The 111979-nt window shown below is 32.5% G+C and overlaps 4 protein-coding genes across 4 annotated transcripts; 2 read left to right on the forward strand and 2 right to left on the reverse strand.

The window, feature by feature from the left end:
• Positions 1-14387: 14387 nt before the first annotated feature.
• On the forward strand, positions 14388-51507 carry LOC123665939 (voltage-dependent calcium channel type A subunit alpha-1). Its single transcript, XM_045600166.1, has 42 exons — positions 14388-14533; positions 19944-20076; positions 22045-22184; positions 22439-22549; positions 23160-23260; positions 23833-23988; positions 24675-24895; positions 25917-26020; positions 26563-26678; positions 26750-26809; positions 26954-27055; positions 28206-28403; positions 28473-28687; positions 28799-29011; positions 29098-29271; positions 29492-29539; positions 30371-30474; positions 30566-30688; positions 30896-31075; positions 32335-32601; positions 32958-33101; positions 33344-33545; positions 33623-33787; positions 35111-35221; positions 36089-36199; positions 36867-36950; positions 37104-37145; positions 38192-38374; positions 38769-38860; positions 41781-41934; positions 42011-42138; positions 42215-42417; positions 43142-43353; positions 43870-43905; positions 45303-45469; positions 46014-46026; positions 47078-47196; positions 48389-48543; positions 49812-49892; positions 50609-50802; positions 51072-51181; positions 51282-51507. Exons 1-42 carry the CDS (start codon positions 14388-14390, stop codon positions 51505-51507), a joined length of 5844 nt encoding a protein of 1947 aa, XP_045456122.1.
• A 4621-nt stretch (positions 51508-56128) lies between these two features.
• LOC123662169 lies at positions 56129-74315 on the reverse strand. The gene is made up of 20 exons (XM_045597055.1): positions 73902-74315; positions 73496-73666; positions 72531-72790; positions 71851-72025; positions 71129-71217; positions 69980-70219; positions 68919-69183; positions 68208-68377; positions 67056-67179; positions 66185-66257; positions 65647-65928; positions 61715-62175; positions 61099-61453; positions 60194-61028; positions 58387-59908; positions 58166-58306; positions 57615-57731; positions 57135-57338; positions 56780-56891; positions 56129-56370 (listed from the first exon to the last, which is right to left on the reverse strand). Exons 1-20 carry the CDS (start codon positions 74166-74168, stop codon positions 56258-56260), a joined length of 5976 nt encoding a protein of 1991 aa, XP_045453011.1. The 5' UTR covers positions 74169-74315; the 3' UTR covers positions 56129-56257.
• A 6760-nt stretch (positions 74316-81075) lies between these two features.
• Positions 81076-83551, reverse strand: LOC123660994. The gene is made up of 2 exons (XM_045596012.1): positions 83312-83551; positions 81076-82855 (listed from the first exon to the last, which is right to left on the reverse strand). The coding sequence occupies exons 1-2, from the start codon at positions 83404-83406 to the stop codon at positions 81148-81150; spliced, it is 1803 nt and encodes a 600-aa protein (XP_045451968.1). The 5' UTR covers positions 83407-83551; the 3' UTR covers positions 81076-81147.
• Positions 83552-93147: 9596 nt separating this feature from the next.
• LOC123665960 (protein obstructor-E-like) lies at positions 93148-100650 on the forward strand. Its single transcript, XM_045600186.1, has 5 exons — positions 93148-93279; positions 97241-97435; positions 98663-98866; positions 100062-100275; positions 100522-100650. Exons 1-5 carry the CDS (start codon positions 93237-93239, stop codon positions 100577-100579), a joined length of 714 nt encoding a protein of 237 aa, XP_045456142.1. The 5' UTR covers positions 93148-93236; the 3' UTR covers positions 100580-100650.
• The last annotated feature ends 11329 nt before the right edge of the window (positions 100651-111979 follow it).

Below are 111979 nucleotides of genomic sequence, written 5' to 3' on the forward strand. Positions count from 1 at the left end.
TCAAATGCATGTTTTATTGAATGTTACTAATGAAGAGATAAGAAGTTAAATTTCCACACGTTTGTCCACTATCCTATCTACTTACAAATAGAATTACCAAAAATCTTAAACAAAACATAAACTTTGTAAAAGAACCTTACTTCTAAAATTGTTTTTTAAGCCTTTATTTATTATATTATAACTAAAAATTAAGTTCATTAAAAAAGAGTTACCAGTCATGCTATCATTTATACATTTCATAAAAGGAGTCCACCTGCGTCATAAATCTATTACATAACATGAGACCGATAACAGATCTTTGTTTTCATAAAACAAAACTACATATATATATATTGAACAGTGTAGAATGTAGGTCAGAGCCTCGGCCCACAAGCCCTCTAGTGAAAGGGAATCTAACGAAATGCATTAGATTAATTAATTCAGCTTTATGTTTGGTTCAACTAGCGATACATGTCTCCAGGGCTTGAAGAATGAGCGTACCGCGTTTATCAACTACCATATCCGTGTATTTTTTGTTACCGATGTAATTAAAGCCATGTTATATTCCGTATTATTTCAATGAAATATATTCGAAGGAATTCTATAGTATTAAAAAAAAGTTGTATAACTCTGTCCCTACCTTTTAATATTTAATAACTTAATGGCTAATTATATTAGTATATACATATCTGACTACCCGGGGGAATTAGATAGTTTTTAATTTACTTGCATGCTTAACTGACCTTGATATATAGGTATTTTTTTCATAATACGTGGGGCAATCGAGTGTTGCCCATGGACATCTGCATCGTTAGAAGATTGTGCAAGAAAAACCTTAAAAAGAATGTCATATCACATGAACTATACGCGTATAAAATGAGCTTGAAGCCCGTACATTGGATGCAAGCCAGGGATCCAAGTTGTTTGCATGGTATGTATACATTATAGAAACGTGGCGGTAACATCATATCGAAGAGTTCTTCAGAATAACATATGCAGACGGCAAAAAAGGAAGAAAGTAAAATATTCAAATAAAGACAGAGGCCTTTTTCTGTCTCGAAAATTTCACAGCATGTTTGTAAAACCGTAGGTCTCGTCTAATATTGATTCAGATATGGCACTACGACTTCTAATACGCAAATACTATAAAGATGTACAACTCGCTACGCTCAATAAAAGTGCGACGATGGTAAGCGCTTCGGTGAACATAATTATAGAAGTAGTAAAAAGTAATATATACATCTCATACATTATAGGATATATATTATATTGCTATATTCATGGGCGTGATTTCTTAACATTAGACGATTGGTCCTATTAACTACCATATGTCAATCAATGACAATTTTACTACGATTTACTGCATATAAAAAGTATTTTATCTCTGACTTCATATATACACGTAAACTTATCTAATATATAAAATTCTCGTATCGCGGTGTTTGTAGTTAAACTCCTCCGAAACGGCTTGAACGATTCTCGTGAAATTTTGTGTGCATATTGAGTAGGTTTGAGAATCGAACAACATCTATTTTTCAATTATTTATCCTATTAATCCTAAAATACAAGGGAGGGGGGAGAGGGAACTAAGGGGTTAATAATATAAATGGCAAAACAACGTTTGATGGGTCAGCTAGTATGTATATAACATGCTAATGTTTGTAGTCCCAAACTTCTGAAACGACAGAATTATTTATTTATCATTTCTTTACTTATTTATTTACAGAAAAAAAGAATAGATACAATTTATGTGATAAACATTGCAACAAAAAGAATTAACAGTTTAACAGTGCACCGTGTTTCTAAAGTAATAATACTATATTACAAATTGACTTAAGTATTTTTTTATTTTATTTTTTTACTAATAAGTACGTGCGTTATCAAAAAGGAATTTATATGAGGGATCGTCCTTAATTACATGATGTTCGATAGCGGGGGAAGGGTTCAGAATAATCACGAAATATTACAAGGAGGGGTTGGCGGCAGTAATGAGATATCAGGTGTATTTATTTTTCTTTGATCTCGCCATTGCTTAGTAAAAAACAACGAAAAAGTCACTGCAATTTTAATGTCTGTCTGGAAATTTGTATCATGATGATTAATTTTGGAACTTAATCTTTAACTTCAAAAATTTAATCAGATTGTACCTGTTTTTAAAGATAATATTTAGAAAATCTTAATACAATTTGGACCATAAAATTCACGTGATTAGTCGTGTGTAGTCTTAACCTAATGGGGTAAAGGGTTAAAATCTTATTTAAAAACATTACGTGATTAACGGACGACCTTGTATATATTTAATCAAATTGAGTGCAAATATAATAAATATATATCTATTTACAAGAAACGATGTTCAAAGTACTACTTATTTAAAATATTATCAGTAATAAAAATGGTAATATATATATATGAAAGGAGAATGATACGATTCCATACATTCTTGGGCCAAAATGTAATAAAATGAAAATGGTATCAATTAATGCATTTAGGCTTATTGCTTCCTCGCTGAAAATTATCTATATTTTGGCTATCTGAGAGTGGAGTTATTGTTTAATGTCTATAAAAAAACCCGATCACTAAGTTCTTGTAGCATTAATATTTGTTATATTTAGTGAAGACTGTTTGAAAACTCACTACGAATATTGATATACACTTGAAACCATAAATAAATATCAGGAATGGACTCAGAATGCATCGGAAAACAGTAAACACGAAACGAGTGACGGACACAGTATTATTGTTAGTCAGCTTTCAAAGCTGTCATTAAAAATATGATTTATTTTAAATCGATATGAAATCGATAATCATTTTGGTTTATCCGATATTAATTGATATTGTCCATATTAATGTAACTTTATTTAAATGCACTTTATTGTTTACAGCTTTAATTGTGCATCTAAATATCTTGAATCAACTAACTAGTGCAAACCTTTTTTTTTTAATTCTGTAATCGATTATAGTTGAATCGATACCCAAATAATTTGATGAAAACTATCTTTCTCAATTTTCTCCGCTTCTAGATTCAGAACTGAGCTGATATTTTATATTTTAAAATAAAAAAATATGACCAATTTTTTAAACAATATCTCTACTCATTACATTTTGGCCCAAAAGTCCCATTCTCCTTTAGTATGAAGGGGATTTCGGGGGAGATAAATAAATCTAGCTAGGAGTCATTTTTAGAAAATGTCGTTTTGTCCCTGTTTTTAGGCAATAAAAAAATGGCTACAATATCGTTAGAATACTAGATATACTAATATAGAATAGTTGTAATAGCTCAGGTGGGAAATCGGCCGGTCGCGATCGATCGAAAAGACAACGGTTCAAATCCTCAAATTTTCAGATCGATTATTTTTTCTTTTTTTTTTTTTTAATTGCACTCGTTATTTTCTATTTAAATAGCTAGTTCTTATTTTTTATTATTATGTCGGTAAAATCGAAAAATATTATTCATATTTTATCATAATTATTTATTTTTTATTTTTGATTTTTTTATATTTATTTATATATTTTTTAGTGCCGGTAAAAACAAAATATTATTCATATTTTATAAATATGTAATTTGAATTTAAACATTTGAATTTTACTAAAGATATCGAGCTAAGCTCGGTCACCCAGGTATTAAAAATTATCTGTACATTGTGGTATCATAATTAGGTATATACACTCCTTTTAAATCAGTAATATCATATTTTAATACGTATAAAACAATTATATTAAAAAAATAATGCATTACAAATTAAAAATAACCAGTAGAATTTGTGTTAAATTGGCCATGATAATGTTATTAAGCATCCAGACTCACTAACATCAACTCGTTATGTCGTTAGGCACGCGATGTACGGAATTAAATTTATTAGAGCAATATTGGGAAACTCTGTATTAATAGCACTCAATAGCTTAAATATAGTTTAGAATTTATTTTTGTACTTATTTTTGTTAGCTTTGTACTACTTAAGTTGCTAATTATGATGTAATAACGATGTTTGTGGTTACATAAGGTTTATTCGCCTGTTTTGTCATTCATAATGTTTTCCGAATCCGAATGGAATTTTCCTGATAAACCTTTCCTTTAACACGTGCGTTGAGGCGTGATGGGCCATGTGTATACTTCTTTAAGCTGTTGCTATATATAAATGACTGGGAAAGCTTATATTATATAATATTAACTACAAAAAATTGATAATCTACAATAAAATATTTTATTTATTACGTACCTACTTACATATGTATTCCTATTATTTATAAAAAAAATGGTCAATGGTCTGATGGCTCTGTTAGTTAATTTGAATGCTCTAATGATAGTTATCTACTGTCATCACTGGTTTCCATAATATATTCGGTTGTCTGCTTATTAAAAAAAAAATTATAGACTGCCAAAACACAGATGCTGATAATTAGTCACCGATATCAAAACTCAACTGACGTTGAAATGGTATCGAAAACCTAGTTTAAAAATAACTTTGTAAATATTTGGTCATAATTTGTAAAAATTATTTAAAACCTTTTGTGAAATTCTTAAAAAGTTCAAGTGTTTTTTGGCAGCCAAACAATAGGCTGATAAGTGTCTACCGTATTTATTTATTAAAAAATTTATTTTGCGAAACATTTTACAACTAAGCATCCGAGCATTTTAATTTTTATGCATCATTGAAATTTTTAATTTTTGAAGAGAGAATGAATGTGAAATGTGAAATGTTTTAATATTTACAAAAGTAGAATATAATTACTAGACCGTACAGTCGTACAAAGAATTTTAGTTTTAGGTGAAGTTGGAAATGTTTTGAAAAGCAAATTCTATTGAAAACGGAAAGAGTTGCATTAGATCCTCGAATTTATGAAAATTTAAAAGTACAACGTCTCTAAGATGTTTTGTAATGTATTTATAAAGACTAATACTGATAAAAGGAATACTATTAAGTGCACATCAAAAAATGTCCTGCACAAAGGGAGGGTTACCACTACCTTACAAAAGATCAATCACAAGTGTTGTGTTCGTGTAGTGAGTGAGGTTGCCAGAACTCCTAGGAAGAGTCGGAAACAGGGTCAGCAAAGCGCTGGTAATACTGTGATGTCCATTGTCTATGGTAACTGCTTACCATCAGGTAGATAGATCTCTCGCCAATTTTTTGTTGTCACTAGGACAGAAAAAAAATTACCAGCCTAGCATAGTTATATAACAAAAGACACGTAATAAGTTTAGGCGTACATATTCTTCTGTAGTAAATAAAATGAATCGATAGCAATCAGTACCACAAATTTTCATACATTTTCAGCCTTTTATCTGCTCGCCACTCGCCCAGTGGTCGAAATTGGACATAATCAATTAATTATAAGTTTGAACATTATTAAGGCTCTGTTGTCAAAAAATATACTCCTATAATAATAAACAAAAGAGTACATATGCTTGTGTATGTGTCAATACATGGTAGTGTGTTGTGTAATGTTTTTTTTTTATTGATTTAATGTATTTTTTATGTATAAATAAAAATAAATTGTTTTCGACACTCCTTCTCTATATAAACTATAAGTGTGCTAAATTTCATACTTCTCCGTCCGCGCAATTTTCGTAAAAAGGGGTAGATACAAATTTTTTGCTTCACGTATTAATATGTAAAAATAATCTTATACATAATCGGCCAAAATTTATATTTCATACCCCTAAGTTATAAGGAGGGGATTAAGGGGGATGTATGGAAAAACAACGTTTCCGGTGTCAGCTAGTTATAATATAATAATAGATAATAGATAAAACAAATTAGTTGGAAAATGTTAAAACTGGTTTTAAAAGCGCTCCTCTATTATAACTCATAAGTGAAGATATGTGCATACAATATGTAATACATAAAATAGGTGTTGACTCTAAGAGAAAACAATTACATGATATATTTTTATAAAGTATAATTTACGAAAAATATTTCATAGTTTGAAAGCATTTCAACACTCCTCTTCGCTTGAGTTTAAACAATATATTATATAACTTATGAGTATTTTAAGTGAAATAATAAACGTATTTTTTTTTAACGATCGAAACGAAATTAAAATGTACACTTATTCGCTCTCGAAATGAATGATACAAAACAAACGACGTATTACCGCGATTGAGTGCGATCTGTCAAAGCAACGTTCTACGTGATAATTAATTGAAAATGACGGCGAACAGTATGATATTATCTCTAATAAATATTCAGTAAATTAAATTATGCAGCTATAACTAGTTCCGTACATTGAACAGCGAAATGCTTTTATTCGTTCTACTATATTGGTAACGCGAATTACGGTATGAAAATAAATGATAAGTAAGTAAAGGCATTGGTGTTATTTTCCAGCAGAGTTTATAGGACTACTTCAGCCTGTAATATCCCACTACTGGGCATAAGCTTCTTTCTCCATGTAGGAGAAGGATCAGAGCTTCATGCTTGGATTTTAACTGAGGTAGCGCACAGCAGGAATTTCCTGCTCAAAATATGGAGCAGTCCGACTGGGGTAGTACCTCGACCTTACAGAAGATCACAGCAAAATAATACTGTTTTCAAGCAGTATTGTGTTCCTGTTGGTGAGTAAGGTGACCAGAGCTCCTGGGGGGTTGGGGATTGGGTCGGCAACGCGCTTGCGATGCTTCTGGTGTTGCAAGTGTCTATAGGCTGCGGTAGTCGCTTACCATCAGGTGAGCCGTACGCTTGTTTGCCGACCTAGTGACATAAAAAAAAAAAAAAGGTTAATCCACCACGCTGCTTCAATCTGGGTTGGCGGATCTATTCCGTACTATGAGTAACGATCTCTATCAGGTGTACATGATAACAACCGGGACCGACGGCTTAACGTGCTCTCCGAGGCACGGTAGGGAGACCCACAAGGACTGAACAAACATTATTATTGTATTGAGTTTATAGGACTCCATATATAAAAATAATAGTGAAAATTTAGGTAGTTTTAAATTTTCATATAATTGTTAGTTATTCCATTCTTCAACCATTCATTACTGACTTATCGACTCGGTACACGTTAATGCTAATCTTTAAGTAATTAAATATGTAAAAAAATTTACTTCCAGTAAATACATATTATAACGAGTTAATTGGTTATTTGAACCAGTTTAAAAGTAGAAACAAATTTAAGCTCTATGTCATTTCATGATTAAAGCATTAAAATACTTTGAAGAAAGCATGCATAAATACATAATACGAGCATTTATCTCAAGAAGTATAAAATAAACTATTTTTTTTTTAACCGACTTCCAAAAAAGGAGGAGGTTCTCAATTCGACTGTATTTTTTTTTTTTTTTTTTATGTATGTTACATCAGAACTTTTGACCAGGTAGACCGATTTCGACGAATTTTGTTTTAATCGAAAGGTGGTGTGTGCCGATTGGTCCCATTTAAATTTATTTGAGATCTAACAACTACTTTTCGAATTATATCTAACAATGCGTTTTTACTTGACGCTTTTTTCGTCGACCTACGTTGTATTATACCACATAACTTTCTACTGGGTGTACCGATTTTGATAATTCTTTTTTTGTTGGAAAGGGGACATCCCTAGTTTGGTACCATGATAAGGAAACCAGGATCTGATGATGGGATCCCAGAGAAATCGAAAGAAACTCTTGAAAATCCGCAATAACTTTTTACTGGGTGTATCGATTTTGATAATTTTTACTTTAATCGAAAGCTGATGTTTATCATGTGGTCACATATAAATTTTATCGAGATCTGATAACTACTTTTTGATTAATCTTTGATAATGCGTATTTACTTGACATTATTTTCGTCACCTTACGTTGTATTATACCTCATAACTTTTTACTGCTACTAAGCTAACTTTTTACTGCTACTAAGCTAACTATTAAAAGCTACTATTCGTCACGTGGTCCCATTCAAATTTAATTGAGATTTGATTCGTAATTTGTGAGTTATATCTAATATTGCGTATTTACTTGACGGTTTTTTCGTCACCCTGCGTTGTAATAAACGTTATATCTTTTTACTGGGTGCACTGATTTTGATCTTTTTTGTATAAATCAAAAGCTAATACTTGTCATGTCGTCCGTTTTAAATATGATTGAGATATAATGAGCAATTTTTGAGTAATCTTTGATGACACGTATTTACATGACGATGTTAAGACGACTGTGGTCATGTTCAATACTTTGCCACAACGCCATCTATCAAAATGTAATGAAATTACTTCGTTCACTATCGATCAAATTACAATATTCCACTAGAGTAGAGAGTAGCAGTTTATTCGTTATAAATATATTTGAGCTGTTAATTTTTGAGTTATCGCTAATACTGAGTATTTACTTGGCTATTTTACGTCGACCAACGTTATATTAACCTCATTACTATTTTACTGGGTGGACCGATATCGATGATTCTTTTTTTAATCGATAGGTGGTGCTTGTCATGTGGTCCCATTTAAATATAATTGAGATTTGACTCGAACTTTTTGAGCTATATCTGATATGGCGTATTTACTTGACTGTTTTTGGAGTTTTGTCCTTAAGAATCGATTTTCATTTAAGGCCCCGGAATGAAAAAATTGAACAGTAAAATCTACTGCACGAATGACCTTGTTAGAGATGGCGTTCAGACGTTTTCTAATAACGCAATTAGGTTCCGATAGATGGCGTTATTGCATTCATTTATTTACAATTTGATATAGTAATAATATATTTCTTAGACTAGTAAGCCTTTTTGTGCCTATTTAGACAGTTGATCTGAAGGGGTAAACTCCAGTCGTGCATCGGAGCTGTGTGAAAACATGAACATTACATATTTTTAATAAACAATATAAATCCGCTTCAACTAAAAAACCCGCCGTAATAAGCGATGTCAGCGCTTCGCGCGAATCGACGACGGGCCTTTTATGAAATTTCTGCCTACAATCGCTAACAAAATGTTAGAAATAACAGTAGAACATTATATAATTCTACAATTTTATAATGTCGCGTTATATGGAATACGAACAAAGTATTACTATTTTTTCGTCGATCTACGTTGTATTACTCTTCGATGTAATTGAAGTCGGTTTTTTTTTCGTTTGCGAGCAAACACAATTATTATGTTAAACGGTTATCTATATAATAATATATATAAAAGCGAAAGGTCACTCACTCATCACGAAATCTCCGAAACTATAACACCTACAAACTTGAAATTTGGCAGGTAGGTTCCTTATAAGACGTAGGCATCCGCTAAGAACGGATTTTACGAAACTCGACCCCTAAGGGGGTAAAACGGGGGTTGGGAGTTTGTATGAAAGTCCTATGTTTTTGAAGTAAGAGACTTGAAATTTAAAATGTAAGCTCTATAGATGGTGAAAAGGTGTCCAAATAATATATCTTTAGAAATTAACTCCCTTTTGGGCTTAAAACGGAGGATGGTAGGCTGACTCACTTATCGCGAAATCTCCGCAACTATAATAGCTACAAACTTGAAATTTGGCAGGTAGGCTCTTTATAGGACATAAACATCCGGTAAGAACGGATTTTACGAAACTCGACCCCTAAGGGGGTAAAACGGGGGTTGGAATTTTGTATGAAAGTCCTATATTTTTGAAGTAAGAGACTTGAAATTTAAAATGTATGCTCTATAGATGGTGAGAAGGTGTCCAAATAATGTATCCTTAGAAATCAACTCCCTTTTGGGGTTAAAACGGGGGATGGTACGCTGACTCACTCATCGCGAAATCTCCGAAACTATAATAGGTACAAACTTGAATTTTGGCAGGAAGGCTCCTTATAGAGCGTAGACATCCGCTAAGAATGGATTTTACAAAACTCAACCCCTAAGGGGGTAAAACTGGGGTTAAAAGTTTGTATTAAAGTCCTATGTTTTTGAAGTAAGAAACATGAAATTTAAAATGTATGCTCGTTATATGGTGGGAACGTGTCCAAATAATGTATCTTTAGAAATCAACTCCCTTTTGGGGTTAAAACGGGGGATGGTAGGTTGACTCACTCATCACGAAATCTCTGAAACTATAATAGCCAAAACTTGAAATTTGGCAGACAGACTCCTTATAAGACGTAAACATCCGTTAAGAACGGATTTTACGAAACTCGACCCCTAAAGGGGTAAAACGGGGGTTGGAAGTTTATATGAAAGTCCTATGTTTTTAAAGTAAGAGACGAAATTTAAAATGTATGCTCTATTGATCGTGAAAAGGAGTCCAAATAATGCATCGTAATCTATATATATAAAAGAGAAAGGTCACTGACTCACTCATCACGAGAACTCAAAAACCGCTGGATGGTCCATCCATCCAGGATGGACAAAGATGAAATTTAGCAGGGAGGTAGATTATAGTTAGTAAACGTCCGCTAAGAACGGATTTTTTGATATTCCACTGCTAAGGGCGTTTGATTGGGGTTGATAGTTTGTATGAAACATATACAGCAGCTATAAGTTCGCCTGCTAGGTTATTTATACTGCAGCCTGAAAATAAAACTAAAAATGTGGTGTATAGAGAGGTTTTATAAAAATAACTAATAAATTATACTAAATTGTGCCTTTTAAAAAATTACTCAGCGTGATAAGCGTTTCAAGTGATTGAAATAAAAAAATAATTTCCTTAAACATCTTGATGGTAATGAATATCTTCATAACCACGCGAACGTAGTCGCGGGCAACAGTTAGTGTATTATAACAATAAGTCCCCAAAAGTGTATGTGATCGATTCCCTCAAAATTTACTGAACGGCTTTTCATGCGGTTTTACCAATGGAGAGAGGGCTTCAAGAGGAAAGTTTACGGACGACTAAGCCGATTTTGATAAGATTTTGAATTTCACTGGAAGTTTGCCGGGAAAACTTTGTGACTCACTGATTTAAACGCGGGCGAAGCCGCGGGCACAGCTAGTACTATAATAAAAATGATGTAATTAGGCTATGTACTAAAAGCTAAAAAATAATTCGGTAAGTCCTAGCTACCAGATCGCACCAATCTTCTAATCAATCTAGGGTATTGATCAGACAAATATAAAATCGTTGGGCACACGTAAAATTTCTATCATAATTTTTATTCTGGATACGCTACGCCCTTGCATTTTGTGGACAGTGGAAGCCCAAGACAAAATTAATGGCAACGTCCTTCTTCCAGCCGTCCCATAATTGAACTTTGCCGGAAACTGTATGGCTTTAGGGTGAATAAGGTGTACACCATCTGTTCCAAAGTCGATCTGAATTGACGGTACATCTGTTTGGTACATTGGGGTTCGACGAAACTGAGACCAAACAATTTCTGTGATGTAGCTGATAGTGTCGTTAAGATATTCTTTCGATACGTCAATATTAGAGCGCAACATAAATTTTGCACCAACAAATATTTCAAGTTCTGTCGGTAAGCCTTCGGTCTTGTTATGTCTGTCGGTATTATATCGGTATTTATGAGCTAAATTCAAATTATCTGTATTTTGTGTGGCGTCAATTAGCTGGTCCTGTGCTTTTATTTCATAAATTTGAGTACCCTTGTTTCGAAACAAATTCAAAACAGCTGCGTTGTCATTTACTTGCTGATTCATGGGGTACCTATACCCTTAAAGCCTTGTTTATTGCAAACTTATCTCTTGTATCTTGAATAACTCTTTGCATCAAAATATTAAAATATACCGCGGTAAGCTCTCCGATTCTCAAAGCATTTAATACATCAATAAAGGTATGATGCCCTTGCTGACGCATATCAGTCAGCTCACATAGTGTGAACAAACGCCACAGATGCGTGGCTGGTTGGAGATATTCTGGCTGTTTGAATACAGGTGTTCTGGAGCGTCTGATAGGAGGCCGCTGTTAAAGATCGCCAAAGAGAAGAAGAAGGAGAAGAAATATTCTTTATTGTGTATATTGCAAGCTAACATACATAGGTATCTTTAAAAATAAAACTTACAAAATAATATTATCCACAAAGGCGGTCTTATCGCTAGGTAAGCGATTTCTTCCAGACAACCTTGGGGTAGAGGAGATTTTAAAATAAAACAGAGTAGGATCATCAAAAAGGCAAATCAAAAATTAAAAACAAAGTGAATCCTACAATCTAATAATACAATAACACACACATATATATATATATATATATATATATATATATATATATATATATATATATATATATATATATATATATATAAATAAATAGTATCCAATATAAATATATAAATAAATAAATACATACCCATTACATTATGCTTTATCGTAAAATATATACACAAATAAATATATACCTACTATATTAATTATAAAGTAGGTAATGGTTAATCATAAATATAAAATTTAATAATTTTTGACAGCACATTAACGAATAACTACGAGTAAACTTTCTAACACAGGCCAGCCCTAACAATTCAGATAAAAATCTTTAAGTAGCATCTTAAAAGATGTAAGAGTTTTAGCCTCCCTAATACTTTTAGGCAAGGCATTCCACAGAATTATTGACTACACTGTAAAAGAGCAATTGTAGAAAGCAGTGAGATGGATAGGTATATATGCAGCGCAGTTGTATTATTCGAGCGCAGTGTCTTCTTTTTTATGTCACTAGGTCGGCAAACAAGCGTACGGCTCACCTGATGGTAAGCGATTACCGTAGCTTATAGACACCTGCAACATCAGAAGCATCGCAAGCGCGTTGCCGCCCCAATCCCTAATCCCCCCAGGAGCTCTGGTCACCTCACTCACCAACAGGAACACAATACTGCTTGAAAACAGTATTATTTTGCTGTGATCTTCTGTAAGGTCGAGGTACTACCCCAGTCGGGCTGCTCCATATTTTGAGCAGGAAATTCCTGCTGTGCCCTACCTCAGTTTAAACCTGCCCACTGCTACTTCAGTTTGTCTTGTCAGATTTACGTACTATAAACTTTTCTCTTAGATACTCTGGGGCCGGGGACTTTTAAGCACATAGTAAAGCAGCGATAGCATTCTAGTATTCCAGCGAAAACGGATTGGCAACCACTTGAGCTTTTTACGAAAATCGATTTGTGACCGTATTTTCAAGTTTTTTTAGTTGTCGCTCAGTAAGGTCAGGATAGCGCGCGTCGGCATAGTCGAGATGAGAAAGAAAAAGAGATTCCGCGAGTGCAATTTTGGTAGAAGTAGGTAGCATTTATTGTAAGCGTTTTAACGTATGCCAAGTTGAAAACATTTTTCTATTTACTTCTTTAATCTACATTGTCCAGTTCATATTCTTATCCAAGTAAACGCCAAGATTTTTAACGCATTTACTATATGGTATAAAAGTTTTGTTGATGAGCACCGGAGGTAAAGAAGCCCAGCTGATCCTCGAAATAAAAGCCAAACTACCCAATACTATAACTTGTGATTTCACTAGATTTAATTTAAGACCATATAGGCGACTCCATTCCGATACAGCAACAAGATCTTTATTAATTATAGCAAAAGCTCCAGGCAAGTTCTCGAGTTCAGACTGAGTATAGATCTGCAAATCATCTGCATACAAATGGTAGAGAGAAGAAATGCTATTTGTGATGTTGTTAATGAAAATGGCAAATAGAAGAGACGTTAGACGCCACCTTGAGGTACACCAACAGGCAAATTAGACCAAGAGGAATGATCCATTGCCATCTTTACTGTCTGCCAGCGCCTCTGCAGATAACTACGAAACCAGCCAATCACAGATGGAAATATGTCAAACGAGTGTAGTAAACACATAATACTAAGAAATACGTCATGATCTACCATATTAAAAGCATTACTGAAGTCTAATAGAGACAGAACAGTTAGCTTCTGAAGTCCATGCCATATCTGATGTCCTCGGTGACTTTAACAAGAGCAGTAGTCGTGCTATGTTCTAAATCCTGATTGAAGTGGATTAAGAAGATTATTTTTTGTCATATATAAAGTAACTTGAAAGTGGACTATGCGTTCGAAGACTCCGGAAAGAAGAGTAGAAAGTTAACTCCACCAAAGAATTCGTGTTCACCATTCTTAATTTGCCTTAATCGGCCGTCAAGATTTTTCATAGTTAGCTCTATTCTACCAATCAAGCCCTTTCAGTTGATTTTGAGGTTGTTGTGAAGTAATATATGATCCGCCATTTTGTATCGGCGGACATCTTGGATTTACAATCATAAGAAATATATTATGTTGTATTGTCATCAAGATTAAGAGCTTGTACTAAATATCAGATCAATCTCTCATCAAGACCGTAAAACCGTTTAAAAACCTTTTAAAATTTTAAACTAAAAATCTAAAATATTCAAATTTTGTGCATTTTTAATTGTCTTAATTTAAGTTTTTTGTGTCTTTTGTTCTAAATCAGGCTTTAGCAGTCTATTATTAAAAAAAAACACTTTTTTAGAAACTGCGTACTAGTCATAAGCGTGGAAAAAAGGGTTGTAACAGAAAATATCAAACAAGATATCTGATATGATTATAAAAATTTAAATTTTGTTATTATGGTTTCCAGGTTGGCGGCAGCGCAGGAGGCGGCGGGCGCGCAGGCTCGCGCGGCGTCAGCTGATACCATGGGCGGCGCGCACCAGCCCGCTACTCCAGGGCCCAGCTCGCTCTTTATATTCTCCGACGAAAATCCTATCCGGAGGTTTGTATTACTAATTTTTATTATATTTTAAGCACTTAGTTCAATGGGACACTGTCTAAAAATATAAAATTAGGATAGCCGCGAACTTTCTTAAATTTATAACATCAGTTGAAGTAAATTTTCTATACATATAATAAAATGGTAGGAAAGTCAAAACTGTACATTAAATATTTTTTTAAAAGAATACTTCGGTGGTGATCTAAATCGCTACCGAAGCCAAAAATATAGTTTTTAGAATTTTTGTCTGTTTGTCTGTATGTATGTCCGGGATAAACTCAAAAAGTACTGCATGAATTTACTTCAAATTTGGCACGAATATTATTAAGAAGTCGGGTCAACATATAGGCTACATATTATCACGCTATCGCCTACGGGGAACGAGCAGTGAACCTTTATTTCTTCAACGCATTCTGTAACAACGTGTAATCTAACGACGCATATTTGAATGTTGTTGTTATTATGTTAATAACCAGGTCATAAGCTAGCTTCACACTATAAATAAAGACATTCTGTAGTATATTTAGTATCAGCATTGCACCTGCGCGAAGCCGAGGCAGGTCGCTAGTAATAACTAAAACATCACACTCAACGCCTTTTATTAGTGATCTTGTGACGGTTTTCTGAAAACAAACACAACTCGCAAATACAATATTTGCCATGAGCGAGGATCAAGCCCAAGACGCTAAGCGCAACAGCCAGTGACAAATTGTCTTTGGAGGAAAACTAGGCTGGCTTAATTCTTAGTTAAGAAGATATTAGATAAAAACATAGTAATTGTCTGAACTTTGTATTTGTGGATCATTTTTAGTGATTATATGGACGCAGTCTCATTAATCAAAGGTATTAATTCCGTCTTATTTACCGTATTAACAAGTACTAAGTTATTATATTTACTTATTATTTCGGAGTAGAGTATGGATTTACTTTTAAATAAGTATAAAAATGTGTACAGAAACTCTTATCTAAGCTAAAATATTTTTGTTGGGGATAGTCCCTTGATTTATAATAACCAAGAACCATTTTGAGTTTTGAGGTTGTGCACTAGAACAAAAACTGTTTATTTAAATGACTCCTAAAACCCCGCCAACAGTTTGGCTATTTAAAAAAAAAGGTAGATTAATATTGCATCAAATTATATGACAAAGAAACGACTTAACGTAGCACTAGCAGACACCATTGACGTCTGCGATATCGATTTAAAATGCTTTTCCAATGTCACCTACGTCAAATAATGAAAATGATTCAGTTAAATTATCATGTTTTATTGACAATACTAGACCAAACTTCGTAAGGATTGAATTTATTTACTTGAAAACTATATTTAGTTGAAATCAAAGCAAATCTCAAATCAAATATTTTTTAAGGAAAAATATAATAAATAAATAAATATCTACACAATAAACACGGTCGTCTGTTCCTAAAGTAAGCAACTTAATGCTTGTGTTATAGGTAACAGCCGACTGGTATATAGCTACATAATACGATAAACATACTTATAAATAATACATATATAAATATGTAAATAAATATTCATATTACACCCAGACTCGAAGTGGGAATCGAACCCACAACCCTCGGAGCAGAAAGCAGGGTCACTACAAACTGCGCCAATGGGCTTGTCTTAATAAAGTACAAGCTAATGTATAATAATAGTAGCAAATTACTAATCCTAACTAAAATATTATAATACTTACAATGTAACACTTATGCTGTCGTGGTTATGGCATTAAATGATATAGCCACCCCCTCTCTTCCCGTGGGTATCGTAAGAGACGACTAAGGGATAACACAGTTCCACTAACACCTTGGGACTTAAAAAGCCGACTGATGGCTGGATAACCATCCAACTACTGGCTTTGAAATACACAGGCCGAAGACGGGCAGTAGTGTCTTCGGTGCGAAAAAGCCAGCCCTGCAGTCACCAACCCGCCTGCCCAGCGTGGTGACTATGAGCAAAACATCCAGCAGTGGACTGCGATAGGCTGAAATGATAAAAATAATAAAACACTTAAATAATATTATTATTACCTTATAGTTTAATTACGTTTTATTATTACATACGTATATCAAACACTACCACGTAAGATGCATATTTTGGCCTAAGTATTATTTAAAATTAATTATAAAACTATTTATGTAATCTTAATCTTAAATTAATTAACTTATCCCTCATTTATAACGTTTTTGAATCTTACAATAGTGGCCAGAAATGAAAAACTTGAACAAAAAGAAACAAAAAAAACATTGCCTAAGTAATCCCTTCTTTATTTTACCATATAATTGAGAAAAGCAGAAAAAAGATGTTACTAATTTTAAATGCATATTTAACGATTCGTGTGAATTTTTAAACAGAAGGTTAAAGAATCTATAGCTTTTTGAAGGTATGCAGCCAGTAAAATTTTTGTATACTAAATATTCATTAAGCTTTAAATGATTCATTTTTTGGTTTCATTACACTATTATCGTACATTTTTTTTAAAATGAAAATAATGATTTTAATGAAACAATCAAGTAATTAACTTGAAATGTTTTCATCTCTCTAGGCTTCAAAAGTACTTTTGGATCATCCATTTGCAAATTATAATTCTTCTTCTTCCTCGTTCCCTCAATGGTAAGGATCGCGACCACAAATGATACATCTCCATTGAAGGCGATCGTAAGCAGCATGTGTGCACGCAAGCTGCCTCCCACTGTATTGATGGCGTGAGACCATCTTGGTGGTGTCCTCCCTTTGGCGCGTTTCTTTTCAACTTGACCCAGTACTATAAGTTTCTCGAGACTATGCATGGGAGACCGCAAAATGTGCCCGAAGAAGGTTAGGGCCTGCTCCATGCAGATCGTTGTGAGTCGCTTGGTGATGTTGAGCTCTTGTAAAATTGATTTGTTCGTCCTCATGGCAGTCCAAGGAATTTGAAGTAGTCTTCGCCAACACCACATTTCCAATGCATTGATCTTGCTGCAACCGCGACTTCTGAGGCACCAAGTTTCAAATTATCATAATATCTTCTATATATATTAATGAATGTTTGTTTGTATGTCCTTTTTAGAATTGTAAATTATGCATTTGATCATGTCATGATCTTCAGTAAAGTGTTGTGCATAAGTCCACAAAGGTTTCTGAGTTGGTACGACCAAAAATAAAGCGTAGCAACGCGCGCAGGGCACAGATAGTTACTCTATAAAAATTTACGCTTCAGCCTGTAATATCCCACTACTGGGCACAGGCCTCTTTCCCCGTGTAGGAGAAGGAATATAAAAAAATAACATATTATTATTAAATAAAATTATAAAAAATTAACTATGGTTAGTTAATATGAAGCTAACACACATCGGGATTTAAATTCTGCAAAGAAGAATCGCCACGAAACTCTGCAGTTAAATGACTTTTATGATTTTTATAAATACTGGTGAATTTTAACTTCCTTTTGTTAAAATCGTTCGTAATTGGATATTGCAAAAACAAACACGTAGAAATAAGGTTTTTAAGGTAATTATTTAAAATTATAACAACTCGTTTAAACTAACGATTTATCTCTGGATCATCGCGGAGGAATTTCAAATGTAATAAATGTTTTAAAATATGTATGTAGGACGGGTCAGGAGAATAATATTAACCGATGAAGTAAAACGATTGCGGGTGTACATTTCGCTCGTCAAAGACTTGAAAGTAATTCCTTATTTTCACGGCGACATAAATAGTTCTTGTTTCACATTAATACGTCATGGAACCATTCATACTATTTTTATTATATAAGTTAATATGTAATTTCTGTAGTGCGTAATTTTCATTAAGTGGTCATTATTTCATATATTAACTTTTATAAATAAGATATAGGCACTTAGAATATTATATTTCCTTTTATGTATAGTTTTTTTAAAAATTATGACTAATATCAATCATGATATTAATATCAATTGCTTTAACTGAATTTTCATTATCGCATCGAAGCTATCTAGTATGTTGTTTATTGGCGACAAAAATCTGTTAAGAAAGGCTGAAGAATAGGTACTTTGCCAAGATTTCGATAAATGTTGAACGACGCCAGCTCTAAATTTTGTCACTTTTGTATATACACTAATGTTCGGTTATTTAGAAAACGATATGTTTTGTTCACGACTCGATGGAGTTAATTAATGTACGTACGTGTTGAGCTTTTGATGACCGTTTTGTTGTAGCGTTAACGAATATGCTTTTAAACCGACGGTTGTAAGCATTGTATGGGGAAAATATTTATATTCCACCAGGGGAGCAATATTTCTATCGAAACAAAGACTTTGTTTATATACCAAACTTTTTGGCGCTTTGGGTTGTATTTTTTCTTTTAGGGTATACGTATGAAGCTAGATATCCTGGTTACAACACAAACAATTGATAGCAATATTTATAATGTTTCCAAATCAGCAAATTAATTTAAGACAATTTTTTTTTTAAATTGTTACTCTTGGGTTTTTATAAACAATGTTAGAGAGAAAAATCACATTACTTTAAAAAAGTCTTAAATAAAAAATTATAAAAATCTAGTTGCCGAACGTTGTACCTGAAACGTTTTTGATGGAAGTTTAAATCTTGAATGGTATTATTGTTGATTTGTAATTGTTCAACCAGCCGATTAAGCACGCACCACGCACACGCTGCACGCTAAACTCGATGAGCGCCTTACGTGTTTCTTTCGATGTAAACGCGCAATGAAAGTGGTCGAGACTCATTCGATTTTTTTAAAGGAACCATATAGGGGTGGATATTTCAATTGTGTATTAGAAATTAAGCATGCAAAAAATGCAGTAAATTAGACCAAACCTTAATTTACTGATTTGAGAGAGAAAACTCTTTTCTGTTATTACACGTTTTGTATTATTGAATAAAGGCTAATTAATGTTTATTTAAGTATCGCTTCAGCCTGTAATATCCTACTACTGGGCATAGGCTTCTTTCCCCATGTAGGAGAAGGATCAGAGCTTAATCCACAACGCTGCTCAAATGCGGGTTGGCGGATATATTACCTACTATGAGTAACGATCGCTATCAGGTGTACATGATAACAACCGGGACCGACGGCTTAGCGTGCTCTCCGAGGTACGGTGGGGAGCCCCACTAGGACTGTACAAACACCCAGACCACGACAAACACCTGTTTGGCCAATACAAATGTTTGTCATGTGCGGCGATCGAACCCGCAACCGCCAGCTCAAGAGGTACAATTAATGGCTGTGACCGTTGCGCCTACGCGGCGTCTATTTAAGTATATTATTATTTAAAATTTGCAATGCCGTGTCTATATATAATACTTACCTTGTTTATTTCACAATGAAAATAGCATTATTTACAGAATACAAACATATAAAGAAACTGTTCTCTTAATACTCTGAAGTTTTGATATCTTTTATATAAGTATTGTAAACTTTAATTCCAGGTATACAAAGTTCATTATCGAGTGGCCGCCCTTCGAGTACGCGGTGCTGCTTACCATCATCGCCAACTGCGTGGTGCTGGCGCTGGAGGAGCATCTGCCCAACGGCGATAAGACCATCTTAGCACAGAATCTGGTAAGAAACATTTTCGAAGCTTAATTATAGCACTACCTCAGTCTCTTTAACTGAGGACACAGCAGAAATTTCCTGTTCAAAATATGGAGCAGTCCGACTGGGGTAGTACCTCGACCTTACAGAAGATCACAGCAAAATAATACTGTTTTCAAGCAGTATTGTGTTCCTGTTGGTGAGTAAGGTGACCAGAGCTCCTGGGGGATTGGGGATTGGGTCGGCAACGCGCTTGCGATGCTTCTGGTGTTGCAAGTGTCTATAAGCTACGATAATCGCTTACCATCAGGTGAGCCGTACGCTTGTTTGCCGACCTAGTGACATAAAAAAAAGCACTAAGTAAAAAACAGTTACAAATGTTGATATCTTATTAAATGAATGAATACTTGTTTTTATAAAATGAAGTTGTTGGAAACTTCTGATTAAATTAATTACATGTATAAATAAAGAAATATATGCAAGATTAAGAAAAGTTAAATGTTATAAATATAAAGTTTTATTAAACATTATATAAGGAAAAGGTCACGTCCTACTCAAGATAAATTTTTCATTAATATTTATAAAATGACCTTTATATTTCGAACTTATGAGAGCCTAATTAGAATACCATAATATGTATAAACATTTAAAAATAATTATTATTATCTTAGTATATTTTATTATTATTCAGTGCTAGAAAATAATTCATATTACCTTAAGTGAAAATAAAGGGCATAGAGTGTAAGTTTCGTCAAATATTTCGAAGTTACTGAAAGACTGGCTGTCATTTGACCATAATAAGTACCACCTGTCTATTATCAGACGTCATTAGTAAAAGATTACAACCGTTACTCACAATATCTTTTGTCTATTAGACCTTTTAGAGTGGGTTTCCACTGACGTGGAGCTGGGCGGAGCGGAAAAGAGCGGATCGTGAATAGACTGATGCTCGAAATATTACACGCAAATTTCACCATGTTTCTGAGTTTGGTTCCAATTTTCCTATACGCTCTCGCTGGAACCTACATATTATTTCTCAATAATGCTATGTGCTAGTTAATCCAATTTCTCCTTCTTATTTAAATGAAAAATTTATACATCTCGGCGAAACTTCAAAATTATGATCATCTCGAAGACTTATGCTGAAGCTACCCGTACATAAGTCCAAGTACTTTGGCCAGTATTTTATTGTTCAGACTATTAAATAATTCAGTAGCCTGCCCTTACCAATAAGAGAGGTTAAATTACTGTTGACTTTTAAAAACCACATTAAGGGTCACTATTTTAAGTAAGAGACGATTTAAATAGTTATGATATGGTGCAACTTCTTTTATTTTTATTTTCCTTTTTGTTTATTAAAAGTATTAAAATGTAAACATTTGTATGTAATACAACTACACTGCCTACCCAGTTTAAATAATAAGTTTCCTTTTGATGTCTGGGTTGTCTGGAAGAAATGGTTAATTAGCCTTAAGTCCGCCCATTACACTTCATAGTCTGTAACTATCTTTATGCTTTGTTTGTATATAATGTATTTGTGGTGTATAATAAACTATAAAATAAATAAATAAAATATAAATAGAATTTTATATGGTCAAAAATCCAGAATATATGTTTTCTTTGCGATATTTACTTCCATTTAATCTGCATCCAAAAATCTTCGTCTTCTAGAAGAGAAAGATTTTAAAGCACTGCTTATTTCTTTGCCGAAAACATGATGTATTTATTATCTCTCCAAGAAATCGAATTTTACTAATAGGAACACGGCTCAGCTTTGATCCTCACAATTTAGCTCTACTCCTCCCTGCTACACTCCGCTCCACTCCATCTAGATCAATCAATCAGCAATCGCATCCTTATGGTTCTCGTGAAGAGGTCTCCTATAAATTATTACTAAAATAAGCTTTCCACTTATTCTTCTTTATATTATTTTTTTTCTTCTATTTACTGTGTCAATATGTAAATGATGTTTACAAAATGTTTCATTTGTTTCAGGAAAAGACCGAGGCGTACTTTTTAGGAATATTTTGTGTAGAAGCCTCGTTAAAAATCTTAGCCTTAGGTTTTGTTTTACACAGGGGTTCTTATCTTAGAAACATTTGGAACATCATGGATTTTTTCGTTGTAGTAACTGGGTAAGTAAATATATAAATTACTTTTTACGTAAATAATAGAAATTTCTTCCTGAATCATTGAAATGAACAATCAAAGCATTGGAATTTAGTGTCGATGAGATAAACATTGATGTGCATGAATCTCACAAAAAGGAATCAAAATTTATTCAATGATCGAATAAAGAAGATTTTAAATGCTATCCGCACTCAATTAGGTGATTGATAGTAAGTTAGGTGTAAGGGCCCTTACTGAAATATTCGATAACAAAAACTAGGTCGATGACGATTTTCGCCGAATACAACGTGGACGTTGACCTGCGGATGCTGCGCTCGTTCAGAGTGCTCCGCCCTCTCAAGCTCGTCTCGCGGATACCAAGTAATTCACAGTAATTGGCGAAAAGTTCAATAAATTACCTTATTATATTGTATAGATTTCGTTCTGGATAGATGTGAAGTGATCTTTTTTGAATGTAGATAACACAGCGCTAGTTTTTGAAAATAGAACTTTTACATTATTAGTGAGAGAACGTAGCATCGATTTCTTGCAAGATAAAATTCGTTATAGATGAGTGATTTCCAACTTTTTGTGATTTATTGTCGATGCTAAATGTACTTTATATTTCGGTTATTACGTGTTGCATAATAGATAACATTTATTACATTGTGTATTGTTATTTTCAAATAAAACTCTAAAGTAAGATTTTAGCTAAACACAACTACTTAGGTGTGAATAAATATGTCATAGTTTAAATTTTGTAACGTTTAACATGTGATTAGTTTAATAAAAATGTAACTAGATAAAATACTTAGATCGTAGATAATAAGCTAGTGACTCTTGTTGTGTTAAAGATGTGGGAATATGGTTCTGAAATTTAAATAATGTTGATGTTTTCGTAGTTGCCAGGAACCTTTCACGAGCATATTCCTCAGTAGTAATTTTATTATTAAGTTAGTTGCTAGTTCAAGCTATAGTATCGAGTGATATGTGTTCGGCAGTATCATCACGCAGCTGCCAATCGCGCCCGCCGAAGTCGACTTCAGGACCTTGCGTGCCATTAGGGTGCTGAGGCCCCTTAAATTAGTATCGGGCGTTCCTAGTGAGTCTAGAACATTCTTAGCTTAGCATTGGTAGATTCACCTATAGCAACGGTTGCATACTTGAACAAAATTTAAAATGCATTTCGTAAGCTTAATTATAACGTGTTACGTTTAAAAGCTTACTTTTGACACAGGTTGCGTGACTTCCTTGAAAATCGTAATATGTTAACAAAAAATCGGTTTCAAATTATGCAACTGTATAATCACATGTTTTTGTGCACGATCACTGTAATTTTTACATTTGCTGGCTTTTTAATGTTATATTGTATCGTTTGTTTTACAATCATTACTATACTCTTAATTAAATGTCGTATTAAATCTCGAACATCTATTTCTATTTTTATGTCTAACACTGTCATCGATTTTCCAATCATTCTACATTTTTTTCTACACGCTTTTTTCAAATTGGCTTAATTTTATTGTCATTGGTTTAAATCTTAAACATTTATCAAAATTCAAACAACCATCGAATGTAATGATCAATTGATTGCCTTAACGAATTACATGATAAATGTTGATCCTTTCAACATTTTCTAATTGTACTATAATTGTAAGATTATTTTGTATGCAGGTTTACAAGTGGTATTGAAGTCGATCATCAAGGCGATGGCTCCATTGCTACAGATCGGCCTCTTGGTGCTTTTTGCAATCGTCATATTCGCTATCATAGGCCTCGAGTTTTATTCTGGGGCGCTACATAAGACTTGTTATAGCTTAGAAGATATAAGTGAGTATAAAATTGTTTATCATTCTATTATGCATTTATTTTAATAAGAACTACTTAAGTGACTTTTCTTGCATCGAGATATCGATTTGGAAATTAATTGAGCTTCCTCTTGTTGATTTCAACTTTTAAATTTATAACAACTTTGCTATTTTACTTTGGGAAAACTATTAAAGTCAACACTGAGTAGTAAACAAGAAAAGTTGTGCTACTTTGTGCTGTATCTATAAATTACAAGTACTAACCTAGTTACTGCTGTAGCGATTATTTTGGAAATTTATGGTGCGAATTCTATCGAATTTCCACACAGTTTCGTTTTCGTCGAGCTAGTCATTTCGACTCGAATATTTATGTGATGTATTTAAACCACAGTTCAGGAAGTCAGTAAAAGCTGTACGGCTGAAAAAAGGCGATTCTGAATTTAAACTAGGTTTAGGACTACGTTTTAAAAATATTCGACAAATGTGTAGCACAATTTTGTTCCAATCAAGTTTTTGAATAAATTATTGTTCTAAGGAATATATAGATTAAATTACCTTTTATCTCAAATAAATTGCTTGTTTCTAAAAAAATTTCCTATTTAATGTAATTATAAATAGAAGAGTCCAAAATGTACGTCTACTCTCCAATATATTGTTAAGTAGTTGTATAAAAACTAACACATCATAACGATGCAATTTTATGTGCAGCTGAAATAGTAAACGATGGCGAATCTCCAACACCATGCAATGCCGACAACGAAACGCTCGCACCTTATGGAGCATACGTTTGCGCTTACGACAAGAGCACGTGCCTGGAGAAGTGGGAGGGCCCAAACAGAGGCATCACCTCTTTCGATAACATCGGCTTCGCCATGCTCACCGTCTTCCAGTGCATCACAATGGAGGGCTGGACCGCCATCCTCTATTGGGTGCGTTATGATAACCAATCTCTTTTTATAGACCAAAGCTTTTCACTCGTAAATCAAAGACCTTGTTACTCTTTATTATAAACAATATCAATTTAAAAGCGCTAGCTGCATCTTTTAATTGATTTGTATTTTTTTTGAAGACCCTTCTGGAATACTGGTGGCAAAACCAACTCCGGAGACTGAGGTCTCCCATACAGGGCGGATCTTTGTATTAATACAAATATTTGTTTCTAATTTGGACTTTATTATTCATCGTTCCTTATGTAAGGCCATCCCTATTATCATAAATACGTGATAACGATTACAGCACTTGGTAGGAAAATCGTGCATTTACAGTAATATTTCGTAACATATTAAGTTCCAATACTTGTTCTATATAAGAAAAGAGGCTGTTGCTGTTCACACATTAAGGCACTGTTTCTGTTCGGATCAGCTCAAGTTTCCAAACGGAATTGCTAATCGACGTTTAAACTTATAATTAAATATCTACATTTCCAAAGAAAAAACAATTAATGACTTTTGATATAATGTGTAAAGTATAAGTAGCTACTGGTATTTTTACGATTATAGTCATTATGAACATAAAAAACTTCATTTGAAACTAAAAATTACTTTTCATTATCATCATCATCACAGCAGCCTTTCGCAGTCCACCACTGGACATAGTCCTCCCCAAGTTCACGCAAAAATGGCGTGAACTCATGTGTTTTGCCCATAGTCACCACGCTGGGCAGGCGGATTGGTGACTGGCCTTTGTATTTCAAAACCAGCAGTTAGGTGGTTATCCCGCCATCGGTCGGTTTTTTAAGTTCCAAGGTAGTAGAACTGTGTTATCCCTTAGTCGCCTCTTACGACACCCACGGGAAGAGAAGGGGTGGCTATATTTTTTGATGCCGTAACTACACAGCATAATACACAGCAAATTACTTTTGATGAAGCAATAAATTTAAAATCATTATTACTTATATCTCCATAAATTTTCTAACAAATTTAATATTATTCTAAATATGCATTGTTTCAGACAAATGACGCGTTAGGTAGTACATTCAACTGGATTTACTTTGTGCCTCTCATAGTATTGGGTTCATTCTTTATGCTCAACTTAGTTCTTGGTGTTCTTAGCGGGTGAGTGTATCAAATATTTGTATTCATCTATTCACTTAAAACATACTTACTTTAGCCATTTTTTATTTTATGTTAAACGTATATGTCATGTACAGAGAATTTTCAAACGAGAGAGGCCGTGTAGAACGTCGTGCTCAATTCCAAAAGGAAAGAGCTCGGCAAATGTTTAACCAAGATTTTACTGGTTATATTAATTGGATTACCCAAGCAGGTTGGACATTATGATTGATGTAGGCTACTCGAGGTTGCGTTATGAAATTGTTGTTTATATTAATGATAGTATTTTTCTGTTTAATCGCTAAAGTGTAAGAAAAAACTGTATATGTTTTACCATCTCATCATAGATCTCAATCATTATTTAAGTGTAGAAATCAATCCACTTATTTTATATTTACGTTTAAAGTACTGCTATTTACGAGTACATTACCAAATATCACATTTAACAATCGTTCGATTATTATGATATCAACTGATGCTAGTAAGAACTGTAATAAATCAGTAGCATTTCATCGCTAGATTGTATCATGTTGCCGTATTTCCAGTGAATTCGCTAAAGAAAGAGAGAAAGTAGAAAATAGACAAGAATTTCTTAAAATAAGGAGACAACAGTTACTAGAGAGAGAACTCAATGGTTACGTTGAGTGGATTTGTAAAGCCGGTAAGTATAAATTTTATAAATGATAAACGAATTAACAATTACTGTCTAAAATTTTATATAATGTATTTCAGAGGAAGTTATATTAGCAGAAGAAAGGACGACAGAAGAAGAGAGAATGCACATAATAGAAGGTATTGTACTTTTAAAAGATGAAATTAATGAATATTTCATCCGCGTTTTATATTCTATTTATCACTCGTTATTTCGTACAAACGACAATACTTAACTAATACGACTTTTGCCAGTTTATTTATAATATTATTTTAATTCAATAGCTCGAAGAAGAGCAGCAGCAAAGAAAAAGTTAAAAAACTTAGGCAAAAGTAAAAGCACAGACACCGAAGAAGAGGAACAGGACGAAGATTGCGGGGATGACGGTCAGTATGAAACCCCTCTTACTATGCATATTCTGTCGTGTGTTATGTAGATCAAGTTTTCCGGACGTTTCATTTAAATAGAAGAAATATAGAATGTAAACTATCTTTATTTGACAAATATAGAGAAATTTCTAAATTTAAAATTTCATTTTTCTTATAATTCTTCCGTATCAAATAGTCAACTTGAAGTTAACCAGCTAAGTTACCTTTGTGATTATTGTACATAGTACCTATATATTCTCATTTAGCTATAACGATATTGTCTAAAATATTTAATGTTGCATGTCGTTGTCTTTCAATACTCGTATCTTGTACTCATTCATTTCCATGCGTATTCGTACTCTACTTGTGTGTTGGTTGTTTACAGTTCCAAAGAAAAAGCAAGGTATGGGATCAAGCGTGACGCTGGTAGAATATTCCTTTTCATCTTCTTTGTAGTCGATCTAGTTTAGATCTAGCTTTAGGAATAGCGTACCCTGATCCCCTTAAAACGACAACCATACATTCCTATTTATGTTTATGTTTCTAGAATTTATTTTAGTGTAATAGTAAATTTATTTTGAAACCCCATAGCTTAATAATCATAATCTTGACATGTTAAAAGTTACCTTGAAGCGTAACGGTAAAAATAATATATGAAATTAAATTATAACATGTCCCAATGGATGGGTGGTTACGATTTATGTGCAATAAATATCGGATAGCGACTCCGATATAATTTCGATAGCCTCAGAAATCCAATTACTTGCCGTTCAGTGCTATTAATAACTTTATATACGTACAGTTTCATACAATTATGTATGTATAAATACTAGGCACATAATTGATGTGAATTCTTTCAATTAGAATTTTTTTATTCATAAAATATTTTAATTAAACGATACAAAAAAAAAATCAACAAAAAGTTGTGTATAAAGTTGCTTATCATAAATTTTATTTTTTCTTTTCTTCGTTTTGTAAATCTTAAAGAAATGTTTAAAACAAGTAAAGTATTTTTACGTTAATTTTTGATATAATCAAAAGTGAAAAGACATAAATTTCTTAACTAACTAAACATTTTAACTTAAAACCCATTAAATATGTTAGATTACAATAGATATTTACTATTAATAAAATTGTGTAATTAAATATATTTTATGCAATGCTGCAGGTTTTTTGAAAAGCAAAACCCGCTCCGTTGGTAAATGTGCGGACTTCTGGCGAGCGGAAAAGAGATTTCGTTTCTGGATCAGGCACACAGTAAAGACGCAGTGGTTTTATTGGTTCGTCATCGTGCTGGTGCTCTTCAACACTATATGCGTAGCCGTTGAGCATTATAGGCAACCTAAGTGGCTTACTTCATTTTTATGTCAGTATAATCTTACGAATAGAATACCTTACCTTAGTTTGATTACTAAAAGCAAATTTTAACTTGCAGACTATGCAGAATTTGTGTTCTTGGGGTTATTCATGATGGAGATGTGGGTCAAAATGTATGCCCTCGGACCGCGTATTTACTTCGAGTCTTCGTTCAACCGCTTCGACTGTGTCGTCATATCTGGCTCCATTTTCGAAGTGGTGTGGTCAGAAGTAAAAGGCGGCTCTTTCGGTCTCTCAGTCCTTAGGGCTTTGAGACTGTTGAGGATATTTAAGGTATTATATCCAAACATTCCTAGTATGATGCGGTCGCATAGTGAATTCATTAAGTATTATTGATTTTATAATAAATTTAATCTTATGGGATACTTACTAATTTCATTTCAGGTTACAAAATATTGGTCATCGCTGCGCAATCTTGTGATATCTCTTCTGAACTCAATGAGATCTATTATCTCGTTGTTGTTCCTTCTATTCTTGTTCATTCTTATCTTTGCTCTACTTGGAATGCAATTGTTCGGCGGTCAGTTTAATTTTGAGGAGGGAACACCTCCGACCAATTTCAATACATTTCCAATCGCGCTGCTTACTGTCTTCCAGGTACCTGTTTTAATTTTTTTCATGAATCACCAGGCATAATTTAATATATAAAGTCACGTTTTATTGACACTTTATTTTGTATTCAGATTTTAACAGGTGAAGATTGGAACGAAGTTATGTATGATGGTATACAATCTCAGGGCGGTATACAGAGAGGCATGATCTACTCGCTATATTTTGTCATTCTTGTGCTGTTTGGAAACTATACCCTTCTGAACGTGTTTCTTGCCATCGCCGTAGATAATTTGGCAAACGCTCAGGTACGTCATTAAAAAAATCATACAATGGAATTGCGTTGGTATATCACACATTTTGTTAAAAAATATATGTATATATTATTATACATTCGACGTTTGGACTAAAAGATTATCCAAAGCAAGATCTGTTTATATGTGCTATTCATAATTTTTTTATGTCATCGTCACGGCTCACTTGTAAATTAACGCAGCTTTATGTGTAAAAGCAAATTTACATTTACAGGAATTAACAGCAGCTGAGGAAGAACAAGTCGAAGAAGACAAACAAGCAGTAAGTTTTTTTAAAATATCTTTTACTTAATAGTAATGTCAAAAACAATACAACATGATTCAATCTACAAAGGTAGTAATTAAAGTGTTAACTATGATGTTCTTTTACATTCAACATATTTTTCGACAAAATAGGAATTGGAGAAAGAGATGGGTGCTTTACACGCGGTGGATGGAACACCGTCTCTTAACGTTAGTCAATCTCCAACAAGTAGGAAGGTAAAGCAGAGCTAAGCCGTGCTTGAACGACAATGGTTGTGGTAGCTTAAAATATTGTTGACCAGTTGAAACCTCACATTACCATAAAGATGTGTTCTACCAAACAAAGTGGTAGTAAATCATTTAATTTAGTACCCCCGTACGTAAAGCTAGATCATCTTGGTGATAGTTCAGCAATATTATAAGTTTAGTCGTCGATGGATCAATGTTGCTTCTGTGCGCCGAATGTCGAAAGGAGTTTATTTCAATTTGAACGTTTTCATTCTAGATGCCAGAATATAATTTCTAGGAAGTATTTGTCTCGTCAGTGTTTTCATTTTTCGGTCTAAGACCGAACAAGCTAAATTTATATGATTTTATATTTTTGCTTTTTTATTAATTGGATTTTTACACCTCTGTTTGTATAAGATATAATTCGATTTTATAGAAATGCATGTTAAGAGTTCAACTGCGTTGACTTTGTATTCTCTTTTTCTGTTATTTAAATAAGAAGTGTAAAATGTTAGACAAATTTTACATTTGACATAAATAATTGTGGAGGAAATTTTCATTTCCACTGTATATCTGTTTTGCTTATTATCTGTCATTTGTTAATTGTGTCTTTATATTTTAGAATAAAAAGAAAGAAGAGGCCAAAAAAGATGAAGAGGAGATACCAGATGGACCAAAACCAATGCTGCCATATTCGTCCATGTTTATTTTGTCACCTACTAATCCGTAAGTTGACGTACAATGTAAATTTTTTTATAAGTACCAATATAAGAATACCATAATACTTGAGTGTCTGATAAAATATTTTTTGTTACAGCATTAGACGAGGCGCACACTGGATTGTAAATTTAAGATATTTTGATTTTTTTATCATGGTAGTAATTTGTATGAGTTCTGTGGCGTTAGCAGCAGAAGACCCCGTAGTCGAGGAAAGTAATAGGTGAATTATTTTAAATATAAGCAATACTACAATAGCTTCTTAATATATTTTTTAAATTGTTACTTTTAAATTATTTATTATAAATGTACACTTCAAATTTCATTTCTCTATATATTTAAATAAATACCGCCCCACTAAGTAAGGTTATAAGAAATATTATTTTAAGTAGTTTTGAAATTGTATAAAAATAAAATAACTTTTACTCAGGAATAAAGTGTTAAATTACTTCGACTACGCGTTCACGGGGGTGTTCACTGTGGAGATGCTGCTGAAGATTGTCGATCTCGGCATCTTGTTCCATCCGGGCGCGTACTTACGCGATCTCTGGAACATCATGGACGCCGCGGTCGTCATTTGCGCCCTTGTCAGCTTCGGTTTTGAGATCGGGTAAAATAGCTATATTATCATACCTAAAACGAATATATTCTGAATTTGTCGTTTAAACATGACACACTTCTACTCTGTAAGGTTTTATTTGTGAATTAATATTATGTGAAATAAATAAGTTGTTAACTATATATATAACACTCGCGCGTTGCTCTCTTAGACCGATGACATACATTTTCGTATTTTCAAAAAAAACGGAAAACGTTAGGTCTATGGTTCTTATGATAGCTTCATGATAATAGGCTAACTTCATATTTCATAATTATATTATTAGTATTTACGACTATGATTGGTCTGTTTGACCGACACGGGTATACATGACACAAAATTTGGTAAGATTTTTTTAGAGTATTTTCAATATTCGCTATTTTTCATGAATAACTAATATTATGTTATCTGCCAACCCGCATTGAATTTAGCAATTGGATTAAGCTCCACCCCTTCTCCTATATGGAGAAAGAATCCTATTCCCTAACAGTGGGATGTTACAGGCCGAATCGTGATCGTGAATATTATGTTACATTTTCCTAAAGTGTTTTTAGGTTGCATCATATAACCTAAAAATGGGTGAAGAATACATAAGAAAACTTGCCTTCCCTGATTGATATAGCATACAATTCATAACATTTGCAAATTTTGTGGCCCTGAGATAACATCAAATAACAACAAAAGATAGCGTTTCTATTCTTCACTTCTATAAGATGTAAATCTCATTATAATTGCAAAAAAATGTATATAAAAATTGTATTGATCATGCTATTATGACACGTTCTGTTTACTCAGTTGAGTCATCTGAAAAGTTTTAATATTTTTATCTTAGTTCTATATATGTTCTTTTAAAATTTAAGAAGTTTTTTTTTTACTTTTATACAAAAAGAAGTGTATTAAGTTTCTATAGCTACTAAGGTGTCTGTAATTTTTTCCAAGTTGTAATGACTTAGCTGGTACTAAAAGTAAATATTTTCTGTAATCTTCTGTTTGATACACTTTGACAAATTCTTATCTATATTCAATCATCATATAATGATGATATTTTACTAAATAATCTATTATAACGGCATTAATCTTTTTGATTCCATATACCGTGCGCCATATACGTGTTACACTTTTTCATGCTGGTATAGGAAGGTTAAATGCCTTTTATAACTGATTTTATTATAAAATTACGCAATAAGTTATAATTTATATTTTTTTACAATGAAGTAATAAAAATAGCTTCTTATGTATGTGTTGTCTTATTCAGTAATATTTTCTTTCAGAGGTGTAAAGAAAGGCGCGGGACAGAATCTATCCACAATAAAATCGTTACGAGTGTTAAGAGTGCTCAGACCTTTAAAAACTATTAAACGTGTTCCAAAGTTAAAAGCAGTGTTTGACTGTGTTGTGAACTCTTTAAAAAATGTCATAAACATTCTCATAGTGTACATATTGTTTCAATTCATATTCGCTGTAATTGCAGTTCAACTTTTTAATGGTAAATTTTTTTACTGCAACGATATCAGTAAGAATACTTTTGAAGACTGCCAGTAAGTATTATCTTATTTAAAAAAAAAAAAGAACTAGTATTTTTTAATTACTATGGACATCAAAAGTTCAATGGCAATATTGTTAGTAACGTAAGCTATATAAGTATAAATAACGTAAGCTAAGTAAATTTATGTAATAACTGTTACTTAGAAAACAATATTGTTAATATAAAAAATGAAAACTCAATACATTATTTGAACATCAATAAAACATTCTGAAATATTTTAAATACAAAATTTTAACGCTGTACAACAATAATTACAAGCATTAAGACTCTAACTTATAATAGTAATCATTAGATTTAAGAGCTAAGTTTCATAGTTTGCGGTATTAATTATTTTGTTAACTTCCACAGAGGATCATATTTCATTTACGAACCAAACAGTCTATTACCGCGAGTGAACAAACGACAGTGGACGACTCAGTCTTTCCACTACGACAACGTGGCTTCCGCCATGCTCACACTTTTCGCGGTGCAGACGGGAGAAGGCTGGCCACAGTAAGAATTAAAAAAAATACTTGTCTAGAATTTCATGTAATAGTACAAGCGCATATTAATATTTAATGTAACTCTGGAAAGTGTTGTGGATTCGAAAAATAAAATATCGATATTTTGTTTACTTAATAACACAATAGTATATTGTCTGTATTCTGTGTAACATTACAAATTAAACAACTAATTATTATTATGTCAATGGTATGTTCGTTAAAAATAATCTGATATAAAATATCTTCTTTCAGAGTGTTACAAAACTCAATGGCCGCCACGTACGAAGATAGGGGGCCGATACAAAATTTTCGAATAGAAATGTCTATATTTTATATAGTTTACTTCGTGGTGTTTCCTTTCTTCTTTGTTAACATATTCGTAGCTTTAATTATTATTACATTTCAAGAGCAGGGTGAAGCTGAGTTACAAGATGGTGAAATTGATAAGAATCAGGTAACATAGTTTCGTTAAAAACAAACTGATAATAGCTTGGAATTTTATAGTTAAACAATGTCGTTTCTGTCTTCTAGAAATCGTGTATAGACTTCACGATAGAAGCGCGACCTCTAGAGAGGTATATGCCTAGTAAAAGGGGAAGCCTTAAGTACAAAGTTTGGAGAATAGTAGTCTCGACGCCCTTTGAGTACTTCATCATGGCGCTTATTGTGCTAAATACATTGTTGCTTATGATGAAGGTATGTATCAAAACCTTGTCATTTAAAATTTCGGTTCATTTACAAACGTTACATAATATTGTGAACAAATATAAATTGAAACAGTCTATAATGATAATTTGAAACGCTACAACTAAACAAATGAGGCACCGTAAATGTGCAAAGTAGAAAAAGATCACTATTAAATTGTAGTAAATAAAACAGTTAAAGTTAATCCACGCAGCACATATAACGATTTAGATTAGCGGTTCCCAGTGTCATGCACTTACCCAATTAAAGTAAGTTTTGTGTTAAGTAACATTGTATTCCCAAAACCTGTACTGTTTCCCGAAGCTACACAGTTTTAAATGGCAACCGCAATTATATGTGTGCAGGTAAAATTACAGTTGTTAAAATATTATATTGTATGATATTATATAAGTACGTGTCTTTAATTGGCTTTAACTAGTACTGCCAAGGCATACTCACACAGTATACACAAACACTATACACAATTTTATATAATTATATCGGCGTCAGTGTACACAGCAATGGAATGCGCCGTTTTTGAACCTGAGCCTATACCGTCAAGTGTAACGTGAACAAAATTTTCGTTCTTTATTTGTGTTTTATGTTGTGTATCCCTTTTCCCTGCTTGCTATTCATTAATATTTATGTATAAGTGTCTTGCACGATACGCCTACCCTTCCTGCACATGTTCGACACAAAAGTATCACGTTTATTTAATGTCTGTGCTTGTGAATGCACATATCTCTGGGATTAGGTCTGGCATGACGCCGTTCATGTTGTTCGTGTTGCATGATTCTAACAAAATCATATTCTTATCTTATGTGTGAGAAATCTGCATGATTTGTAGAAAGGCCATCTGCCGAGCAGAATTAATGGTGGCTTCCAACTGCTTCACGTAAACGTATCTTTTATAACAAGAATTACGGGTGTAAGAAAACGTGTAAAATATAATAATAATTAAAAATGGTCATCGATTCCACAATCTTAAAACTCCGATTTTTTTTATTTCACTTATTAAACTTCTGCCACTTCTTATTTTATTCCTATTTTATCCGTTATATACATTTTTTTGTTGAGTAGAAAGTAGAAATAAATATATTACCTTACCGCATATATAATATTATTTTTCTCTCTTGTTTCTTACAAACTTTAAGTAAATTTTTTATTTTTAAATCTAATCTGTGTTTAAACTATTAACAACCTCATACCGATGCATTCCGTACATAACTGTTCATACTAAAAGTTACTTATTTCGGAATCAGTAGTACGCATCAAATAACAAATAAATATTTTCATTGCCATGGGTTTATCCGACACGTCATCACATAATGGCAGTACTATAATCAAAATGACCTCTACGCGGATATCCTCAAGTATTCAAATATGGGGTTTACTGGAATGTTTTCTGTGGAAACGGTGTTGAAAATCATCGCTTATGGTGTCAAAGTAAGTACACAAGGAACACAGTTATAACTGAAACTTAATACACTTATAAAAGTTGGATGAATAGACAGGACAAAGACGAATATAACAAATGTACTCTTTCTGCTAATAACATATTGTTTCTTATATTTTCATGACTTTATGGGATTATTTATAGCCAAGTAAACTGATTAACCTTTTCCACATATTCCCTACTGGTTTCTCTCTGATTAATATGACGCGTCAGTTTAACGTTTATTTTGCTTATACTTGTCTAGCATGGCCTCTAACTTTTATTGCATGCGGCACATACGCCTACAAACACGACCAATCTAAACTCAAATTAATTGTCTCTACTAACGCTTGCCCTGTTTAAAAAAAAATCTTTAGGTAAGTTAAGGTTTTTATAGCTTTTCTGCTGAACCTCGGCATCTGGATCAAAAGGGTTAGTATTATCAATTATTTATTACGTTGCACAAATTGACTACTGCCAAGTAGTACTACCATTCTAAGTGTTACGAGCAATAATTGTTGTCTGTAACTACCTGCAGCATGTACAATTGCCTCTGCATGAAGCACGTGCACTATTCACAAAATAACGTTTACAATACAATTTAACACACAAAATGCTGGCTCTTACTGGAGATGCCAAAACAGACACAGAAACACGTACTTCTACTCAGTAAACAATACGACTGAATTATTTTCTTATAATATAGCGATTAGAGTATAAAAACGTATTTCATTTTATGAAATCTAAATTTTAGTTCTGTTTCATCTAATTGTATATACATAGGTTTGTTATAGAAGTCAAAATGATATAAGTTTTCGTTAAAGTGTAATTTAAAATTGAACTCACCTCTCAAAATATTGGTCTTGGTTTTGTGTTAGTTTCACGAGGCTCCGCCACTACTCATGGACGTCTTTACAGTCATGAACATAGTATTTACGTTCTTCTTTCTACTCGAGACCGTTTTGAAGTTAATTGCCTTCGGATGTACGGTAAGAACTAGACATTTTTGAATATAATTATTTTAGTTAAATTTTAACATTTGTGGATTAACAACCAGTTACATATTGGTTTTCATCCATTTCGATCTATATGATACTGAAGATTCTCACTTAGTTTTCTTTATATGTATGTATATGCTTATAACGTACATAACAAATCATTTGAATCATTAACATAAGCATAATGGTTTCTCTGAGAAACTTCAATATTCATCTTGTTAAGCTACGCATCATTGAATAAAACATTGTTAATTAGATATTATTTCAATATTCAATTTTGACTTGAATATATTTAAAATTAGTATATATTTTTATAGAAAATTTATGATATGCCGCTTATTTATTGACAATAATCTTTGATACATAGATTTTATATCACTTAATTATTAATTTTAGATATATATGCAAAGAATTGTAGTATTTTGTTAGATATCGTTACGATAAAGAGAGATTTCCTAATTCCTATCCTTATTTTTTCCCATTGCAAGCCGTCTAGGTATGGAAAGCGTACATTTGTATATTAGTTACACGATTTTGTTTCATATTTTACTACTTACTATGAGTTATGAATTATCTTTTCATATAAACGTACAAATATTAGGACAGACTACTTTTTTAATTTACTATAAGTATTTTAATCAGTATCTTAAAATTTCAGAACTTTTTCAAAGACCCTTGGAATACGTTCGATTTTATAACGGTCATTGGAAGTATTATTGACGCCCTAATCATGGAATTTGGCGTAAGTATACTTATAAGTATATAATATGAATAAATCTGACTAAAATTGTAACGCATTAGCAATTATGTACATCATCAAATGTCAAAACTTCTTCAAAATCCTATGGTACTTCATTTTTGGTGTCTTAATAAATGCCAAGGTATATGATTACAGAACGACCTTGCTGAAAACTGTGCTGACATATCCTGTCAGCAGGTAAAGATCTATCTCTTTCATTGCTAGGAAACTTAGAAGTTTTTGTAAACAATTCTTGGTGGTTTAGACTTTAATTAACGACCTAATGTTTTGTAGCGCTAGAAGGTTACTGAAATTTTTGATCTATAGAAGTTTTTATAGCTTTTAAAATAGGAATCGTGTACTAGGTGTGTTTTTGGATTTTAGATTTGAAATTTTGTGGAATTGATGCTACGTGTTTGAAAACTAGACCGTATCTGCTAGCACTTAAAATTTAGTTGTGTTTATCTTATTCGAGTGATAGTTCATCTTTGTACATTAGCAATAGAATACTAATTGTGTCGTTGAAAGTTTTGTACTCTTAATATCATGTCTGACATTTTCAAATTCGATAGAAATTCCAGTATATTAGCAAATCATGTGGTCCTATTGTTATAAAAAGCTATTTAGACAAATTGCTTAATCAAGCTTTTCTTTTTTTACTGTTAATAAGATTTTCTAGCTAATATTTTCTATGTCTTGCTGGTAACGCTATTTTATTATGTATTTTTGCTGTTATATTGGTTTTGTTAATTTCACTTAATGAAGATTTATTTATCTATACAATTTATATTATATTAATTTTGATAACAAGTATAATAAAGACGAGGACATAGTGAAATTTTGATAAAGCGCTTTTTAAGCCATTACGTACCATAAAATTTACATATATTGTTTTCCATAGTAACAAATTTTTACCTAACCCAATCCTTGTTTTCACTGTAAAATATTTGAAAAGTTTGAATATTCACAATTATAGTATTAAATATGATGTAGGTAAGTTCATGAAAAGTAGGTAGCATTTTAAACACCAAAAGTTTATTTGTATTATTAAATTCTATATTTGGTACAGTATCTGTATTACTTTTGCTTAAAACAAATTATTCTCTACCATAGCCTTTCAACCGTGAAATTATTAACTTATCGTTGTGGTGTTTTTTTTTTAATTATGTATTGTGTAACTTTCAATTTTTTCTTTGTGTTCCGTTCATATGCTTAGATAATAATATATATTAATAAATTTTCAGGAAAACACTTTCAACGTAGGTTTCCTTCGCCTGTTTCGAGCCGCGCGACTGATCAAGCTGCTTCGACAGGGTTACACCATACGAATACTTCTCTGGACATTCGTGCAGAGTTTTAAAGCCTTACCCTATGTGTGCCTTCTCATCGCGATGCTATTCTTCATCTACGCCATTATAGGGATGCAGGTCTATATTCAAATTAATTATTTTTTTTAGTCATCTCTTACCAAACAGCTATTCTTTATAGCAGCGCATATGACTTCGATGTATTGTGAATCATTACATAGTATAAAACAAAGTCGCTTCCCGCTGTCTGTATGCTTAGATCTTTAAAACTATGCAACGGATTTTGATACGGTTTGCTAGAGTAAATAGAGTGATTCCAGAGGAAGGTTTATATGTATAATACATGCATAATATAGCAGATAATATAACATTGATAGTTTTGGCAACCGTTTGAAGCCGGGGCGGGTCGCTAGTTTTATTTATAATTTGTACATCCATGGACATATATATAAGTTTTATGTACGTTAAACATATTTATTATTAATATTTATTCGTTATTATTTCTCTGTAACAGGTGTTTGGCAATATAGAATTAGCAGCAGAATCTGATATGAACAGACACAACAACTTTCGCAGCTTTATTCAAGCATTAATGTTGTTATTTAGGTAGGTAAAGTTTCTTACACAACATTTCTTATTTTTGTTTTTTGGCACTAACTGAAAACCTAATGTTATAGGTAGATTTATATATATATATGTTACCGGAAATGTATGAAATCTAGGAATTGTATACAAATCCTAGGAAATTTATATAACTCCGAAGCTATTTAGGAAATGTATAAAATATTATTTCAAAAACTACTTAATACATAAATGTCCTAGGAAATGTGCACAATTCCTAGGAATTGTATATAATTCCAATATCGTATTAAGAAATGTATAAAAATAATGCTTTCTGTAATAAAACATGTTGTTAAAATGAAAATAATATTTTTTATTAAAGCTCTCGTTGAGACAATAACGGCAACAGTCATATCTTCATATTATCTTACTAATTATAGCTTCGAAAATCAAGTATCTAAGAACTTTTAAAATGTATTTTTCACAAAATCGACTTATATTATTCTTATAAAGTCAAACTTTTGTTTTGTAAGTAATCAATCAGACTGTTATTTAAGTAATTATAAATGTCACAATATTGTCAAAATTATTATATTATTATATTATATTAAATGTAAACGAGTCAGTCCATATGGCTATTTATTTTTGCAGGATAAGCCGGAATGGTACTTGGAAGTACACAATAATTTATTTTTCTAGCACAGACATCTTGCTGTAGTACAGTTTTTCTTGCAAAGGCACTTTTTAAATCCCTGGCCGGTTCCAGTGGATTGTAGGTTAGCAACTGCCTGTAGTTCCAACCCCGTACTCAGTACATCCTTTGCATTAAGAAGAACTCTTGGACACACATTAATCTGAGTTCTTGGTACCAATTTGATAAAGCTCATCATCGGTTTTAGCCAAAACTACACCTATAATATTTCGGGCATCACCACGTCCGCTCTCAACCTCTGGAACTGCAATTCGTACAGAAGTGCCAATAGGTACAGGAGCAAACTTCTTTTCACTCGATTTCAGCTTTATTTCAGCCTGTTGTTGTAGGTTTTCTTAGAACTTTGACGATTATCTTTTACTTTATATTTTTTTGAACATAATGTAAACAAAACTTTAGATCCAAATTCTTCATCGGATGATTCTTCAGCGACAGCGCAAATAGCGTGGATTGCACATCCACATTCTCTACATGTATGAGATCTTGTAGTTTCTTGTGAACACACCCTGCATTGGAGGGTGCAAGCTCGAGGTTGCGTATTTGTTTCGCGTTGATCTGAATCGTTGTTAGAAACTTGACTTGCCTCCATGTTCACCTTAGAGAATTCATATGCAATGACTTCGAGATCTTCTTCCTTTTTGGTAAGGTCCTGTATAATTTTCTCCGTATCTTCTTCGGTTTCTACATTTTGCGTGAAATCATTGGGTAACTGTAAACCAACTTTTACTTTACACCCAAAAAGTGCCTCATAAGGAGATTGCTTAATACCAGCGTGAAAAGCTCTGTTTTTCATGAGTTGCACAAATCTCAAACCCTCACTCCAATGTGAATTATTATTGTTTTGCATCCACGTGGTCATCATATTTTCAATATTCTGATTTGCTCTTTCCACACTCCCCTTGAATTTGCGAATGGCTTTACCATGAATAATTTTTAAAGTAGGCCAATATGTTTTTAAATTTCAATTGTTTGGAAAATTCTCTGCCGTTATCAGACTGAAGTATTGTAGGAGCACCAAGTAGATTAAATATGTCCAATAAAGGGTGAGCCACTTCTTCAGCTCGTTTTGTTTTAAAACAACAAATTTTGTGAAATGATCTTGATACACCATTATAAATTTGTTATCATCGTCGGACTGGGACTGAAAATCTATCAGATCCACTTGGCATCTAGAATTAAATTCTGACAATATAATAGGCTTTACAAAAATTCCTTTTTTGATGTTTTTTTGCTTTTGTTAACAGGGTTCACAAAGTTGAAGATAAGTTTCTATATCCTTACGTGTTATGTTTTTGTAGTGACTCCCTACCTCTTTCATCATACGACATCTTCCGTCGTGACCAATTTGAATATGTGCCTCGTGTAATATGTCGAATAACTCGCTATCACTTGCGTAGTAAATAATAGTGCTTGTAGTATCTTTAATAGGAAAAATAAGCTTACTTTTCTGGTCAATGGTAAGCACATCGTTCGCCAACCACAATATCGCTATAACCAACAATAACGAGAAGTCTTTCTGGTTGTTATTTTTGCCATGGAAACTTCTTCAGTTAACTCATTATAACGTTTTTCTTCAATATAAGCAGTGATCTTAGCGTTTGTTAATGTTCTTAATGACGCTAAAATGCTATAAAACCGCTCTTTCATAAGCGCGATGCGTGATTCGGTAGCCATTTTGAACAACAGCAACGTACGTACACACTGACAGTTAGACGCAGCGCTGGCGAGATCGCCTGCTCAGACTAAACAATACCCTCCCCTCGCCCTGCTATCCCCGCATACCCATTGATATCTGAAATATTTACATTTCCGATTGCTATTTATACAATATATAGATTTCTTAGGAAATGTGTCTAATATAATTTATTTTACACATTTTCGTGCGATTTTAGGAATTACATACATTTCCTAGGAATTGTATACAATGGCGGATTACATACATTTCCGGTAATATATATATATATAACTAGATCGGCAAACAAGCGTACAGCTCACCTGATGGTAAGCGATTACCGTAGCTTATAGACGTCTGCAACACCAGAAGCATCGCTAGCACGTTGCCGGTCCCATCTACACTACCTGAAAACAGTATTATTTAGCTGTGATCTTCTGTAAAGTCGAGGTAGTTCCCCATTCGGGTTACTCCATATATTTTGAGCAGGAAATTTCCTGCTGTACCCTACCTCAGTTCCTCAGTTAATCAAAATATATCTAATTTATTAATAACACTAAAATATATGTGTTTTTCTTAAGGTGTGCCACGGGAGAATCATGGCCAAATATTATGTTAGCTTGTCTAAAGCCGGCCAAATGCGACAGGGAAGCGGACAAACCCGCAAATGAATTCTGCGGTAGCACTCTTGCATATGCGTATTTCGTTTCTTTCATTTTTTTCTGTTCTTTCCTCGTAAGTATTTTGTGATACTTGGATGATATCGATTATATTAATAATTTATTACATGTTTAAAATTTTATATATACAGATGTTAAACTTATTCGTTGCTGTTATCATGGATAATTTTGACTATTTAACGAGAGACTCGTCCATTCTCGGAGCACATCATTTAGACGAATTTGTTAGAATATGGGCTGAATATGATCCAAACGCAACGTAAGTATTCAATAAAAAAATTATTTTTATAAATTCAAAGAGACGAAAAAGTACTTAGTACGAAATTATATTACAGAGGGAAAATCCATTACACGGAAATGTATGATATGTTAAAAAATATGGATCCGCCTTTAGGTTTTGGAAACAAATGTCCAAATAGACTAGCATACAAGAAACTAATTAGAATGAATATGCCGTTAGATGAAGAGGGAAAAGTTAATTTCACAACAACACTATTTGCGTTAATCAGGGAAAACCTCAGCATCAAAATGAGATCTGGTAAGTATAGGATATCAAGTTTATTTATAGTCAAGTAAATTTTTAACCGACTTCCAAAAAAGGAGGAGGTTCTCAATTCGACTGTATTTTTTTTTAATGTATTTTACATCAGAACATTTGACCGGGTGGACCAATTTCGACAATTTTTTTTAAAATCGAAATGTGGTATGTGTCAATTGGTCCCATTTAAATTTATTTGAGATCTAACAACTACTTTTTGAGTTATATCTAATAATGCGTTTTTACTTGACGCTTTTTTCGTCGACCTACGTTATATTATACCACATTATATTACCACACTATACCACATTATTATATACAACTTATTACTGGATGTACCGATTTTGGTAATTCTTTTTTTGTTGAAAAGTAGATATCCCTAGTTTGGTACCTTGATAAGGAAACCAGGATTTGATGATGGGATCCCAGAGAAATCGAGGGAAACTCTCGAAAATCCGCATTACTTTTTACTGGGTGTACTGATTTTGATAATTTTTAATTTAATCAAAAGCTGATATTTATCATGTGGTCACATTCAAATTTTATCGAGATCAGATAACTACTTTTTGAGTAATCTTTGATAACGCGTAGTTACTTGACTATTTTTTCGTCGATCTACGTTGTATTACTTGTCGGTGTAATTGAAGTCGTTCTTTTTTCGTTTGTCTGTAAACACAATTATAGGAGATCAAGTTTACGTGATTAAAAATGTTTATGTTTTTAGCTGAAGAAATGGACCAAGCTGATGAAGAATTGAGGGAAACGATAACCCACATTTGGCCACTTCAAGCTAAGAAGATGCTAGATTTGCTGGTGCCTCGTAAAGATGTTCTCAATGCAGGAAAATTAACGGTTGGAAAAATCTACGCAGGACTTCTAATCCTTGAGAGTTGGAGATCGACTAGGTTTGGCAAGAACAAACCAGAGGGCGTTCCGGTAAGTCATCTTATATCTAGAATTATGCACTTTCATCGTTTTAATTTTTCTTCCACGTGGTTTCTTATTCAGATGTCTATACAAAGTATTAACTATTTAGGAGTAGTTCAACTGAAGCCAGGGTAAATGTAAGTGGCTAAAGTGAGATGTTTGTTTCTGCACAGTTTTAGTAATTTTGAACCAAGTGTAAACGTTTTGTCGTTAAGTTTATTAACTACACGATTTAAAAGTAGTGTTTGTTGATGGACCCTTAACATCCTTATGTTTAGATTTATAAAATACACTTAATAGCTAGTTATAACTAGATTGTTGTGTTTCCGTCACGTGGATGTATTGTTGTGTATGTTACCAACCATTTGAATAAAATTAGCCATCAGATATACCTAGAAAAATAAAAGGTGACGTGCTCTTCGAAACAAATTAAATTTTGAATAACTCTTTACTACAACAATACAACGTCACATTAGATGAAATCGACTCATAATGAGTCGACTACATTGGTGGTTTACTTTTCAGGCATTCAGCGAGAATAGCCCTACGGCCAATCAGCCGGTAGTATTTGATGTTTTAAGGAACGAAACTTTGACTACCTTTTTCTTGCACTATTTTAGATTATTTATTTATGCATTTGTTCTTTCATAAATTATCCCGCATCGTGTTTGAAAAAACTATTCTGGATACAATATAATATTACAATCTAAATCAAAATCATAAACGCAAAAAATAGCGACCGAAATAAACACGATGGTCCCCCATTAACAACATAGACTCGTAAAAAATAGAAAAATTAGTATTCAATACAGATTTAGCTTTAGATAATAACACACATTAGTAGCGTGGACAAAATTGTGATAATTTTTAAAAGCACATATTTGTCCAAAAGTTAGGTTTAGTAAACCACATTAAAATATTGTTTGTGACCTGTCCTATAGTTGCAAAATTTGTTAATAGAATGTTGGCGAATATGTTTGTGTTTATGAATCCTTAGGAATTGTCTTGTAGAATTAGAAGTGTGTCTTTACGTAGATTTGTCTTTTTCCACACTAGCGCCGTCTACTTTGAAAATTATCGTTCGCTATTTTTATATTTATTGTATTTTATTTATTTACAGAGTATACAACATTTTAAATAATTATTCTCCTTGGAAATGTGCATGATATTTTCTAATTTTATATTAAAACTGAATCAAGTTTTACTTTTTTTTCATTACTATTTCTCTTTGGTTTGATAACATTTTGGCTCAACTTTGTACCATATTAGAAGCCTGATGTGTGATAATTTTATTGTGATACGAATACAAGTCAATGCTTCATGTCACGCTATTATTTTCCACAATACAACAACAAATTAAATACAAGTAACGATATTATTTTGTAACAAAAGTTGCGCATGACAAATTGACGATATATTTAAAAGCAAATAATGATAATTATTACCGAGGCGATTAACCAAGGATTAGTATTGCTGATTGGCGAGATACCTCTGGCTTCGAATTCTTGCACATTTTCTTGAATTGCACTAAAATATACGAATATGCTTTTGTCATTTACAGCTCCTCGCAATAACACAACATTTCTTCGACGTCTTTTTATTTACTGACAGAACATTCACCACCGTCAATATGAACATTTAACAAAAAAAGACAAAGATAGGTCTTGCTTTAGGTTTCGTCTTCATCTTCGCTGACATTACTATTACATTCCATGTTCGATTTCATAACCATGGTTCATGGAACTTACACTTGACAAGACACGAACAAAAATACGAACACCTATAAACGAACTCCAGCATGGATATGTAATGTATGGGAAGTTTGCGCATACTCATGTAGACTCTAGTGAATTTAATAAATAAAATTATTAAGGTTTAACGGTAAAAATGATAAATGGTAACATGAGATTGCGCAAGAGCTTTGGAAAGAGTAGGGTGATATGGGGTGCGTGGTGCAGAAGGCGTCCTTCTTTAACTGCCTGCTGGATGCTGCGGCGGCCGGGCTGGGCCAGGGCTCGCGTACTGGTTCTTTAAGTCACGAGACTCCCGGAATACCTGCTGACGGCCACCCTGAAGATCACGGCTTAGCCAACCTAGCTAAACGTTCCTCAAGAAGATCTTTCAAGTAAGTTATTGCACAAGTAGCATAATTATAACTATAGATAAAAATATTAATAAGACAATCTTTATTAAACTTTTACTTATTTTGATTGATCAACACGTTTTATGAACAATCTTAATAATTGTGTTATGATGTAGCTTGGTTGCTACGCATACCACACTAATCATATATATTAATACGCTAAGGCTAAGATGTTTGCCTCCCTTTTTATAAAAAAGCTCAAAACTATTCCACATAAATTATATATTATTTTATAGATATTAGCTTGCTCTACCGGCATCCACAATTTAAAAAAATATTATTGCTTTGTGTTTGAAAATTAATTAATTATTAAACTTATATATATGACTGCATTAATTTTGAAACAACGTCAACATGATTGACGGTCGGTAATTTTTTTACTTATTTAGTTCGAATTATTCGCACGGGTACTGCTAGTACATATATACATTATAATCTATTCATGGATCCAAAATTCAAGTACACTTAAAATAATCTATGATGATACCTAAAATTATGAAAATAACTTTTATTTCTTTTGTTGCAGGAACAATAAAAAGGTGAATACCCTTGGTGAACATATTGACCCAATCATTATTGCCTTAGTCAAAATTCAGCCTATTAATAAATACGTGGCTATTTTGAACGTTACATAAGCATTTGTGAAATAAATGATTTTGATTTGAATCAAAGATTGATCTTTACATATAAATTGGCAATAAATTTTAATCTGAACTAACATAAATAAAACTGTAATGTTCTGGGTTGAACTGTTCAATTGCCGTATTATCAGCAAATGGGTGTAACTTATTAAATATTTCTGTGCCCTAGATAGTTGGTGTTGTAACATTGTTAGTCTCGCTGTTTCGATGTGTTGTCCTAATAAAGATATTGTAACCAATAATGTTCCTCGTTTCGTCGTGTAGCTTAATTTAATAAAAATCCTTATTTATGTAGGTCTAAAGTATGGTAAATATACTTAGGGGCATAGGCCCATTACTCGTCTCCTTACATAGATTATGTTGTACTGTTAAAAACTTTTGGTTTAACGTTTACAGGTTGTTGATGTTTAGGTAATTTTTTCAATGTAATAACGCAGTATTATTTGTAGAATATTGATGTTTGTATAACGAATGATTGTTTAAGTTTTGATTAGGATTTCGATTATTATGTATTGTGAATGATATATTTGTATATTTGTCTCCTAGGGGTTATACTAAACTAATATTAGACACAGCACTTTCACAAACGAGACACGTACACTTTAACAATACTACCATTTTCATACTTAAAACTGATAAACAAAATTACTCTAAATCTATGTCATAAATGCATGGATATCTAAACACATTGTTGCATGATATTAATCAATAATTTTATGACTAGTAGATCTAATTCTGGTAAGTAATATATGTGTTTTAATAGATACGTAATGCACAAGCACAATTGCATGCACTGCAAACTATAGATAGGCACACTCGATGTGCATCGATTTTATTTATTTAGACCATTTTGTAAATATGGGACAGTAAATGCATTAGAGTCTTCAACCGCGAACATACCTTAGTTTGTTTAATTAGAACCAATAGTAATGCGCGATGTGTTATTTAGGTCCTGGAGTTGCAAGATGTGGGATCGCACCATGCATCCATGGAATCATTAGACGAGGCGAGGTTACAGCCTCCTCATGCTTACCAAAATGGACACCATGGCAGATCATCTAGTTTAAGGTGAGAAAGTCAGATTTGAATGTTCAAAATAAATTTATATTCAATCAAAATGGAGCTTTCTTTCTACATTTTTTTTAATAAATCTCTAATTGAATAAAGCTTATACCATTCCCTAATTTGAAAATTTATTTTAGAAGCCGTGTGTTATCAAATACCACAGAAATAAATAACATTAATTTTAACGGTACACATCGCCTGTTTTTTTACATTTTATTTTATTTATTGTTTTTATAGCTCTGTTTTTTTTTTAATATTCGTACGAATACATATTATCATAAAATGATAATGTAAGTATTTGCTAGACATAGTTTTGAGCAACATTATTTTACTATTTTGTCTTTTGTTTATATTTTTATAGTGTCATCGAAGAAGAAGAAATTGATCTAGAAGATATTGTAGTTATGAACGGTATGTTCAAACTATCTGAGCGTTTATCTACTAACGACTTACTTAACTACTAACACACTAACATTGTAATAGCATCATGATAAACTATTTGCACGTTTTATTAGAAAATTTATAGAAAACTACAGATTATCTACTTATTACAATCTTCTAAACGTTTTTTTCTTATATTTAATTGCGGAATAATGCTTATTGTGTATTTCTATATCTTTATTTATAAAGTTTAACTTATAATCTAAAATCCGAACTAAACATGTTGTTCGCCCATCTGTTTATTATTAAAAATTATTTTATAGGCATTTACTTGAGTATTTTTTTAATTTCAATTAATTATTAAACAATTTTCATTCTTAAACAGATGGGTGAAGATCGTTTCTATTTCGAATCTGTTACAGTTAATAATTGTCATTATATTGTAAAATGTTATTAATATAACTAAAAAATATATAATTACTAGCTGACTCCGCAAACGTTTCTTTGCCATATATGTTATTAAACCGCTTAATCCCCCCCACCCTTATAACTTAGGGGTATGAAAAATAGATGTTGGCCGATTCTCAGACCTACCCGATATGCCCACAAAATTTTATTAAAATCGGTCGAGCCGTTTCGGAGGAGTTCAATGTTTAACACCATGACACGAGAATTTTATATATTAGATAATAGTAATAGTAGGATTTTTCTGTGTAATAATAACCTGTGTTGCAGTGACTATCTTCATTATTTTACGTAAGTACGTTATTTCTAACACCAGCATATATACAAAAAATTAATAAATGTTTTCCAGACGATCTCCGAGTCCAAGACGAAGAGGAAATTACGGAGGCTATCATCACGAAATTGGCTTCTCCGACACAGTTAATAATGTCGTCGAGATAGTTAAGCATGAGCATCAAAGACATGGTCGAACGCATAGAGCGCCACACCACTACCACCCACATGGTAGGTTATTTTAGTTTTATCCTGTAAGCTAAAATGCTAATATTTATAGCGTAAGGTTCTTTTATAATGACACATTTAAGTAAATCTGCTGATAAATTCACCATATATTTCATACTGTCCTTATTTGCTCTTCTCATTATTATTTTAGTTTCGTTTCTTTTATTTTCTCTTATTTTTATATCAGCAGATATACTATTGGCTTAACGCTATTGCTATTAACAAAAATGATAAAATTATTTTTATAAGCATCACATAAAATTAAGCCTTTGGTAAGCTACTTTTTCGCCTTCCAATATATCTTCATATAGTTTTCACGCATACTGTATCCATAAGCATACAATTTTATTCCATTTAGATTTAGATTATGGAACTAAAACAGTTTTGCAAACATTTTTCTTCTCATGAAGGTACTCTGAAAGTTTTCTGAGAAGATGGGAACCTTAGCTTTAATGTAGTTGTAGAAACTCATATTCCGTAGATGTAGTCATAAGATTTTCAGTGAGCAAGCCATTGTGTGCTACATATAAATAAGTTCGTATGTTAGAAAAAAATTGTTTATCTTAGACTTATCAACTATTCATAAAGCCAGTTTTGTAAAGTACGATTTTGTAGATTAATTTTAGCTATAAAATAAAATCTCATTCGTAAACTATTATATTTATTATTATATACCGTAGATCAGGCCATATTGTGTTTTATAAATTAGAAATAAGGTAATTATTAAAAATGAATGAATGAGATACTTTTTTAGCCCAAAATGGTAAAACATATAAATCAAATTTAATTTGGCCTTTATGTAAACAATTGTAATTTTTAATTGATAAATTATCAAAATTGTATTGCCTGCTGCATGCTAAAATAAATAATATAAGTGCAAACTTTGATTGCACCATGCTTCGATTGAAATTTTGTATAACGCCTGGAGCGCATGCCCTAAATTATCCTCAATTTGATCATGCAGCATGCAAATGCTTGACTATATTTTTAATTTGACTAAATTTTTTTGTGTATACTCAAATTAATCTAAATTCCTGTACATTAGACTGTACAAATTTTGTGTCCTTAAAACTATATAGCATCCGGACACACAACTGCTCCAAATAGAGCGCCAATCCAATCCCGATTTATCCAACATCCACTCCCTTTCAAAACTTCAAGACATTCAAAACTTTTAGAGTCACCTTTGTGAGTTAAGAAATTAGGTCGGTAATCCGACGGGCATAGGGTAAAGCGTGGTGGAAGGTACATGAAGGTATTCCTGACAGCAGGGAAGGAGTGGAGGGCGCCGTATCCCACGACCAGCCTGAGCCAGCCCTCGCGATCGCCCAGCCCGCCACACCACACCTACGGTGAGATCCACTCGCCACACACACCGGACCACGACACCACACCTTACAATATACCAGTTTGCTTGATGCAACCGATATCAATCTTAGAGACACTACTGAAAGTAAGGACGACACTGCTTTTTCGAACACAACTATTATTTTCAGACGTGGCTCTTAATAATCTAAGGTTTGTCATGGCCTATCACAATTCAGTCATATAAACTTTGCAAGAAGGCACATCCACATACCCCGAAAATACATATATCGAAATGAAATCCTTCACTATGACTATTGTTACAAGAATATATTTAAAATCCGATCCCGAAATTAAAATCCCGTTACTATAAAATTTAACCATGATTATTGTAAAGCAAAGGGTCTAAATTGTTATATTTTTATTTCAAATTAATCAGCAAAATCTAGAGGCCCTTTGCTCATTTGAGATTTCATTTGTTCGAAAACTAAATATAATCGATGTCGTATAAAAGCTGTGGCGCATGTAATACATGTGGGGAGCTTGCAAAAATCCGCGGCGCTATCCATAAGAAAATTGTTTGCACATCTGTTCGTCCTGGCTACATAATTTTCTTTAATAATCTTATTTTACCTTTCTTTACTTCGTTCATTTAATTATACATATCTTGAATGTTTGTCATATTATATTGTTCCGCTTCACTGGCTGACGATGGTGAAGAAGTTGGCCAGACATTAGAACGCTCAAATTATTCAAAGATTAGTTTGGGCGTCTATAGGTGGAGACCGTGAACGCGAAAGAGAGCGCGAATGGCGGGAGTGGCGCGAGCGGTCGTGGGAGAGAGATGGAGGCAGGCGCGGTCGCGGCCGACAGCTCCCCCCGACGCCTACTAAGCCGTCCACGTTACATGTTAAACAGCAACCACCATTCAACAGAATCAGCCACAGCCCCTCGCACGTGAGTATAGACAACTTAACACTTAATCGAATTAATAGGAATAGCTTAATTGGCTAAAGCACCGACACGGTAAGTCGGAGATGCAGGTTCGATCCCCGCTGGAACGGTCGATTTTTGATATGATATGTGGGTAACACAAAAATAAATCATACGAATTTATACTTAATGCTATGTATAATTATAATATTCAAGATTTGGAAATCTTGTAGATTTTGCTGTTGTTCAGAGTAAAAAAAACACAGCTTGTCATTGTTTTCCTTTTTTTATAGTTATCATTGAGGCACACAACTCGAGAACCACTAGAGCCTCTACACGACGAGTACGAGTACGGTCGAGAAGTTGAAAGACTGATACACAGAGATTATAGATCTAGGGAAAGGTGAGTCACAAAGATACGATACGATATGATTTGCGTATAGGGTAAATTCAGTCTATTATAGTAATTACGTATATTAAATTATTATTCGTATCTCCCAAAGTCTCAATGAAAGAGGACGTGAGTTCGGCAGGCGCGGATGGGGCTACGAGTCGGACCGCGGCGGGCGCTCGTACGAGGCGCCGTTGAGCTACGAGGCGGCGCTAGCGCTGGGGCGCGGCGGCGGGGGAGCGCGCGCGCTGCCGTCGCCTGCCGCGGCGCCGCGGCTGCCCAACGGGTACAAGCCGCGCGCGCGCCACTCTGACTCCGACGAGGACGACTGGTGCTAGCGGCGCCGCCGCGCGCGCTCCCAGCGGGACGTGCGCGCGCCGCCCGCCGCCGCCGCCGCGCACGCGTACACTTTCTGACGCGCGCACTCGTGCCTCTCGTGCCTCTCGCGCCCGCGTGTGTCTGGTCAAAAGGACGACTTTCGCCGCTCGCGACCGCGGACGCGCCGCCGAGATCGGCCCTCCGCGGCTTGCAAGTGTTCGAATTCTAGAATTTACAAAGTTTTGGAAAATTTAATTTTTAATTCGCTAAAATTTTACTCTTTGATTTATATTACGGTTAAGGTATTCGAATATGAAACAGTGCCACGCAACTCGTTTGCGCTAGGATTTTTACATAAAATGAAATTATTAGTCTGTATCGTAAAAGTAAACTTTCTATATTAAATTTGCACTTCATAAAGTCTACATTATATATCGCCTGCTGAAGCGGCCGCCGCCCGCGCGCAGCCGAGCCGCCGCCGCGCCGCGCCCGGCCGTCGAGTCCGATTCATGTTCAAGTTAGACGCGGGAAAAATCTAGCATTTCATTGTCGAAATAACTTAATTCTAGAAATGTATAAAATATTTACATAGCGAATAATTTTTACTTAGTTAATATATACTAAATAAATAAATAAACATTTTTTATTGAATTTGCTGTCCTTCCCCCAAGTGCTTTATATCTATGTTATTTAAATTTAAATACAATTAATTAATTAACATGAATTGTATGTAAATTTTGAAGAAATATTCTGCATAATACTTAAATTGTTAAATCGTGTGTAGGCCGGTCAATAGACTATCTAGTGTTTTGTTACATTTGGTGATGCTGGTCGGATGTAGTGATTTTTTTTTTTAAATAAATTAATCTAAAACGGTACCGCATAACTTATACCTGCAGTCAGAAAAATAATTAATATTAAAAGTTTGACGCCGCGCACATCGAACGAACCGAACCAAATGTGACAAGATTCCCGTTGACTGGATTAATGATAATGTTTCTATAGATTTTGTCGCCTGGTTAAGGAGAGTACTTAATATTGTTTAGAAAACAATTAATCATCCATAGACCAAGTGTATTAAAACTGTTTAAATTTTGAGAAGTTTAATAGTATATCAGCAGTAAATATACCTTAACGAAATCAAAATATCTTCAGAATCGATTTAAATTGTAGTTTATTAATAATAATTTAAAAAAAAAAAGATAAAATCCTAATCCCATAGTGTTCACTGTGATTAAATTAAATTTGTAATTCAGGATTCCATTATTAATATAATGTCACATAATTTTAATTAATTAGCTCGAACAGCTTTACATTTAATATTAACAGCATTTTGAATTTTAATACCCTATACGATATAAATAGAATTTTCTAAGTAAATGATGACCAGGCACAAAATCGACGCCGCCGGTGACTCTTACAGGAATTGGTTTACAACTTTCCAACGGTTACATTACAGATACATAATATTAATAATTTATATTCCATCACACTGTACAGCTAAAGTGTAAACCAATTCTGATGCGTTTACTGTTTTAAAACGCTAATTATTGTAACTTTATCCTTGGTATAGTCGACTCATCGTCAAATTCACGAAGATACGATTTTATATCTCGAACATGATACCAGACATGATACAAAAATGTTAAAACAAAGTTATTTTATTTAATGTACAGAAATGACTCTACACTCAGATTTTAACCTCTATAATAATTAACTAAATCAAAGGCTTATCAAAAATCTAAACTTTTTTTTGTATCTTTAGTCTCTTTTTATGGAATATAATGTCAACTCTTTAAGGCAATAATTAATGTTCGAGAGCAAATCGTCAATCCATCTATAAACATTGTTGCGAGGCATGCTATAGGTTACGTACAAAACTTAAGTACGGCAAAATTGTAAATACATAATTTTCTGTGATAACAAATATGAATGAGGTTTATTATTAGAACTGTGTGATTGCATAGGAAAGTTGATTATTTAACAGATATGCTGTGTTGAAAAAGAATTTAAATCTGCAGAAGTTTGTTATAACTATCGAAGAAAAAATGTTGTTCATTAAAGTCTAACGATTCATTAAAGTTATGCATGTCTTGTGACTTAATTCTTTATGAATGATGATCGCATGATTCATTTTGACTAGCGGTGATTGTAGGTACCAATTTTGTAAAGAAAAGACGATTTTTTTATGAACAATTTGCTATCGTGTATTCAGCGATATTTTGTGCGTTTCTTGTGACTAGTTTCTTAACGAGTATTACCGTTTCAAATTTGTTTAATACTCTTAATTCTGATATTGGTATGTAAGTAAATGTAACATAAAAAGTGAATATTGTGCACAATAAGGATTTATTTAGTCCTTTAATTGCAGCTCGATTTTCATTTGAATCTATAATGAAATATAAATTATTATTTTGAACATATTTAGATTGTTATTGTTCACTGAATTGGTGAACAATTTGTAAGTTCTATTGTTCGTTTTTTACCCGTGTTATATTTTATAGTAGAAATTATATCCCCCAGTGTAATCAGTTAGATCTTACAAATATATTGTTACGTTTTTATTATTTAAGAATTGTTTTCGAATAGTGTAGATATTTTATTATTTATGTAGAGTTGCAATTTCTTTATAGTCAGATAAATATGATCTAAAATAATGATGCCGCCAATTTATTTTATATTATAATAATAGTAACATCAAACTGATTGTGAAATTGCAAATCTGATTACATGATATTATTAAAATAGACTTGTTAAGACCTTATTCGTAATTCGTTTTATTTATAAACTGTCCGAAGAAGTGCATGTTTCGTAATGTATAACTGGTTAATCATTATTTCGGAGTGTTAGATTCTTCTATGTAGCTTTCTCATTTTAAATAATTGATTCATAAAGATATTTATATTGTTATTATATAGATGTATGAATATTTTGTTCCGTCATTTGTAATTGGGGTGTTAGGATACAATAAGCCGATGGACTTTCGATGACTGAGTGGTATTAGAGTTGCAGAGTGCGTCCTGCTTTAGTGTTTGTGATACCCTCGTAACTGCGTCACGCCTACGTGTTTAAGACGTGTAAATATTGTAATATATAAAGCGGCCGTTATGTAGAGGTCGTATGTGAAAATGTCTAGTGGTATGTACTAGTTAATACTAATATTAGCTAGGTAATCTCGTCCCCAACTATCCTTGAATTTAAGTTGGGTGTTTCACTGCCTTAAGTAATAAAAATGTTTTATGTAATAATTACCTTAACTACGACAGATAAAGGCCTTTCAATACTCTTATACGTTTTTTATCATTCGGTAACACGCCGTCGTATCGAGTATCCGAATAATTGTTCGTTTTCAGTACTTCTATTTCATAAACACGTCTGCAGTTAATTTAACATTTCATATTCACTTTCTCTTAATGCAGTATAAGAATTATGCTTAATAAATTTGTTAAATCGTTTTAATTGGAATAAATTGTTATCAACTAATGTTTTAACTCATTTCGTTGTCGAGATACGGCTAGATGAGCTAGGTTACTGTGACAAATACGTACGTACTCTATAAAGTAAGCGAATTTATTTGTATTTATTCCTTTAACGCTAAAAGGGCCAAATGTAAAGGAAGACATTAGTGTAAGACAAAACTAACAATTAGCTGAGTGAAATTGTCAAAGGTACACACTCGCAACTTCCAGGCGTCGAGTAAGAGAAACGATTCAAATCAGTGCGTGGTCTCATGTAATAAATGTGATAGTTACCGGAAACTCATCAAAAAAGTAATACATATTATGAGCAATCGTTCGCCGCGAGTTACCATAGGACTTAGCTATAAACCGCCGTGCATTTATGTACTATGTTAGGTGATCTAATGTATTAGTAAAGCGAGCCTCTGGTGAAAATGCTCGCTTTAATGAACCTTAGTCAGTTTTCGAAGCGAAGTAAGTTGCTAATCGAGACGTCTAATGTTATGCCTGCCTTGTATCTGTGTAAGCGCTTTACCGAAAGACAAGTTTTATATTAAATTGATAATTATTACTGTATATGTAGCATAGAAAGTTCATCGGCGACGTGAGATCACAATAGATATGTTTTTTTGGTACGAGCCAACAACTTACAAGATAGTAATACCTACTATTGTATTAATAAAGAACCAAAATTAAAAATTAGTAAATAAGTAATTTATTATCCTAAAACTAAATACTATACGCATGTTTTCACTATACCTACTGGTAAAATGGTTATGTACAATACGAAAGAGCTACTGTTTTATATATGAATTCTTGCTCGCCTGTAAAATTTTGCAGAATGAATCATATTATAAGATTGTACAATATGAATAAATGCAAAAAAAAGACATTTCCTCGATAATTTGTGATATTTTATTTATTATACGATAAATGTTTTTCTCGTCAAATCACGTGAAATTCCTTCCGTTGTATAAAAACGATAAAAATTTTAAAACTCTTAAAAAGCATTAAAATTAAATAAAAACTTTAAATATCATAGAAAACTGTCTAAGAATAAGCAAACGTCTATGTACTCGTTTATTACATTTTAAAGTTATTTCATCAATTTCATTGATTTAAAAACATTTTTTCAATAACTAACTGCTTAAGTTCCACCATCCAAAAAAAAGTCAAATTGCCAAATACAATAATTTAATAAAATTAATATCCTACAAATTAATATCCTACGATAATTTTAAGATTTAAAATATATAGAAACATTAGAAGACACTTTTAAATTTGGAAAACTTTTGTAACGATTTTATTCACATCAGTCATCAGAGTCAATTGCGTCTGTGTCCAACGAACTAACATCAGCGTCAACATCGCTTGTAAGTTGCACATTTGTATTCCTCTCCAGTTCAGTATCATTGGTATCGTTCCCTGCAATTTCATATTGTAATATTATTGTTGGACTCAAAACATGGATCACGTCGATCTGTGGACTCAAAAGCCGTTATGCCAAAAACATGTTTGTGGGAAAATTATTGTAAACTTTTTCGTACATTTTTTAGCAAGCTCTCCAAAAATAAAGTAAATTTTGACATGAGGATTAATAAGTTAATTGTGTTAAAATCAAAAGATGAAAGTAAAAAAATTCAAATGGCTGTAATAAAGAGCATATACAAAAATTATGGGCTAAGTATAAGTAAGAATATACTTCCCATTATATAGCAAAGCCTAGGCAAGCAAATCTAAGCCAATTTCAAGCCAAATTTTTCCAATTGCTATAAATATAATGAATTTTATTATAGGACGACGACTTAAATTATAAATAATTTAAGTTTCTCACCTTCATTATTCCCATGAGAGAGATTCGTTACAATTATTTCAGGAATATTCATTGGTTCGTGAACGTTATGCGGTTCTCTAGTGGTAATACTCGATAAATCTACCAATATAGCCTGTACCAATAACACGATTATTTCATATTTATAGTATCAACACAATTTTTTAAAATTATTGGATAAAAAACATCTCAAATAAAATGATTGTAGCTAAACCACTATAAATTTAATGTCATCAAGATTTTCATTTTATGGAATAAGAAAATTTGTTATCAATTTAAAAAAAATAGTTATTATTTTAGTTAATAACACACCAAGTTAGCTAGTCATTTGTAGTATTTATTAAATGACAGCCCTCACCTCACTTGGTCCAGACGAAGCACTTGAGCTAAGCGAGGTCCCTCTCCCAGAGCTGTCCTGAGATTGGTCACTGTGTATACCCCTCCCATCACCAGCACCGGCACCAATCCCAACCCCTGGTTCTATTTCGTTTCCATTCAGATCGAAAACTGGTTCTCCCAGTAGAATTGGAAGAAAATCGTCTTCAGCTTCTGATTCTTCAATCTATAAGTCATAATTATTACCCACACACTTTTAGTATATTAAATGATATACATGTAATTAAATTATAGAAGTTCTTTTAGAATTTTTAGTTTGCACTAGTGGGTACTAGTAAAAGACATCTTATTCTTTTGAACACATTATCAATTTCTACACAGAAAAACGTGACTCCTCTTTGTTTGAGAAGAAGAAGATATAGACTAGTAAATTTAAAAAAGTAATATGTGCTTTTGCGAAATAGTTTCAGATCCTGAATCGATGCTATGATGATAATCTTACCGATGGTTGTTGACTGATGGCATTGAAAAGCCAATTAGGAACACTTATATCATCATCAACGAGGCACGATTCGTAAGTATCAGAAGATCGGCCAGATACAAACAATTCCTCTGAAACCTTAAAACAAAAAACATTTTACAGAAAATCAAGTTACGTGTTGTATAGTTAGAGTAAATTGATTTATCATCATCATCATCACTTCAGCCTCACATCCCATCACAGCTCCATCACTGCAGCGTGCCAAAAATGGCGTGAACTCATGTGTTTTGTCCATAGTCACCACGCTAGGTAGGCGGGTTGGTGGTCACCAAGCAGGGCTGACTGTATCGCACCGAAGACGCTGCTGCCTGTCTTCGACCTGTGTATTTCAAAGCCAGCAGTTAGTCGGTTATCCCGCCATTGGTCGACTTTTTAAGTTCAAGATGGTAGTGAAACTGTGTTATCCCTTAGTCGCCTCTTACGACATCCACGGAAAGAGAGGGGGTGGCTATATTCTTAATGCCGTAACCACACAGCATAAATTGATTTATATCAAAAGAAAATAAACTTACAGCTTGTCTTGCAGAACTTAACGCTATACTAGCAGTTTCAGAATCAATCAAGTTCACATTATCTATACGATCTCTTACAAATGAGCCAGTATTTATTGAAAATCCGCTAAAAGCCTGTGCAGCTAAAAGACCGTCTATATTCTAAAAAAAAATAATAAATCAGAAAAAGTTGTTATAACTATAACGTCAAACTATCGGAAGTAATTATGAAATTATCTCACATTTATAGTACTACGATCACTTCGTTCAAATATATCTTGTACCGAAGTTATATTTAATGTGTTATCGAATTCGTTGTCTGCTAAATAGTACTCTGAAAATTTTGAAGTCGATACTGATGATAAGTCGCTTGATTTCATTGAAAGAGAGTCGATTTCTTTTAGCGTTGTTTTGGCATCAGTATAATTTGTAATTGAGACGTTTTTATCTGATTTGGAAAGATCACGTAATGCATTTTCAATATCACTTTCTAAAATATTGTCTTCTGTAGCAATAACTGTTGTAATACTTAAAGGAGATGAGCTGCTGTTAAAACTACTGTTATGAATATCGTTTCTATTTAATATTATTGTTTCAGATCCTGAATCGATGCTATCGCGAGAACTAGTTTCAGTGATATGTATTTTTTGTTCTATTAGTTGTCTTATAGCAAACATAATACTATCTGTATTGTGAACAGACTGTTTAGGACTCTCGAATACGTGTGGATTCTCTTCTTTATTGCCAGTAAGAGAAAGTTGCTCATCATCTACAGATTGTAAGAAATATGAGTCGTTGCTGATGGTATTAGACTCGGTTAACCCTTTATCGCTGCAATCACTAGGGCTATCAACTAAGTCCTTAGTACATTTTAATATTTTATTAGACCTTGAGTCATCGGTTAAGTAACACGTTTGATTATCTCTAAGATTATCGTGAGTGGGTATTAAATTTTTGAAACATTTTTTTATGACCGTTGCCGAAATTGGTTTAAGCGTCGAGTTTCCAGTAGCAGATTGTGCCATAAAAACGCCCTTAGTTTTTCCAAGGAACGGACCAGCGATGCTCTTCGATATTTCTTTTCTAAATGAAATATTTTTAGATGATTCTGGAATATTTTCTTTGTTACTGCACATAGCTGTTGATTTAGTGAGAAATTTTTTGACGCTCTTGTAACGCTTTGTGTAACCTTTATTTTTTACAAATTTATTTTCTGCTTCAAAACCTGTTGTGCTTTTTTCTGTAGATGCACTTTTACTACTCGCACCTTTACAGTGTGATATTGTTGTATTTTGAGTATATGCAGCGCGAACAGTGGCTACACTATTAGGCGATGAACAAGTGGAGCTATTTTGAGAAGTTGGACTTTGATTTCGGTTGTGACTATTGTTATTATAAATTCTTTCTTCGGTAGATGTTGGAAATTTTGGACTGACACTACCCTTTAATTCATTTTCATTACGACATACTATGTAGTCATTTTTAATTTTCGTAGTGGCGGTAAATTTCAATAACTCTCGAATGATACTTTCTTTAATAAAATTGAATAATTCTACTTTATCTTTATCTAAACATGCAATCTTGGTATCAAATTTATTTTTATTATCACAATCAGTATTATAGCGGCGTTTTCTTCGTCTTAAATACAGCGGTATATAATTTTTCTTGTCAGAAATTTTCATTTTGTTTTTGGGTTGTTCAGGATTAAAATCTACTATGCGGCTTTCACGAAAGACTCGATCTGGCGTTTTAGTTTTCATCGTACTAAAAATAAACCACATTAGTAATTTATTATTGATAATTAAATATATTCAGTAATTGAAAATAAAATAATCATACCTCGTAGTGATTACGGAAGTCGTCTAAAAAAAGGTAAAGTATTAGAGCAGCTATTACAATGTAAAAAATGTACAAATATATAAAAAAATATTTTGTTAATACAAAAGTACCTTGATACGGTTTTTATTTGTTTTTGTTTCATTTCTTGTTTTCATATTATTTATTGTCGTCGTCGTATCTTTGTGTATTTTTTTATATGCTTCATTTGACTTGATTCTTTTTAATGTTGGTTTTATAGGTAGTTTTTTTGGTTTATTTACTTTTAAATTTACTGAAGCGTTAACAGTATTCATCTGTTTCATGTCGTTTGATTTCTTCTTCTTTTGAAGTGAATTGCTTCTTTTTATAACAATAGTGTGAGAATTTTTTCGACGCGTTGGACGCATGCGTTGCCATTCACCTTGATAAAGTACATCTTCAGAAACTACACGTTCCTTAAAGCTGTGCACATGAACCCCTCCACAAATAAGGTTTTTCTGAATATAGCTTATTTGAGATTTTTGGGCCGCAACGTTTTCTTCGCTAAATGATTGGATGCATATGTCGCTCATATTTTTCAGTGAATTTGTGAATTGTGACGGTGATTTTGGCAAACTGATTATACAACTATTTTCAGAACCAGAATCTCCTACTTTAAGAACGCTAGATTCAGGTTTTAAGACTTTAGTATCTGAGTTAGCACATTCTTTAGGATAATTAGAAATAAAAGGAAGTTCTTCCGTTGCCTGTGTCATTGTTAAACATTTTACGTTAAACATATCACCATCAGAATCTTTAATTGTAATACCCATAGCTGTGGGAAAATAACACATTCTTGTTGCATTGTTGGTGAATTCAGTACACGTACCAAACTCGCTAGTTTTTTTAGTGATTTGTGTGTTAGTTTCAGAATCTTCTATTTTAATACCGTTGGAGAAAATATTTGGTATTACAGACGATGAAGTTGTAGCCGAAATTGCTACACGAGTTAAAGAGACGTCTGGACCACATTGAGCATCTGTACTAAATTTTCGAATGCCCCTCGATGTTGTTGGTTCATTTATGTCTACAAATACATTATTCGTTTAATTAACCTGTTTCTTAATCATAAAATCTAAACATGTTTATTTACATACCATATATAAAAATCGTCTCTGAAGCTATACTTTCTGTATCTTTATTTGTCTTACAGAGAAAGTCCTCATCTTTTGTTATATTAATAACACTTTCCAATACTTCGTTGTCAACAACTTCAAATTCAAGAGGAGGATCAATTCCAATATTGCGACGCAATGGAATAGATTCTTCGCCGTTTTCTGTAACTATACCTATAAATAGGCTCTCTTCAGTAGCAGATATATCACGTTCTGCGTCTATAAATTGGTTTATATTTTTAGCATTATTATCATAGTTGACTGAATGATAAAATTCTTCCAAACTTTTTTCCCCTTGTCGATCAGGATTGCAAAGTTTTATCAAACTATCAGGAATCTAAAATAGATAACATTGATAATTTCTTACGAGTTTATTTCTTTCGTGTTTATTTCTTACTTTATTTATTATATTTACGCTTCAGCCTGTAATATCCCACGGCTGGGCATAGGCCTTTTTGCCCATGTAGGAGAAAGATCAGAGCTTAATTTACCACGCTGCTCCAATGCGATTTGACGGATATTTATTATATTTACTTTTAATTAATTGGCGTGGTTTTACCACGAGCTAGAATATTTTAAACAAATAAAAATATTTTACCGGTTTCGATAATTTAGATTGTAGCTTGTGATGCTCTCTTGATTTTCTTCTTTTAATTTTGTATCGACCATTTATTTTACTGCTGACCTTTTTAACAGTGTTTATTTTCTTAGGTTTCTTTCTGTACTCACTATTTTGATTGCTTTCACAAATGGGTTCAATAATTGTTTCACTCGCTTTACAAATACTTAGTTTTGAAGTTGTTACTTCATTGATAATAGGTGGACTATACATTTTTAGAAAAGAATCAATTCTATTACGTCTTATTTCGTTATCATTGTTTTCATTGCTTTTTGAATAATTATTATATAATAAAGGAACCAATTCGATAGAATTATTGATAATCTCTTCGTTAATGTCATCATTTGTTTTCAGAATGACGTCATATACGTCTGAATTAAACGTTACCGGATCATTAGCATTTGTTAAATTGTGAATTGTATTAACTTTATTAAAAGTGTCTGCAAAATTAATAGAAATTAGATTATGAAAACTACCTACAACCAATAAAACTTTGGCCAAAACAAAAATACACATACTGTCAAATTCGTCTATACCATCACTTGTAACGCTTATTGTTTTATGATATTCAAAATCTAGCATATCATTTTTATCATTTTCAAAATCCATGACACAGTTTATACTTATTGAACCATCAAATAATAATTAAGGTTAAATGTACTTTATTATTAAAAATAACATTTTAATGAATATTAATTTTAATTTTCACTGAGGTAGGGCTCAGTAGGAATTTCCTGCTCAAAATATGGAGCAGCCCGACTGGGGTAGTACCTCGACCTTAAAGAAAATCACAGTAAAATAATACTGTTTTCAAGCAGTATTGTGTTCCTGTTGGTGAGTAAGGTGACCAGAGCTCCTGGGGGGATTGGGGATTGGGTCGGCAACGCGCTTGCGATGCTTTTGGTGTTGCAGGTGTCTATAAGCTACGGCAATCGCTTACCATCAGGTGAGCCGTACGCTTGTTTGCCGACCTAGTGACATAAAAAAAAAGAATAAATAATATACCTGAGGGCACTAAATCGTAGTATTTAGAAAGGATATCTCTTCTGTAAATAGACAAAGAAATCAAATTAATTATTCAGGAACGCATATCACATGTAGATGAGATTTTACAATAAAAATCTTACACAGTATTATCTCGTTTTTGTAATATTTTCATGTTTTTACCATCATCGTTTTCATTACCTGAAACTAATGTGGTTGTAATAACAGAACAGTCCTTGTTTAGTAAGTATTAGGTACCTAAAAAATTAGGTGTTCAGTACTTATATTAATATCTTCGGTTAAATAGAAGTGGCATTAATCAAAAATAGCAAATTTTGCAATACGCGCATTTAAAGTTTTTACTTTTATTGAAATTATTTTTTTCTTATAATTTTTATATTTACATGTAAGTATTATATATAATTTTGAAGGTATTTACATAAATATTAAGATATCGTTGTTATTTCAAAAAATAAAAATATTTGTAAAAAATGGCAGAGCGACATTTTTCTACAATCAATATGGCGATGACCGCAGTGTACTGAAATGACACTGATGCCATCTAGTGAGCTTGACGTGTAGTTTTTTTTAATTTACTTCCACGCACTCAAAATGCCCATACCTTTTGTTAATCATGCATGCATTATTATAATACCACAGGCGATTTTTCATTACAACTACAAATCGTCAGTCCTATGACTGCCTAGTAAAACTAGGACGTGGTCCGACGCTGACGGGTTTATTTTTTTTCCTTACAATTATTGTTTGATGGAAAAGTATACATCTCATCATTCATTCGTAATTTCTGAACATATTATTATTTTTCTTACCTATGCCTATATTTACACTTATTTGCTAGTTATCATATATGTACACTTATGTCCTACTTACAATATACACTTATCCTATGTTACTATTAGTAAGGGTTTTTTCTTCTTCTAATATATTTATTTATATATAGTTATTATTAATATTTATCTATTTATAATTTATTTATTTCTATTATTTACTTACATTTCACTACATTGTACACTTACATAAATACACCCCGATTATTACATATCTACCTACTTTGTTTTTATATCACTAATTCATAGACCTGGTCCCCACGCCTGTCCCCAGCATCTTGAGCAGAACCCTTGCCAGCGACATACAAGCTGTGTGTTTTTCACGACGTTGTTTGTTGTTCACGACGTATAGTTTTATAAAGATTATTTTTTCCATATAAAAATAATGTTGTTAGGAGACTCTTTCCAGTAACAACCCAACTTTTAGAAAATTTCGAGAAATGTCATTTTTCCATTTAACCGATGACTAAACTGACAACCGGTCTGGTGTAGTGGTGTGAGTAGTCGTCTAAAACACCGATGGCTCACGGGTTCGATTCCCGCTCGGGATGGATATTTGTATTTGTACAAATATTTCTTTCCGGTTTGGATATCTGCCCTAGTGGGCCTCCCCACCGTGCCTCGGAGAGCACGTTAAGCCGTCGCTCCTGTTGTTATCATAAATACCTGATAGCGATCGTTACTCATAGTAAGAAACATATCTGCCAACCCGCAGTGAAGCAGCGTGGTGGACTAAGCTCCAATCCTTCTCTTACATGGAGAAAGAAGCCAATGGCTAGTAGTAATTTTAAAATAGTAAGTAATTTTAAAAAGTTGTGGAAGCGGATCCATTACAAACCACGTCCGAGATAGCTTCAGGCTGCGGTGTTAGTGATAAAACTGTTTTAATCCACTTGAAGCAAATTAGGAAAGTAAAAAAGCTAGAAAGGTGGGCACCTCATGAATTGAGTGAACCAAACCGACAAACGCACTTAGACTGCTTACTGTGTTACATTACTCAACCGGCACAACAATGAAGGAATTTTAAATGGAATCATTACATGTGATAAAATGTGGATCATGTACGATAATTGGAAGCGCTCATCGCAATGGTTGAACCCTGACGAGCCAGCCAAATCCCGACTCAAGCAAAAATTGACTCAAAGAAGCTACTTGTGAACGTTTGGTGGACTAGTGACGATGTCGTTTCTAGCTTTCTTAAATCTGACCAGAAAATTATGGCAGACGTCTATTGTCAGCAACTGCAAATCATGATGGAAAAGCTAGCAGCTAAAAAACCGAGGCGAGTCAATCGCTCTAGGCCACTGCTGCTTCAGAACAACACTAGACCACACACTGCTCAGCAGGCGGCTACCAAATTAGAGGAGCTTCGATTGGAATGTCTAAGACATCCACCGTACTCCCCGGATCTTGCTCCGACAGATTACCATTTTTTTTTTCGAAATTTTTATAACTGCTTGCAAGGGAAAAATTCAACTCTCATAGATCAGTATTAGTAGATTTTAGCTAGGCGTTAGATTAAGAACCGTCATTTTGAAGTTAGTTGGGTTAGGGTTATTTTTTTTATTAACGAAATTATGTCGATAAACGGTCAAATTGTGAAGTTAGATATAGGGTTATTTTTTTCGAAGGGGGAGTCCAAACTGCCATCCAAAAAAATCCAACCGGGGAGTTCAAACATTTTAGTTTTATTGATTCCCGTCCGAATGGTTTTTTAGTAAAGGTATCAATGAACTACCTATAAAACGGCAAAAGTGCATAGATAACAATTGTTCATTACTTTGATTAATTAAATATATTATATATAAAAAAAAAATCGACTTTGTTTCGACCATACAAAACGCCAATTTCAAATGTAACGACCTAATACATAGTATTCTATGTTATGTATTAGGAGTTTTGTAAACAGCTATTTATCATTTATATCAATAGCTATAATACAAAATTTTGAATTTTACCAAGTATTTACTGTAAAAAAATATAAATTACGATGGATCATAATCTACATTTCCACAAGCATTTATTCTTGAACCAACAATACTGTAATAATCTAACTAAAAATAAAATATACTTCTTATAATAATGAATTCTCACAATACTCAATAGGTTTCATTTGATAACTCTCAAAGTAATGTCGTCTCCTTCTTTCAATGGCTTTTTCCGCAAGAGTGAGAAGGTCAAATAACTTTAACTGCATCCAATTAGCTGGCGGTGGATTTGGGCGTTGTTTACTAGTGTACAGAGCTAATTTCATCAAGCGACAGACGATGCGATCTAATTCTATTGTTATATCTTCGTCAGCAGTAAGCAATGTTCGTAGCTTACGTACTTTCTGATCAAGAGCGCGTAGAAGACAGCGGCCTAAAGTAGAGAGTAGTTTCTGGTTTAAGTTTGACTTCATAATCTATTATAAATACGTTGAACCGAGATAGAATCAAATAATTTATTAATATAGACGTACAAAATAAAATATTGCATATTATTTCTTAGTTTTTTTAGGGTACCAATGACATTTTTAGGTGGATTCAAGGGAACGCTGACTAGATTATACAAAATAGGTCCGATAAGCTCAAATTGCTACAATAATATTATTGTAATATAATGTTAAACAGTGAACGCAAACCATTATAGGCTGGCACAGCCGCGCTATCATCTGATATTGAAGTGGAATGCACACCAGAAATGTCCCACTGCAAAAACATAACCATAAATTATAACTATAATGTGACTACCATAATCAGATTTATAAATTTATAGCAATTACGAAAACTTAATCTATTTAATATAAGACGCGTTGGCGCAGCTTTCACAGCACTGCTGTTGCGTGATCACGGGTTCGATCCCGCACATGATGAACATTTGCGTGACAGACAGATGTTTGTCGTCAGTCGTGGTCTGGGCGTTTGCGTGTGTTTGCGGACCCCCGATACAAGAGAAAATCTCACTGGGAGACATTGAGTGTGAAGCGTTATATTATATAAATGAATGTCTGTCTGTATGTCCTTGATAGAATCGTAAAGTATGCTATATATTACTTGTCTTTTTGTCTAAATTTCGGATTTTAATGAAAACAGTTTACACCTATAAATGATTTTGGTTCAAAATATTCAAAACAAGTTTTTTTGCACAAATTTTTTATTTATTTTTTAATTTGGATCAAAACACTTATTACTTATTGTTAAGCTATAATATTATATATACACTAAGTCGTTGTGAGGTATAATAAAATATTTAAGCACCTTCCATTTCACAAACACTTTTCACTTTTATCAGGAAAAAAAATTAACATTGTGAAAGGAGTGACAAAAATAATTAAAAATATAAATAGTAAAAATAACCAAAAAATAAAATAAAATAAATCTTCAAAATCGGAAAAACCAAAAAAAAACACTCCAAAAGTACTTTATCAGCTGACCAACTTTTCTCCTCATCTGCCACTTCTTATATCCTTAAATAATTAGTTAGCTGATTAAAAATGATTATTTTACATTGGATCTAGCATCCTCTTGCCGAACACCATCTTGAGTGTCTAAAGATATATTGTCGACCACTAAACGAGTGTATATCACTAAATCGTCCATTATATCATAGCCATTCCAATCAAGAAGCTCCCTAAAACAAATTAAGCAATACATTAAAAAGTCGTAAAACTCATTCATGTAAGTATGGCACAGCAGAAAATATCCTGTTCAAAATGTGGAGCAGCCCGTCTGAAGAAACACTTCAACCATATTGAAGATCCCAGGTAAATAACACTGCTTTAGTGTTGTGCTCCTGTGGTGAGTCAAGTAGCCAGAGCTTTGGATAGCGCTTGGATAGACCTTGGAGGGCTGGCAATAATCTTGCGATACTTTTACGCCGAGTTGCACGAAAAGAAATTAAAATTTAAGTAGTGATTAAACTAATTTAATCGCAAGAATTGTATGAAATTCTTGTGATTAAATTAGTTTAATCTCTACTTAAATTTTAATTTTGTTTCGCGCAACTTCAGCGTTAGTGTTCCATGCACCCAATGAGAGCTTCGTGCAAAACAATGTTATTAGCCCTTTTTAGATCTTAGTGTGCCGCCGGCGCGAGGTTTTTTATTCATAGTAAATAAAAATAATGTGACAATAATACTAATAGGGTCGACTTTTTTTTCTAGACACAGGCTTATTGTGTTGTAAATTTTATTTGTGACGTCTTTTTTACTGATCATTTTACATAAACGAAATTGTTGTCTTTTAAAAAGATGGTCGATTAATTATTATTATTTTTTTTCGTAATTCCGTATCTATACTAATTCTTAGTAAAAATATTCAATATATTATCGGGTTTTGAAATAATTTTAGCAATATGTTATCGTTAAATATTTGAAAATAAATTGAATGTTACTTTCGTCTATGGCTTCTTAATATTGTTCATTCATTTGCTCTTTGTGTCACTTTACTAAACTTACAATATTACTCTATTGACTGTGGTCGGAAGTACGCTATATTTGTTTACTAAATAAGACTGTTCCAAAAAAAAAATAGAATATAGGGCACAATATTAATAATGATAAATAATATCAATAAATGTTATTAATAAAATATAATTAATGGCAACACAAACTAGGTGCTTCATACAAATTTTATACGAGTAATTTAAGAAATACATACTTCACTTTGTCAACATCAGTTGTAATATGTTTTACAGCTTTCATCAATTGATCAATAGGTATCGCTATTTTATGTGATTCTCCCGAAAAATCTCCAGGAATCACACTATCTACGAAAGCATTTAATTCCTCCGATATTGTATCCAGAATACGGCTGTCCTCGGATTTAACCTATTAAAAAAAAATGATTAATATAATTATAGGCGTAGTTAATATTAGTAGCGAATTATGTACCATAATTTAAATATTCGGTAACAAAAGACTAGACTTTTAGAACTGTTAGAGTACGTGCGCGCCTGACGACCGCGGGCGACGGGAGGCGGCGGGGAGCAGCGGCGACGAATTCAATTATCATCCACGACGCCAAGCCGTCAGCACTATTTTTTTTTTTATCCGCGACCCCAAGCCGTCCATAGTTTTATATACTTTTATATTTTATATACAACGATATATGATACAAAGAAATACAGTCCATTTCACTAACCAGCATCAGGTAACCAGTTTTCCCTAACCACTGCGGCACAGGGCACTGGCCCCAGCAGAAACTTTTGTTACAAGGAAACGTGCACAAACTTTAATGAAAAAATTTAAATACCTGATAGAAGAAATTATGTTTTTACAGGTTTTAAATCTACTAAAATATAGTTGCTATAGTGAATATGAGTTTTTATGTTATTTCAAAAAATAAAACTAAAAGAAAAAGAAAACAAACCTCATATGGATAATTATACTCCCTAACAATTTTGTAATATTGATTCCAGTAAGGCGCATTATCTCCCCAATTTATATTGTACCAAACATGATGTTCTCCGAACTCCTCATTTGTTTTGTCTTTATTAAAATTGAGCATCTTAGTTAAGTAACGTATTTCATCAACTACTTCTCGTGTATGATCAAAATTATCAGTCTTATTCTTCGCCATTAAACCCTGTGTGACTTTTGTGAATTTCTTTACTTGAATTGTTGAACAGTTTAACCTAAAAAGTTAATATAGTTAGTATTAAAATTTAGAGAGATTACAATGAATTCAATTCTAATAGTACCTACGTCAACTGGGATACATAAGGGTTTAGAAATTTTAGTTTCTATTTTAACATGATACCAGATCAACTTTGATTTTGATACAATAGAACTAGGACTAATAATGGTTATCTATAATATAAAAATAAGTCGCTGAATGTGTTGCTAAGCGCAAAACTCGAGAACTGTTGGACCGATTTCGCTAATTCTTTTTTTAAAATATGCCTTGAAGTACGAGGATGGTTCTTACGGAGAGAAAAATTGTAAAAAAAAATTAAATTTCCTGAAAAAGTCTAAAAACAACACTTTTCTATACTCCCATACAAAAGATTTGTGATAATACTTAAAAGTCAATTTGAACTTTAATACCATACGATAAAGTTTGTGTTAGGCGATACGAAGTTCGCCGGGTCAGCTAGTTTGTTAATAAAAACCAATTTGAGATCATTGCGAGATTTAGTAGTCTCTGCAAAATGACTACATAATTTCCGAAATTAATAATAAAATAATGAATAGATAATAAATCTACTATTTTAATAAAATAGTCAACTATTACATTTATTTTTTCATTTTTTTTTTTTTTTGTAAATGTTCACACTCATCATACATTCTATTAAATAGGGCAAGATATTACAAAAAAAATGTGTATGTTTATGTACTTAAACACTAAAATTTTATCTAAATATTTCTATTCTACTAAGATATAAAATTACAGTAGGTACATTATACTATTTTTAAAACAGAACCATAGACCTGCTGGCAACATCTTCTATCTCATAAACTCTATTAAACTTTTTTCTGCTCGGTATAAGTACATTGAAGTGCATCTCATCATCAAACATAAGAAAATTCTTTCCTAGTTCCAAATCTAAATTACACTGGAGTGTTTTATCTTGATATCTCAGATTTTCGAGAGAAAGTATAGGCGATGTTGTTATAACTATTGTCATACATGATTGCTGATTTATTAATAACTTGGCGTATGATTCATCGCTAACAAAAGAATGTATTTAAATATCATAGAGAAATGGGTATCTACCAATAAAACTAAATTCTACAATTCAGCAGTAATATTTTTCTCCAGACTGGTAAAGCAAAGCTGAATAGTTTTGTTTACTTCAGCCTATCGCAGTCCACTGTTGGACATAGGCCTCTTGATTACAAAAAAAATATTTAAGAGCCATACTATGACCCACAGAAGCAAGAAAATAACGATGATACACTTAAAGACATGCAAATCATTGTGTCTGATTCTTCTCTTACATTGGGAAAGAGGCCTACGCTCAACAGTGGGATAATACAGGCGAAGCGAAGCGAAATCCTTGTGTGTAATAAAATAAAAGGTTTAAGGACTCAAAGTCTAACCTTTCCAACATTTCAAAGCTACCTTCTGTTAAACTACCAGTTTTTTTTTACACTACTATTGTTGTTTAACTTTTTTTTGTAAAATCATAAAATATATCATGATTCAACCTTTAACATGCCACTGCTGGGCATAGGTCTATTTCCCCATTTAGAAGCAGGATTGGAGCTTAATACACCATACTACTCCACTGCGCGCTGGCGGATACATTTCCTTCTACAAGTAACAACCGCTATCAGGTATTTATGATAACAAACGAAGCCAACAGCTTAACATGCTCTCCGAGGCATGGTGGGGAGGCCCACAAGGACAAACGTCTAAACTGGAAAGAAAATTTTCTACAAATACAAATATTCATACATGTGGGAATGAAACCTAAAAAACGTCGGTGTTTAGGCGCCTATATGCACCACTACCAGAGCGGTTGTTACTATTAGAATATATAACACAAAATATGAATGACTTCCTTTTAAGCCAACAGAACTAATTTAAACTAACTTTATTGTGAACAGTGAAGAATTTTAAACTTAAAAACTTACTTATTTTCTAAGCACAGCATATCATCTGAGATCGAATCTGGGCTCTCCCAACTATCAGATATATCACTTAAATTATTCGGGCTAGGTCCCTCTGAAAACGATACATTAATTATAATTATATAATACTGCTCACTAATGTATATACTATAAGCATCAACAGATTTTGAGCGCTCACTAACAGAGAAGAGATTGGTTTGCACACTATGAAGTTGTCACAAACATAAGATAGTTTGCTTTAGTACAAATATTAAAATAAATATACTGTCGATGTATTTAGTAATTATTAAATATACAATTAGTATCCATAAAATATTCTAGTAAAGTTGAAGGTCAGCGCTCAACGTCTATGCCAATAATTTATTTTTATATTATAAGGTAGGCACACAAGCGTACGGCTCGCCTGATGGTAAGCAATTACCATAGCTTACAGAGGTCTGCAACATTAAAAGCATCGCAAGCGCGTTGCCAACCTTATCCCCTGTTCCCCTCAGGAGCTCTGGTCACCTTACTCACCAACAGGAACACAACACTGCTTGAAAACAATATTATTTAGCTGTGATCTTCTGTGAGGTCGAGGTACTGCCCCAGTCGGGCTGCTTCATATTTTAAGCAGGTAATTTCCTGCTGTGCCCTACCTCAGTTAATAATCAAATAATAATTATACTATAGATAACTATTAAACTTAAAATGCAGTCAATAAGAACAAATAAAACTATCAACACACTTGCAACAAGAGCCAGACTGTTGAGTGTTAAATCGGGCTGTTTCTGATATTCCTTGGCAACAAATAATGCAAGCTGACTACAGCAACCAAGATGCTTTGTATCAGGGGGTCCAGGGCCTATTCCTTTAGTAACGACCGTGTACTGTGGATAGCGACTAACAATGTTACTGCACCTGTAAATGATAAAATAGGTTTTGAGATAACTTTAGAATGTTAATCAAAACAAAACATTTTACCAATTATGTTATGTTATAATATTTGTAGTATTGTAAACAGAAGTACACATTTTTCAGTAGTTATTTTATACAAATCAAATTGTATAAATAAATTATTATTAATCTTAGGTTTCTGTAAAATAAAATAAACTAATTCTTTCACTATCATAGTTTTTCTTATATATATTATTTTCTTAGATATATTATTTCAAATAAACTTCGGCCTGTGTATTTTGAAGCCAGCAGTTAGATGGTTATCGCGCCATCAGTCGGCTTTTTAAGTTCTAAGGTGGTAGTGGAACTGTGTTATTCCTTAGTCGCTCTTATGACACCCACAGGAAGAGAGGGGGTGGATATATATATATATATTTTACATAAAAAAAATTGATTAAAGAATTTAAAAATTATATATTTACAAATCTATTGACATTTAAAGCTTGAAAAATTATACAAAATAAATTACCAGTCATGAAACTGTTCTCTGCTCCACTCAAAGAAATGGTCAAGTCTTCTAAAACCATTTGGTTGCAGATATTTGAAGAGGACATTAAAATCACCATTGGGAGTTGTTAGAACTACTACTCTTGGTTTAATAAATCCGAACACATTATGAACAAATCTGTCCAGGTCGTGAGGGAACATGTGTTCTATCATCTCAATGGCTACAACTGCATCACATCCTATCAGCCTATAATCTGGGTCAGCTGCATTTCCTTGAAATAGCTGAAATTATTGTTGAAATTTAATTATTTTAGACACATTTTTTTTATATGTCTTGGTTGGCAAACATTGTTGACGCCTTGTTGACCCTATTGGTGAACCTCTTTGGGATTTTTGACCTCCTTACTTACCGCAGGATTATGATATTACTTGAAAGCAGATTATTTAGTAAGTCTAAGTCTGTAAGCTTAAGGTACTTCCCTAGACTGACAACTTCAGATTTTGAGCAGAATGTTTCCTTCTGTGTCCCACTTCAATAAAAATTATCTTGCTTGACAGACATTATCCTGACTTGCAAACTGTCAAAGGCATGAAGTTTAAAGAGAAAATAAAAATCCGAATGACAAAGGACACCCCTATTCTCATATCTACCAAATACAAAATATTTATAAAAGTCAGTCGAGCTGTTTGATAGGAGTGGACAAGTATGATTATGAAATTTTTATATATTACATATCTTACTTTAAGAGGAAACAAAAATATAATAATAAATATAAAGAACGAGAAGAATATCAAGATTTTAAATTGAAATAATATGGTTACTAGATCAAAATTACATCTACTTTTAATTTATAAGTACACTTATATATAATATATACTTATTTATTTATTTAAATTATAATATTAAAACACTTAAATACAATATATACCCTTTTATAGATATTTAATTTAATATTTACAATAGATATTACATATTTAATAACTTACAGTAACATACAATGGATCTTCTCTCTTTGGCACATAGGTATCACATACCAGTAGGTCAGAGGAACACTTAAGAGGTATGCTCTCAAGATCAACACCAAGAATATGTTTAACTCCAGGTACATCTTTCAAGTACTTTGTAAAGCTCAAGTCATGGTAACCAAATTCCACAACCTAAAAAATTAACAATATACTAACTTTTAAGACTTATATGGTAATTATTTGTTTTTTTTTTTTATTGTTCAATATCAATTAATCTTTATGAATAATATAGGAAAAATAAATAGAGGATAATAGAACATTAAAACTTCTTTGACAAGCGCAATAAAAAATATTAAAATCATTATTGGTATATCTTTAGATTTTTTTATCATTCTTGAGACTATGAAAAAACTTTTGTTTATTATACCTTTTCCAATTGACCACTCCAACGCTCATCCATAAGGCAATCGACGACAGCGGCATACCGCTGCGCACATACCGGTGGAAAAAATACTACCCCCTTAACATTATCATATTCTGCAGAAACATGTTCATCAAAAGAGTCTTCATCTTCACTGTTGTCATTTGTTTTCAATTGCCCAGTAATTCTTTTGTAATACGGCCTCAGCAATCTATCGATCACGGATATTAAAGATTCCCGAAAGAATATCAAAGTTTGCAATGTTATTATCATTTTAAAGGAAAAATACTAAAGATACGTATTTTGTCATTTATGTCCTGATAATGTGGCTAACGTATTTAAAATGATGTTCACATGTTCACCACTGTTTTAGTGTTTTGTTTTGATTCATAAATTCTCTTACCGGCTGTCACTTTTGACCTGTACTCGATTGACAAGTGGATGTGTCATTTCGTCTATATTAAAATATATATACAGAGAAGTTAGGAAAAATAAGAAACACATCCGCGAATGATTGTGTTTGTTAAAATAAATGTTTTAATTCATGAATGTTTCTCAAAGGAAGATAAATTTAAATAATTGTGTTTGCAGGCAAACGAAGAAAAACCGACTTAAATTATATCGACAAGTAATACAACGTAGGTAGACGAAAAAATAGTCAAGTAAATACACATTATCAAAGATTACTCCAAAAGTTGTAATCAGATCTCGATAAAATTTAAATGTGACCACACGATAAACATCGGCTTTCGATTAAATTAAAATCATTAAAATCGGTACACCCAATAAAAAGTTATGCGGATTTTCGAGAGTTTCCCTCTATTTCTCTGGGATCCCATCATCAGATCCTGGTTTCCTTATCATGGTACCAAGCTAGGGATATCTCCTTTCCAACAAATGAAGAATTACCACAATCGGTATATATATATACGGTCGAATTGAGTAACCTCCTCCTTTTTTTGAGGTCGATTAAAAAAAGGAGTTTCAAAATATATTTGTAAAGAAATAAATAAATAAATTAAATGGAAAAAGATTTTTTTAATATGGCGGAATTTTTAGAAGTCGATAATCAAAGTTTTGATTTATTTTGCAACTGAGACTTTTCTATACAAGTAAATAAATAGTAAAAGTAAATAATATGTATGTGTATGTATGGATGTATACATGGTGCATATACCAAAATAATATTTTTTAGAATTGTTGTCTGTCTGTCTGTCTGTCTGTTTGTTCCGGCGAATCTTTGAAACAGCTGTAACGATTTTGACAAGACTTTCACTGGCAGATAGCTAATAAAATAAGGAGCAACTTAGGCTACTTTTATTTTAGAAATTTATTTATTTTATAATTCTGCGAACTGAAAAATAACTTATTTGTCAAATTCCACTCGTATGAAGTCGCGGGCACAGCTAGTGAATTATAAAATAACATAGTAGTACTATAGTGACTATCTATCTATTTTTTGTTAATAGGTAGTTACATCACATCAGGTACAATATACGTTGGTATATTGATTATAATACTACCTATAGTATACTATTATAGTAGGTATTTTTAGATATATATATTATAATATTATTTAAGTATTTACTAAGAAAAATATTCACTCGTTTGAGAAAATAGATCATAAATCAACATTTTATAAATGCACGTACCTACGTTACCATTATGACATAAAATGTAGGTAGTACTAGAAAAAAATATACTAAAAGCAAACCAGTAAAGTAAAAAGATCATACTAAACGCTGAAAGTGACAAATTATGTAATACATACAGGGTAAATACTCAATGCGCGATATACGCTTGCGTGCTATATTCTATTTTTAACCGACTTCAAAATATATATATAATCGAGGATAACTTTGTCGGGAGATATTCTAAGTGTGGTACCATGATAATGAAACCAGGATCTGATGATGGAATCCCAGAGAAATCGAGGAAAACCCTCGAAAATCGTAGTGACGACTAGTGCGTTTGTTAATTTTTTTCGTCTACTTAGGTTGTATTACTTATCGATATATCTAATTCATGTTAGTTTTTATCGTTTGCGAACAAACACAATTACATTACAAGTTATTGCTTCGAACATGGAGGATACATAATTGTATTATTTCGGAAACGAAAAATACAACTTTTATTTACATTGACAAGTAATAGAAAGAAGGTAGTTGAAAAATATTCAATTATATAGGCATTATTAGCGTCAAATCGAGATTGAATCCATGGATTGAATTTAAATAACATAAGACTAAACCCATTTTTCAATTGAATAATTACTAAAATCGGCACACCCAGTGTAGTTATGAGGTATCACACATAAAAAATACAGTTGAATTGAGAATCACCCCCTTTTTTGAATTTGGTTAAAAACTCAAAACAAATTTATCAACAATATTATGATTAGAAATAATAGTGTTTGTAACCGATTTATGTATTTATTAGTGTTTGTACCATGCGATAATGTCATAATAATTTACATTTTACTAAATTTCAATCTTTTCTATGATTAAGAATTCTCAAAAGAAATTAAAACTCACTTGCGATTTTTCATTATTCACTATCTTATAATATCATATAGACTTTAGAAAATAGTTATTCGTCTATGTCCTGATTTCTAAAAAAAAAATTATACACTTTATTATTTTTTATTTTATATACATATAATAATTGACATCACAAAATAAACTGTTAAAAAAATTTAAACCTACCCTTACATGACGAAGACATGTGATGCAGCGACAAGCAATGTATTTAGAAATGACATAGTGCATAGAAGTCAGTTCAACAACTTACTGACTTGATATTTTTTTTTTTTTTTTCATTTAGCTTTTACTGAATTTTTAAATAGATTTGTTTATAAAAATGCAAACAAAATGATCGTATAAAAAAGTGAGTGTGGTTTAAACCAGACGAGTGAAGTAAAACTTGCTATCTTCACTGACTTATATATCCCTCTCAACTTCCTATCACCTCGCCCGATCACACTTATCATAACGCTCTCATCACGCATTTACAAGCTTAATCCCCAATTCAAGTGTGTTTTACTTCTAAAACTCCTGTAGCAGATTGATTTAAGGCTCAAGGCTGATGATGAACTGCCTCACAATGTGAGCCATTTTAGGAAAATCTGTCTTTTGAACACGATCATTGATCAGTCAAGAGAAATTTTCTTAAGATGTTAGTCGAAACTCTTTGTTACAAAACCATTGACTGACACAATACGGAATATTATGGTAGGCTAGATTTCACATGCTAGCAATCTTGTGGGAAAGGTTTTGCTCAGCGCGCTGATCGGTATATTAGCACTAGGTATATCAGGCAGTGGGTACCATCCCGACGACGTTATAAGCCGAGGTGCGATCTCGCTAGGAGACACCCTTAGGACGAACGTCACCCGTGCCCGCCGAAAAGGGCCCACATCTTCCTTCGCGGCCGGTTTGCCTAAGTGCCCGGCCCCTCTCACCGGTGACGCTGTAAAGGCCAGTAGGGCCAACAGCAACTGTCATTTCGAAAAAAAAAAAAAAACAGGCAGTGGGAAACGGTTTTATGGGGATAGTCTCAAGTTCAGTTTTTTATTCAAGTTTATTTTCCAGTTCAGATATTTTAAACAAAATAATACAATAAAGCAATTTTTTTTTTGTTGTGTTATTGGACTTTCTAAATCATTATTAAAATATAAGGTAATTCCGAATGTTATAATTAACAAATCTGGCACACTGGTCTATATAGACCATAGAGGTGTAGGTTTTTTGTACTTTGTGGCGAGCTAAGCATATCAATTCATCAATGATATGTGCGAGAAGAATGAATAATGCTACTATTTCTTTTATCCGAAGTGAAGCGAGATGCTCGTACCAACCAAGTTGATGAAATAGTACACTTTATTTAAATCTTAGGATACTTAATATGCTTCATGATTTATTATTATATTAAATTTTTTTTTAAATATTAGTTTATAACACGTCTGTACTTCTCAAATGACGAATATAGAGTCCTGTCAAGAATCGAGTTTTCTATATGTTTTCTGAAGAACATGTCAGAAACAATTTGAAATAATATCAAGATTGAAATTATATGAATGTTTTCATTAATTTTAGTCTAGGCGCATTTAGTTAGCAGAAAGACTTGGGAAAACTACACAATATTTTTTCAGAGATGGTGATAATCGATATAGTGGAACAGTAGATTGATTTACAATGATTGCTCTAAACCCAGCCGGGCGTGACTCCTAATGCTTGACAAAGGCCTTTTTCTAATAGCTAGCAGCTTTATATACCCTTCAAATGGCACGTTGAGAATCCATATGGATCCATAACGTTTGTGTACTTCAAAACCAGAAACAAATATTTGTCAAAATACAAATCTACTCTGAGTGGGAATGAAACCCACCAACGTTGGTGTTTACGAGAATACTCAAACCACTTCACCAGAATACTCGTCAAAATATTTGCACAATTCATAGAATATGAAGAATATTTTGTAATTGTTTGTTAACGTAACCGAAAAAGATAATTAATTACAACGCTCCAGCTGTGTAACTGAATATAAAACAAGTATTAATGTTTAAAAAGTTGTAATTTTTTCAAATAGAAATTTCAAAATAAATATCTCATAAATACATTGTAAAAAAAATAATAATAGGTACCTAAGATTTTTATTTTTGTGTTACCCACATTAGGAATTCTAAACATTTTTGAATATCATATCAAAAATTGACCGCTCCAGCGGGGTTCGAACCCGCGTCTCCGACTGACCGTGTCGGATTTTTGATATGATATTCAAAAATGTTTAATAATAGGTACGTCAAAAACTTTTATCTGTTGGATATCATCATCCGTCAAATAGCGTTTTCGACAACTGGTGAAAGCCCTTAGCATTTCTATCATGTTTATTTGAATAATTAAATATATCTACATATTTTCAAGTATTACGACATCTAACACATAGAACAGACATAGCTAACCGATGGCGAAATATATTATTATACGAAATCGATAAAAAATATTTATGTTCAACTATGACCCAGGCTAGTTTGACAAATTCAATAAATAAGCATTTTTATCCAAAAGTATAGATTTAATAAAAAAGAGTATAGATTATAAATGAATGTTTGTCTGTATGTCCTTTATAGAATCGTAAACTATGCATTTGCATCACAAAGTGTTGTGTATGACAAAGGTTTCTGAGTTGGTACGACCAAAAGAAAAAAATTAAAAACAAAAAAAAAAAACGTAGCAACGCGCGCAGGGTAAAACTAGTTTCAATATAAAATTAGCAACTTTTTTTATAATGAGGATACAAATTTTTGACGTTATTTTTTATATCAAAATAAATACTTAAAAATTCGCTAATAAAAAAATCTACGTTTTAGTTTAAATACCATAATTAATTGATAGCTTTTACTATTGGTTTATAGTATTCATTACACAAAAAGCAACAAGGTCACCAGTTTCCTCTGAAAATGCTCACAAGACTTAAAGTGATAATTAGGAATATAACAAAGTTATAAGTAAATTTGCTATAAGCACTAATAGTTATTTATTTAAAAAAAAAAGACGAGTAAAGATCGATAATCAAGATATTTGTGATAAATTTAAAAATACGAATGCACCTACCCACCTACGTATAAAAATATACGTTATTAAAAATAGCAAATATGTGAATGCTACCACATTCCAAAAAAAAAAAACATCACATCCGCGTTGATTTACCGTGAAAAGTTAATTTATTTTACTGTGTATTTATTGCAATATTCTCTCAGAAGAATGAATCTTGATATTGACAATTTATTGATATTAATCCATTATAATAGTTTATAATTTTAGAACTCATATATAACGAAGAAAGCAAAAAATATTATGGATTCTCTTAATATAAAACACGTGATTATATTTCCGAAAGATGGCTTAATTACATTTAATCACCATTTTATTATGTTTAAGTGAATTATTTACAAGTAAATCCTTAGGTACCTATTTATAAACTGCTTACAATTATGTATCTTAACAATGACCGATAAAATTAAATTCATTTTTATAAATTAAGTTTATTTTATTTGTCAATTATTTGCCTTTAACATTTATTTTAAAAAAAGATGTAGCTACATTATACAAACTTAAATATAAGCGGCTCTCTGACTGCCGACCTGTGGAAGTGTGAGAATTCATTATAGGTATAACTATAGCTTTAGAACTTACGATAATAATTATATAAGAGTTAAAGATGGTGAGATTAAAGATGGAAAGATGTTCATAACGTTAAAATCAAATGTATAATGTTTGACTATCATTAATGCTAAAAACATTTTAAAAATTGATGTTAATTTATTTCCTTTGATAGCTCAACCAGTGAAAGCAGTTATTGTAGAATAGAATCGATAGTATTGTCTGATCTGTCATTCAACTTGCTACGTAACTGGTAATGCTAATCGTGTGTTAGCTGTAACATTTTATTAACACATTAGTTGCATCACGCGGCTTCACCCGCGTAATTTCCGATCCCGTGGAAATGTCGGGATAAAAAGTAGTCTATGTGTTATTCTAGATTTCTAGGTACCTACGTACCAAGTTTCATTAAAACCGGTCCAGGGATTTCTGCGTGAATGAGTAACACACTTACATACATATATACATTCTCAAAAACTTACAGATTTATAATAATAGTAGGGTTAATCAAAACGACCTTTCAACTATCACGATAATTATATAGGTACCTACCTACTTTAATTATATGAGGGGTATAAAATCAAAGGCAGCTAAATCCATTTCCGATAATTTTTCACAAACAAAAAAAAAAGCTTTATTTTTACCACAAACTGGCAACATTGTATGAACAAAACTCATAATAAGTAGTGGGGAAATTAGAACTTGATGAATAGCACACTGAAAGACCACAGCTACGGGTTATTTTTCTGTTGAATAAATTAAAATGGAGTTAGCTGTATTTGTTACCAACTTTTGGATATAGCTAAGTTTGATTATGACATAAGTGGATATGGCTGGGTTTGTTTCTAATAATAATCCAGTCACGTGACAAAAATAGTGATGTATTAAACACACCAAAAGATAAAATAAGTTTATTTATATGTTTAATTATATCACTAATTCTAATAAGTCGTTGTATTATTATAAGAAATAAAAGGTGTTTATGACATTAAAGCGAAGTAAAACAATAAACAAACACATTTTAATTATGAAATTACAATTTTTTATTCATGAAAAAATTTGTTTCAGTAAAGTTTTGCCTTATCTTTAACTTACACCCGTATACCACACTCTTCGTCTTGAGAGCCCATCTCACAATCAATTTCTTCGGTGGGTTCTTCATCTTCATCGATTTGAACACTCAACACGTTTGTGTAGAACTGCAATTGTTGCAGTTCTGCCCAATTTTCGCCATAATGCTTTGTTAATAGCTGCTTAACATCTCGTAATTTAAGGCTTTTCACCACCACGCCTTTCGTAATAATAGATGGTTTTATCATCTCGGTTGTTTTGCCAGCTTTGCAGATGGTCTTTGATACTCCAGTATCGGAGTTATAGAAAACTTCCCCACGCACCAACACATTTTCTCGGGTTTTAGACCTCTTTAAGATGAATCGTTTGCACTGCGATATTTTGAAATGAAACTGAGCAGTTGTTTTCAAAACTTGCAGTACGCATGTTTTCCAGTCGTAAATGGGTACGCTTGTCAGTTCCGTAATGGTGGCGTATTTGCCAATAATGTCAATGTACTCCGAAGGCGATGTGATAACTTCTTTTTTCCGTATTTCTTTTTCGATGTTCCCAAAAACTCTATCGGCAGGCATGTATGAATGACCGGTAACTGGAAATACCAGCTCAATTTTGTTAATAGATTTGTTATCCAATAGCCATCGACAGCACATAGCTAGCATTGAGCTATTTTTATTCTGACCTCCACATCCATCTGCTATCAGACGGATGTGACTGACGTTTGTGAAGTCGCTTTTATTTAATCGGTCGTAAACGGCGGAAGCTATTTCATTTGCACTTTTAGCAAATTCATTCTCGGTCCATGTATAGGCAAACGACGTATCTTTATTTAACGGATCTTTGGAAGATCCTCGAATCATTGCAAAGTTATACAGGTAAAGTTGTCTGCTATAGTAACAACTTTGATCCGGCAGTTTAGGCAGAACTAAGTTCTTTTGGCAATCAAAAGAAAACGTTGCCATTCCTTCCTTTTTCTCTCTGAGCATGTTAAAGAATGCGCGTGCCTTAAGTCTGTGTATTCTTTTTTCTGTCATCAGGTTAACTTTTACCGATTGATCATTTTCAGTTTTAATTTTTTCACTCAATTCAATACATTTCGAACAGACATCGGTTCTCGGTGTTCCGAAACTCAGGTTAAAATCTGCGTTAAAGATAAACCTGAAGTACGAAGATTTCACAGTACTGTCAGGGTTTTGAGACTTGTATAACTTATACAATTTATTGATGTTGAGCTCGCTTGGGAGATATTTACGCTGTTGCGTTGAACTTCGGCAATAATGTGATTCGACACATTTCAACGATTTTATAAATTCACGGACAGATTGTCTTTTAGCGGCATACTTCTGGGTCTTACGGTCGCCACCCCTTTTTTCGTCAGGAAGTTTTCCTGTGGTAAAGAAATTCTGCATCACAAACTGCACACGATATTTTTTTATTCCAAGTGTATTCAAAAACACTTGTTGGCATACTGGCACAATTTTTTTTTGGGCATATATAGCATACTTTATGGTATATTCTCTGCATTTCCTGACATTTTTTGTAGGCCGCCTGCGACATGTTTTTTTTATAGTACAGCATTTTAGTATTAATGCATCCTGTTTAGCTTTCAATGGTGTTGCGTAGAACCTGTCATGGAATTTTTGTAGATCTCGTACTTTTAATTTCTTACACTGGTAAGTTTTTGTGTCGTGATTACAGGTAATCGGTTCCGGTAAACTGTGCGATGAGTACCTGTAAAAAATACTTTGAGTCAACACTATAGGTAATATAATTCAGATATACTCTGGCCACTCTGGGCTACCCAATGGTCCAGTAATGTAGCTAAATATTGATTAGATTCGATTAATTTCTTGATGTTAGTGAAATTACATGTCGAAAAAATAATGAATTACAGAATAACATAGTATATACTCAGATATTTTTTTATATAATCGGTAGGTACCTACTCATAAATTTTTATAAAGTTTAAGTTTTTATATAGTTTTTTGCAGTACGAGGTAATATTGTATGGATCTACTTTAATTTTGCTCGTTCGATTTTACTAGCTTACATACTTAACTTGGGCATGGGTGGAATTTTTTAGCTCTAAATAGGTTTTTAAAATACTTAACTTCACCAAACGGGTAATACTATCTTCCAAAATGTCGACAACAAAAATATTGAAGCACATCACTAGCGAGTACTAACCTCTCTTTTTTTGCCAAATTTGCTTTCCATTTCTCTGGTAATTTTGGACGTTTTCTGGACTTCCCCGGTAACGCTTCTGTTACAGGCACCTCCATTATACCTTTAATTAAGTGTTCCACTACGTTTTTCTATTCAAGCTTCCAAAATAACAATGAATTTGAATTAATTTAATAAGACACGTTCGAGCTCGACAGTATGCGGACGGCCATTTTGAATGAAGGACAATGAAGCTCTCTTATTGGTCGTTTGCAACTTTAGCTGTGTTTGATTCTCACTAACCTGGATTTAGCTACCTTTGTTATTAAATGGATTTTTCCAATGAGATTTGTGAGCGATTTAGCTGCCTTTGATACATAAAGATTGTCGAAACTAGTAGCAATTTGTTAGACGCATACAATGACATTCACAACTCAAAAATTACAAAAAGTGGATTTAGCTGCCTTTGATTTTATACCCCTCATATAGTAGTAAACGTTAAAAACTATTTTTTATGTAATATATGTTATACATAATTATGTATTCATCCACGTTGACGTTAAGTGACTGCTAGGTACTGCTTTACGTATGTAAATACGTAATACGTAAGTAAATAAGTTTTTATCATACCAACCAACAACCTAAGTACATTTTTAAGAAGTTTTATAAAAAATGTCTTATTTTAATGAAGATTTCGTATTCATATAAACATATAAATATTTTTTTTTTAAGTGAGAGATAATAACATTTATTATTATTAACTAATTTAGTTCAAAGAATTTTTATCCACTTCGCTACTTACCGTTTCTATTTATATATTTTTTATTTTTTCAAATAAATTAAATAAATTAAAGAAGATGAATAATCTTTAAAAAATTTAAAATCAAGGAAGGAAATGAAATCTTTAACTAATTAACGATATTATAGATCGTGATAAAATAGATATTTTTATTACACATACAAAAAGTATATATTTTATTCAATTATAATACAATAATACCTTAGTCTATTCATCTTTATATATATAACTAGATTGCCATACAAGCGTACGATGATGGCACCTGATGGTAAGCGATTACCGTAGCTTATAGACGTCTGAACTACATAAGCATCGCAAACGCGTTGCCGACACTCTCCCTAATTCTCCCCAGGAGCTCACATTACTCACCAACATTAACACAACACTGCTTGAAAACAGTGTTATTTAGCTGTGATCTTCTGTAAGGTCGAGGTACTTCCCCAGTCGGAGTATTCAATTTCTTATGATTAGCAAGCCTAATGGAAACTGTAATAAAAGAATAACCTGAGGTAAGCTTTACGACTTAAAGAATATTACTCGGCAAAATCATAAAATTATAGACTTGAAATGAAAATTTCATTAAAAAAATAGGTACATAGTACTACCAGGTACTTACTACTTTACTTTTACTTTACCTACTACTTCTCATGTCTTAGCTGCATAAGCGCGAATAAATATTAGTTCTTTCAACCGCAAATCTACTGTGGCCAGATATTTATACACTAGGCCGATTTTTATCCGATAAACTGTACTAGTGCTTAATTTTGCCTAATTATATTCAGTATTTATGGCTTTTTTTTCGCAACTCCGATTCAAAAAAAGAGACAGATAGATAAAAGTAAAAAACTTAAACATTTTTTCTTTTTTTTTTATATCCCCTGAAATATTTTTCAAAGTACAGAATTAGGCATGTTACACTTTTATTATAAGTATTGATTTATTTAATGTTCTTGTTTTATTATTTATGACCTAGGTCGGTTAGTCAATATTCAACAGTCAATGGAACAATGTCACGTAAACCAGTTTCTTTCCTATAACTGGTCTAATGTAAGACATCAAGACATCAAGAGAGTATAGAGTTATAGACCATTATCGTCTACTTAACAATTTCATGGGCTTTTTTGATTAACAGTGAAAATCGTTAATAATAGGCTAATAAATGTTTTGTTAAACGCAAATTTTTCATCAAATAATTTTTTTACCTTAGACCCTGACTAAAAAAATTTCCATGCAGGGGAAAGAACTTTCAAATTTTATTTATTATTATATTTTGATCGATTTCCAATTTTCAGCTTGTTGTAAATTTATGTTTGTAATTGTGGTCGTTGTTTTTATATTTTTGTAATTTTTTTTTTACATAATAATATACCGTTCTAAATATATGTTGATATTTTATCTAATAATTGTGTTTGCTCGCAAACGAAAAAAAACCGACTTCAATTACATCAACAAGTAATACAACGTAGATCGACGAAAAAATAGTCAAGTAACTACGCGTTATCAAAGATTACTCAAAAAGTAGTTATCAGATCTCGATAAAATTTATATGTGACCACATGATAAACATCAGCTTTTGATTAAATTAAAAATTATCAAAATCGGTATACCCAGTAAAAAGTTATTGCGGATTTTCGAGAGTTTCCCTCGATTTCTCTGGGATCCCATCATCAGATCCTGGTTTTCTTATTATGGTACTAAACTAAGGATATCTTCTTTCCAACAAAAAAAGAATTATCAAAATCGGTACACCCAGTAAAAATTTATTGCAGATTTTCAAGAGTTTTCCTCAATTTCTCTGGGATTCCATCATCAGATCCTGGTTTCCTTATCATGGTCCTAAACTAGAGATATTCCCTTTCCAAAAAAAAAGAATTATCAAAATCGGTACATCCAGTAGAAAACGTAGGTCGACGAAAAAAGCGTCAAGTAAAAACGCATTATTAGATATAACTCGAAAAGTAGTTGTTAGATCTCAAATAAATTTAAATGGGACCAATTGACACACACCATCTTTCGATTAAAACAAAATTTGTCGAAATCAGTCCACCCGGTCAAAAGTTCTGATGTAACATACATAAAAAAAAAGTACAGTCGAATTGTGAACCTCCTCCTTTTTTGGAAGTCGGTTAACAATAGAGAGTAATTATGTTAATTCCGATACCGCTCATTTATTTAGTAGGTCTCAAGATTTGTAATAAAATGTCATATCATACTGTAATATAAAAGTATTCTAACGAATTAAATTCTTTTAAGGAAATTTCTTACTTTTTTCATTATTATTATTTTGTCACGTAATCGTTATTGCTTTAAACTATGCAATTTTTATTATGTGACATATAAGACTGGGTTGCAAAAAGAGAAAAAAAGAAGTAATTCTGCAACAGACATCGATCCAGGTTTTTGCAAGAAGGAATTGTGGTAATATAAGGAACTTTTATAGCCTTGTAATCGTTTTCACGAGGCTGACATTACTATTAAGGATTTGGATTATTTTTCAATTTAAACCCCTATTAGAGTTACACCCTTAGTTGTACATTTTAGTTTTCTTAAGAGATAATGCTAAACTAGTATAACTTGTTACAACTACTGTCAGTCTGTAATTATATTATGTTAATAAGGAAAATTAAATTATGTATTACTGTCTTATATATTTACAGATATGCGTAATATATACTTTAATTTAATTAGCTGATTTACCGGTTTTTTATATTAAATAACTATAAACGAAGCCCATTACAATCGATTAGTTGTGCACGAATCTGAAAAAGACGAAAAACTCAACCTGATAGAATTATTTTACCGGAGCGACGAAAATAGCCGAGATTTTAAAGTTATAAACAGAAAATTAACGGCATAGAGTGCCAATAATGTTAGTACATCTCAGCCTATTTTTACTAATTTTACTTTTGGAAGTACTAAAACTTGCTTATTAAATAATTGTGTTTGCTCGCAAACGAAAAAAATACCGACTTCAATTACATCGACAAGTAATACAACATAGTAGATGACAAAATAGTCAAGTAAGTGCACATTATAAAAGATAACTAAAAAAAAATGTAATCAGATCCCGATTATGATTCCAAAATACCTACAAAAAATATACAAAAATGTGTATAATGTACATATACACAAAAATGTAAACATTGTCAAATCAAAGTTGTAAAAATCAATGATAATTGTGTTTGCTCGCAAATGAAAAAAAAAACGACTACAATTACATCGACGATTCGACGAGTAATACAACGTAGATCGACGAAAAAATTGTCAAGTAACTACGCGTTATCAAAGATTACTCAAAATGTAGTGATCAGATCTCAATAAAATTGATATGTGACCACATGACAAACATCAGCTTTCGATTAAATTAAAAATTATTAAAATCGGTACACCCAATAAAAAGTTATTGCGGATTTTCAAGAGTTTCCCTCGATTTCTCCCGGATCCCATCATCAGATCCTGGTTTTCTTATCATGGTACTAAACTAGGGATATCTCCTTTCCAACAATAAAAGAATTATCAAAATCGGTACATTCAGTAGAAAATTATGCGGTATAATACAACGTAGGTCGACGAAAAAAGAGTCAAGTAAAAACGCATTATCTATCTATAATCTATATCTATAATATATATAAAAGCGAAAGGTCACTCATCACGAAATCTCCGAAACTATAACACCTACAAACTTGAAATTTGGCAGAAAGGCTCCTTATAAGGCGTAGACATCCGTTAAGAACGGGTTTTACGAAATTCGACCCCTAAGGGGGTAAAACGGGGTTTGGAAGTTTGTATGAAAGTTCTATGTTTTTGATGTAAGAGACTTGAAATTTAAAATTTAAGCTCTATAGATGGTGAAAAGGTGTCCAAATAATATATCTTTAGAAATCAACCCCTTTTTGGGGTTAAAACGGTGGATCGTAGGTTGACTCTCTGTTCACGAAATCTCCAAAACTATAACACCTACAAACTTGAAATTTAGCAGATAGGCTCTTTATAAGGCGTAAACTACCGCTAAGAATGGATTTTACGAAACTCGACCCCTAAGAGGGTAATACGGGGGTTGAAAGTTTGTATGAAAGTCCTATGTTTTAGTAGTAAGAGACTTGAAATTTAAAATGTATGCTCTAGAGATGGTGAGGTGTCCAAATAATGTATGTTTAGAAATCAACTCCCTTTTGGGGTTAAAATGGGGGATGGCAGGTTGACCCACTCATCAGCTACAAAGTTGAAATTTGGCAGGTAGGTTCCTTATACGGCGTAGACATCTGTTAAGAATGGATTTTACGAAACCCGACCCCTAAAGGGGTAAAACGGGGGTTGCAAGTTTGTATGAAAGTCTTATGTTTATGAAGTAAGAGACTTGAAATTTAAAATGTATGCTCTATAGATGGTGAGACGGTGTCCTAATAATGTATCTTTAAGAATCAACTCTTTTTTGGTGTTAAAACGGGGGATGATAGGTTCACTCATCACGAAATCTCCGGAACTATAACAGCTACAAACTTGAAATCGGCAGATATACTCCTTATAAGGATAGACATTCGCTAAGAACGGATTTTACGAAATTTGACCCCTAAGGAGATAAAACGGGGGTTGGAAGTTTGTATGAAAGTCCTATGTTTATGAAGTAAGAGACTTGAAATTTAAAATTTATGCTCTATAGATGGTGAGAAGGTGTCCAAATAATGTATCTTTAAGAATCAACTCCTTTTCGGGGTTAAAACGGGGGATCGTAGGTTGACGCACTGATCACGAAATCTCCGAAACTATAACACCTACAAACTTAAAATTTAGCAGGTAGGCTCCTAATAAGGCCTACACTACCGCTAAGAATGGATTTTACGAAACTTGACTTCTTAGGGGGTAAAACGGGCCTTGGAATTTTGTATGAAAATCCTATGTTTATGAAGTAAGAGACTTGAAATTTAAAATTTATGCTCTATAGATGGTGAGAATGTGTCCAAATAATATAACTTTAAGAATCAACTCCATTTTGGGGTTAAAACGGGGATGATAGGTTGACTCATCACAAAATCTCCGGAACTATAACAGCGACAAACTTTAAATTTGGCAGGTAGGTTCCTTATAATGCGAAGACATCCGCTGAGAACTGATTTTACGAAACTCGACCCCTACCGGGGTAAACGGGGGTTGGAAGTTTGTATAAAAGACCTATGTTTTTAAAGTAAGAGACTTGAAATTTAAAATGTATGCTCTATAGATGGTGAGAAGGTGTCCAAGTAATGCATCAAAATCTATATATATATATAAAAGAAAGGTCACTGACTCACTCATCACGAGAACTCAAAAACCGGCGGTTGGTCCATCCATCCAGGATGGACAAAGATGAAATTTGGCAGGGAGGTAGATTATAGTTAGGAGACGTCCACTAAGGACGGATTTTGCGATATTCCACCGCTAAGGGGGTTTAATTGGGGCTGATAGTTAATGAAACATATACAACAGCTATAAGTTCGCCTGATAGGTTATTTACACTGCAGCTTGAAAATAAAACCAAAAATGTGGTGTATAGAGAGGTTTCATAAAATAACTATTAAATTATACTAAATTGTGCCTTTCAAAAAGTTTATTAGTGGATAAGCATTTCAAGTGACTGAAAAAAAAAAATTTGCGTTAAACATCTTAATAGTAATGCATATCATCATAACCACGCGGACGTAGTCGCGGGCAATAGGTTAGTGTATTATAAAACAAAGTCCCCACAAGTGTACGTAATCGATTCCCTTGAAACCTACTGAACAGATTTTCATGTGGTTTTACCAATGGAGAGAGGGCTTCAAGAGAAAGGTTTATGGAACAGCTAAGCCGATTTCGATGAGAGTCTCACTGGAAATTTGCCAAGAAAACTTTGTGACACACTGATTTCAACGCGGGCGAAGCCGCGGGCACAGCTAGTTAGGTATAACTCGAAAAGTAGTTGTTAGATCTCAAATAAATTTAAACGGGACCAATCAAAACCAAACACACCACCTTTCGATTAAAAAAAAAAATTGTCGAAATCGGTCCACACCGTCAAAAGTTCTGAAGTAACATTCACAAAAAAAAAAGTACAGTCGAATTGAGAACCTCCTCCTTTTTGGAAGTCGGTTAAAAAAAGAAACTAATAAGCTTAAAAAATATGTTAATCTTAGACTATATGTTCACACACACACACACACACTTCAGCCTATCGCAGTCCACTGCTGGACATAGGCCTCCCCAAGTTCGCGCCACACATCCCGGTCTTCCGCAATCCTCATCCAGCCTACACCGGCAATCTTACGTAGATCGTCGGTCTAACGGGCCGGAGGACGTCCCACACTGCGTTTGCCAAGACGCGGTCTCCACTCTAGGACCCGTCTACTCCAACGGCCATCGGTCGTGCGACACAGATGACCAGCCCACTGCCACTTCAACTTGCTAATTCTGTGGGCTATGTCGGTTACTTTCGTTCTCTCGCGGATAGTCTCATTTCTAATCCTGTCTTTGAGAGAGACCCCAAGCATAGCCCGTTCCATTGCACGTTGAGCGACTTTAAACTTGTGGACCGGTCCCTTCGTCAGTGTCCACGTCTCTGCTCCGTATGTTATGGACACAGGCATACGCATTGCTCGAAAACTTTTGTCTTCAAGCATTGCGGAATCTTCGAAGTGAAGACTCGACGAAGTCTGTCAAACGCCGCCCAGCCCAACCGAATCCTCCTATCGGCCTCCTTTTCGAAGTTGTTGCGGCCTAGTTGGATAGTATGGCCTAGGTAAATATAATCCTGAACAACTTCGAGAAGGGTACCATCGACCGATACCGGTATCGGTATGACTTGGTTATTAAACATAACTTTCGTCTTATCCAAGTTCATACAGAGACCGTCGGGAGGACTCGTTTAGGCCGGCCAGCATTTGGCCTAACTCATCCAGCGTCTCCGCAAAGATGACAATATCGTCGGCGAAACGAAGGTGAGAGTAACAAATTCACCGTTGACGTTGATACTTCGTTCCCCCCAATCCAAGGTCTTAAAAACATCCTCTAGCGCAGTGGTAAACAGTTTCGGTGATATTACATCCCCCTGTCTTACCCCACGCCGGAGGGAAATAGGTCTTGTTCTTTGGTCATTGACATTAAGATGTTTTTAACCAACCTCAAAAAAGGAGAAGGTTTCTCAATTCGACCTCTATATATTTTTTGTGTGGATAACTTCGTCGTTTATGAACCGATTTTGAGATTGCTTTTTTTTTGTTGGAAAGGAGATATCCCGAGGGTGGTACCGTGATAAGGAAACTAGGATCTGATGAGAGCATACCAGAGAAATCGAGGGAAACTTTAGTGACGACTAGTGTGTGTTTGTTAATTTATTTCGTCTACTTACGTTGTATTACTTGTCGATGTAATTGAAGTCGGTTTTTTTCTTTTGCTAACAACACACAATTATTTTTAATCAAAAGGTGATGTGTGTCATGTAGTCCTAGTATTAAATTGACAATTTTTTCGTTGACCTAAGTTGTATCATACCCCATAACTTTTTACTGGGTATACCGATTTTGGTGCTTCTTATTTCTGTCGAAAACTGATACTTGTTTTTTAGTCCCATTTAATCTTTGATCGAGATCCGATGAGTACTTTTTGAGTTATCTTTGATAACGCGTATTTACTTGACTACTTTTTCGTCTACTTACGTTTTATTATTTGTCGATGTAATTGAAGTCGTTTTTTTTTTGTTTGCAAGCAAAAACAATTATTAAAATGGAAATGTGCTGAACTTCAGAATAAAAAGTATCCTTGCTCATACTTTAAGCTCCTTTTGTGCCATTTTTCTAGTCAGTCTGTGATGCACGGTCAATATACAGACCTAGGCGAAAAATGAAATAAAATTTTCAGCTATAGCTTGAAATAACGGCATCTTGTGTCCGAAGTCTTACCGCTTTTGTATATTCTTGTAGTATCATTACATCTATCAATGACATGGAATTCTCTTTATTGCTACCTACTCATTTATTCATCTCGTTCTTACCTTATACAATGCAGGCATTAATATGTTGTCATTTTCATCTGATAATGTTATGCGTATCTTTATCATTAGTTCCAGGCGCCGAAGACGTAGCAAACGTCGATTTTGCAATCTCATGTCTATACGAGCACCAGATGAACTTTAAACAAAAAGTCACACGAAATTTCTATGTCTTTACCGTCGTGAAAGATTTATACAAATTCGTCGAATATTGACCAATATATGTCGTTTTGCATCTAAAATGAGATAATACACACATTAGAATATTAGCAACTAAGACTTACTAGACTATTAAGACCACCTGAGGAAATAATTTTAAAGTATACAATTACAAATATATTTAAGTAGAATAAGAATAACCACGTGTGCCTAAGTCGCCTGTAAATTATAAAAGTATACATTTCGTTTTGTAGGGAAATATTCAAACATGCGTGACATAACAATCCTCGTACAATACTTTCATATATATAGCAGCTAATATTTGGTATTTTGAAACTATATATAAAACGAGAAAAAATTCACGCTTGGCACCAAACTACTTGAATGTTGAATTTCATGAACCTAAATATAAGAAACCTGTCAAAGTGAATGGTAAACGCTGGTCCACGCAGTCAATGCGTCGATGGAAAAAATATTTTCAAACCAGCAGGCCGATTTATTATGCACGACATAGCGTACACTGTCTGAGTTTTTAGAATGCACAGTTAACCACATATATGGCTGAGTAGCTTTAGTGTCATATAGGAATTCTTTCATTGTATTGTTATAAAATATGCCCTGCATACGGAAACACTCACTATCTATATAGGACTGACGGATCGGGGTTTCCCTTCTCTAGACAGTTATGATTGACGTAGTGAGAGGGCTTCGTGCTTTAAGTATTAACTTAGGAATTTCTTTTTTAGATGAAGACATCAACTGATTAGATTACTATGCAACCGCGGAAATCAGTATTGTTTCATTTAAAAATCAATTTGCTTAGTTATGCCTAAGTCTTTGTACCGGTTTTAGGCGCATACGCGGGTCAGGTAAAGAAAAAGCGCGCGCGACGCTTGCATTTGTCAGTCGTACCAGGGTCGTCAGAGGGGTCGGACCGCAATCTAGTCATTGTATTTTTTAATATATTTTAATACCGTAATCAAAAGGTCATCATGAAAGTGTTCATCGTGTTGGCAGCCGTCGCTGCCCTTGCGAGTAAGTTTAAATAGGTATTATTATTATTATTAACTTTAAATTTATTCAGTTGCTAAAAATATATTTCTTTAAGAATGTACTATAAACTATATTTTTATAAAATATTTTAGAAAGTGTCATTGAATATAGTTGATTGCAGCTTCAAATGATTGGAATAAGCTCACGAAAATGTTAGTGATAAAAAGAGCCTTCAAATTACTTTATAGTTTATACTAACTGTTACTGCTGTAAAAGTTTCAACTTTTTTCTTTTAAAGATTTAATAAAAACACGATAAAATGAATGAATGATTGGTTTTTAAAAACTTACAGTTAACAACGAATAATATATTCATTGATATTTGTACTTTGGTCACAAATTTAATAAATTACTCAACGAGAACTACACGAATACATTTATACTACGCAACCTATTTACTCTTATATATAACGATATCAAGTAAAAAGTTTCGATTACAGATACTTTCGAAATTACTTAATTTTTTATGCTACTTTTAAGTTACTTTATTTTCCTTTTCATTTATGTCTTTATTTTTATTCATGGCGTGTAATCGTATTGCATACCTTAGTATCAATTCCACGCAATATATTGCGACATCATTTTTCGTAAGACACAAAAAGTATGTGTCAAACAAAATGTAAAACCTTATTTAAATTTTAAAAACATAAAACAAAATATAGTCAATTATCACGCTCATTTCTTTTAACTCATTGAATTGTTGAAAAAAAAGTGCGTGCGTACAAAGTACACATGGCAAAAATGAAACTTCTCTGGCAAACTAATTTTTCAAAAAAATTTAAAAGTCTCGTTTATATTTATACAAATCTAAAGCTTTAGATTTCCATTCCATTGCCATCGACAAAAACGTTGCCGTTTCATCAAAACGTTGCCGTTGCATCCGTAAAAATTTTACCCTCATACGCCAAAAGAAGTTTCACTTAAAAAAAAACGATTAACAAATAAGGCTTTACCTTCATTACTTTCTGAAAGTTTGACATTGACATTCGACTGGTAGTACCAAAGCAATAATAACAGAAAGTTTGTATAAGTTGCAATAAATTGTAACGCTATTACACAGTAGGCAAATGTTTTATAGAATATTTTGCAATGTGACCACTTTACCTACATAAGTGCTTCGCCATGATAGCTTTTACGATATAAGAGTGTTTAACAAAGACATTTACAGTTATTTGTTCCATAGCTTAATTGGCTAGAGCGTCGACACGGTATGTCGAAGACGCGGGTTCGAATCCCGCTGGAGCGGTCAATTTTTGATATGATATTCAAAAATGTTTAGAATTCCTAATTGTGGGTAACACAAAAATAAAAATCGTACATATTAAAGACATTTACAGTCCAATAATTGCATCGTTTAAAATATAATCATTATAGATACAAAGTATAATAATTTTATGAATTCATACTAAAATACAGCGTAATAAATCTTAAATTAAAAACTATTTAAATCAATACAATTGACTTGCATTATACACGTAAAACCAATAGAAACAGCAATGGACATAAAAATAATGATTAATTTTATTAATAAGAAATAAAAGCTATCGTTAAAAATATGTTGCAAATATCGCAGATATAACTTTATCATCTGTTAAGGTAAAGTTTTAAATCCATTAAAAAAATTATATGAACTTTACTTAGTGATACATTAACTAAATATCTGTATAATTGATTTTTGTCATTGTATAATTTTACTACTACTCATTTAATTTTCATATTTAATCATAATTTGGATTAATTAACATAATAACCATTTTTAGTTTTTAACATATGTAAAATAAAACATCGAAGAACTTGTTCAAGGATAACATTAAAACTCGACATTTACGTATGCCGGTCACTGAGATGTAAACGTGACTTGTAGAAAATTTACCCGAAATCAATATTTAGGTTGACGAGCAAATAAAAAAAATAACCATTAAATTTATCATAAGGCATTAACCGCGTTACCGAAACTCTACTTTAAGAAAAGACTATATGATCTAAGTGTTGTCAGCATCGCGCTAAAATAAAAATAAAAACTAAATATTTACATATTAACTCAAACAGCAATATTTTTAACATAGAATTCTAAATATATGAAATAAAAGTTTATAGTTCACTAACAAAATTCGGGTCATAGCGCGACCCTTGATGCATCCGAGCGATGCACCGCATGTCGCAAGTCTACGCTTTCACTTCTCAATGCGTTGCGTCACCCGCGCTAACTTGCAATAGGTTGCGCGGGCGTTAATGAGAACCCGGCATATTTATCCCACGTGGACGGATTAATCGTAATTTTTTTTATACAAGTAAAATTTTAAAAATTTTACTTATTAATTATAATATTTATATTATAATTAATAAGTACATAATTATTATATTTATATATATATATATATATATATATAACAGAACATAATTTAAAAGTAACTAAAAACAAAAAAATCTTAACATATACATATTTTTTTTGTAGACGTGTCTTTAAATATGTGTATAAGCGTACAAATTTAACTTTAAAAATGAAAAAAAGTTTAGTATACCTGGTAAAGTTAATAAAATAATTCAACAAACTAAAGTTAAATTACTTTTGCTTTATAAACAAATGTCAAGCAGTTAGCCATTTTTCTATATAAATAATTATTTAATAAATGTATGTATCTATATCATAAAAATACCGCAAGAAGAGAAGATATCGAGACTTAGATAAAAAAAAAAATATCGGATGAAACCTTAACCTTTTATTTGAAATCCATTAAATATACATAAATAAAGACTAAGAACCCATAAATCTTCAAAACGTTCAATTTTTAAATCTTTTAATCTGCATAACCTTCAATCTTCAAATCCTTCAATCTTCGTAATAGTCTGAATAACAACATTTCACTCTTGGTGAAAAGAAAATTTAAAAATTAGCATGGAAAATTTTGAAGATTCGTTAAATATTTTTTAATAATCGATTTGAGCAGGAAAATCATCAAACATCTGTCACATCTGCCAGTTTTTTTACTGACATTTGAGAGTTATAGGATGCGTTGTATAATTAATTTATATTACCTAACATTAAGATGATATTTTAAAAGGTTACTAGGCAACTATAAATTAAATAAACTGGACATATAGGTAGCATAATTATCATACATAATGATTAACTCTCCTCATATTTTTAAGCAATAACCGGCTTTAGATCTCTGTATATATTACCACTGACATAACAGATGCCTATATCATACATTAAAATTTTCCGATTTTTATTTCGATTTTTTTTTATCTACATAATACGTAGATTCGAGTATTCGTTGAAGCCTTGACCAATCACAAATTCAAATTCATTTCATTCATTCATTTTATCTTACAGACAGACAGACATATATTATTAGACTCATATGTACTTCCGCGTAACTACTATTGTGTGGGCATTATTCGTAATACTGTTATAATTATTTTTAATTAAACTCTTTTTATGTTTAAATACAACAACATGCAATAAAATTAAATATTTTAGGCTAATGAATTCCATTATTAGTTTGCTAAATCAATTACGAAACAAGACTTGATGATAGCTGTAACACATGATAGGTGTTCATGTTTCATGCAATTTTAATATACTTATAATTTCGAAGTCACCTTAACGTGTCGATCAATTAACTATTTATCAAAGTACTCGTAAGAGTAGGTAACCCAATATTGTATGTTGACGCTCAACAATTAAATGATTATACAACGTTACGTCGTTATGTAACGAAAAAGAAAAAAACTAAACCGTTTAATCTTAAGCGTATCGGGTCAGTCTGATTCTTGGCTTGATTGACTTAACTTTCACTATTTCTGATTTATATTATTTGCTTAGTGTATTGTCAATCAGCGACACCGTTACAGTTAAAGTAATTTTAGTATAATTTAAGTAGGAAAGTAGATTTTCATCTTTGAGATAGCTAAAGTCTAACTTATCTATTTTTTAATAGGTGCACAATTCAAATGTCCGAACAAAGATGGTCAATATGAAGACGAAAGACAGTGCGACAAGTTCTACGAGTGTGTAGATGGTGTCGCCACCACCAAGCTTTGCCCCGACGGTCTTGTGTTCGACCCTACCATTAGGAAGATCAACAAGTGCGACCAACCCTTCAATGTAGACTGCGGTGACAGGACTGAACTTCGTAAGTACTTTAGCAATCTTCTAATCATTAAGCTATTCGTTGATTATTAGATCATTTAGCAAAATGATCTTAAAAAGTATTTTTTTTTAAATTGCAAGGAAAATATTACTATAAAATATTTGACAAGATTGAGTATCTTGTGTTTTGTTGTTTTTTAATAATTTGTTGTATTCGAAGTCAAGAAATTACAAATGCCATAGCACACCTGGCTTGTACAGTTGTTATACGGAGCACTGTCGTTATCTGAAGGTCATTCAACGCAACCATGCCAGAAATGAAAGTGTCTTGTCCACCTTTGACCACCTAGGTCACACCCTGCTGCTTTTCTAGTACAGTTATAGTCCCGATTGCCATGTACATGGGCATATTTACCAGACTTTGGTAGGTTTCAATCATGACACATACGGTCAGGATTCTATTTAAAGACAAGCAAAAGTGTCACTAAGATTTCTTTTTTTTGGCATTTGAATAGAATCCCACCGTCGAAAGCGCGTGACTTGACTGATACGTATGTAATTTAGCTTTCCTATATAATTTGTGTATAAATAACTCGTCTAGGTATTATTTGCAGAAATTACATGTTCGTAGGTATTTTAATGAGACGTGAAAGGAATTTGATACCGGGCAAATGAACTCGTTGGACCAAGGCGAATTGGTCGAGTACGGAACAATATAAAAATAGTATTTGACGTTCGAAACTCTTGTTATTTAGAAATGAAACTTATTATTAATTTTAAAACTTTTAAATGATTATGTAGAATATGTCACAGCCCGTGCCATTTCAAGGCTTACGACATCTACTGATGTATTTATCCCCATTGCTAGTGTATCGAATGCAAAATGATGCAACTTGTATGATTTATTAACAGGGTGATTTTGAAAGTTCTTCGCACGTTAACCTTGGTTTCTTGTAATATATATTAAATTTTTTTATACAAATTATATTCATATTTCAATTAAAAAAAATCAGCGAAATGTGAAACTACTAATTGCTTGTTTTTTAAATAAACAAATGATAATCATATCTAGTCTATTTTTATATTTGATAATGCTAGTTCTTATTTTAAATTAAAGTTATTGAAGTAAAACTTCTTTACGTACGCTTGACTTGGGGAGTAAGCTGGTGAATGCGTGACGAGAGCGCTTTGAAAAGTGTAATCAGGCGATGAAAGTTTTACTTCAGTCTAGTGGTCTAAAGCACACTTATTTTTTTTTTTTTGATACTAGAACCTGCAAAGGCTAACCACCTGTGCCCACGCCGTAACGGTTTCTTCGCTCACCCCGAACCCTCCGTCTGTAACATCTTCTACAATTGTATCGAGGGTGAAGCAATCGAGGTCAAGTGTACAGCTGGACTCCACTTCGACGAGTACTCCGGAACCTGCGTGTGGCCTGACTCCATCGGCAGACAAGGGTGTGCCGCCCAGGACAGTAAGTACCAATCGAATTTCAATTACTTTTCAAACTATTACACACATTCTTATTTAGGTCACGCATATTCTTATTTAGGTCTCAAAATTAATGAGGATATTTCGTTACATTTAATATGTCATTTATGTAATATAATTTTAAAAGCTGTTACCTGAACCATATTAAGTAAGTATATTTATATATATTTGTAGACGAAAGGACATAATGTAAAGCTAAATTTTTGCTTTCGACATCGAATATATATACAATCACTTCAGCGTGTAATATCCCACTGTTGCTCCAATGCGGGTTGGCGGATATATTCCCTACTATGAGTAACGATCGCTATCAGGTGTACATGATAACAACCAGGACCAACGGCTTAACTTGCTCTCCGATGCACAATGGGGAGACCCACAAGGACTGCACAACCAGGCCATGAAAATATCTGTATGGAATTGTCCATACAGATGTTTCCCGTGGCCTCATTTTTATTTGTATTGACAAATGCTTGGCATGTGCGGGGATCAAACCTGCAACCGCCAACACAACAGCCACAAACCAGTGCAGTTACCGATCCGCCAACGCATCGTCAATATATAGTCAATAACCAAGCATAATTCATATAATAATTCATGCTTCAAACAGTTTTTGACTAAAAGAAATTAATTACCAAGTAATGAATATCATAACAGTGAATAATAATGTAAATCGAAAATTCAATCCATTTCTATCACAATGACTAATACGCCCAGTCATTTTACGAGGCGCTGGTATCTGAAAACAAATTGACACGATACGATCCATTAGTCTCTCTACGAGCATTTGGGTCGATTATCAAACCTCTCACTTAGCCAGTCACTGGCACAGTACGCTGGGCTGATATAAATGTATTGCCACGTAATCGTACAAAGCTGCGACTATGTGATCTTTATTCTCCGAGTTGCATTCAGTATTTTAGTCAGAACGATCCACTATTTACGTCTTTTTTGACCTTTTGTTCAGAATACTTATTTTATTATGCATATAAATATTAGATCTCTGAGATATGGTTTACAACTTAATTTCATGGATTATGCTTTATTAACATAACTAAAACTAATGTTTGATATCTTTTAGATAAATTAATGTCAATCCTAATTAGCTTTATATATTTAATAACATATAAAGATTTATAATTTGTCGAAAATACGCTAATAAATATTATTTCTTACAGAAAAGACCAAGGACGGTTTCGAATGTCCCAAAGACCCGCCAACCGATCCTCAAGGTCAAGCTATCGCTCACCCCAAATACCCCCACCCCAATGACTGCCAACGCTTCTACGTATGTTTGAACGGCGTTGAACCCCGTGACCTCGGTTGCCAAGTCGGAGAGGTGTACAATGAGGAGTCCCAGAAATGTGACGCTCCTGAAAACGTACGCGGATGGTGAGTGAAATTATATTCTTTATCTAATATCTTTAAATCATAAGCCATTTTAGTCAATCTTATACAATTTTGAAAGATTCATTTGCCAAAAACTAAAAATTCGGCACGGACTTAAAAAAAAACGCTTATTTTGTTTTTGAGCTGTTAAATATTATATTAGTACTTGTTGAAAATTAAGTGTCATCTGCAAATCTTGCTTATTAATTATATAACTTTTAGTAAAACATATTATTTTTCTTATTGCAGTGAGGACTGGTACAAGGACGCTGAAGAAGCCGCGCCCGCTCCCAAATCGAGGTCCTAAGCTAGTGATACGTTATGTATAGTTACACCTAAGACTTGATAAGTTAATATACTTTAAGATTTAAAAATAAATAAGCGTATTTTATTTTCCCTCTCACAACCTCATCACCCTGATGAAACATTTGAAATAAAAAATGTATAAAAAATAAACAATTAGATATATATTTATTTATTTTGTCGGCAAGAATAACTTCCTGAAATAGCTGTATTTTTTTTAAATACTAATATTATTTCAACTTTCTTCAAAAATAAAAGGAAATAAAAAAACTTACGATATAGATGTGGCATATTGCAAATTAAAAAATGGAAATAAAAAAAATCATAATATGAAGTTGTGAAACGATAAGTATATCGATTAAGAAAATAAAGCTATAAATATAAAAATCATATTATTATTTCGGAGATTGTCGGGCATCCTTGAAAGACTTTTTTGCAATTCCATAATTTAATTATTAAACTTTTTAAAACAATGCCATTTAAGTAATTTGTATATTTTGAAAATACTGAATTGTGAAGTAGGAGTAAAGTTGTATTATGAACTGCTTATTACGATACTTAAAAACTACTAAAAGCAATAAATTACAAACTGTTAATTAGAAATTATCCTTATTAAATAAAAGGAAGTACGGTTAATTAAATTGTTATCGTTGCAACTGTTTTACTAACGCGTCTTAAAATTTTCCAAACAATGCTACGAATATTTTTAATTATTTTTAATTCGAGACTAGGCTATATAATTTCTATAACATTTTTATGTTTACAAAGTAATGTAGTAAATAATACTTGTGTTTGCAGGCTGACGAAAAAAAAACTGACTTCAATTATATCGACAAGTAATACAACGTAGGTAGACGAAAAAATAGTCAAGTGAATACGTATTATCAAAGATTACTCAAAAGTTGTGCTCAGATCTCAATAAAATTTATATGTGACTACATGATAAACATCGGCTTTCGATTAAATTAAAAATCATTAAAATCGGTACACCCAGTAAAAAGCTATGTGGATTTTCGAGAGTTTCCCTGGATTTCTCTGGGATCCCATCATCAGATATTGGTTTCCTTATCTTTATACCAAACTAGGGATATCCTTTCCAACAAAAAAAGAATTATCAAAATCGGTTCATAAATGATGAAGTTATCCCCGAACATATATATATATATACGGTCACTACTACTTTTTTTGAAGTCGGTTAAAAAAGATCGAATATTACCACCGAATCGAATTGAATATTACCAATTATTAAAAGTGACGTTATAATAAGAGTACATGAGTTTATAGTAAAAGTGGTTTTACGTTAAATTGAATATTTATCATATAACACTGGAGCCGTCTGTTAGAGGCAAATGCAAAAATACTCTTACCGTCTAAAATTTTTCCCTTAACTGTTTTGTTACATATTTAAAAGTTATATTAAATTTGTAGAGATCTCTGCACTCTCCCATTTAAATTTAAGTTATTTTCTTGATTATTACTCATATTATGTTTTTGAAATTATATATTCCGTAGTAACCAACGTTTTTATGTGTATTTAAACTGCCGACAAGGTTCGGTCGCAACACAACTAACTTACTAACACAGTATTATATATTTATGTATGGAATATAAGGTACTAAATATTGAAGATTTTCTACATAGTTAACTAGGTTTCATTACAGCGTGTTTTAATTGTTGTTATATTCATGGCACATGAGATGAATTATAAACATAAGTGTACTTAAAAATTCGATAGTACTTTCCCGGATTTAAGCTTGAACTTTCCAATAAATACACCGTTTCTACCGAATAATGTGTTATCTCGTCCACTTTCTCTTTACATAATAATCATTATTATATGAAATTTTGTTTTATAATGCTTACATTATTTAACAACTTACCTTTATACTAATACTGTATTACTCGCTGAAAATCCTATTTGTCAGCTAATTTGATTTGTTAACTAGCTGTGCCCGCGACTTCGTTGGCGTGGAATTTTACAAAAAAGTTATTTGTTAGATCGCAGAGTTATAACATAGATAAATTTCTAAAATAAAATTAACCTTAGTTACTCCTTATTATATCAACTATCTGCCAGTGAAAGTCCCATCAAAATCGGTTCAGCCGTTTTAGAGATTCACCGGAACAAACAGATAGACAAAAATTTAATTTGATTCCTCCACGAGTCTGGGAGTAATATACATTTTAATACTATCAAAAAATATAACTCCATCAATTATTCTGTTACCTCTTTTTACACAGAAATCATTACATTGCCTTTTTTTACGCACAGACGACTAAGTGTGTGCACCGAAGATGCTTATTTATTATAGTATTACATAAATTTCGCTATCATTTAACTTTTATGTTTACATTTAATTAGCCGTCACAACTAAGACACCAAGACCGAGAATAAGCCACACAATATTTTAACTTAAAATATAAATAAAAGGTATGAACTTTACGTAGCATTAATTTATGTCTAATGATTTATTTTAGACCTTAACATTGTGATAGTTTGTGATACACGGCATCTAAGTGTCAAGGCAGAACTTAATTACGATCTAAATAGCATCAAGATTTATATAGCAAAGCAATGTTTTTTAGTTTAAAGTCCTTAATTGGCAAAAATGTTAATACATTAATAAAAATCCGATAAAAAGCTTTTTTCTTACCCCTAAACCAGGACAAGCTGTGTGGCTATGGCAATAAAGAATATAGCCACCTCCTCTCTTCCCGTGGGTATCGTAAGAGGCGACTAAAGGATAACACAGTTCCACTACCACCTTGGAACTTATAAAGCCGGCTGATGGCGGGATAACCATCCAACTGTTGGCTTTGAAATACACAGGCCGAAGACGGGCAGCAGCGTATGACGTTTGTAAAACTAAAATATTACTAGTAAACTTTTTTTTACATTATTTATGTAATTTTATACTATCAACAAAAATAAATAAAGACATATGTTTTTTTATTTCACTAATTAGTTTGAATTATTACTATTATTATTATTATTTTGTTTGATTGATTTTATTTTACGGTATTTGTTATTTTCTTAAATACTAAATTTCCTAAATACTTTTATGTACTTAATTAAAAACCAATCAACAAAATTTAAAAAAAAATCAAGAACTAGAAAATATGTATAAAATTCATCATTTTTTCTTTCAAATTGTGTTGCTTCTATACTATCCGAAGGAACTTCGTTCTTACCTGGTGTCTCATGACACCACATAATTTTATTATTCATATTTTATCAATATATAATTCGTATTTTCAAAAAAACCACCACCACAGATACTTTGTTATGGTCATTATCACGAACGCAATGCCATCAAATTCAATGAAATGTTTCTTTAGTCATATAAAGACGTAAGTATATCACATCTATACAAATAAATAAAATTGGAGTGTCTGTTTGTAATATTAAAATAACCGCTTTTTACTTAATGCATACACGATACATATACCAAAATAACATTTTTTAGAAATTTATTTATTTTATAACTCGGCGAACTGGAAAATAACTTTTTGTTAAATTCCACGCGGACAAAGTCCCGGGCACAGCTAGTTTATATATAAATTTTCTTTTTTATTATAATTAATTATAATGAATAGAGTAGGAGTGTTAGTGGATATGTATAGGTACAGTTGAGATATGGAATCAAGAACTCATAAGCTATAGTGCAGTTATCAATTGACAGTAACTGTACCAGTTATTCTCATAAGCTCCATTATATGTACACATTTAACGGGTATATTAAGAAAATATTAGTCATATTCAAACAAGGCGAGGTTACTTTTTATAGCGCCTAATACACAGCGATTAGTATGGATGTGTGTCAAAGACAATAAACTTTCAAAACTCTCAAGCCTTTTGTTTACTGAAATGTTACGTCTCGGGCACTCAAAATTATATTACATGACTACCTATGAGATATTACCAATGAGGCTATTATAAAAATTGACATTGATGATGACTAGGTGAAGTGAAGTCAGACCTGAAATATGCACGTAATCTATGAGTTTGTTTTGTATCGTTACAAAATATTTCAATTTAGCTTAAAATTCGATCAAAATACTGTAAAGCTCTGGATAACATACGCTGTACAAGTAGTTTACAGTTCTGTGCATTTTTTTAAATATATAGACTGGCGCTTGACTGCGATCTCACCCGATGGCAAGTGAAGATGCAGCCTAAAGTGGTGCGCGCTTGCCTAGAAGATGCCTATTCACTCTTGATTTAAAGATACCCAAGTTATAGTTTGTTGGAAAAACGGAAGCCGGAAGGGCATTCCTAATTTTTACGGTGCCTATTAGGAACGAGGAAGCAAACCGTTTAGTGCGAGATCGTGGGATTTCAACCACGTAGCGGTGCAGATTCATGCGATGCCTTGCGGTTCGATGGTAGAATGGTGATGGTGTTACCAAATTGTATAGTTCTAGAGCACACTCTCCGAAGCCAAAAATATAGTTTTTAGAATTTTTGTCTGTTTGTCTGATTGTCTGTATGTATGCTTGGGATAAACTCATAAAATACTGCATGGATTTACTTCAAATTTGGCACGAATATTATCAAGAAGTCGCGTCAACATATAGGCTAAATATTATCACGGTATCACCTACGAGGAACGAGCAGTGAACCTTTATTTCTTCAACGCATTCTGTAACAACGTGTAATCTAACGACGCATATTTAAATGTTGTTGTTATTATGTTAATAACCATGCTATAAGCTAGCTTCACACTATAAATAAAGACATTCTGTAGTATATTTAGTATCAGCATTGCACCCGTGTGAAGCCGGGGCGAGTCGCTAGTAGGAAATAAATAACGAGAGTTTTATTTTTAGTGACAAAAATTCAATGAAATTCCCATTTGTCATCCTTGATTAGAAGACTCAGGTCCGCAGCATTCGCAGTTAGGAAATTTCAACAATTTAAGCTATTTCTATAATGCCATAGATATTGAGACTGTATTTATTTACACTAAAAGGCTATTCGCGGCATTTTTGATTTTGGGGCACGACTCTCCCTGCGATTTGTATTTTTATACTAACAATTGACAGATTATGATGACAATTTAGGGGAGGCCTAGTTAAATAAATTATTCTTTTTAATTTGATTTTGATCTGTTATTTATTTCCAGAGTAGGTACTCAAACGAGCACTTAATTTTGAAAATTATTATTCTATAGGAATATATGTGAAAATGTGTGAGTGAAATGTATGATTTTAAGTCAATTTTTAAAAAAACATTTTTATAAACATAATGAAACATTATCATAACTATTAACTGAATTTAATTTTAAGGTTTTTTTTCTTCAATTTAAGACATTACATAATCTAGTCTGTTTCATCTTCTTCATTTTAGATTCGATTAACTTCACGCGTTAAATTATTCTATCAAACTGTATTTGACGTAGATTAATTACTTCGAATATGGTGAAAATAAATCTAATTTCTAATAAAATTTATAATAAATTAATATCATGTACAACGTAATAGAAACTGTCCGTAATTACCCTAAAATATATATTTTTTAATTTATACATTTCATGGATTCATTAATTTTCCTTCACTCATCACTAATGTTACCAACCAACGTTATTTTATAAATACTGAAAAAATTGCTTTAAAATATGGTAAACTTTTTTGGTAATACATCTTTGATAAAAAAGTACTCGTGATTTGTTCATTCAAATGGTTAATTCTTTCTCTCTATGAAATGCTTTTTGGGTTCGAAATGCTTTATTTAAAACTTCACATCACACAAACTAACAATCAATGTACAAAGACCTAAGACAAATGAAGCTGCAAGAAATATCTAGTATTTAAATATACAAAGATATCATTTTTAATCAGAAAGTGCTTGATCACTAGTGAAAGGTGACAAAACAGGATCCTTGCGCGAGCGCGACAATGAGTTCATCTTGAAGATTGCTGTTGCACAACTATCAAATCATATACTATAAAAATGAAAAAAAGAAACTATTGTTTTATTATTTCAACTGATTCACCGTTTCGTTTGTAGGAAGTAATGACACAAATAGGAAAACGGGGTTAAACTGGTTATCTACAATGGCAACTTCTGCACACTTATGTTTTTCGTAGCTTGATGTTTTATAGCCTATAGTCATTCTTAATAAGGATCTAACGGAAATAGAAATGTTCATGTTAAACTATCAGCAACATAATTCTGGCTATTCAAATAAAAATTTCAAGTTTTATTGTATTTGGTTAAAATCATTCTGAACGTAAAGTCAATTATATTTTAATTTGATTTGTCATTTACTTTTCTGTGTAAATAGTAAATGTGTAAGCAGCTTGTGCACTGTTGTGTTTATCAAAAAAATTAGATTTTTTTGAGATAAATAAAAATAAATATCTTATAACATACAAACACGTTCGTCCGTTCCTATAAATAACTTTAGCCTGGTAACAGCCGACTGCAATAACTATTTTCTAAATAAATATACATTGAAACAATACATACCTAAACAGAAATATTACACCCAGACTCGGGCGGGTATCGAACAAGTAATCCGCGGAACAGAAAGCAGGGCCACTACAAAATGCGCCAACGGGCTTATCACAATATGACCATTAGTATCGTCATATCTGTGCTATTAATTATATTATTAACACATATATGAAGTAGTGTACAATTTACAAAGTACTTTGAGTTTCTTTTTAGATATAAAGTTTTACATACACATGCAGTATTTTCAATTCTAAGTTCACGATTTCACAGAATGATAATATTTTCATAAAAAATAATTAAAGGAAATAGACATTTAAACATCTATTTATCGTGATCTGTTCAGCGAAATCGTAACATGCAATAGGTATCTATAATTTGATGATGATATTTAATTTATACGCATCGGGAAAAACATACACAATATTTACAAGACTAGAAGGGTGCGTTTAATAATATGTACTTACGAGTAATGACGAGAAAAGGTATTTTATATAGGTAGGACTTTTATTATACAGATACACATAATAAACTAGGTCACAATGTTATACATATGTAGTTTGTAACAAGGCCAAATGTCAGTAATAACCTCAATCTAAATCTTCATTATTATTCAGTTGTTGGTTAAAGATCTTTTCTTACACTACATATTTTTGAGTAGTTTACAATGGTAAAATATCAAAATTTATCATTTAAAATTTTAATATAGACACTTTAATCCAATTTTTTTTATCTAAGCAATTATGTCTGCAGCCAAATGTTTTTTTTTTTTTAATTTCTGTAGTTACCGAAGGTAATGGGTCAGTGTAATTCACTGGGTTTAAAAACTATTATCACTTTCATCAGTTGCCTTAATTGAGATGTCGTTTGAGGGCGTTTTTACAACACAATTCAAAATTTTCATATGGTAACTAATAATCGAAGCTTATTATGTCACGTTGCAACATTGTGTGTTGGTGGATGTGTATTACTCATACACACTTATACTATAAGATATTTTACTTAACAGATAGTGCAACAAGAATTATAAGTACTATAATTGTGTTTCCTTGTAAATGAAAAAAACCGACTTCAGTTAAATCGACAAATAATACTAAAAAATAGTCAAGTAAATATGCACTTTTAGGGATTACCCAAAAAGTACTCGTAAGATCTCTCTGAATGACAAGCGCAAGCTTTCGATTAAAAAAGAATCATCAAAATAGGTACATTCAGTAAATAGTAGTTATAAGGTAACAACACGCATAAAAAATACGATCGAATCAAGAACCTCCTCTCTTTTCAGTCGGCTAAAATATAAAAAACGTCAAATTCTGTACCGCCTTTTAATTGTGTTTATAGTACACATCATTACAGAAGAATCGACGACATTTATCTCTCTATATCTTTCCCCTAGACGTAATGATAACTATCATATACCTTTTCAGAAATTAATGTGTATTTGGAAGATTTTATTACAATTAATATAAATTGGGAAGGTAAATTCACCATTAACCTAAAGTAGAGAATATTGGTGGGTGAGATGAATGGAAAAAATACCTATTCCTGCGATTTTATGTGATTTCATTTCAATTCACTTTAGGTACATTATCTGATTATTAAATTGATAAACTATAACCTAATTTAATATCTCCCTCTCTACGCTGTATGCTTGTTATCAATGATTAATTTAGTTTATACTGTAAGCCTAAGACTTGTTTTCAACTGGCATTCCATTACTCAACCCTAATTGTTGTTTCTATGTTGCTTAATTTAGTGATACCAGACATTCATACACGACACTCGTTGCATGCATTCAACAAATGACTGAAATGATTTTATCGCACGAACATCTACAAATATCTGTCTGTTTTAAATGTCATAGAAATCATATGCGCTTGTTAAATGTTTTTGTGCAATACAAGTATATACTAAGAGTATTAGACGACCCGCATTGTTTCATTCACATACGCTCCTACGAGTTGTAGGATGATGTTCTATTGACAATAATGATCTTGTATAATATACCTTATTCTAAAAAATAAATAAAATCAAATATAAATGTTACAACACTAGTTTTTAATAGTTTTAGTATTTATGAAATAATGTAATACACATGCTGAGCAGTGTCATTTTTGACATGACCTTTGAACAAACGTAGATGAATACATTCGTAAACTAGCTCGTTAATTTGAGGAAAAAAAGCCTATAGTCTATCTCGGTATATGGGCTACCCAACACAAAAATAATTGTTCAATTTAAACCAGTATTTCCTGAGACAAGCGCATTTAAATAAACAAATAAACTTTTCAGCTTTATAGTAAACCCGTTTTTTCGGAATTCCGACATAAAAAGCTTATATGTTGCTCCACAACCTCTTCTATCTTCTAGTGAAAGCCCCATAAAAATCGGATCAACCGTTCCAAAGATTAGCCCAGACATACACAGAAAAAGAGACAGACAATGAGACAGACAAACATTTTAAAATCTTTTGTTTATGTTTTAGTATCTACAATAGGGTATAAACTAACTGTAAGCTCTTGAAAAACACAGTTGTTTTGAAATCATAGACGCACATTTCAATTTAATTTATTCGACAAATTCCCATTTGTCATCCTTGATAAGAAGACTCAGGTCCGCAGCATTCGCAGTTAGGAAATTTCAACAATTTAAGCTATTTCTATAATGCCATAGATATTGAGACTGTATTTATTTACACTAAAAGGCTATTCACGGCATTTTGATTTTGGAGCTCGACTCTCCCTGCGATATGTATTTTTATACCAACAATAGACACATTATGATGACAATTTAGGGAAGGCCTAGTTAAATAAATTATTTTTTCAATTTGATTTTGATCTGTATGTTTATTTCCAGAGTGGGTACTCAAACGAGCATTTAATTTTAATAGTTATTATTCTCTAGGAATATGTGTGAAAATCTGTGAGTGAAATGTATGATTTTAAGTCAATTATTTAAAAAATGTTTTATAAACATAATGAAACATTATCATAACTATTGACTGAATTTAATTTTAAGTTTTATTTTTCAATTTAATTTAAGACATTACATAATCTAGTCTGTTTCATCTTCTTCATTTTAGATTCGATTAACTTCACGCGTTAAATTATTCTATCAAACTGTATTTGACGTAGATTAATTACTTCGAATATGGTGAAAATAAATCTAATTTCTAATAAAATTTATAATAAATTAATATCATGTACAACGTAATAGAAACTGTCCGTAATTACCCTAAAATATATATTTTTTAATTTATACATTTCATGGATTCATTAATTTTCCTTCACTCATCACTAATGTTACCAACCAACGTTATTTTATAAATACTGAAAAAATTGCTTTAAAATATGGTAAACTTTTTTGGTAATACATCTTTGATAAAAAAGTACTCGTGATTTGTTCATTCAAATGGTTAATTCTTTCTCTCTATGAAATGCTTTTTGGGTTCGAAATGCTTTATTTAAAACTTCACATCACACAAACTAACAATCAATGTACAAAGACCTAAGACAAATGAAGCTGCAAGAAATATCTAGTATTTAAATATACAAAGATATCATTTTTAATCAGAAAGTGCTTGATCACTAGTGAAAGGTGACAAAACAGGATCCTTGCGCGAGCGCGACAATGAGTTCATCTTGAAGATTGCTGTTGCACAACTATCAAATCATATACTATAAAAATGAAAAAAAGAAACTATTGTTTTATTATTTCAACTGATTCACCGTTTCGTTTGTAGGAAGTAATGACACAAATAGGAAAACGGGGTTAAACTGGTTATCTACAATGGCAACTTCTGCACACTTATGTTTTTCGTAGCTTGATGTTTTATAGCCTATAGTCATTCTTAATAAGGATCTAACGGAAATAGAAATGTTCATGTTAAACTATCAGCAACATAATTCTGGCTATTCAAATAAAAATTTCAAGTTTTATTGTATTTGGTTAAAATCATTCTGAACGTAAAGTCAATTATATTTTAATTTGATTTGTCATTTACTTTTCTGTGTAAATAGTAAATGTGTAAGCAGCTTGTGCACTGTTGTGTTTATCAAAAAAATTAGATTTTTTTGAGATAAATAAAAATAAATATCTTATAACATACAAACACGTTCGTCCGTTCCTATAAATAACTTTAGCCTGGTAACAGCCGACTGCAATAACTATTTTCTAAATAAATATACATTGAAACAATACATACCTAAACAGAAATATTACACCCAGACTCGGGCGGGTATCGAACAAGTAATCCGCGGAACAGAAAGCAGGGCCACTACAAAATGCGCCAACGGGCTTATCACAATATGACCATTAGTATCGTCATATCTGTGCTATTAATTATATTATTAACACATATATGAAGTAGTGTACAATTTACAAAGTACTTTGAGTTTCTTTTTAGATATAAAGTTTTACATACACATGCAGTATTTTCAATTCTAAGTTCACGATTTCACAGAATGATAATATTTTCATAAAAAATAATTAAAGGAAATAGACATTTAAACATCTATTTATCGTGATCTGTTCAGCGAAATCGTAACATGCAATAGGTATCTATAATTTGATGATGATATTTAATTTATACGCATCGGGAAAAACATACACAATATTTACAAGACTAGAAGGGTGCGTTTAATAATATGTACTTACGAGTAATGACGAGAAAAGGTATTTTATATAGGTAGGACTTTTATTATACAGATACACATAATAAACTAGGTCACAATGTTATACATATGTAGTTTGTAACAAGGCCAAATGTCAGTAATAACCTCAATCTAAATCTTCATTATTATTCAGTTGTTGGTTAAAGATCTTTTCTTACACTACATATTTTTGAGTAGTTTACAATGGTAAAATATCAAAATTTATCATTTAAAATTTTAATATAGACACTTTAATCCAATTTTTTTTATCTAAGCAATTATGTCTGCAGCCAAA

Source organism: Melitaea cinxia, chromosome 2 (assembly GCF_905220565.1).
Source record: "Melitaea cinxia chromosome 2, ilMelCinx1.1, whole genome shotgun sequence".
NCBI lineage: Eukaryota > Metazoa > Arthropoda > Insecta > Lepidoptera > Nymphalidae > Melitaea > Melitaea cinxia.

Excerpts from the sequence above, each read along its gene's own strand:
- LOC123665939 (XM_045600166.1), top strand. The coding sequence starts at position 14,388 with ATGGTTTCCAGGTTGGCGGCAGCGCAGGAGGCGGCGGGCGCGCAGGCT. Across the intron at positions 29,012-29,097 it reads CGCTGCTTACTGTCTTCCAG|ATTTTAACAGGTGAAGATTG; the intron begins GTACCTGTTTTA and ends TTTTGTATTCAG. Across the intron at positions 42,418-43,141 it reads CAGCATCAAAATGAGATCTG|CTGAAGAAATGGACCAAGCT; the intron begins GTAAGTATAGGA and ends TTATGTTTTTAG.
- LOC123662169 (XM_045597055.1), bottom strand. The coding sequence starts at position 74,168 with ATGATAATAACATTGCAAACTTTGATATTCTTTCGGGAATCTTTAATA. Across the intron at positions 71,218-71,850 it reads GTCTGGCTCTTGTTGCAAGT|GGACCTAGCCCGAATAATTT; the intron begins GTGTTGATAGTT and ends TCGTTTTCAGAG. Across the intron at positions 61,454-61,714 it reads AATCTAAATTATCGAAACCG|ATTCCTGATAGTTTGATAAA; the intron begins GTAAAATATTTT and ends TATCTATTTTAG.
- LOC123660994 (XM_045596012.1), bottom strand. The coding sequence starts at position 83,406 with ATGGAGGTGCCTGTAACAGAAGCGTTACCGGGGAAGTCCAGAAAACGT. Across the intron at positions 82,856-83,311 it reads AATTTGGCAAAAAAAGAGAG|GTACTCATCGCACAGTTTAC; the intron begins GTTAGTACTCGC and ends TATTTTTTACAG.
- LOC123665960 (XM_045600186.1), top strand. The coding sequence starts at position 93,237 with ATGAAAGTGTTCATCGTGTTGGCAGCCGTCGCTGCCCTTGCGA. Across the intron at positions 97,436-98,662 it reads CGGTGACAGGACTGAACTTC|AACCTGCAAAGGCTAACCAC; the intron begins GTAAGTACTTTA and ends TTTTGATACTAG. Across the intron at positions 100,276-100,521 it reads CCTGAAAACGTACGCGGATG|TGAGGACTGGTACAAGGACG; the intron begins GTGAGTGAAATT and ends TTCTTATTGCAG.